Genomic DNA, 121,896 nt, shown 5'->3' with positions numbered 1-121,896 from the left:
ACTCAGTACAAACAAACTGCAACTGACATGAAAGTGTATTTCTGAATTCTGCCCTACTGCGCCTAAGTTGCATTTATTTAGAATTGCCTCTGTCCTAACCTGAAAAGTCTCACCAGCATGAGGTCTGTCAGTTAATATTTGTTACGAAAAGCAAAATGCACATTTCTTGTGCCAACGTCAATTGCAGCTCGGATTGGAAACCGAAAACACGGCGACCTGGGCAGAGTTCAGTGTCTTGACACCTGAATCACAGATAAACATAGACAGTACCACTTTCGAACCACAACCGTCATCAGATTGGCAGACAGCGTAATTTAAATTTAATGTATCCTTAAGTAAAATATATAGCTTACAGCAGCTGCTATGATTTACAATTATTTTGTAGCAATCATTTACAGTAACAAATACAGTAATATATATTAAATGGAAGCCTTTTAAACCAGCCAATAATTAAAAGGATTGAACTGCAGCTTTACACTTACTTTTTAACACAATGTATGGCAAGCAAATACAGTGGAACACAAAATCATTAAAATCCTCAATACAAAACATTTTTACAATAAGAAAATTTCTTATTATGAAATTAGTAAAATGTGGAAGCGAATTCCCTGTCTTCCAAATAAATTTGATGTACACAGATGGTAAATACTACTTTGACATGATGAAAATAACAATTTAAAAAAATATTAAATCATGAAAGATCTCTGTGTAATGGTACATAATAACCGTTGCACCTCATTACTCATTTTGTGACCTCAGCAAGATACAATAATAAAACAAGTAAAATAGTACAATGTGAGGGGTGAAAAACAAATTACAAAACACTAGGAATAAAAATATAATACCAGCAACCAAAACATTCAGTGTGCAACCATAACTGGCAGCATAGGCGAAAAACTGACTATGTAAATACTTAGCAGCACTAACAATGAAAGTAAGCGAATGCAGTAGGAACAGTTTCCCAGTCACAATTTAAGGGGCTCCAAAGGGAAGACAATACTTTCTCTGGTGGCTCCACTTTTCACCCTACCTTCATTTTGCACCTCAGAAATTGAAAACAATGATTGTATAAAATCAGCATTCACACTTAACAGTCAATCACAAATACTGAAAGAATTCAGCTTTACATTGGCCTGACAACTACATATTTGATGACTATAAATATTAGCTGTTCAGTTAAATAATATTTAAAACAGGTAATTCTCACTCTAATTTATCTCAACCTTCTTTGCCCACACACACACACATACACACACACACACACACACAGAGAGAGAGAGAGAGAGAGAGATATAGAGAGATAGAGAGAGAAAAGTTGGGGGCTTAGAGCATTCCTTGACATATTGCACAAAACCCTTTGCTGCATAAGACTTCTGCAGCTCCCTGAGCAGTTTCTGTCATCTACAGATCACATAAATCAATTAGGTACAGAAGAATTGAAAAATAGCAAAGACCAGGAGAAAAGCACAACAAATTATTTAAAATGGAGTGTGCATATTTCCCACACCCTGTCCACTTACGAGAGGAGTGAAGTAACGAGCCCGAGGTGTACTAAACAGTTGCTACAGCTCTCTTAGATCATTAAGACACACCAGGTCATAAGATTGTAAAAGTGGCACATTTCACAGGTCCTCCTCTCGCAAGTTGTGTACTGTGGGATATGGAAAAAGGGCCTCTGGAGAAAAAGCAATGTGATGTAGCTACAGCCTTACTGCCAGTCATTCATCACATAAAACTCAGTTTAAAATACTCACTTCCGAGACATGCTACACTCACTGCTACTCTGATTTTTGTTACAAAGTAGCACTACCTGCAGTGCAAACAATCATTCCACATTCAAACGGACACACGGAGTGGGAACACCGTCCGTATCTCTATCGCCCTGTAGCTTCTCGGTGCAAATACATGTTACATTATTCATAAAAAAAATAAACTGGAGCTCATTGTCAATATACAAAATATCTTCGACCGGTGCTCGCTCTCGACATACAAAATACTCGCCCACCTGGCAAAACTTGCAGAGCTACAGTCAGCTACTCATATTCACTACTGGCAGCACAACGATTACACAAACATGTTCGGTTCTTCTGACTAAACAGTTTCTCAGAAACAAAATAAATTGTCTGGTAGTGAGTCAAGATACTGATAACTTGGACACACAGTTTTTAAACTAGTGCAGAAAATCAACTCAGAAGTTACTGAAATTGAGTACAAAAAAACGTAACTGACTGCTACGGGTACAGCAGTGTACACGTGATATACAAAGTGGATAAAAATGCAAAAGCTTTAAAAAAATCTACCTCCCATACCGGCAGCACACGTACTGACCTATGTACCCGCTTCACAGGAAAAGGCAACTACCGATTATTTATTTTTCACCTTACCGCGACACAGTGAATACTAAAAAGTCGGTCCTCGAGTCCACTAGTACAAGTGATACATTCTACGGTAATGCAGTAATGACACATTTTTCTGTTACTCCTTTACGCCAAACTGTCAGACTGACTGACTTTGTAACACATTTGTCCTCAGCCGGGAAGTACCTTCACGTGGCCATAGTCTCACACCGTCGAGGAGGCACTGTAATTGAATGCGTCCGATGTCTGTGAGTGTTCGGAACTGAGACGGCGGTGTCAGACTGCCAGTAGAGGGAAACTGGCAGCCTAAATTCGGTATCGGAGATTGGTGTGGTGCACGACTGCAGGTAGCTCACAGAGCTCCCGCCACGTAGCTCGGTGAGGGGGAGGGCAGAGGTCACCGCGCAGTGGCACCCGGCCCCCCTCCACTGTCTGCCACTCGTCTCTGCGAAATTCGGTCCAGGTCCGGTATCACTTGCAGGATGGCACTTTCATGTGGGCTGTTCAGTTTGAGACTCCTGCAATACAGAAATGTTGACCTCATTAAAGAGAGAGAGAGAGAGAGAGAGAGAGAGAGAGAGAGAGTAACAGATACAGAGCTTCACACATTTGTACATGTGTGTGTGAGTGTGTGGAGGGGACAGAAGCATTATATTATAATATTATGCATAAATAAGTGTATCTTTCAAATTAGGAGATACAACTGTTGACCTGTACTTAACTTCAAGGAGCAAAAAAATTTAGAAATATCAATCAACACATATAAAAATACACAACATTTTCTTAGCATTCACAACTATTAATTCCTTCCTTGTGGAGGAGAGGGGTGACAGGCTAGGAAATGCTAAAATGGAAGGCTAGCTCACTCAGAAAATAGGAGATAAATAATGTGTCAGCTTAAGTCCAAGATGATGATAGAGTAAGAAGTAAAGATGGATTAAGCAAAGAGGAATCAATAGTGCAGTTAATAACTAGTAGGGGAAAGAGACAGAAAAATAATTACTTTACATATGATAAATAATATAATATATACAAAAACTTATTATAAAGAAGTGTGCCTACAACACTATAAAAGTGTATCTAAATACAAAGATGATGTAACTTACCAAATGAAAGCGTTGGTATGTCAATAGACATACAAACAAACACAAACACACAAACAAAATTCAAGCTTTCACAACCAACAGTTGCTTCATCAGGAAAGAGAGAAGGAGAGGGAAAGAAGAAAGGATGTGGGTTTTAAGGGAGAGGGTAAGGAGTCATTCCAATCCCGGGAGCGGAAAGACTTACCTTAGGGGGAAAAAAGGACAGGCGTACACTCGTGCGCGCGCGCACACACACACACACACACACACACACACACACACACACACACACACACACACATCCATCTGCACATATACAGCTCTCCCTTAAAACCCACATCCTTTCTTCTTTCCCTCTCCTTCCCTCTTTCCTGATGAAGCAACCATTGGTTGCGAAAGCTTGAATTTTGTTTGTGTGTTTGTGTTTGTTTGTGTTTCTATCGACATACCAACGCTTTCGTTTGGTAAGTTACATCATTTTTGTTTTTAGATATATTTTTCCCAAGTGGAATGTTTCCCTCTATTATATTTACACTATAAAAGTGTACGCATAGCACTCCCATTCCTACTTTAGGGTGTTCAAGAATGATACAACCTGTTGGAAGAGTGCTTCTTACTTGCTGTGGATGTGATCCTCTTTTTGATTGACAAAGAAACTGGTTACAGATTCCAGTTCACAGTATTCATTATCACCTAGCAGTTATGTCGAGTTCCGGAAGGTAGTGAACGTGGTACCTACAGCCAAACGTGCTATACCAAAAGTGCCGACACCAGAAAAGTTAATTGATTAATCGATGTGTGAGCTGCACATTGTTTCGGTTCCACAAAATCTGTGCACACCTATCTTGCTAGCCAGGCCTCTTGGCAGGTTAGTGCTTGTGTGACACAAACTGAAGATACTGACACTGGACAAACAGGTAGCTTTCTGGCAGGGGTTTGTGTTCGCTGCAATGCCACACAAAGTAGAACTCTACACTCCATTTGGATTTGGCGAGATGCGGTTCCACTTCTACAGATATGTGACGACACAGACTTCACACAGATATGTGACGACACAGACTTCACACATCTGGACTATGGATTATCCATGTCATGTGTACGAATCACCTCTGCACACACAAAAAGTGGGTGTCTGTTGTATATGGAGCAACAATTGTAAAAACTACCCCTGAAAACTGGCAATGGTGCACATTGTTTCAGCAGGATAGTGTTAGGTCACATACACCTGACAACGCTGTCACTTTCCTGGACAGTGATAAAACGATTTTGAAGGGGTTGTGGCCCCCTCCACTTAATTTATCCTGTCTCGATCTTGCCGTGTCTCTTGAGGACCCTGCAGTGATCCTGCTCACAAAAATCCTCAAAAGAGCAGAAAGAAATCGAACGAGATGTTTTCGCTATTCCTCGACAAATATAAGAATGTGCAACATCCAACTACGTTATGTGAACATTATAATCGAAGGCCACTTTCTACTGCTTCTTTGACTACATTACTTTTCCATAAGGTTGCCTTATTTTCTGAACACCCCATATAATAAAGACCGACACACTAACTTATGAGCATAAATATTAATCACTATACTGACTAGGACAGTAAAATACATGCGTTGTGTGACCTCTCTTTATATAGTAACTGTGCTAGATGAGAGAAGTATATTAGTTATCTTACAAATATGGAATACAAGTAATACAGTACCCTGCAAATCCAGAATAAATAAGACGGAAGAAAAAATTGCAGTCCTAGATAACTCTTGACAAATTCCTAATGACATATCACTGTTTTCAGCAAAAGTGAAATGTAATACAATCTGCCGAACAGTTCAAAGACTACATTACCCTGTGGATTGGGATGATGTGTTATTACTATTTCTCTGCATAGCAAAGAGTTTGAATGACTGGGTAAGGAAAAATAAGGCAGTCTATTGCTGACACCATTGCAGAATTACTGGAAAACTTCTGGAATGCGTCACGGTCATCAAACACCTGACAGAAATCCCCACAAAGCAATGTGTGGTGGAATGAATACATGAAAATCAGTAGTAGAAATAAAGTAATGGGAAGTCTGGGATGGAATAACTGAAATAGGATAGATTCCTACTCACAACAAAAAGGAGACTTTGAGTTCAGTGTGCTGCATACTGCCCTATTTCATATTATTGTTAAAATCAGTATTAGTGTATGACATGAGAGCACTTGTTGAAGGAATTTTGGATAAGTGCCATCTATCCGTTAAAGAAACCATTCAGAAGACTACAGTGTGTAGTGCTGCAGTGTTTGTAGTCCAATGAGAAGGACTGAGGGGGGAATGCAAGGGTTTGTTACAAGGACTGACCCACACAAAAAAGAAGCATAACAACACAGGAAATGGCAATGTTGGAATAAAGGAGATGCTGTTCTGTGAATTTCTGTTGTGGAAATAATTCTGCAAGTTATTTAAAGACCAAATATTGAATTTTGGCTGAAACTGTCTCCAAACAAGATTTATGAGAATGGGACAAGACATTAGGCCATTGCCCTCTCACTCCATATGCAAAGAGGCTATTGTTGATAGACAATACCCGTTGGCACACAGTATACTTATGTAGCTGCAGATATGCACACTAGAGTTCTGTGAACGCATTTAAAGAAATGTCATATACTTTACTCAGCACTTTTGCTGGTCTTATCCTTCGCACTGTAACTACTTGTTACCAGATAAGGTCAGATGCTTCACTTCTGGTGAGCCCTCAGACTGCCAACAAAGAACCTGTAAGCATCAGAATTATGATTGCTTCATCATGGCAGCGGGGGGAGGAGGGGGGGAGGGGGGGGGGGGGGGGAAGTACACTAGAAAAGTGGACACAGATGGGAAAATTTTGTGTTGTACCCATATGTGGACCAAGTTCCTTGCTCTACCGACTGTATGCCTCACATAACTCATTCCTGTGAACTAAGATGGAAGACCAGAGACCAGGCGGATAGAACCAATATAGCAGGTAGTTTCCGAATATAGTCAAAAATACACACATCAAAAAAAGTTTTGCATCACGTCGGTTCCACGAGTTCCGGAACGTGTACAGAAAATTGGGATAGAGATCAATATAAACATCATTTCTGCCCTTTTTATTGCTGCACCACCAAACAGAGAGACCTCCAGAGGTGGTGGTCCAGATTGCTGTACACACCAGTACCCCAATACTCAGAAGCATGTCCTCTTCCATTGAAGCATGCCTGTATTCGTCATGGCATACTATCCACAAGTTCATCAAGGTACTGTCAGTCCATATTGTCCCACTCCTCAACGGCGGTGTATAACCCTCAGGGTGGTTGGTGGGTCACATCGTCCATAAACAGCCCTTTTCAATCTATCCTAGGCATGTTCGATAGGGTTCATGTCTGGAGAACATGCTGGCCACTCTAGTCAAGCGATGTCGTTATCCCGAAGGAAGTCATTCACAAGATGTGAATGATGGGGGTGCGAACTGTCGTCCATGAAGATGAATGCCTCGCCAATATGCTGCTGATACGGCTGCACTATTGGTCAGAGGATAGCATTCATGTATCGTACAGACATTACTGCGCCTTCCGTGACCATCAGCAGTGTACGTCAGCCACACCTAATGCCACCCCAAAACAGCAGGGAACCTCCACCCTGCTGCACTCGCTGGACAGTGTGTCTAAGGCATTCAGCCTGACCAGGTTGCCTCCAAACATGTCAGACGATAGTCCGGTTGAAGGTATATGTGACACTCATCAGTGAAGAGAACGTGATGTCAATCCTGAGCAGTCCATTCGGCACGTTGCTGGGCCAATCTGTACTGCACTGCATGGTGTCGTGGTTGCAACAATGGACCTCGCCATGGACGTCAGGAGTGAAGTTGCGCATCATGCAGTCTATTGCGCACAGTTTGAGTTGTAACACGATGTCCTGTGGCTGCACGAAAAGTATTATTCAACATGATGGCATTGCTGTCACGGTTCCTCCGAGCCATAATCCGTAGGTACCGGTCATCCACTGCAGTAGTAGCCCTTGCGCAGCCTGACCGAGGCATGTCATCGACAGTTCCTGTCTCTGTGTATCTCCTCCATGTCCAAACAACATCACTTTTGTTCACTCTGAGATACTTCCCTTGTTGAGAGCCCTTCCTGGCACAAAGTAACAATGCGGACACGATCGAGCCTCGTTATTGACCATTTAGGCATGGTTAACTACAGACAGCACGAGCCATATACCTCCTCCCTGGTAGAATGATTGGAACTGATCGGCTGTTGGTCTCCCTCCGTCACAGGTTTAGTGACATCTCTGAACAGTAAAAGGGACTGTGTCTGTGATATAATATCCACAGTCAATGTCTACCTTCAGGAGTTCTGGGAACCGGGGTGATGCAAAACACAAATCATGTAAAATGTCAGTGATATTACACAGATGTCTAAATTTTCAAATGTTTCATCAACTACAAAAAGACTCTCAGGCCATTCTGTGCCCAGTAACCTATAGGTCAACTTTGACGAAATTTGTACAGAATATATCTAAAGTGACTTGGCTGAATTTCTGTTATGTTTCAGCTCCATCTGAAGCTCAATGTATATACTACTATTTTCAATACTGGACACATGATTAAAAAATCCTCGAGTTTACCAACCATTGTACCTGACCTAATAGAGCTAGGATCCTGCAACTTTCCATCTCAGCAAAACGCCTTGCACAGAACATATAAATGAAAATCAGAAAGCAATGCTATTTGACATCAAATATCTTAATTCCAACACCAATAATTTTATAATAATTTACACCACATTACAGAGTACGTTTAAGTCTGTTAGAAACATCTATTCTAATTTTGGTATAATGTCAGTAAAAGTATAAAAATTTGTCTTAAATTTTGAGTTTTTAACAGTATCTTTAAATGTTGTTTGTTAATTTCATGGATAATAAAATTTATGTTCGTATTTCCTTTTTTAAAACACGTCAGTTGCATTGTTGCCTTACAGGTTTACTGTTGTACTGAATTATACTAAACAAAGAGTTCGAAATTACAAGACAGGTTACTACCATGCATTACAGTGACTTGAAAAATGAAAGAATATCAGTTAACTCTTTACAGCTTTGAAAAGAATTCTGTATGTCATTTAACAAAATCTGTAAAGAACTAAAACTTATAATTTTTTTCTTTAGACAAAAAACAGCTGCGTAACTGACAAAGTGGTTTCTGTTCAGATGAAGATGCTCAGATATGCTTTTGATATTTGTCTCTCCCCATCTCTACAGCACTGACATCCCTGCTAGCCTTGGCAGTCACTATCTCACTACACACGTAGCGGGCCTTTCATACAGGACAAATGCCACCTCATTAGAGAGATCTCCTTAGCAATGAAGTGCCCACTAACAAATTTTCCTTTTTTGTCATCAGTCCAAAGAATGGCTAGGTACAGATCTCCACTCTTGTCCATCCTGTTCAAGTCTTGTTTTGTATAGCTACTGCATTCTACCTCCACCTGAATGTTCATATTGTGGTAAAACATTAGTCCCCCTCCATAATTTTTACCCCCAATATTTATTCCTCGATCCCTCAGGATGCGTCATATCAACCAACCCCTTCTTTTAGAGACATTGTGCCATTTCTCTACTCTCAAATTTGATTCAATATATCTTCATTAATTATCTGATCCATGCATCTAATCTTCATCATTCTTCCACACTTCTATTCTCCTCTCATCTCTACTATCCATCACCCACTTTTCACATCTATGTAGCACTAGATACCAAACAAATGCTTCCAAAAAAAAAAAGTTCTAAATATTCAAATTTATTCAGGAGAACCTGAAGGCCAAGTGCAAAATTTCAGAGGTCGTTCGTGGATATTTTCTGAGTATTTTGATGTAAGGAACCCTTCATTATTGGTGGCTTGTTACACAATAAACTGCACCGCTACAAAGATCTCTGCAAGACAGTGCAAATGTCGACAGTATGCGCTGTGCGTCTTGTTTGGAAACAATCTCGTTCCATTTACTCACCGTACTAGTTGTTAGCAGACAGTTGTGGCCACTTTACTCTTCGCCCTCAAGCTCGCATTCAGTACCGTTCAGTCCTGTCTTCGGCTTGTTTATCCGCCAACGTCAGTTGTACACAAACAGCAGTGTCGACCAGTTTATCGATGAAGAGTCAGCCATTATGTACCTCACACGATGTAAGAACAGCCCGATAACACGATGTCGACCTACTCCCGGAGTGACGGCAACCACATCACAGTACTTCTGCATTACTCTGTTTGTTTTGTACATTTCTGTTACTGCATATTACAGGCTTTTTCGCTTTTCTATGGTATTTTCACCAAAGCAAAGGCAATTGGCTTAATAAACTGAGTAAATCTAATTACATTATTACTCTGTAATGTGTCAACTTAGACCACAGGTCCTTTAAAGCAAAAAACTCAAAAAATATCCCTGAACAATGTCTGAAATATTGTCGGTGGGGTTCAGGTACACCCTGTATTCGCCATTAACGTATTACACAATTTCACGGAAGCTTCTCTCACTATTCCTGAGAGGTAGGTGTGAGCCAGATTCATTCTGTTTTATAACTAACAGTAAGGCTCACAAAACAGCAGCAACACCCTGACAGCTTTTAAACTGGACAGAACCTCACCCTCTGGGCCGCCGTGGCGGTGTCCGTCGGCGGCCTTCCTGCGCCCCGTAGCGGCGCTCTGCTGGGTCTGTTGCCGGTAGTGCTGCGGCTGCGGCTCGGCATACGAATCGGGGCGAGGGTACTTGGCGGCCGAGCCAGGGGTTACCTGGTACCTGAACACAACCACTCCTTCACCAACCACAGCCTGCCGAGGGCAGAATAATCGGTAATGCGTCAGACAGCGGCACGGACACACTGACAAACTGCTACTGGCTACAACCGGTACAATCAATAACAAGAGAAGTACAGCATGCAAATGTGGAAACATTCTTTCAAAAAGAGCGCAGGAAAAATGTATGGGTTTTTCTACAGAATTCCTCTGCTTTGAGATCGAATTTAACAATCAGTAAGCCGAGTGACTTCCTCCATTGTGTGTATTCCTCTTACCTTCTCCATGCTTTTTGATAAAGTGTATTAGGGCAAAAGGCATTTAAAAAAGAATGAACCAGTTTCAACCATTTATATTTGTTGACGGACACAACCTACGAAACAAGGATAAACTGCAAAATACTCATAAAACTTTAAAAGTTTCTTTCTACAATTTGCTACATTATTACAATTACTCTTATGATTTAATAAAAAATATTCTACCTTACAACACGGCTGACATTCTGTGAAGGAAATTTCTGTTGATAAGAATGGATGTGGCACAGAGTTTTAGAGAAATACCATTAGATGCTGGTCTGTAACTCTATTGTCAGCAGTTCGTGGGCTTGTGTCTGCCCTGCTGACTCTCAATTGCAGGACCCCAGGTTTGATTTGTAGCCCGGTCAGTGATTTTCTCCACTTGGGACTGGGTGCGCGTGTCGTCCTCGTCGTCATTTCACCACTGTCGACATGCAACTCGCCGAAGTAGCATCAGATAATGAGACTTGCACCACGTGGACGAACTCTGCATAAGGGGACTCCTGGCCAAATACATCGTGTGCATATTTTGTTATGTGAATCTATCACATTTATACCCTCGGCCCAAAGCCAACTGTCTCCACTTTACAGGGGCTTTCCGTGTGTTACATTTGCACATCTCCGTGTCAATGATTGTAATCCAGCAGACTTTTTGTCAGTGCTTAGAGGTTGCACCATCTGTGGCGGTAAACATTTGATGTCAGACACAGGATGTCTGTGTGAGTGTAAGAGTCTGACGTTCACTTCTAATGTAAGAGCTGAGAGCATTTGGCAAGTTTTTCAGTGGAGCCACTGAGAACTTGCAGTTCCATATATATCTCTATGGTGAATGTGAAGATGACTTTTGTCTTCGAACTGTAGTGACTACAATCAGTGATGGTTTTTCCTGCTGGTAATAAAAGGAAGCGTGTCAATATTTGCCACACTCTCTTACAGGACACAAAACACTTGAGATTTTTATCACTGTTCATTTTCTCAGATGAGGGAATATTTCTTATTTAATGTAAAGATAACCAGCATAACATGCATGTATAAGGATCACAGAAACCTCTATATACCATTGAATGTGAAATAAATTAAGTAAGTATGTTTTGTGCCATTTGTTATGGAATGATGCATAGCAAAATCTTTCTGCGGACAACACGGTGACAAGCATGAGCTATGTTGAAATTCCACAGACATGTTTGTTTCCACAACTTCAGGAGGGATCTAATAATTTCATATTACAATACGACATCAACACAGAGCAGTCATTGTTGTACAGGGCACAAGGGACCCTGAGACACTGCTCTACATTCTTGACCTCTAAGATCCTAGTTACATAAATGAGCTCAAAGAGGGAAAATAGCTGCAGTGACTTCTTTCAGTGCAGAGATCTTATATTGTGCATACTGAAAATTTGGTTATTGTCTACATGTTGTTCATGGGGTTAGTGGTGGACACATACAGCATTTGTAATAATAAGGCAAAAAACTTATGGTTTTGTAGATATTTTGCAATTTGTCCCAGTCCTGTAGCACGTTTCCATCAATAAATAAAAATTGTTAAAATCATACTTTATGAAACAACCTATATATTTTCCCAGAATTATTTTATCACATCTCATTACTACAGTGTTATACTAGAGGTGGCATCTTACACAAAGCTGTTAAAAATGGGAATAGACTCATACATCAACTTTATGTCTTCAACTGCAGCATTATGTAATCAAAATCAGACATTACTTTACAGACTTTCTCAGAGCTCTTTTACATTATTTCTTTATGGCCCATTCTGTTTGGATGTTTGTCTTTATGTTCCCCATGTATTACTCCTTTTCTTTCTGCATGGTTCTCAGTACACTGTTCCCTCTTATATCTGTTCCCCCCCATACTTCTTATTCCTTCTGCCAAATAATTTCCCGTGGGACAATCTCTTCTCCATCACCAGCCCTCAGGCTACCATTTCCTGGTTTACCCTACCACGGTGAACAAGGTCTCAAAATGTAAGCAAATGAGGTGCATTTACTCCAGAGAAGGGTTTTGCGAAAAAGTTAGAACAATTTTCCATCTCCTTTATGTGCCTTTACACTAATCAGTGCCTCGCTTATTAACTCTTTGACTGCTCTGGACACGTTAATGCACGACGCTGCTACTGCCCTGGGTGCTCAGTATGCATTTATGAGTGCCTCTGATTCTTCTGTTGGGTGCTATAGATGTGAGAACACATGATCTCCTGCCTACGCCTTTGTGCTCTCGACGTATAAAGGCAGGGTGCTGCTCAGGTCTCTGCACGAGGCACTTAGTGGCCAAGTAGCCACATTTCTGCCCCGAGTGCTCAGCAACTTTCCACTGTTCGGTCTGTGTGCATTTGCTGCTGTGATCTTATTTGTGTTGCTGTTTTCACCTTTATTTTTAACTGAGAACACGGCATGCTGTTGTGATGGCAATTATACCTGGTACTGGCACCACAAGATAAACGAAACTGAAGTGTAATATCAGAGATCTCTACATAAAGACCATTGCAGTAGTGTTGTTGGAGACACTAGTGGGCAAGCTGGTATAATTACATGTAGCTGTAATGCATTCTAAAGGTTGTAAATAAACAAAAGATCTTGATATAAACTGAAATAATTAAAACGTTCAGTTACTTGGCAATTACTTCTTGTCACAAATTTTGACAAAAGCCGAATATCCAACACATAAATTCATAAATATTAGCGTGTGCAACACTACAGTCTTCTTTTCTGATGCAACATTAAATGCTGTTAAAAGAAGCAAATTCCAATAAAAAATAAAAAAAGGTATAGTTACTTCTATATCCCGGTAGATAAAAAAGTTTTGAGTATTAATCACATGGCTATATACACATTTCTTTGCATGCTATCATTTGCAGAAAACCTCATTTGGATACCTTGAACAGTTTATGAAATACGATGGGTGTTAAGACCACATGTTTACGGCATATCAGACGGATATATACACACACACCTCGTTTCAATATCCTGAACAGTTTATGAAATACAATGGGTGTTAAGGCCACGTTACACGTTGTGTACAGACAGAACACTGGGTGCAATGCACGCACCCTCCAATAGGTAAAAACCAATATCTTGAGAATAGTGATACGTACTGCTCTGTTATCTTATTTAAATAAAGTTTCAAAATATTAGCTACACTTCACATACAGCAATCATTGTCCTAAAATACATGCAATGTCCACGCAATGCGCTTTTATCTCAGCAAAAATCTTAAAATTCCATACAATGCTGTATTTAACTGGATGCTGCATAGTAACTAAGATGAATAACAAAAGGAAACATATGTAACATTTTGGCTGTGCCTCACCTGAGCTCTGGAAAGTAAGTGAAATGAAGTATCCTCAACACAATAGAACCAACGGTCACATAGTACTGGTACAAGAAACTCAATCTATTTCTGTTATGTAGATTTCTGCAGCAGATACCAATTTTAAATAAAACATTTTGTTAGTGAACTGTATTGTGTAATAACAAGCTGAAAACATTAAAAATACCACATACATCTAAATTCCTGCTCTCAGCAACACAGCTAAACTCGCAGCAGTCAAGTATCTACTGCGGCAGCCAGCCCAGTTAGCCGTGCGGTCTAACGCACTGCTTTCCAGGCGGCACGAATCCACCCGGCAGATTAGTGTCGGGGTCTGGTATGCCAGGCAGTCTGTGGATGGTTTTTAAGGCAGTTTTCCATCCGCCTCAGCAAATGTGAGCTGGTTCCCATTATTCTCCCACAGTTACGCTATGTCGGCGATTGCTGCACAAACACTTTCTCCACGTACACCATAATTACTCTACCACGAAAACCTTGTGAACCGCACAATAACCCTGGGTTCGGTGTGAGGCAACAGTGGGGCGAGTTGACTGCACTGTAGCCTGTTGTGGTGTTGTGAACCACCGAGGGCTACGGCGGGAATGAAGCCTTTCCCCAGTTTCGTACAATACAATACATACTGTGGCACACTTAACATTTAAAAGACCCTCGAGTGTGTCGGTGACTGACACACTGTCAACTGACCAACTGAAGTGAGTTTTGGAGCTTTAGATGTGTTTCTTGCAATTTGCATGCAAAACGTACTGCAGAATGCACTGCTAAGCACCTTAAAATTAGAATGTAGTAAGCAGAAGAATTAAACTACAGTAAACATGATAGAAACAGAAAGGAGTGGGGCAGTCACTATGTAACAGTGACAGAACACATCCATACCTCTGGTTATGAAACTGTTTAGACTATAGTTATAACCAAGTTTCTAATTATGCACATGTGCAGACAGTTGTCTTAAGTAATGACAATGAAAACAGAGCAACTGACATGTCCAAATTCTATACATTAGTATGAGGATCATTTAAAAAATAATACACCCTTTTTCGTTTATCTACATATTTCTTTGTTTCACAGCATGTCTTTATAACACTTGAACATAATTTCCCAGACTCTCCAGGACTGATTTCTACCAGCTTTACTACTCTGTCCAATATAAAATCTGGATTCATCAGTTGAATTTCTCAGGAAATAGTGCCAACAGCTGTTCCACAGAAGTAAAACAAAATTCACACAAAAGCTGTTAAAATTTTTGGAATAAGCTGAAGACTAATCGATTTTTCTTGATGCTGCAGAAAGTGTGAGGTGATACTTCCTAGGCATATTCATACTGCTTTTTGGTTAAGACACTAGTGAAATTTTGTAAATACTACACACAGGTGGGCAACTAGATTCATCCTTCCCAAATTTTTGTGAAAGGCATCTGACACTGTACCACACTGTCAAGTGATAACAGATATGTGAAGATGTTTTACGGGATGTTGAATGTTTGACAGAAGTAAAATTAACATTGAATGCCCCAAGGAAGGAAAATAGGACCATCAGTTTTCTTAAATTACTTAAATTAATTGGTCAATGGTGCTGTTGCTGGCAGAGACACATTGTTGCTGGATAACAAAAGAGAAAGAACTAGATAGTGCCCAATTATAAGACCACTGGTAAACTTGTGCAGCCTGTAACACGATTTAAATGTCTCAGGATAACAGTACGAAGTGATACAAAGTGGGATGAGCGTGTGGAATTGATAGCGCAAACGGTAAACTGAAGATTTGTTGGAAGAATTCTGGGAAGTATGGTGCATCAGTAGAGAAAGGTGCACATCAGGCTGTTTTAGAGTACTGTTCCCACACCTGGAACCCTTATCGAAGAGGCACGACAGCAGATGTCAAATTATTTCACAAATGTGTTGTTAGGATTGTAACAGATCAGTAGAGCCCATATGAAATTGTAGCAGAGGAAACAAATTAGATACTTCACAAAAGAGGCAATACTCTTGCCATGATGCCCTGTTCAATACCTTTGGAAAATCTATATTCAAGGAAGACTGTGAAACAAGACTCGTGCTCCTGAAGTATATCTCGTGTAACATTCACAAGCACGTGATCAGAAATATTAGTTTGTATTAACACACCAGTGAAAATAATCATTTTTTGAAACTATGATGTAACAGGATAAGTACAAAATATTCACCCAGCGCAGGCAGCAGAACACATATATAAAGGTATTTAAATTTGCAAGTTTTCAGGGCCAGTGTCTCCTTCTTATGGCAGAAGAGTTGAAGGGGAAGGAAGAGGGGTGAAGGAAAAAGATTGGTGAGGTTTATGAAATGGGGAGAGTTCAGAAAAAACACGCAAACCCCAGTGTCAGGGGAGACTTATCAAATGGAATAAGCTGGAAAGACTCCCTTTCGATCCTTCTGCCAGAAGGATCTCTTGCTGCGACTTGATGAGTAGATTTTTTATCCATCCAATTACAGTGTGTATAAACAGCAAATTATTCCTCGCTCTATCTGCTAATGGAGAGGGATGAGAAGCTTGATGACAACTGGAGCACAGCTTTTGGGAAAGTTTTAAATGAAATGATTCTGCTTTTGTCTACTAAAACATTATTTATTGCAACAGAAATTCTGACATGTGGTCATTTGCAAGTTCTCTGGGATGTTGTAATCCAGCCGATAATATGAGGGTTGGAACTTTAATAGTGGCAACTATTTATTTACAGTTTGTACAAAATAGACAGGTGTTTCAAAGTTTTACTGACCTTCAGAGTAGTCACCAGCATTGTGTATAACCTGTTGCCAGCAATGTGGAAGTCGTAGGATACTCTTAGCAGTGCCAGTTGTGTTGACAGTTCGAATGGCGCAGTCTATTGCCCGATGAATTTGTATCAGTTCTGAAGTGAATGCCGTGAAGTGTTTCCTTCAGTTTAGAAATGGAGTTGAACTCACAAGGGCTTAAGTCAGTGGAGTGCACCAGGTGGTATAACACTTAGCAGCCCCATCAGTCAAACAAATCGGTAACAGTTTGCACTGTACGTGCTTGAGCATTGTCCTGCAAAATGATGGTCAGGTCCTGCAGAAAGTGTCATCACTTCTGTCTCTAAGCTGGTCGTAGGTTGTGTTCCAAAAATGAACAGCATAGAGACAGAAGTGATGACACTTTCTGCAGGATCTGACCATCATTTTGCAGGACAACGCTCAAGCACGTACAGTGCAAGCTGTTACCGATTTGTTTGACTGATGGAGCTGCTAAGTGCTATACCACATACTGCACTCCCCTGACTTAAGCCCTCGTAAGTTCAACTTGATTTCTAAACTGAAAGAAACACTTCACGGCATTCGCTTCAGAACTGCTACAAATTCATCAGGCAATAGACCACGCCGCTCGAACTGTCAACACAGCTGGCACTGCTAAGAGTAACCTACGACTTCCACATCGCTGGAAATGGGTTATACACAATGCTGGTGACTACTTTGAAGGTCAGTAAAAATTTGAAATACGTATCGATTTTGGTGTACTAGCTGTAAATAAATAATTGCCAGTATTAAAGTCCCAACCCTCGTATAAAAGTGTGACATGCTATGTAAGAACAGCTGCATGAGGTGGTGTGAATTTATCAGCTGTTCCATATACTATACATGTTATAGAGCTGGTGAAATAATAATGTAAACACTTAAGTTTAAATTTCATGTAGTAGGTGTGGTAAGTGGATCAAAAAAGTGGCAAAGATGTAAATATATTATGAGACATACTTCAGATTGATACAAGGAACCCACACACTGCACAGTTGCATATGAAATATACATGTAGGTATAATGAAATACAGACAACACACCACCAATCAACTCAGAACAGGTTTTGCACATTTTTCTGTAATGCGTCTTGGTGAAGCTGTGATAATAAACTGCTGTAGCATTTTTCCCCAACAGCAACTACTCACATCTTGCTGGCTGTTAGTGAAGAAAATTGGTTGCTTCATCTTTCAGTGAAATCTCAGGTTCTCTTTTAAACTGTTGGAAAACTGGGCTTTTCCACTCAATGGACTACCACTTCAATTACTTTTCGAAATCTCATTAACTGACATTTCACTGAATGATTTGTTGTCTATTGGTGAACATGCCAGGATCTTTGGCCAATAGTGATTTAAATATATTGAAGGTGAATCTATGACAATGCTAGTCACTCGTGCTGGTGAAAAGTCATAAAAACTATTAAATGACCATTGGCTTCAGATCCCAACACGAGCATCAAGAGACAACATGTCAAGAAGAGCCTCAATAGATGCATCAAACTGACTGGCTACTACGGACAAAAGAAAAAAGCTCCACTATCAACTCTATCTTTTGTTGGACTGTTTCTACTTCTCTAGATAGTCACACAGTGAGGTCTTCCTTCGCAGAAATATTTCTTGTGGTTAAATTGTTATTCAGACTTTAGATAACTGACAAATGTGGAAAATTTGTGGTTACAGGAAATTTCTCATATGTAATTTCTGAAAATTTTCACAATGTGTATGTGAAAAATTTCACATACTTTTCTCGCCTGTCAATGTTTGCCTTCTTGTCAACCTGTGCATTATTTATGAAATAACCCTCCAATTTGCATAAATTGGTACAAACTGAGCGTGAGCTAAAATTGGATGGGGAAGGGATAGTAAACTGGCCCTAGCTTTTCAGAGGAAACATCCTGGCACGTGTCTCGAGTGATTTACGGAAAATGTCGAAACAGGAAATCTGGATTGATGGGTCTGAATCCCGTGACCAGTGTCTAAATAATGGTCTACTTCACTCGGGATGAGGGTCTGTGACAAGTCCTAGCAAACTGATGCCATATGTCACACTGAGAACAGAATTAGCGAGATGTTTCCTAGAAGAGTGTACACAGATGCTGATATCAACAGCCTAGCGCCAGAAACTAAACAGTTAAAAATCTCTATCTAAGCAAAATAGATTTCCTGAGAAGCAGATATACAGTGTCCCAGAATTTATACTGATGGAAGCATACAAAGGTAACCTACACCGTCGGTTGTGTGCTTTTGTTGTTACAGGAAGACTTATATGAAAAACTATGAAACAAGTTCAAAAGCTATAATATTAATATTGTGTTTCACTGACAGGCCGACACAGAGAGAGAGAGAGAGAGAGAGAGAGAGAGAGAGAGAGAGAGAGACATCCTGCACTTTGCTAAAGAAAGCCAAACATTCATGAAATCCCATTACACTGTGAAAAGCTTTCACTGATCAGACTGTTTATGCTTTCCACACTCCTCGTTACGAATTTCGCTATCGTATGAGTTGACAACAAACCAGTAAATCTGCACTGGCAGAAAGACAACTTAAATGTGGGACACTGAACGAAATGTGATCAAAGGCAGTTGAGACACCCCATACTTAATCTTACGGAAATTCCTTAAGTTGGAAGAGCTATCTTCCATTTCTACTAATTTGGTAAAACAGGGCACAACATGTCATACGAAGAAATTAAGTAGTGCATTGTTCTACATGAACACTGAAATTTATAAACAAACAGTTTCAGATGTCAAGTACCTATTTTCAGGTTTCCTATAAGGCAAAATGTAAGGTTACTGATAGTATTATTGACTTCTACAAAAAATTAGCTTATAGAGTCAAACTGGTAAAAAGCTTACAGAGATTTTACAAAGAGTTTATAGTCTAAACAAGTATCTAAAATCATGCTCATAACAACATCAAAATGTAGGGTTTAAAACAGTATACAAGACAATTAAAGATTTAATAAATTGCTGACGCCCTTTTTGTTTGTTACCTTCAGCTCAGACATAACACAGACGAGCATCTGTTGAAATCCACATTGTGAATGGCTTATGTGATATTTTACTTTTGTTGCTAATACATTTCAATTTGCAAATACGACTATATATTACACACAACATTCTGAGCCTTGCTGTTACTCTGTACCACTGTGGAAAATATATCTACCATCTGATTACGACAGGCAGCTAGGCAGACAGTCAGGACCGGTTCGAGAAGATTTTTCCACACAAGCGACTTTTCTTTCGGTGTCCTTTTCCCGTGTACACTTTCACCCACTTTGGCGCCAGGGCCCCAAGCGTGCAGCTTGTCACTCGGGCCATAAACTGACCCTAAGGACAGTAAAAATAATCTGGCAGCACACTCGACAAGAATACAGTGGAGCCTACATTGACGAGACAAAACTCAAAATGTCTGACAGGCGACAATGAACTGTAAAGTTTCCAACGGTGTACAGAGTAACCTCACGGCATACAGAACTTACGGAAGCAGACCAGTGACTAAGAGAAGGCTAGTGGTGAGATCGTTACGATTCGTTTACATACCCGGCAGGTTCCTGCTCGTTACTCGAGGACACGCAGTGCACCATTGGCATGCCAGATACGTCCGTGCCACTCGAGGACGCGACGGCGACGCCCTGTCCGGGGCAGGGTGACGCCAGCCCTTCCGTAGTGGTGTCGGCGGCAGACGGCTGGGGACCAGAGGACGGGCTGTGGGTTGTAGTGTCCGGGGGCGGGCCCGGTCCTCCCGACAGCAGCAGCAGCGTGGGTGCGGGAGCCGGCTGCAGCTGGCCGCTCCCACAGGGGGGCGACGAGCGCACCGGACCCTGGCACGACGCTCCCGCCGTCTGCGTCGAAACCTGTAACCGCACGGAGGGAAACTTCTGTCACTGTCTGTGTGGGTGACACTAACTAGATGGCACATTTCTGTGGTAATAGAATGTTTAAGAATGATGACAAAAATACAGGGGTTCCCGTTTTCAATAGCATTCCTAGTTCCATTGGTTAAGAAGACACAAAAATTTATTTTTATAATGAATCACAAACAGATTAATATGTAAACTTTGAAGCTGCTGCCACACAGGGGGGAAAAGTAATCTACTTTTTGGAAAAATACAAGGTGTGTGAGAAAAGTAATAAGACTGATTTTTTATCTACCAAAGCTATTATTTTTTCCAAACAACTATATTGTCCCCTCCGCAGGAAGTCCCTCTGGTGGAATTGTTGTTCCCGGCCTTGTTAACAGCACCGAAAGGCCTCAACTGCTAGGGCCTTCAACTTTCGAATGTTCTCCAGAGTCCAAAAATTACATCCATTTAAGACATTTTCCCATTTCAGGAAAAGAAAAAATTAACTAGGACTCAGATCAGATGAATAGGAGGCTGTGGAACAGACATGCCTTTTGAGGTCAAAAATTCCGTGTCGGAAGTGGCTGTGTGACCTAGGATGTTGTCTGGATGTGGCATCTACTTTTCTGCAATGTCCAGTCTCACTTAATTTACCCATTTCGTGAGACTTTAAAGGACATCTGGTCAAGGTTTAACAGCTCGCTCATCATCCTTACTGTTAAATGTCAGTCTGATCTCACAAGAGCACACACACATTCGACATTTACGTCTGTTTTTCAAGTTGGAGATCTCCCTGAGCGACGTTCATCTTCAACGTGTTCTCGGCCTTCCAAAACTGATTTGTGCCAGAGAAAAACTTGTGCTCCTGAAAAGGAATATTCTCATAGGCCTGCTTCAACTTTGCAAAGGTTGCACTTAAGCACTTCCCAAGTCTCACAAAACTCGAGTGCATAACATCGCTCTAAATTCTCCTGTTTCATTTTCGTAACATACAACAGAAGCATAGCTTTACTAACGGCATTTCCAAAAATCACAAAATGGCTGCACGGAGCTGAAACTCAAACCGAGCATCTGGAAGGGTTGAACACACCAGTACACACAAGCAGAACAACACAGTGTTGCCAGATTGCTCGCAGTGTTTGTCAATCTCATTACTTTTCTCACACACTTCATATGTCTTCATATTTCTTTTTGCATTAAACAAATGATCTTCACATTATTTTAAAATGGTAAACAGTTGGGTAGAATACATTTAAATCAGCAATTATTATGTACCATAAATGACACCGTATTATACAGATTGTGCATGCTTCACAATGTTACAAAGTAGACAAATGTAGTTTGTAGACAATATCACATCTTCTCAGTATACTAACTAAAGCCTTTGGTTGTGACATGTAGATTCTTGGATGACATGAGGTTTGTTAAAATAGTGTGGTTGGTTCTGGTATTTCTTAAACTATGCAAATCTATTTATTTTTTGCCTCACATATGGACTTTCCTTTACTTTTTAAAAAATTAATTTTTCAACCAATCCTAATTGTCATTTAAATTTGTTGCAGCAGTCCATTTACATTTTAAGATGGCATAGAGGTTTTCTTCCACAGTATAAGAGGGAGGAAGAGAGAGAATGAAAGGTATACAAAGCAATATTGTGACCACAAAAACAAATTATAACCAACATACTACTACAATCCTCCAGTTTAAGGCAAAACTAATCAGTCACACAGAACTAGTACAAAGTGACATGCGAAAACTAAATATTTGTGACCCGGCAAAATCTGCCGTGAGGGAGAGAACTCCACTCGATACTGCCAAGTTTTTAGGCACTCACCGACTGCTTCGTCGCAGGTGCCGGCGGGCGCGGCTGGAAGGTGACCGTCTGTGGCTGCGACTGCTGCTGGCCCGCCACTTGCAGCTGCCCGCGGCTGGATGCCACCATCGTCGTCTGCTGCTGCACTATCGTCGTGTTGTGCTGCACCACTGTGGCGCTGCACTGCTGCGCCTGCGACTGTGGCACCTGCTGCTGCGGCTGCTGCTGGTGCTGTGCGTGCACTGTGCCCGCCTGCTGCGCCTGCGTCTGCTGTACTGTCGCGCACTGCAGGAACTCTGGCCTCACCTGCGGCTGTGTCGTCGTCTGGAACGTCACCTGTCGAAACCCACAGTAAGTACACCGTTCACTACGTTGCGGTACGATCTCGGCGTTTGGACGGTAAGACTTTTCCGGTACATTCCCGAAGAAACTACACCTCGATAGGAATGTAAACGTGCCGACATTGCACCGCGAGGATGACAGGAGCACAGGTTATAGTAACTTGCTTCAAACGGGAGGCTACGAATGAATGTAGATTTGTCCCAATACACACAGCTGGTGAAAAGCTCTCAGATCTCTCACTAGCTGGCAGTCTCAGAAACTCTGTCCGTCAAAATGGGTACAGTAAAGCCCCATTTAAAGTCATGTTGAAGGAAAGAACAGATGTAGCAAATCGGGGAGGAGATAAAACTCATTTTTTCCCTACCTGCGGCAACTCTCAGCTAAGACCACACAGTTACTTGGTGAAGACCATGTCAAAAACAATTTCCACCCAGCACTGAAGATAAAAGGTATTCGATCTCCACAAAGTAGCTGCAGAAACTTAGCATACAAGGGACATAAAGCATCTGGTATAAATGTGTCCACTAATTCAATGGAGAACTCTGTGCCATACTCAAAAACACAAAATGTGTATATCTGCCTCACAGAGAAATCAGCTATGAAAGAGCATAACTTATATGACGAATATACATTTGTTTTGGAAAACACTAAGTTTCTGTACCCAGTCAATGGCTATTAGGAAAGGACTGTGAAGAAATCTATAGAAATAGGGGCCCACAAGACTATTGTCCAGAGGGATGAAAATTACCAACTTAATTCAGTGCAGAATCCCACGTTAGTGGCTATATACTGACAGTGCGCTCCTCAGTGGACAACGATGCAGATCGAGAGCGCCCGAAGAGAGATTTGAATGCAGACCCGAGCCCCTGGCCCCTACCTTCCTTTATTGCTTCACCCACCTTGCCCCTATCCCTCACACCAACTGCACAAGAGCAGGGCGTGCTCAGAACTAGATGGAGAGGGCACCTGCCATCACAAGTGAATATGTCTGCAACATCTCAACATTTCGTCACACGATGACAAGTGTGACACTTGTCAAAACATCAGGGTGACTTTGACACTGCCACACAGTTGGAGGCCCTGAGAAGTTTCCAGTCCACAACCTAAAAATTGAGACTACAGATAATCAGTTACTGTGTGTGTATTTTTATTGGCCAATTTTTGATACAATCCAAACTAAATTCTCCTCCTCATATTGTGGTCCGCCCTTTGCCAACTCCCTATTTGGAGAAATTACAGTTGCAGTCTGCTGTGAACTGGGAGCCATCTCAACGAGTGAAATGGCAAAACTGAATGCGGCATACGACAGTTGCTACTGTGTAGATGAGGTGGACGGCCACTGGATGGGAAACAGCAGACCACAGTCTCTTGATTTTTCCAATTCAGAAATGGGTGCCCAAGTCCCAGTGGGTACAGGTCATTCATCTGATTTCTATCACAGCTGTGACAAACAATTGAATGGCTATGTGCTGGGCATTTACAGAGCATTAAATATTATAATGACTTAATAACAAAAATTGGCATTTTTACCTTTGACTTTACTCACAGTTAGTGAATAAGTAATTAACAAGAGTAAAACTTTTATCTCTTTATATTGCTGCTGAAGTACATTTACATTTTACAATCAAACACTTTTCTTTCATATGGAATTTCCAGGCAAAAATGGCATCATCTTTGTTTTACTAGCTTCACTCTGCTGAAGATAGAAAGATTATGTTTAAGAATAACCCCAGAGCCAATTACATGCAATATCCTTTCTTCCAGGAGTACTAGTTTCATACATCATAAAGCCAGGCTGTAAGTTGAGTAAGAGAGGATACTGGATAGGAATGGCTTAGCCACAATCTAGGAGTTGCTTGCACAGTGAAGGACATCTGTGAAGTTTGTAAAATATTAGAGTGGTTCTGGCGGAAATGAAGCTGTGGGGACGGGTTGTGCCTGGATAGCTCAGTCAGTAGAATATTGCCTTTACAAGGCACAGAACCTTAGACAGACTGGTTGTGGTGAATTTTTTGTTGATGCGGTTAGAATAACAAAAATCTGGAAAAGGTATAGAAGATGCAACCATCAGGAGTCTAAAAAATTTGATACTAAATCTTAAATGGAACTCTGCGTAAACCAACCCCTCAAATAACAAAACTAGCGTGCTTAGGCAAGTGCCAGATTAAACAAGGATCAAGAAATAAAAATGCTCACACGAATCAGAGGCTGAAAACATAAACCAGGGACCAATATTGCAACCCAGCTTTTGAAGTCCCCACTTGATTACCTGCAGTTTGAATGAATTTTTGCACAAATGTTCCCTTTAGAATAAAAATAAGCTGTACAAAATCTGAGCTCAGGATACAAAAGATTCAGTTCAGACAGAAAATTATTGTGGGAGCTGAGGTGTAACAGTGAGCTTTGGTTTCAAACGATGTGTTATATTTTGCTCTTTCAATCCGAAGAATGACATCCATGATTTTTATAAGGAATTTTCTTTTTTAGTTTAGTAAAAATATGCAACCCACTTTCTGTGTGTGGAATTTTTGTTTCCCTTGTAAATGTACTATATGTTGGGGTGAATGCAGCATACCTGTGAAACGGGGCAGTGGACGGTGATATTACAGCGCACTGTGGCACTTGCTGCAGCGAGCGATTATTCAATGTCGCTTAAGTCCCGCATAGCAGATACCCTTTGGTTCACGGGCCCCCCAGGAGTTGGAGACTTTGCTGTTGATGTCTCGAGGACGAATAGTCAGTTGTTGGTCGACAGCCAGGGTATACGAGAGATGTTGTCAGAGGCTAATGTCGTATAACTGTCCGTTGTAAGCAAGTGTAAAAATGTGATGTACTCATTGTCTCATTGTAATGGGCATTGCACCCACGTATTGCAAAGAAGAAGAGTCCCAAATTACTTGGTAACAGCTGGTCTTTTCAGGCTGACACAGACATCACAACGAAGGAAAAGGAGTCTGAAGCCAAGATACCAGGACCACAGTACTCCTGCAACAGTTTCAATGTGCAAGAAGGTAAAGTTTATAAGCTACAGTGACCTTAAATACACACTCAAATGGACTGTTACAGGCTCCTTCTGAGAGCCTTATAAAATATTGAATATTTCTGATTTGAGCTCAAAATTTTGCACCGCTTAGTTTTACTCCGTAAGGAATATCTGCGTAAAATTTTATTTTCATTGCAAATGCTCACATGGAACCCACTGGTCCACTCATGTGGAATGACTCTACAGCATAAATGTGTAAATGTGTAGATGTGTGTAGATGTTTGGAAGTGGCAATCTTCACAATGAAATACATAAGTAGCAGCTTTGAAGGCAAAACTAACTTTATCACACACTTAAAAAATTTGCTCAGCACAGTGCTGTGTTGAATTAACATGCCAGCACAGTGTATGGGGACAACATAAGCACTGAACAAATAGGTGCAACTCCAATCAGGGGGGCAACATTGTTTCATCAAAACATTTCCGTGCAATGTCTATGATTTTCCAGGCTGAAATTTCAAATTTTCCTGAACAAATTTTTCTTTATGTGAAAACAAGTTTTGCTCGACTAGTTTTCATGGCCACAAATTAAAAGAATTGAGTTATCACATCATTCATTAGAGATTATTCCAAATTCCACTAGGATTTGCTGTTTTATCAACCATTCTTGTTTATTATAAGGTCGTGACATCTCTACAGGGTGTTACAAAAAGGTACAGCCAAACTTTCAGGAAACATTCCTCACACACAAAAAAAGAAAATATGTTATGTGGACATGTGTCTGGAATTGCTTACTTTCCATGTTAGAGCTCATTTTATACTTCTCTTCAAATCACATTAATCACGGAATGGAAACACACAGCAGCAGAACGTACCAGCGTGACTTCAAACACTTTGTTACAGGAAATGATCAAAATGTCCTCCGTTAGCGAGGATACATGCATCCACCCTCCGTCGCATGGAATCCCTGATGTGCTCATGCAGCCCTGGAGAATGGTGTATTGTATCACAGCCGTCCACAATACGAGCACGAAGAGTCTCTACATTTGGTACCGGGGTTGCGTAGACAAGAGCTTTCAAATGCCCCCATAAATGAAAGTCAAGAGGGTTGAGGTCAGGAGAGGCTGGAGGTCATGGAATTCGTCCACCTCCACCAATCCATCGGTCACCGAATCTGTTGTTGAGAAGCGTACGAACACTTCGACTGAAATGTGCAGGAGCTCCATCGTGCATGAACCACATGTTGTGTCGTACTTGTAAAGGCACATGTTCTAGCAGCACAGGTAGAGTATCCCGTATGAAATCATGATCACGTGCTCCATTGAGCGTAGGTGGAAGAACAAACTAAAATGAGCTCTAACGTGGAAAGTAAGCATTTCCAGACACATGTCCACATAACATCTTTTCTTTATTTGTGTGTGAGGAATGTTTCCTGAAAGTTTAGCCGTACCTTTTTGTAACACCCTGTATACTGCTTTTTTAGTGTCACCTGTCACCATTCTGTGTCACTGTATGATAACCTCAAGTATATGTATGATAAAACCTCACAGGAAAATTCTCCAATCTGTTGTCACTGGAACGTAATATCAATGGTTTTTGATAGAAACAACACATCGTGTTTCAAACCTGATCTCTTCACACACTCCATAGTCACTGTTAACTTGAAGCACGACAGTATGAGAAACTCTGCAAAGTACTTCTTTACACAGAAATACGGTGCAAAGAATCGACACTAAATATTTAATGCTGATCTACAAAACGTGTGTTCAGATATAGAGCTCATATACATTTTTGTACAATTAAGAAACCACCTTTGTTTGTGCGTGAATGATAATTCACAAATACGTAACAAATTTTCAGGGAAATTCACACTATGTGTCCCTAAATATTGTACAATGGGAAATGGTCCCAGAGCCGAAAACCTATACAGAGTAACGAAGATTCGCGAGATTGACGGGCAAATCAGAAGTAGCACCAAACGTTACAACAATTCAGTGCCCTTCTTTACCTTTTCTTACATGCCTCAATAGTCAATTGTTTCTGAAGCAGAGTAGATTTGTAACAAAATGACTCAGAACATTTCTTTCTATCAGTGGCCAGCTCAACACCCCATAAAATCTCCCAGAACCCAATGCTCTTTCACAATTCCCTGATCTTTCCAAATAAATTCAGTTTCCCTTAGAATACCCTGCTTGCTAATTCCACAGACAAGTTGCCACCCCATTAAATGGTGACTGCAAAAATTAATTCTCTGTCCCCTTTATGTAGTACACCTCTTAACGAAACTTGTAGTCCAAATAAATATTGTGCACTTTTAATGACAGTAGTGGGCAGATGGCCGGACATACCTGGTGGTGCTGTGTGGGGCTGACGCCAGCTGCCACCAGGGGGCTAAGCTGTCCACTGAAGGCATTCCCGTTGACCAGGAACTGCGGGGGAGCCGGCGACAAGAACTTCCCGGCAGTCGCCTGGGCGCCGACACCCGCTTGGCCTACTCCGGTCGCTCGAATGACCAGACCGCCCGCGGTCGCCCCGGCGAAAGGCTGGGGTGGCAGCACTCCCTGTGCAATTACAAAGCAGTCCGTTAACGACGTCTTCGTCAAAAACGGGCTTTAAGGAATCCAGCTGTAGCATTAGATGGCATGTATATTAACTGCCTCTGATTTTAAAGGAACTGTTTTCTTTTGCAGAAGGTATAATGTGACATAAGTAAAGATTTCCAGAAGTGTCTTACGTCAAGTTTCACCAAATGTCCAAACTGCTACGAATCTTTAGACAGCGTGCTGTGAAGGTACAGAAACATACCATTAATTGCTTTTAAGTGCTGATAATGCAAAAAATTGAGTTTTAAAATTTTAATGAAATCTGACAAAATTCCAGGTGTGATAAAATACTCCGTTTTAAAAGGATTACACCCAACAAACATAAAATAGGAGTTAAATTTGGCATTAAAAGATTCTTTTTTCTATTTTTAACTCTGGAGAAGATTAATGCCAAATTTAAGCACCGTCACGCATTGGATGAATGTGGCTGGCACCAGGGACGTTTGAAAGCCTCAATGACCACTGAGACCGTGGCAAAAATTTGCCACGCCTTACCGAACAAACGTCGATTGAGTGCACTCGAGCTTAGCGACACTGCAAAAGTCCTGCTCGACAGATAACGTGCCCCTTAATTGGTGATAAAAAAGTGCTCTAATGAACATAGCTCTTCCCCTGCATCGTTACATGCACGAGGTGGAGGTGCTGTCACAACAATAGGTGAGGAAAGGCGAAAGCACAAAAAAGGAAGCAAATGTGGTATCATCTGCATGAAGTAATGTCTTCTTGCTAACTCCAGATGGGCAGAACCATCATTGGGATGTATCACACTTCACTACGAGACAAACTGAAGGTTGCTTTCCGAGGCAAACATCCGTATCTCACAAAGAAGAAAATTCTAGTTCATTACAACAACGCACATCCACCAGTTTTTGGATTATTGCTGTGAAACTGCATAATCTTCACCTGAAAATTGTATTTAGCTCTTGTAATTACCTTGTTCCCAAAGCTGAAGAAATGACCCGATGGACAAAGAATCACATGAAATGAAGCCGAGACAGATATTTATTTCACACAGATAAATCTTATCTTCATATAAAAACAAACTGCCTGAGTACACTTATTACTTGCTTTTGTATTACTAGAGCCGTTATGTCAACAGGGGCATTTGCAGATACTTGCATCTACATGGATACTCTGCAAATCACATTCAAGTGCCTGGCAGAGGGTTCATCGAACCACCTTCACAATTCTCTATTATTCCAATCTTGTATAGCGCGCGGAAAGAATGAGCACCTATATCTTTCCGTACAAGCTCTGATTTCCCTTATTTTATCATGATGATTGTTCCTCCCTATGTAGGTCGGTGTCAACAAAATATTTTAGCATTCGAAGGAGAAAGTTGGTGATTGGAATTTCCGTGAGAGGATTCTGTCGCAACGAAAAACACCTTTCTTTTAATGATTTCCAGCTCAAATCCTGTATCATTTCTGTGACACTCTCTCCCATATTTCGCAATATTACAAAACGTGCCTTTCTTTGAACTTTTTCGATGTACTCTGTCCACGCAGCAGTATTCTAAAAGAGGGCGCCAAGTGTAGTGTAGCCAGTCTCCTTAGTAGGTCTGTTACATTTTCTAAGTGCTCTGCCAATAAAACGCAGCCTTTGGTTAGCCTTCCCCACAACATTTGCTATGTGTTCTTTCCAATTTAAGTTGTTCGTAATTGTAATACCTAAGTATTTAGTTGAATTTACGGCTTTTAGATTAGATGGCAACTTATTCAGTGCTAAGCAGTCAACAGAAGTGCATCCATCTTATGAAAGGTACTCACAAAATTTTATGTATCCCCTAAAAAATGTTATATAATTATTATTTTGATTGTTTGGTGCAGATCTGCAGTCCAGATACACACTGAAAAGCCAGTGCCACAGTATGTAGCACATTGATACAGGAGCTGAAACAAGACTGTGTATTGCATGTATTGCATTGATAAAAGTAAAATACTGTGCAGTAGTGTGTGTATCCCATAGGAAACAACCCGTGCGGTGTCGTCGGGAGTGTATGGTAACAGTCAGAGGTGTACAAATTCTCCTCTAAGTCTCCCTGCCCCCCTACCTCTGCCACATCCACTAAAACAGCTCAAGCTGCTGCACGGAAGACGCAAGCGTACGTGTGTTCTGAAGCACAGTGGTCAAAGCAGGCCAGTTTGGGTTCCCGTAAGCCTGGTGAGCTTTACAGGACCCATTCAGGCTGGCATACCTGACAACAGCTCGCACTGCCAATCCAACGTGACTACAGAATAGCCAGGTACATGTTTGCGTAAGTAGTTTCACTGCAGCTCATTTATCATAAAAGTGGGAGCAGAAAACTGAACAAATTGGAATTAAAGGAGATACAGGAGAAAATAAGAATGTCACACAAAAGACAGCTCAACTCCAGCCGGGAAAAGTTTTCACGTGTTTATGAGACAGCTTCAAATACACTCGTATGTGCCTCACAATGCAAACTAAGCACTCATTTTGGAACCTCGAGTACGTTACAACATGTTTGTAAATTTGACCAGCAGTTCCCTCACTCCATAAATATTACATGTGAACCACTTGTAGAACGAAGAATATCGAGTCTATATTCAATTTCTTGCCAAGTTCTTTGTAACATTTCTTCTGTTATTGTTGCAATCGCATTAGTGATACGACGTCACAATGTAGGTATATCATCCACTTTGGTTGCATACACGCAGTCCTTCAAGAATCCCCACACGAAGAATTCAAGCGCAATGGGTCCTCCGCATGCGATCCGACAATTGGGAAATTTCCTATCCAGGAACTTGTGAACAACCGTTGGTCAATGCGGCGGAGCTCCATCTTGTTGAAAAATGATATTGGGTTGCATGTCTTGTATCTGAGGGTACACAAACTGCTCGAACATGCCCAGATATACTGACCCATTCACTGTTTGTTCTGCAAAGAAGAACGGTCTAACAATCTTGTCGTGCATTTGTCTGCACCAGTTGATTAGTTTAGGGGTACCACAAACGTGTTCAATGACAACGTGCGGATTTTGCAAACCCCAAATCCGAACATTACGCCTATTAACACTTCTTAATAGATGAAAGGTTGCCTCATCTGAGAATAAACATCTTTCCAGGAAGTTGGCATCCATATCAATATGCTGCAGCATATCTGCAGAAAATTGTTGTCGGCGTGGTTTGTCGTTTGGCGTCAGATGTTGCATAATTTGCGCTCTGTAAGCACATGTATGAAGACGCAGGCCATCTACACGATGCGATGTTGACTGAGGTACATCAAGTTGCCTAGATGCTTGATGAATTGACTTACGTGAGCTTCTGAGAAACGTTTGTCTGATGTCCTCCACTGTCTCTTTTAAAACTCCATAAAGTGCACTGTCAGAATGTCTCAGAACTCTTCCTGTTGCCAGAAACTTCCTATACCATTCCTATTCCTTAATTGTTTTCACATCAGGTGGAACACACTCATACACATGACGATAATTTCTATGCAGAGTCATTGGCGATTTTATTTCTGCAAACCACACTACTGCTTGCACATGCTGCTGTAGAGTTGCCACTTTCACCTCATGCGGCCATGCTGCACTCTGGCGACGGTACTTGGCACTTCTGACATGGGAATATAAATTCTTTGAGATGCTCTAAACTGTAGTGCATGTTTCATTGTCATATCTACAGTGGTTTTTCTCTCCTGGGTCCTTGAAATCAGGGAGGTTTGAGTGGGACATCTTGTATACAGGCTTTCTAAATTTTCATCAACACTGATAGAAATATTATTCAACATCCTGCATGACATTTAGGACATGACAAGGCCTGCCGGGTTCTGAAACTTTCAAAGCCAGCCATCCTGAGGCAGCAGAGGATTTGGTGCAACTGTATAGGACCAATCCAGGACTTCTTTACCTGGCTAATCACTGCAGACAGATGCTGTGTGCATCACTATGGCCTCTGAGGCAAAGGAGCAGAGCAAGCAGTGGAATTATGTGGATTCACCAACGTCAAGAAAGATGAAGACCTGACCATCATCAGGCACAGTAAAGGTCGAGTGTTTTTGGGACTGCCTCAGTGTAGTGCCAACAGATTATGCTCATTAGTGAGAAACTGTCACAGGGGCATACAACCATAATCTTCTCGCAAAGTTACAGGAGGATGTCAAGACAAAGGTATCACCAGAACAATGAGGAGATGATTATTGAGGTTGCATCATCGTGGCTACCCAAACTTTGGAAAGAGAATTCCCTCAGATATCCAGGTGTGAGAAGGCAGAAGGTGTCAAGGAGCTCCTGATAAATTAATTGTGAGCGGCAGAAGGTGGGTGGGGGTTGGGAGTGGTAGCGTAACACAATATGAGTTTTCTTTCCTCTCTGCTGAGCTATATACCAGCCATAAGCAGTAGTTTAACCGCATCGATAATTTATATCAAATAATATTTACATGATTAATACACTTTGAGATATTAAGTGTTTTAAAATTTGTGATTTCCAAAACTAAATAAAATTCAATTTCAATACTGGGTTAAAAATACAGAAATCCCTGAGATTTTATGAAATTGCAGAATGAGAGGTACTAGTATAATTGAAGCTGTGAGGGTGGGTTGTGAGTTGTGCTTGGATAGCTCAGATGGTAGAGCACTTGCCCACAAAAGGCAAAGGTCCCAAGTTCGAGTCTTGGTCCGGCACACAGTTTTAACTTGCCAGGAAGTTTTATGAAATTCCTTAAATTCCCTGATATTTCCAGGTCAACTGTAATTCACTGAGAATTCCAGGTTTTCCAGAAGAATGTTTTTTGAACAGGAATGCAGACTTCTACAACTGAAACCACCATGGAGCACTCTGTTCCTCAAAAAAATGTGTGGTACTGAAGTGTGAGTTTTATGGTCATATCTTGACAATTATGACTCTCCCTCATATAGCACTTAGCCTTCGATAATGGTGATGACTGTAGTCCTAAACTTTTGATGAATGCTGGATGACACCAATAATCAGACCACATAAATTGTCTTGATAAGTGACAATGATCTACATTTTGGAAACTAATAGTCTGAGAGGAATAATCACACAGACTCTGTCTTACCTTCTCATCCCGTACGACAAGTCTCCCCTGACCCGAGGGTCTGGGTGACTTTCCCGAAATCTACCCCTTTTTCTAAAGAGTGTCACAACTAAATCAGCACATTCAAACACTAATTCACTTCCTGCAATGTCACAGTGTAAAGTGACTCCTACTGCACAAACAAGTGAATGAAATTGACAACGCAACTTCTCTAATTGTGTAAATGAGTAATTTGTTTGCCCCACGTCGGCACTGACCTGCAGCTGGACTCCGGCATCAGGCAACAGGGCGGCGGTGCCGTCGGCGGCCATCACCATGCCGCCCAGACCCGGCACGATGAACTGCTGGAAGGCCGGCTGGAAGTTCTGCACCACACTGACGGGCTGCAGCAGGTTGATGGGTGACGGCTGCGGTTGTGGCGGTGGCGGAGGTGGGGGCTGCGCTGCCTGCGGGCCGGAAGGCGGCTGCTGCCCGGCAGCTGCGCTCGCAGGCGTGTGCGAGTGGGAGGGCGGAGCACCGCCCACCACGATCTGCGCAGGTGCGCCACCCTTCCCCGGCACGATCGTCAGCATCGCCCCGGGCTGGTACCCCTGGAAATATATATGCCGCTTTTGCACAGAGTGCACGACCTGTAACTACGGCACGTCTAGGCTCGCTACTTTTCTGTATTAGTACACTGTGTGGGAGACAACACAAAAGCTACATAGGTGTAACAGTAGTGAGGTAAAATGCCTGGGCATTTATAAGTTAGGGGAAATGTCCAGGATCAATGCCTGCGCAAATACCCAATATTCATAAATGCCCAGGCATTCACGCATTTTAAGGATTGACTGATAAGTGGAACTTACTAAAAAATTTTAAACTGATATTTTGTATAAGAAAAGGTGTTTTACAGCACTGCTTCTGCAATGTTTGGGCAACCAAGTTGAAAAAGCTGCTTGAGAGTTAGGGACTGTAAACGTAAATATAAATTTGTAATGAGGTTAATTCCTGGGGCAGTGCATAATAATAAAAAAAAGAAAACAAAACTCAAGTTTAAAAGTAATTCTTGATATAAAACATAGTTTATATTAAGTAGGTAGCCTGTAGGTAGTATTTTTACTTATGCTATACTACTGCAAAAATATTAGAGCAAAAAAAGTTTATCCATAATGATTTTAATTAGGCCTGAGTCATATGCCAACTCCAATTGTTCAAGAATCAATTCTCTAGGAATCGACTAGTATCAGAATTGAACAATTCCAGCATCTTTGTTTTGTCACTACATCTGACAATAAAGCTCTTTTTTCACTGATAACAGTTCAAAATTTAAGAATACATTCATTACCAAGAAATGCATACCAGCTGCTTAATACATTAAGTTATATTTTTGTCATCAATAACCATTGTTCAGTTTCTGAGAGTTTACACGGATTATACAGTGTGTTATATTACAAAGTGATGAACTACGGGCAATGTTGTTGTTGTTGTTGTTGTTGTTGTTGTGTGTGTGTGTGTGTGTGTGTGTGTGTGTGTGTGTGTGTGAGGACTGGTAAAAATAAAAAGGGCATTGTAAATGAAAAGCAGCTACCAGTAACACGCACCCTTCCTTGATATAGCATGAGGACATGAGAGGGGGGGGGGGGGGCAACACCATGTTTCTCTCTTCATTCCTTTTGTTATTAGTAAAAAAGACTATGAACGACAAATGTATGTTAACACGTAAACATTTACTTACTTGTAATATCAAAAGTATCATCCCATCCCATATTTTAATTGGTAAATTATGCATTCTAGCAGTACAAACTTTAAAAAAGTACGTTTTTTTATAAGTGCTCAGATTTTGAGCATTTAAAACTGCTTTGGGCCAATTCCCTGGCAAGTGCCCATTTATAAATGTCCTGCCCACTAGGCATTTGCCTAGCCCACATCACTAGGTAATAGTATTAACCACAATGGTTTAACCATTAGATAGTTGTTCGGAAATAAACTGATGACATAAAGCTGTGCAGTGAGCCGAGGGTGAATTATTTTTCTACAACTAGGTTTCAAACTAAGGCTCAAAAACCAAAAATTCTTTATCATTATACATCAACTGTGAATTTGCTTTTGTGGTGCAACCAAATAAACAAATTTCTTTTTATTCGAATGATTCAATTAATTTATATATTTACCTTAAAAAGGTTCCTTAACTGTCACACACCTACTTCAAGCTTAATATCTTCTCATGAATATACCATAGAAGTTTGTTAATTTAGTAATATAAAGTTCTTAGTGCATGCAGTACCTCAGGAACATTATATTTAAGTTCACACTCAAGATTTCCATGACCATAACCACCATTCCACCACTACGAGACAGAATGGGACTGCTATTCTGTGCAAATGAACCTCTTCAGCCAGGAAGAGGACCTCACAGCTGCCAGCAGACACAGTATGAATGACCATACAAGATAACCTGTTCACAAGAAACACTACACGTGAGAGTCCCACCGGCAAGTGGATGAGCTGAGATGGATTAATACTGCATGGCCACAGCCAAACTTTTCCTTGAACAAATCTCGAGCCTATCACTTCGGAGTAAAGGGTATTTGTTGAGAGGACAGTTTTGCAGGACCGGCTCAGGGACTCACCAAAAAGCAAGATACGTGCACCAGTTTCCCAAGAAGTACTCACACTCATGGATACTGCTTCTTCCTGCATACATCTCACAACAATAGCATACAGATTTGCACTCGCACAGATGCTTACTTATGATTATTATTCGCACACCATTTGCGACCTGGACAGGACCTGGGGGACTGGGGCAAGCAGGGTCAAGAGGTAGATAAAAAACCATTTTTTTTTTTTAAGAAACTACTGGCCCTGAGAAACAGGAAGTGTCAAAGAGCCGCTCAGAGCTGAAACACACCCAGTTGCTACGGAGAACTTCATATTTTGCAGTTTAACAATCAGTTTCTTAATCTCCATTCTCTATCGCCCTCATTTCTCATAACTTTTAGAGATACAATTTCATATTGTGCTGAACCTGAGCATCAGTCATTGCCCACTCCATCTCTCTGACCAAGGCTCGTGCTGGATCTCAAGCATATACCTTTTAACCTCATAGCTGTCAGTATGATAGAACAACTGCAATTCAGGATCCCCATTTCACTAGCACAGAACTACCTTTCTCCTACAAACAGGTCAAAAGTTGCCAGTTACTCACTGCTATGACACTATTTTAACAGTGAGCTATTGGCAGTGATTGGTGAGCATATTACACCTCAGAGCTGGTAGTGGGTGGAGGGCTGACATCATAGGTGTTGCATCTCCACCATTCTGTCACCAAAGTCCACTCCTGCACAACACTCGACACAGCCTCTCTTTTTCTAGCAGATGCACAAATCTCATTCCCTCTCCAATTAAATATTCCCAAAGAATCTGTGAACACGCATGGATCTCTGTTTCATCTCACTCCACATAGTTCAAATCTTTTTAATACATTTCTCAGCCTCCAGTCTTATAACTAGTATCACGTCCAGTTTTGACTGTTTAGCAAATTGTCATCAGATGATTTGACTTAAAGAGAGGAGGAGGGTGGAGATAACAAGACACTGGAAAACTAAATTACAGAATTAAACTAACTTTTACACACAACTACACATGCCTGAATACGTTATACATAACTACTCGCGAAATTACAGCTGTACAAGCCAGGAACTATCATATCTGCATTCTTAGTGAATTTTGTTTTATGGGATTTAGGCCATGGTCTAAGGCATATTTCTATTAATAATATTTTGTCTCGTAATGCTGGAGATGTTGCACCAGTTTGGTTTACTGAGATTGTTTCAAGTTTGAAACTGCTGTCCGAGTCTTTGAAGCCTGTGATGATGTCTCCAGCATTAAAGATGAAGCATAAGGTAAAGAAACCAGTTTGGTTTACTGAGATTGTTTCAAGTTTGAAACTGCTGTCCGAGTCTTTGAAGCCTGTGATGATGTCTCCAGCATTAAAGATGAAGCATAAGGTAAAGAAATATCTCTTGGGCCGCAGCCTAATGTGTGTGTGTGTGTGTGTGTGTGTGTGTGTGTGTGTATATATATATATATATATATATATATATATATATATATATATATATATCTAAAAAGAAAGATGATGAAACTTACCAAACAAAAGCCTGTGTCCATTCATCGACCTGCCAGCGCTTTTGTTTGGTAAGTTTCATCATCTTTCTTTTTAGATATATTTTTCCCACGTGGAATGTTTCCCTCTATTATATTTATATATATATATATATATATATATGATATGAATATAATAGAGGGAAACATTCCACGTGGGAAAAATATATCTAAAAAGAAAGATGATGAAACTTACCAAACAAAAGCGCTGGCAGGTCGATAGACACACAAACAAACACAAACATACACACAAAATTCTAGCTTTCGCAACCAATGGTTGCCTCGTCAGGAAAGAGGGAAGGAGAAGGAAAGACAAAAGGATATGGGTTTTAAGGGAGAGGGTAAGGAGTCATTCCAATCCCGGGAGCGGAAAGACTTACCTTAGGGGGAAAAAAGGACAGGTATACACTCGCACACACACACATATCCATCCACACATACACAGACACAAGCAGACATTTGTAAAGGCAAAGAGTTTGGGCAGAGATGTCAGTCGGGGCGGATGTACAGAGGCAAAGATGAAGTTGAAAGACAGGTGGGGTATGAGCGGCGGCAAATTGAAATTAGAAATTAGCGGAGATTGAGGCCTGGCGGATAGCGAGAAGAAAGGATATGCTGAAGGGCAAGTTCCCATCTCCGGAGTTCTGACAGGTTGGTGTTAGTGGGAAGTATCCAGATAACCCGGACGGTGTAACACTGTGCCAAGATGTGCTGGCCGTGCACCAAGGCATGTTTAGCCACAGGGTGATCCTCATTACCAACAAACACTGTCTGCCTGTGTCCATTCATGCGAATGGACAGTTTGTTGCTGGTCATTCCCACATAGAACGCTTCACAGTGTACGCAGGTCAGTTGGTAAATCACGTGGGTGCTTTCACACGTGGCTCTGCCTTTGATCGTGTACACCTTCCGGGTTACAGGACTGGAATAGGTGGTGGTGGGAGGGTGCATGGGACAGGTTTTACACCGGGGGCGGTTACAGGGGTAGGAGCCAGAGGGTAGGGAAGGTGGTTTGGGGATTTCATAGGGATGAACTAAGAGGTTGCGAAGGTTAGGTGGACGGCGGAAAGACACTCTTGGTGGAGTGGGGAGGATTTCATGAAGGATGGATCTCATTTCAGGGCAGGATTTGAGGAAGTCGTATCCCTGCTGGAGAGCCACATTCAGAATCTGATCCAGTCCCGGAAAGTATCCTGTCACAAGTGGGGCACTTTTGGGGTTCTTCTGTGGAAGGTTCCGGGTTTGAGGAGATGAGGATGTGGCTCTGGTTATTTGCTTCTGTACCAGGTCGGGAGGGTAGTTACGGGATGCAAAAGCTGTTTTTAGGTTGTTGGTGTAATGGTTCAAGGATTCCGGACTGGAGCAGATTCGTTTGCCACGAAGACCTAGGCTGTAGGGAAGGGACCGTTTGATGTGGAATGGGTGGCAGCTGTCATAATGGAGGTACTGTTGCTTGTTGGTGGGTTTAATGTGGACGGACGTGTGAAGCTGGCCATTGGACAGGTGGAGGTCAACGTCAAGGAAAGTGGCATGGGATTTGGAGTAGGACCAGGTGAATCTGATGGAACCAAAGGAGTTGAGGTTGGAGAGGAAATTCTGGAGTTCTTCTTCACTGTGAGTCCAGATCACGAAAATGTCATCAATAAATCTGTACCAAACTTCGGGTTGGCAGGCCAACCACTTTCTCAAACGCCTGGAATCCCTACCCAGTCTGTTACCCCCGGAAACCATCCTTGTAACCATTGATGCCACTTCCTTATACACAAATATTCCGCATGTCCAGGGCCTCGCTGCGATGGAGCACTTCCTTTCACGCCGATCACCTGCCGCCCTACCTAAAACCTCTTTCCTCATTACCTTAGCCAGCTTCATCCTGACCCACAACTTCTTCACTTTTGAAGGCCAGACATACCAACAATTAAAGGGAACAGCCATGGGTACCAGGATGGCCCCCTCGTATGCCAACCTATTCATGGGTCGCTTAGAGGAAGCCTTCCTGGTTACCCAGGCCTGCCAACCCGAAGTTTGGTACAGATTTATTGATGACATTTTCGTGATCTGGACTCACAGTGAAGAAGAACTCCAGAATTTCCTCTCCAACCTCAACTCCTTTGGTTCCATCAGATTCACCTGGTCCTACTCCAAATCCCATGCCACTTTCCTTGACGTTGACCTCCACCTGTCCAATGGCCAGCTTCACACGTCCGTCCACATTAAACCCACCAACAAGCAACAGTACCTCCATTATGACAGCTGCCACCCATTCCACATCAAACGGTCCCTTCCCTACAGCCTAGGTCTTCGTGGCAAACGAATCTGCTCCAGTCCGGAATCCTTGAACCATTACACCAACAACCTAAAAACAGCTTTTGCATCCCGTAACTACCCTCCCGACCTGGTACAGAAGCAAATAACCAGAGCCACATCCTCATCTCCTCAAACCCGGAACCTTCCACAGAAGAACCCCAAAAGTGCCCCACTTGTGACAGGATACTTTCCGGGACTGGATCAGATTCTGAATGTGGCTCTCCAGCAGGGATACGACTTCCTCAAATCCTGCCCTGAAATGAGATCCATCCTTCATGAAATCCTCCCCACTCCACCAAGAGTGTCTTTCCGCCGTCCACCTAACCTTCGCAACCTCTTAGTTCATCCCTATGAAATCCCCAAACCACCTTCCCTACCCTCTGGCTCCTACCCCTGTAACCGCCCCCGGTGTAAAACCTGTCCCATGCACCCTCCCACCACCACCTATTCCAGTCCTGTAACCCGGAAGGTGTACACGATCAAAGGCAGAGCCACGTGTGAAAGCACCCACGTGATTTACCAACTGACCTGCCTACACTGTGAAGCGTTCTATGTGGGAATGACCAGCAACAAACTGTCCATTCGCATGAATGGACACAGGCAGACAGTGTTTGTTGGTAATGAGGATCACCCTGTGGCTAAACATGCCTTGGTGCACGGCCAGCACATCTTGGCACAGTGTTACACCGTCCGGGTTATCTGGATACTTCCCACTAACACCAACCTGTCAGAACTCCGGAGATGGGAACTTGCCCTTCAGCATATCCTTTCTTCTCGCTATCCGCCAGGCCTCAATCTCCGCTAATTTCTAATTTCAATTTGCCGCCGCTCATACCCCACCTGTCTTTCAACTTCATCTTTGCCTCTGTACATCCGCCCCGACTGACATCTCTGCCCAAACTCTTTGCCTTTACAAATGTCTGCTTGTGTCTGTGTATGTGTGGATGGATATGTGTGTGTGTGCGAGTGTATACCTGTCCTTTTTTCCCCCTAAGGTAAGTCTTTCCGCTCCCGGGATTGGAATGACTCCTTACCCTCTCCCTTAAAACCCATATCCTTTTGTCTTTCCTTCTCCTTCCCTCTTTCCTGACGAGGCAACCATTGGCTGCGAAAGCTAGAATTTTGTGTGTATGTTTGTGTTTGTTTGTGTGTCTATCGACCTGCCAGCGCTTTTGTTTGGTAAGTTTCATCATCTTTCTTTTTAGATATATATATATATATATATATATAAAAAACACACATTTTGAAGAGGGCTCTGTGTCCCCCTACGGCAGTTGTCTAGTCTGTGTAAATTCCACATATTCTCTGATTTCAGCTTCGATAATGGCCAGTTACTAGCCAAAATATGGATCTGCTCTAATGAAGCTAAAATGGAAACAACAACTGATTGCTGCTCTTTACCATTTTGAAACAATGAAACCGCCCAATTTTGTGAACAGTCCAAATACCTGCAGCTGTTGCTGCTGCTGCTGCTGCTGCTGCTGCTGTTGCTGCTGCGCAACGTGCAGCATCGACGCGACAGTCTGCGGAGGCACCTTGCGCCTCTTGCCGCCAGCCTTGCGTTGCGGGAGTGTAGCCTGCGCGCCGACGGCGTGGTGACCGTGGTGCACGGAAGCGACCGACGTGGCGACGCGGTGGTGCTGGTGCTGGTGGTGCTGTTGTTGCTGGTGGTGGTGGCCGTGCTGCGGCAGGTGCTGCTGGGGCGTGGGCGCGGGGGCGGGAGCGGCCGCCGCCGCCGCCTGGTGGGGCTGGAACAGGTCGGCAGCCGAGGTGGGCTGCTGCAGGACGCCGCCCGCGGCCGCCACGAGATGCGGGATCTGCACTGCCGTTGTGCCGTCCACCGCCACCACGCCCGGCTGCAGCAGCAGTGGCGCCGGTAGTGCGTTCACCAGCACCGTCGCCGGCACTCCGACCGCAGTAGGGATCACCTGTAGGAATGTAAGTGGAGCTTCAGTTTTAACGGGCACTATACGGAAAGTCCCCTAAGTGATAAAGTGAACACTGGAGAACCCAAATCAAATTTGTTAAAAAAAAATCTCGAAATCAGTACTTTGTATTTCTTCTCTACATAATCACTATTCATATATCTTAAGTAGCTGACAGATTGTCTCCACATAAAATTCTGCTCTCTGAGATTTCAACCTGACGGCATCTCGAGTTTCTGTCAGAGTCAAAGTCTTTGAAGTCAAACCAATTTTCTGCACAGAAACCGAGCCTGGGCTGTACTGCACACACTCAAAAAATCCTGTTAAAATAAGGCAACAGCAACAGTTCCCCTGTTTGCCCTTGGCAGAGTGTGGCTGAGGGCTTTCGTGTCAAAACACAATAGTAATCGAGAGGCTGTGTCGTTTGTTTTGTACGATCTTTTTCATTTTCTTAGCCTCGCAGCCAGTTCTCCTTCTATATCTAAAATCCACAAGAGATATTCCTTTTGCATTCCAAAACACAATAACTGTAACACTTCTGGTTGACAGAAGTGGCCTCGCTTCTCCTGAGGCTGTATGACCTGACACCAGTGCGTAAGCATAGGAAACCCACAGTTTGGGACCAGTCTCTATTTAGTTCAGCAGGTCGGTCTTCTCATTCAGTAATCATAACCAAAATGACTCATAAGTGTGCTTTTTCCTACTGCTGTCACTTTCTCTTTGTAAACGACTAGTTAAAATTGCTGTGAACGAAAATGGCACCACAGAGTGCAAGTTACAGTCAATTACTATTCGAATCTTCAACGGAAAAAAATGTAGCAGGTGTTAGAGCGAACTGCGTGGCGGATGAAGATCTACCATGACAGCTGGCAAATGTACAGAGGTGTGTGTTGAGATTAGCAGTGACGAGGCTACTGTCTGAGCAAAAGATTCTGCGAATTTCACTGGGCCGCAGACGTAACTAATTTATGTCAAATACTTTGCAGAGTGAGGCCCACTATTCAATAACTGATGATCTGGACTCCGGGACTGTTCGAATCTGCTTGATCGGGCCCTGCCTCTCATTTCAAAGTCAAAGTTACTTAACAGTACAGACCGGGATAGTTTCAAAATGCTGGTTCTATAAGTGAGACATGTGTACTAGTCTCCCAAGAAGTAGTGCTGTGTGAATAGCAATGTGAGGCATTCTTGCACGAATCACTGGCAATCACTAGCAGCTTCTGTTGAAGAAACTCACTAAGCTACAACACACCTTCACAAGAATAACTGCTGTACGCACTTCCCCTTTCACAGTTTACTCCTCCCTCTTTCAATGTCTAACCCCCATCCCCTTGCTTATCGATCCCTTTTTTTTCATTTTCAGTGAATACATTGTTGTACTGTGCCTTCGTCTTTGTGCATTAAGTCCGAGTACCCACTCACAGGCAGTGAAAGATGGCACTGGCAACAACCTGACAATGTACTTGCCATTTACATTCTCGGACTTAAAGCTGTATTGCTGGGCCATCTGCACGGCCATTGCTATGTGCTTTGCCACTCTAGGCAAGAACTAAAAAATGACACCCCCTCTTTTTACTACCATCGGTCTCCCTATCACCTCTCCCCCTCCCACTCCACCACCAGCAGCATCCAATGGCACAACAATGCAAATGTTCTGTTATAACGTCACAGAAGAAGCTGCGCAGCACAGTCGCCATAGTGTAGTGGTTATGATACTAGACTGTTGCATGGAGGGTCGTGAGTTCAAAATTTACCTGAACTGTAAAATTTTAATTTCTGTATTTGGTTCGAGTACATTCTAGAAGTATCCACAAATGGCAACAGTCTTTGTACTGGAATGTTCTGTAGCTGTATGTTTTGTGGCGGTATTCGTAGCGACAAACAATTCGCTGTAGAAATAGCTTACGAAGTCACCGCCACACTTTTAATAGCGGGCCGCTGGAACAGTGAACAGAAAGATGAAAACCCAAACACTCTGATTAAATAAAAGTCGGTACTTATCTTTATTTACGAAGATACAGATACTCAGTAGGGAACTCCGTGTCTACAGAAATCTGTCTAGTTCGAGTCGGAGCGGATAGGTCAGCGTCGGCTGACTACAAACAACAACTCTGCTGCGATGAACACACAACTGACTAGCAAGTACACAATTCGGTGGCGAGTATACAACTGAGCGGCGAATACAGAACTATCCTAGCGCTCGCGACTCCAGCACTTAAGAAGCCAGAAGCCAGCGGTGGCGCGCGCAGACTTGCGGCGATTTGCTGTCTCGCTGGCGCTGCTTATGCGGACGGCGTCCGGACTTTGATGCTGCCAACCTTTTGGCAGCGGGCTCGGGTGGCATTACTGCCTAGGATATAACAGTATGTATACCGTATGTGTTCTGACCGGAGGCAGTTCGCTCTGCGCTCTTGTATGTGCAAGTGCTGAATAAACGGTAGTTAAGTGAAGTTAGTGTTTGTCACTCATCTAATTACACCGTCTTCTACATGACATTATACTGGCGGAGATGCTGGGTATTGGAACTTACGATAGGGCACATTACTGACGACACAGTGGCTCCCATCAAGCCACGACAGAGCCACCGTTTGTGTAGCGAGAAACCCAAGTTCGAGCCATATTCCACGGATCGCAATCTACCAGACACAGAAGAAGAAGAGGATGTTACGATGGCAGCAATTGTGTGCCTCCACATGAGACATCCTTCCAGGTTCTCTGGTGACAATGGCCAAGATCTAAACAAGTGGCTGAAGGTATATGAGCGTATAGCCAAATTTAACAAATGGGATGACACTGTGTGTTTGGCTAACATATTTTTCTACTTGGAGGGCACTGCCAAGCAATGGTATGAGAACAACGAGGAGAAGTTCACAAGCTGGGAAGTATTACAGGTGGAAATGCACAAGTATTTCGGTGAAACACAACAACAGAAGTGCAAGGCTGAAGATAAATTAAAGTGTAGGGCACAGCGTCCAGGAGAAATGACAGCATCTTGCATATACATACATTCAAGACATCTTGGAGCTGTGTGAAATAGTGGATCCTAGAATGAAGGAGGAAGATAAGGTTGCACGTCTCATGAAGGGTGTTGATGAGGCATGTATCAAGCCCTACTTCTGAAGGAGAATTACAAGCAAGAAGTTTGAACAGCTTCCAAACGTCGTATCGATGTCTGTGATGGAAGAAGGAACTGATTCACAAGTGTTGTTCTTCAGATAGTGAGAGAGGAAGTTCAGAAGACACTCGGATTGCATGGCGAGCAAAAAACTGAGTTGTTTCAACAGGTCATAAGGGAGGAAGTGGAACAGACATTGAACCCAATCTCTCACCCTTCATTTCCCTTTAAAACGGTAAAAAAGTCGAGACAGGCGAAGTTACATTCCTACAATGCCGCATGGGGAACCTGTTTGGGCACCAAGCAAGACTGATGACTCAGGATAACCAGCCAGGACATGTTGTGCGCTACTGTCGAGAAAGGCAGTGGATGTATGATGATGCCCACGCCAGAAGACAGCAGACCGATCTTAGCCAATGCGAACTCCGGGACGACGAAGATGAACAAGAAGATGTGGGTGCAGGACAGGACACTCCCCAACACGTCGATCAAGGTCTCCATCGCTGTTTAGGAGCTCCAGCCGATCACCTACTACTAAAGGGTGCGACCTTCCTTGGAGGTGAGGCCACTGAAGAGAAAAATCTTCCGCCGTCGATCACTACAATAAAGATAGGAAACTGCATCGATATCCTCACGGATGGCCGACCAGCCCAAGCTCTTGTGGACTCTGGAGCATCATATTCAGTGATTTCGAAGAAGTACTGTCACCAGTTACAGAAAACTGTCTTCGTCGACAACAAAACATCTCTGCTGAAGGTGGCTAATGAGAAATATGTAAAACCTAAAGGAAGATGTGTCATTTGTGAGGGTCATTCGTGAAGGCCATATACAGCCCTTAGAATTCGTCATCTTACAAGAGTGTAGTCATTACGTCATTCTTCGATGGGACTTTTTGAAAGCTTCTCAGGTAATTATAGATAGTGCTCACTCGAAGATTATGCTAGACGAGATGAGATCTGTGGACAGGAAGATGGGCGTCCGAGTGTGCGCAGACTATGTGTGCTGGATGAAGTGATCATTCCTGCTGTCAGCGCTTGAAAGGTAACTGTAGTGTGTCATGCCATCCATCAACCCATGGATCCTGTAGTGGAATGTAAAAGAAGCATACCACTGCAGAATAACTTAGTCATCCCAGCCTCTGTCGTCTCGTTTAAGAATGGATTCGGTGAATTGAGGATAGTTAACTGTTGCCGAGAACTGCAGATCCTTCCAAGACGTATGTGCGTAGCAAAGGCTGGGCCATTAACTGCAGAACAGCTGAGCGTCATAGAAATCTCCCATACCGAGTCTGTGGGCGAAATTTATCAAAGACTTTTGTATGAAAGCCAGGCCACTCCAAGAGTTGTTAAAAGCCGATGCTTAATTTATCTGGGGTGGTGCTCAACAAGATTCTTTCGATGTGCTGTGAAAAGCTTTGACAACTGACCCTGTACTTTGTCTGTACGATGAGAGAGCACCTACAGAACTACACACGGATGCCAGTGGGTGTGGGATCGGTGCTGTTCTGGTGCAGATTTTGGATGGAAAAGAGAAGGTTATAGCCTATGCTTCTAGGACACTTACAAAAGCCGAGAGAAACTACTCAACTACATAAAGAGAACGTCTTGTTGTGACCTGGGCCATTTGCAAATTGCGACAGTATCTCTATGGAGGGCCACTCACAGTTGTCACAGATCATCATTCACTTTGTTGGTTGACAGGTCTTAAGGATCCAACAGGACGACTTGCCAGGTGGGCACTATGTCTTCAAGAGCATGACATTACCGTAGTGTACAAAAGTGGAAGAAAACACCAAGATGCTGACTGCCTCTCAAGAAACTCTGTGCAAGACCATCAAGCCTTTCATGAAGATAGTGACTGTCTTGCTGCACTCCAGGATCTCTCTGCTGAGCAGAAGGACGCCAAGATATCTCAAATTATGCTTGCCTTAAATCAGTCAGAGGATGTGAAAGGACAATTTAAGGTAGTTAATGGATTACTTTGCAAGAAAAACTTTAATCTGTTTGGAAAGAGGTGGCTACCAGTGATTCCCTAAACGCACGCGCTTAGATGTTCTACAGAAATTCCATGACACATCTGAGGCCAGACATTTAGGATTTCTTAAGAACACAATAGGATCTGCAAGATATTTTTCTGCCAGGTTTATTTAGGAGTGCCCGTCGCTACGTGTTACACTGTCGAGAGGAGAAAGGCAGTTCCTCATAAACCACCTGGTCGACTCATACCAATTCCACCAGCTGAAACGCCTTTCCAGCATGTTGGGATTTACCTCCTCAGATGATTTCCAATGTTTGCTAATGGTAATAGATGGATTATTGTTTGCACTTATTATCTGACATGCTGTGCCATTACAAAAGCCACGAAAACAGCCGAAGCATTCGAGATAGCCAAATTCATCGTAGAAGACATTGTATTAAAGCACGGTGCCCCAAGGTCATTAATTACGGATCGAGGGAAAGTTTTTCAATCAAATCTTGTGACAGAGATAAACTGTCGGTGCAACATTACTCATCACATGTCGACTGCCTACCACCCGCAAACTAATGGGCTTACTGAATGCCTTAATAAGACCTTGGCCAACATGCTATCAATGTTCGTCAATGTTGAGCAGAGCAATTGGGATGAGGTGCAACCTTTCGTGACATTTGCCTACAACACTGCCATACAAGACACCACAGGATTTATGCCATTTTTCCTGGTGCACGGGCAAGAGGCGACTACGAGGATGGACACTGTGTTTCCATTACATCCTGATGACATGGACGATGACTACATCGGCCAAGTGTTAACCAGAGCCGAAGAAGCTCTGCAGTTAGCTCGACTCCGCACGCTGTAGGCTCAAGAAAACGATTACTGAAGGTATAATGCGAGCCACCGCCCTGGTGTTTACCAGTCTGGTGACCTCGTCTGGATCTTCACTCCTGTTCGGAAGGTAGGTCTCTCTCAGAAGCTCCTCAGGCACTACTTTGGACCTTATACGGTTATAAGACAGTTGTCTGATGTTATTTATGAAGTTGAAGATTTCGACCCCGACACAAGACGACGAAAGATCAGAGATACGGTCCACATCCTTCGAATTAAGCCCTATAAGACTCTTGCAACCCAGGGTAAAGAGGAAGCTATAGTGACATGCAACAAGCGGAAAGGTGACGAAGATCGAAGCGGCAAGGGAAAATCTATGAAGATCACCACCAGGGCGACCATCAGTCATCGGGAGTCGGAGTATGCAGGACCAATGACTAGTTCCCGGACTAGGAGGACATAACACTGAGACGTTGTTCTCTTAAGGAGGGAGCAAAGTCTCAGCAGATGCTGAGTAGCACAGTCGCCATAGTGTTATGGTACTAGACTATGGCATGGTACTAGACTATGGCATGGAGGGTCGTGAGTTCAAAACTCACTTGAACTGTAAAATTTTGATTTCCTTATTCGGTTCGAGTACATTCTAGAAGTATCCACAAATGGCAAGAATCATTGTACTGGAATGTTCTGTAGCTGTATATATACTATATGTGTTCTGGTCGGAGGCAGTTCGCTCCGTGCTCTTGTATGTGCAAGTGATGAAGAAACATTCATTAAGTGAAGTTAGTGTTCGTCCTTCATCTAATTACACCTTCTTCTACGTGACAATATTTTTAACAAACATTAAGGTAAGATGACCAGATGTCCTCATTTTCTGGGGACAGTCACCAGTTTTCATGCTTTGCCCTCATTTCCTTTAAAACTGATTGAGGATATCAAATGTCCTCAATTTTTAATTTTTTTGTCCCCAGTTTTTGAAATTTCCCACAATAATTGAATCAGGAAGAATGTGCTGGACAGAATATACTTGTGCAACCAAACTTGGCATCAGTTACTTATTATTTTATTCAGTTGCAAGAAAATGGACCAATAATGGTGTGGAACTATTTTCTGGAGGGAATGAATTCGTCCTCAAATTCAGAAATTTGTGGTTCATGGTGTAGGTTCCTGTAGTCATGTCCTAGTTCATGAACCACGGGCAATGTATGAGTGGCCAAGTAAGTGGTCCCGACAGTTGGGATACCAGTTACTTTGGAATAAGGCCGGGCATCTCGGACATATTCTGAGTCGTGGTCACCTTTGTGCTCATACGGCAAAGACTACCAAATCCACCGGTTAGTCCCTCAGCCGTTAGGGGTAAAACCCAATGGGACTCGGGGCAAGTAAGGCTAGCAACCTGCTTCCCTGGTACTTTAAATAAAATGCTGGCAACAATCAGAGCAAAATGCCTCGGACCTTTGGAGGTGACGGAGTCCCACCTCTAACTGACAAACCAGGGACTCCTAAGATACGACTTGGCAAACAAATAGTAATTAGATGGGGAGCTATTAATATCAATGAGGGATACTCTGGGAAGAGGGTAGAGCTGGCAGAGGCTGCAAGTAAGATGGGGCTGGACGTTTTAGCTGTTAGTGACATTCGGGTAAGGGGTGAGAAAGAAGAGGAAGTGGGAGAATACAAGGTCTACCTGTCAGGAGTCAAAGCAGGAATAGCACAATGGGGTGTAGGGCTTTACATCAGGAAAGAAATGGAACCCAGTGTAGTTGCAATAAGGTATGTAAACGAACGACTGATGTGGATAGATTTGACAGTGTCTAGCAAGAAAATTAGGATTATGTCAGTATATTCGCATTGTGAAGGGACAGATCAAGGTTAGATGGATAGTTTTTATGAGGCACTCAGTGATGTAGTTGTTAGAGTAAAGGACAAGGACAGTGTTCCGCTCATGGGTGATTTTAATGCCAGGATTGGAAATTGAACAGAAGGGTATGAAAAGGTTATGGGTAAATTTGGAGAGGATATGGAGGCCAACAGGAACGGGAAACAACTCTTGGATTTCTGTGCCAGTATGGGCTTAGTAATCACAAACTCCTTTTTTAAACATAAGAACATTCACTGGTATACTTGGGAAGGCAGGGGAACCAGATCTGTCATTGACTATATAATAACAGATCAGGAACTCAGGAAGGCTGTGAGGAACACACGTGTATTCAGGGGATTCTTTGATGACAATGATCATTATTTAATCTGCAGTGAAATTGGGATTGTGAGGCCGAAAGTGCAGGAGGTCAGGTCCATGTGTAGGAGGATAAGAGTGCAGAAACTTCAGGAAAAGGAAATCAGACACAAGTATATAGCAGTGATATCAGAAAGGTACCAGTTAGTTGAATGTAGTGAATTGCAGTCACTGGAAAAGGAATGGACAAGGTACAGGGACACAGTACTAGAAGTGGCTAAAAAATGTCTTGGAACAGTAGTGTGTAAAAGTAGGATGAAGCAAACAGCTTGGTGGAATGACACCGTCAAGGCAGCCTGTAAAAGGAAAAAGAAGGCGTATCAAAAATGGCTACATACTAGAACTCAGTTAGACAGAGAAAGTTATATTGAAGAAAGAAACAAAGCCAAACAGATAATTGCAGCTTCCAAGAAGAAATCTTGGGAAAACTTTGGAAACAGGTTGGAGACTTTGGGTCAAGCTGCTGGAAAACCATTCTGGAGTGTAATTAGCAGTCTTCGAAAGGGAGGTAAGAAGGAAATGACAAGTATTTTGGACAGGTCAGGAAAACTGCTGGTGAATCCTGTGGATGCCTTGGGCAGATGGAGGGAATATTTTGAAGAGTTGCTCAATGTAGGTGAAAATATGATCAGTAATGTTTCAGATGTCGAGGTAGAATGGGATAGGAATGATGATGGAAACAGGATCACATTTGAGGAAGTGGAAAAAATGGTCAATAGATTGCAGTGCAATAAAGCGGCTGGGGTGGATGAAATTAAGTCGGAACTCATCAAATACAGTGGAATGTCAGGTCTTAAATGGCTACACAGGGTAACTGAAATGGCCTGGGAGTCGGGACAGGTTCCATCAGATTGGACAAATGCAGTAATCACACCAATCTTTAAACATGGAAACAGAAAAGATTGTAACAACTACAGAGGTATCTCTTTAATCAGCATTGTGGGTAAAATCTTCTCAGGTATTGTTGAAAGGAAAGTGCAAGTATTAGTTGAGGACCAATTGGATGAAAATCAGTGTGGGTTTAGGCCTCTTAGAGGCTGTCAGGACCAGATCTTTAGCTTACGGCAAATAATGGAGAAGTGTTATGAGTGGAACAGGGAATTGTATCTATGCTTTATAGATCTAGAAAAGGCATATGACCGGGTTCCTAGGAGGAAGTTATTGTCTGTTCTACAAGATTATGGAATAGGAGGCATACTTTTGCAAGCAATTAAAGGTCTTTACATGGATAGTCAGGCAGCAGTTAGAGTTGACGGTAAATTGAGTTCATGGTTCAGAGTAGTTTCAGGGGTAAGACAAGGCTGCAACCTGTCTCCACTGTTGTTCATATTATTTATGGATCATATGTTGAAAACAATAGACTGGCTGGGTGAGATTAAGATATGTGAACACAAAATAAGCAGTCTTGCATATGCGGATGACTTAGTTGTGATGGCAGATTCGATTGAAAGTTTGCAAAGTAATATTTCAGAGCTAGATCAGAAATGTAAGGACTATGGTATGAAGATTGGCATCTCCAAAACGAAAGCAATGTTAGTGGGAAAGAGATACAAACGGATTGAGTGCCAAATAGGAGGAACAAAGTTAGAACAGGTGGACGGTTTCAAGTACTTAGGATGCATATTCTCACAGGATGGCAACATAGTGAAAGAACTGGAAGCGAGGTGTAGCAAAGCTAATGCAGTGAGCCCTCAGCTACGATCTACTCTCTTCTGCAAGAAGGAAGTCAGAACCAAGACTAAGTTATCTGTGCACCATTCAATCTTTCGGCCAACTTTGTTGAGGTTACTGATAGGAAAGTAGCTAGGATGATTGGAGGTACTAGTAGATGGGAACAATGGCAGGAGGTTGTCCACAATGAGGAAATCAAAGAAAAACTGGGAATGAACTCTATAGATGTAGCAGTCAGGGCGAACAGGCTTAGGTGGTGGGGTCATGTTACACGCATGGGAGAAGCAAAGTTACCCAAGAGACTCATGGATTCAGCAGTAGAGGGTAAGAGGAGTCGGGGCAGACCGTGGAGAAGGTACCTGGATTCGGTTAAGAATGATTTTGAAGTAATAGGTTTAACATCAGAAGAGGCACCAATGTTAGCACTGAATAGGGGATCATGGAGGAACTGTATAAGGGGGGCTATGCTCCAGACTGAACGCTGAAAGGCATAATCAGTCTTAAATGATGATGATGATGATTCAGAAATTATGCTGTACAGATGGGGGGATATGCTGAAACCTCAACCTAGGTCAACTCAGTAATTGTGGTCTTTTTTGGTTTCTGTTTTATTGAAATATTTTTAGATTAAGAAATAAATCTCATCTCCTTATTTTTGAGGTAGGAAGAGACAATGTGATTATTTTCGTCAAAGTAGGTAACGACTTATTAAGAAAGTGTTTTGTGTGCTTTTGAAAAGAATTCAATACTTTAATTTTTCCTCTTTTCATTTCCTCATTTTTTTGCTGTTTTATCTGAAATTAACATGCCCCCTCCCCTTTGCACCCCCTACCCTAGGCGGCCACCTATTGTAGCCTAATGGCAAAAGCTGCCCCAGCCATCTGTTGATGGTGGACAGGCAAGGCTACTGCCCAAACCAAACACACAATTCAGAATGCTAATTAGGACACCAATTTTTCAAATGGTACCATTCTCAAACCCAGTGACTGTTGCTTCCCTGTGCACTTCGAGATACAAAATTTTGTGTGGAACACAGTGAAGTGTCGGAAACTTCAGTTTTGGACAGGGCAAACCCCTGATAGCAGAACTGTGTGCAAAGGGTCTGTTCAAAAGTCCTGAAGATGTTTTCAGAGTAATACTGGCATCAGGAAATTAACTCGTGTAGATTTGGTAATAAAAGTTTTATTAACTTATTTTTTGTTGTCTCCTGCAGTGAAATGGCACTAACTTCTAGGACATTTTTGTAAATAATTCTGGTTGGCTAGCAATTAATAATTTTTGACGAAATGTGAACAGAAGTCAGTTCGATTTCTCTAGTCAGTACATTTATAATTATTAGGGGACATAACAGTACCTGAGTGACAGCACCACTAGACATGCTGGTGAGAACTGGCTTTCCCATGACGGCCCCAGTGTTGGCCACCAACAGCTGCCCGCCACAGCTCGACACCAGGATGTGGCCCGGAGTCAGCTGCTGTTGTTGTTGTTGTTGCTGTTGCTGCTGCTGCTGATGCTGTTGCTGCTGCTGACTCAGCTGCTGTTGTTGATGCTGCTGTTGCTGAGACTGGTGTGCCTGCTGGTGCTGTTGCTGTGCCAGATGTTGTTGTTGTTGTTGTTGTTGTTGTTGTTGTTGTTGTTGTTGCTGCTGCTGCTGCTGCTGCTGTTGTTGCTGTTGTTGTTGTTGTTGTTGCTGCTGCTGCTGCTGCTGCTGCTGGTGTTGCTGGCTGAGCTGAAGCTGTAGTTGTTGTTGACTGAGGAGCTGCTGCTGTTGTTGCTGACTGAGTAGCTGCTGTTGAGGTTGTTGTTGATGTTGATGTTGTTGTTGTTGCTGCTGCTGCTGCTGCTGTTGGTGTTGATGTTTTACCTGCTGTGGTACCTGTGATACAGGCATTTTCTGCTGCAAAGGAAAACAATGGAATTATTTAAAAGCAGTATATAGAAGCTAATGGGTTGCTCACAGACTGTACTCACATTCATATAGTGCAGGCAACATTTAAAAGTTAATTAATTTTTTATTTAAAATTTTTTCTACTTTCTATGTCATTTCTATTGCTTAACTTTTAAAATAATTAAGAAACTCAATCCTGTTCTGAACTTCACACTGCAAGGTTCGTATAAATGATAGGGAATCCCATTTCTTTCTGACGCAATTGTGTGTTGTAGCACACTCATTGCAAGTAGGTTCGAAAGAGGAGTAAGTCACCATGTCTGCTTGTGTCTGCGTATGTGCGGATGGATGTGTGGTGTGTGGTGTGTGGTGTGTGTGTGTGTGTGTGTGTGTGCACGAGTGTATACCTGTCCTTTTTTCCCCCTAAGGTAAGTCTTTCCGCTCCCGGGACTGGAATGACTCCTTACCCTCTCCCTTAAAACCCACATCCTTTCGTCTTTACCTCTCCTTCCCCCTTTCTTGCTGAAGCAACTGTTGGTTGCGAAAGCTTGAATTTTGTATGTATGTTTGTGTGTCTATCAACATGCCAGCGCTTTCGTTTGGTAAGTTACATCATCTTTGTTTTTAGATATAATTTTCCCACGTGAAATGTTTCCCTCTATTATATTCATATAATCGATAGACCAACGTTCGCTTGATACTAGGCACTTTGTGAAACAAGGTTTTTTTTCCTTAAGAATATGAATTTGTGTCCCCCCCTCCCTCCCAAATTGTCTCCCGGGCCTGCTGCTCACGCGTGAATTTGGTGGCTTGGGCGTACCAGTAAAATTTTTCCGGGTAGCACCTGACAGCTTACTGCTACTGCTACTGCTACTGCACACTTCTGTAGCCAGAAGCAGGAGAAGGTACTACACAAATGCGACTCGAGCCTGCTCGTAACTGCTTAAATGAATCTAATGTAAACAGTTGTGACGTCACACTCATCGGAGGCAATTTGTTGCTATGAAGCATTGCATTGTCTTCCTACAGCCTTTGACACATTTTTCTGTTGGCAGATGTGTATGAGCATTGCGTGGTGGTGGTTTTTTTTTTTTTTTTTTTTTTTAAAAGGGGCATTTCCTTTGCAATTTAAGTTTTATTTTTGTTTTTTTCTCTCATTATTCATGTTTTATTGCTCCAGTATTATTGGCAGTAGTGGGATAAAGTAATATCCTTTGTTAGAGTATCGGTTCTTGCCAGTCAAAATTACAAAAATTTAATTGAAAACTGAAACAATGAAAAATTCCCGGAATTCGAAAAGATTCCCGGGTTTCTTCCTGGGTTTTCTCCCGGATGAAAAAATTCCCAGGTTTATCCCTGATCTCCCAGTTGTCCCAGGTCGTATACACCATGCATGACAATGCACTGAGCCACACCCGCTCAGTCAATGACTACCTGGTGCAGCATGGATTCACAACGCTTCCCCACCCCCCTAACAGCACTCAGAGGACAGCACCACAAGACTGCAGTGGAAGTTGAGTGGCTTTGACACACTGCCTGCAGGATATTCTGGAATATGACTTGTAGGGCAGCTTTCAAGAGTGGAAAACTCTGCAGAAGTGTGTCAACATCCGAGAGTACTATTATGAAGAATTTTAATTGTTTGTAGAGATATCTTCAAAATAAGTTTTCTCAAATTTGGACTCGATTGCTTTTTGAACAAACACTGTAAGAAAGTAATGCCACGAGAAAGAAATGCCAAGTGAAATTGACAGAGTAACCGTCCTGACCTGTATGGAGCTGACCACACTCTGCACCATCTCCAGGGGCGACTTGGCCTGTGCATGGCCCTGCCCAGAGGACGCCGCCGACTGCTGGTGTGGTGTGTCTGCTGTCGTCACCGACACAGTCGCAGTGTGCGCCCGTGGTCCGCAAGACCCCGCCACCACTGACGTCACCGTATTACTCCCGACGGTACGGCCTGATGCCATTGTCGTTACAGTGATGTGTGGTGTTCTTCTATGATGCTGTTGCGGCTGTGACACTTGCTGTTGCTGTTGTGGTTGTTGCGGTGGTGCCTGTTGTTGCAGTTGTTGCTGCTGTTGCTGTTGTTGCAATTGCTGCTGCTGTTGTTGTTGCAACTGTTGCTGTTGCTGCTGCTGTTGATGCAGTTGCTGCTGCTGTTGTTGCAGTTGATGCTGTTGCTGCTGTTGCAGCTGCTGCTGCTGCTGTTGTTGTTGCAGTTGTTGCTGCTGCAATTGTTGTTGTTGTTGTTGTTGTTGTTGCTGCTGATGCTGCTGCTGCTGTTGTTGTTGTTGTTGTTGTTGTTGTTGTTGTTGTTGCTGCTGCTGCTGCTGCTGCTGACATCTATACTGGGCACTGTTGGCTGGAGGACTAGGGGCCTGCACCGGAGTCACAGGAGATGACGATGAAATCAGCAGAGCGTCGGAGTTGGGCGAAGGTTCGGGCTGTGCGAGGTAGCACGGGCCTGCCGCGCCTTCCACAGGTGAACCGTTGCTGGTGCTCACTGTGCCACCCTGTACACCAAAATCGCGATAAATCAACACCATAGCTACAATGATTTTCTGAAAATTATTTCAGACCTGTATAACTACAGAGAGCAAACCTTTTGAAACACCACAACACATAGAAATCAGGTGTGGGCAGTCTTTGGAAAATGAAGAGATGGAAGTTTAAAATTTCATAAACAAAATTCTACAATGTTTTTGTCTTTCAGTTGAAAAGGTTACATGGCACTAGAGCAATGACTTAGTTCTGAAATTAGGTTTCATTGTAGATGATATAAGGGCATGCTTGACTTTTGTGTGCTGCACCAGACCGACAAGAAGCTTCTACTTCACAGTAGTGAGTACACTGTGATGAAATTTCGTGACATTAAAACTGTGTGAAGGACTGTGACAAACTGAGAGCCACAGCTCTCGTGTACCGGCTGAGCTACACAGACTACTCGAGCTATCTCTTTCTTGCCTCCTGAAGTAGAGATGTACTACAGTGATGAGAAGATGGCTTATCATAAATAATATATGATGACACTAAATGTTACACAAATGTCTCAAATTTGAAATACTTGCAGAACCAGATAGTAGTAAAGGTGGTAGCAAGGCTTAGTACTATCGTGGAAGGTACAATAAAAACTTACAAATGAAACATACCAATTTGTGGAACAGTTTTAATAGATGTCTCGTATCTCTCCTGAACTGTGTCCCTGAATTTGCTCAGTGTGTCAACACAATATTATTATTATTATTATAGAGAAAATCAAATATAAGTACACTTGTGTTAAGAGTACTTTGCATGTTATTTAAGACTTGATAAGGTTTACGCCTCAAACCATATAATAATAATAATAATAATAATAATAATAATAATAATAATAAATAGTACTGATAATCTTCATCACCATTCATTCCCAGTATTGAGCAAATACCTACTCCTCACCTTATGCCTTCTTAAATTTCTCAAAGGCAGATATTCTAACAAGTTAAGAGGGAATAAATTTTTCAGAACCCTCAGAACATGTTATTGCCATTTCGTTGGTGCATTCAAACCAAGTGAACACACAAGTTTTAAATAAATAACCTTTCAACCAGTTACCAAGACTGCATTACTCGTGTGCATCAAATGAAATGCAGAGTAGCAGACATCTCGGTGAAGATGCTCGGCTTCTTTTTCAGAATGAGTGATCGAGATTAGAATCTCTAAAGAAGAACTGATGGGAATGGAAGTTTGATTTAAGTAAAATGTCTTACAGAGGATTTTTTTAAACACGGCTGCCACATTTTATGAAAAAATTATTTACTCTTCAACCTGGCAAATGTTATTTTGTAACTATTCTAAATCATTTTGTGAATCATTAATTAAATACACAATTGCAGAGGCATACATGAGATAATCTCCAAAGCTCTACAGAATTGAATAGGTAATCACACAGATCACAATTAGGTGAGAACTAAGCAAAATTCAGAAAATCTCAATTGTGCACAGAACAATTCTCTATCATTAGGACTGACTGTAACCCACATTCTAGCAGGAGATATGAAGGTGCATTTTTTTAATCCGAAGAAAACACAAGTTACCAAAGGCAGACACATTTATGAAATAGGCAAAAGATTGTGAAATAAATGAAAAGACACGAGCACTTATACACCAAATATAAACAATCACCCAATTCCAAGTTAAATCCACTGGGGAGCTATTTGAAACTTAAGTTGCACAAGCTGATGACCACTCATCCCCGAGAAGATAACAGAGAATGGCAGAAAGGGCGAATAAACACAATATCCCAAGTGGAATAATATTAGGGTCAATGTAAAAAGATCCAACCTGGACAATGACAACAACATATACTGATATGAAAAGAAAACGTAAGTTCTAGCATCTAGGTGATGCCATTTTCTGAAGAAAGAGCCAGAAAGATGAAGAGAGCAGTCGGACGTACCAGAAAACATACAAATTCAAATCCCTATGTTATGAGCACAAATGCACACTAGAGTTCCACAGCGACACCTGCATATTTGTACTCACTGCCAAAAATAGAAGACATAAAAAAAGGAGGGAAATTTGTAAGGGAGATTCTGGGGATGCAGAAAGTAACAGCAGAGGAGTATTCATATCACCTTAGATCAAAGAAGTCACTGTACGAAGAGATCACACTGAGAACAGAATAACATGTGCATCCGGATTCAGGAAAATGTTAGGTCAGTACAAAAGAAATAGGAAACAGGGATTGGATCAGAGTAAAAGCAATGAGAGTGGAGGAATTATCCAATAAGGAAGCAAGAACAACAGGAAGAGTGTTTTCAAAACAAGAGTGAACAAAAATTTTAGGACTGAAGGTATACTGGTGAAAAAGAAAACAAGATAAGTGGTGGCAATTGTTCAATCACAGTACACGAAACTGAACAGACCAAATAAATAAATAAAAATGACTAACAATTATGCAATATGAAGTAACTGATAGTTGCCAAAGCTATCTGACATAGGAGGCAAATGAATCGATTTGTCTGACTGCGTAAATTATTTAGTGTCAATGTAATTACGGAGCCACTTCTGCCAGACAAAAACTGTTTCACAAGTAAATTCTGTTTAACTGCTTCACATTGTGTACCAATGTGCCAGCGTAATTTACTTACATTTCAATCAACACAATGAATACATTAACGGCTCCCAGACTTCAGTGAGAACCTCTGGTGTCCCTACAACAAGTAATTTAAAACTCTATGTAATGGATAGATAATATCAGCAATTCAGTCGCAATGAGGTTAACATCAATTCACAAGATATGTATGTGAAGTGCAGTTCCTTGCAGTGAGTCCCTTCAAAATAAATTTATTGCAGCTCACTTTTATTCTATGGAGGCAAGTCCATTTACGTAGTTGCCGGGTGAGAAACAGTCATACTGTTTCCAATGGCACTGTAGATTCTCTGTTCCTCTTTCTTTGCCTCCTTTCTGGGTGCTTCATTAAAATGTTTCTTATGATTTTCAGTATTTTCCAGAATGAAATTCCAAATTTCTCTGCAGCAATTTTTATAGTATGGGTGAGTCAGTTTTCATCTTCCAAATGAATTTCTTTGAGTTGTCACATAACTTATCATGGGAATATTCCTAATCCAGCTAGAATTTACAGTTTTATCAACAATTCTGTAAGTTGTACACTCTTATAACTTAGTCAACTGACAGTCTAGAGGTATAGTGCACGTCCAAAAACTGAGAGACCACAGAATCGAATCTTATCCAGGGCACAGAAATTTTCAGTCTGCTTAGGTTCCCTTTCCCCGGTCAGATTACTGCAGTAAATCAAATTCGGGACACGAAGCCACTGAGTGGCATCCTGTTGAAAGACTTGCACCTAGCCACTGAGTCACATGAAGTGCCAATTATCTGTCACCACAGTGTGATAACCTCTCATAAATGAGAAATCCTAAACAGAAACACACAACAAAATGTTGACTTGTTAGTAGCACCAACAGGTCATGTTCAAACTGGACATTCTTCACACCATATGATCAGTTTTCTTGAAGCCTAACACTGTGAGAGTGTTGGACAAAAATACTACTCTGCAATAAAGATAGAAAAATGAACTGAAGCCTGATCCTCAAAACAAGTGTAGTCTAATATGAATCTGTATTCAAAATTTTTGCAGAAATAAAAACCATCCTTCGTTTTTGTTTGAAACAAATTTACAGCTATGTGACAAATTGTGATAGGAACATTACACTCATTCACACTCAGAATCGAACAATGAGAAACAGCTCAGAAAAGGAAAACTTGAGGATAATAATGAAGATTCCCGAGACCGCCAAGTGAGTAAGTTTGCCCCAATTCAAAGCACAAGCACTTCTTTCCAAAACAGAATTTCTATACGATTTGTAATAAAATGAGTCATAACAAACCACAACCACTTCTTTCCAAAACAGAATTTCTATACGATTTGTAATAAAATGAGTCATAACATTTACTTCTGCCACAAACAGTTCAATTCCCTCTCATGCATTTAACAATTTCCTGGGATTTCCAAAATGCCTTCAATAAATATAATATTCGCCAGAATTAATAAATTTCTCACGTATTTCAGACAAGTTACCGCCACGCTCTTTAACTGACACTGACAGTTACCACTGTAATGACAGTCCGGTAAGAAAGCGTACCTGAATAGGACCGCGGATGTCCACAGATTGCTGGGAGGAGCGTGAGGGGCACTGTTGCTGGCGGCCCTCTCCGAATGTGGAGGAGGTGACCGGGCTGTCGTCCGCAGGGTGCGCCGCGGTCGCTGGCGTAGGTGCCGGCGCCAGCTGCAGCTGGAACTGCTGCGCTTGCGCCTGCGCCTGGTAGGCAGCCACCGCCTGGCTTTGCCCGTGCCCGTGGCTGTGGCAGCCCTGGCACTGCTCCTGCAGGCCCGCCACCGTCACCGCCGGCACCGGCGCCGCCACGCTTGAGTCCGCCGCCACGCTCACCTGCAGCTGGTACTGCCGGGCCACCGTCTGCGCCTGCGCCTGCACCGGTGCCTGCACCTACGGACCGGAGACCGAGTTACCCATTGCTGCAGTACATAGGAGTGAGTACTCGCTTCCTAAAGTGTACCAAACGATGTGTCGAGGCACGGTGCCTCGTATAACAAAAGAATGCCGATGTTTTAGTGCCGTACATGGGAGATTTACAAACAGTAAAACTGTGACTCGTACACAAAAGCTGAGGTCTAGATTATTGTTCAACCGTATTTAATTGAAATTGATCAATTCTGTGTGTAAATTTAAAAGAATACTTCTTTCGCAAATAGAACAGAGTTCTAAAATGCAATATTAGTGCCGGCCAGTGTAGCCCAGCAGTTCTAGGCGCTTCAGTCTAGAACCGCGGGACCACTACGGTCGCAGGTTCGAATCCTGCCTCAGGCACGGATGTGTGTGACGTCCTTAGGTTAGTTAGGTTTAAGTAGTTCTGAGTTCTAGGGGACTGATGCCCTCAGATGTGAAGTCCCATAGTGCTCAGAGCCATTTGAACGATTTTTTTTTGAAATATTAGTGTCAAATATTATCACTCTAAGCACCAAACTGGTAAGATTTACAGGCCTGTGGTCATGCAAAACTTACTAGGCCCATAAAGTTTACAGGCCACTACATTTAATTTACTGCAAAACACTGCAATGTTGCGTTAATGGGTTTGGCCAATGTTTAACATTTTACAGGGGTTGGGGGAAGAGACCAAACAGTGAGGTCATCGGTCTATCGCATTAAGGAAGGACAGGGAACGAAGTTGGCCGTGCCCTATCGAAGGAATCGTCTTAGCACTTGTTTGGAGCAATTTAGGGAAATCACGGAAAACCTGAATCAGAATGGCTGGACACGGGATTGAACCGTCGTCATCCTGAATGCGAGTCCAGTGTGCTAACCACTGCACCACCTTGCTCAGTCTTGCTACGGTTAACATGCTTTCTGCAGGATAGTGCTACAGCTCATACAACTAACAACACTGTGTCTTTCTTCAACCACTGATGTCATGGACAGGTGATCTTCATCTCCCATTTCTTGTGCTTTCCTTTAAGGACATAGTTCACAAAACTCCCTCTTACACTGTTCATAGACTGCAGAAAGAAACTGAGCGATATGTTATTACATTTCCACAACAAACATAAAAACGTGCAACTGCATAATGGGGACCTTGTCAACAGCTACTACGACTTCATACTTCATCGTTTTCCCATAACGATGCATTATTTTCTAAACACTCCGACCTTACAGGTTACTAGGTTGTATGTCTGAAAATTCCTCACAGCTATGTTCTACTCCGCGAATACACAACATACAAATTTGGCCTATTAACAACCGATACTGGAGAACTACCCAAACTTCTGTCACTCTCCACTACAGGTCGAGCACTGCCTACAGTTCTTTGGCACATCAGTTCACCATCTAGCTACACACTCGTCTGTCACGGCCAACGTTATAATGTGATAGTGATGTCAGAGAGGGACGAACTGTCTGTGCTGACACCTATCCACTAGTCTGTTGAAATGTAACAAAGTCAAATCACAAAACTGTTTTTTTTTTTTTTTTTTTTTATTGTGGGGGGGGGGGGGGGGGGGGGGGGGGCGGTTTTGAACATTTTTAAACTGCTTTTGGTCCACATCTCAAAGCTAGCTAAATAACACATGTAGATATCATGTATTTCTGACATATATTTTACAGAAAATATATTACAATTTTCTTAGTGAGTGATACAAATCAAATACACGTCACAAAGAAGTATACCTGGACTGGTGCGCTGAGCTGTGGCCCGGAGCTGGTGTTGGTGTAGCCCTTCGGCAGGAGGACATTGCTAGCCAGTGGAACTCCTACCACAACCTGCTTCATAAAATTGCACAAGCTGTATTAAAAAAGAAAATTCTCAGTTAAGCAACTACACTCTACAGTTGTTTAAAATCCATTTCTGTACAGTGTAGTTTACAGCGGACTGCAACAGACACAACTGAAGTCATCGCAACAGAGAGAACAATTCATCCTCCAGTTTGCTAAAACGTGAACAAATGTGCTGAAAGATCACAAATTATGAGACACAAAATGAAAGAAAAAATATTTTCAAACTTTTCAGTAGTTGTAGGAATAAGATGCAGACAAAGAAGCTTCCCCACAATTTTCCAGCATTTGCCATGTAATGGCTCACACTTTAGCCACACTGTTTCAAATTTCTTTCACATTTTCCTTGAGGCTACACAGCCAACCTGCCAGCTTCACACACTTGCCGTAGTTGGACTACTGTCACTGTTGCTCAATGGTCTGAGTAAATCGGTCCATCTGCTCCGGAAGCATGTCTCAGACCTGATGACAGCTAATGTACAAAGGCATAATGATACTGAAGATTTTACAAATGAGTTAACTTATATTAATACAATTTAATTTTCTTACAATAAACTGAAAAATTTTGTACTCCTTATAGATGTGGCAGTTATAATAAAACTGGGAAATATAATGTGTTTTGCTACATACAATAAATTGAAGCATTTGTGACAGTCAGCCTGTACCATTTTTATAATTTGAAGTCACTGGCTATCTATTTGCCTGTAACCCAAATCGTTCATTTGATTCTTCCTGAACTCCGTTGTTTAGTCAACAATGCAAAATTTCACACAGTACACAAATCAAGTGTAAAAACTAATTCAAAGAACTGCAGATGTTCTTTGTCCACAGAAAAGAAGCGAGGTATAGAGGCTGTGGAAAGTGAACTGAAGAAAACGGATGGAGTGTCGATTTTCAGGATTATGCTGCTGACAATCCTGAAGAGGAAGGAAAATTCATCATACACAGGGAGGAAGCAGACCCGACAAGGTGAGTGCCAGCGTATAGAAGAATGCAGAGGACGAAACATACCTACCCAAAATTATATAACCTATGGAAACGGCACAGTAGTAGTTTGGGTATTGAAGGATTTGCTGCAGGGAGAGATGGCTCAATATTTAAAAAAAATAATGGAGATAGTATGAGTATTGAGGACACTGTTTGTTTGGCGTGGAATAGTATGTGTGGGAGAATGCCAGTAAATTTAGATCTATGAGGAATGCTTAAAATTTTGTATTGTACACTGTACTTCTCTTCTGTTCAAGTACCTCTTTGATTGAAAACAGACAAAAAGTGCTTTGTGATGAAAAGAATCAAATAATGGGCAATACAGTAGCCTGTCTAGGAACTGGACAGTTACCAGAAGTTAACATTACTTTACTCCCGTCACGTTTCGTGGATCCGGTGAAAAGTGCTCCTTCAGGTGTAGAAATAAACTGAGAATGTACATTTTAATTCAGGACAACAGTATGAACTGGCTTACTATTATGAAACTTAACAAATTAAACTTTAATAAGAGTTTATGTGAATACAGTTTTCATGGAGCAGAAGTTGCTCAACAGGATATTCCTCGAATCAGTCATGAACTCCACCACATTGACTAAAAGACATTTAGTATTCTCTGGTAGGTCAATCAACAAATACGTGCCCAATAGATCTGACTCTCTTATGCTTTATACTTTTGTTTTTATGAAAGAGAATTACTGTTAAACACAAAGAATGCTGCGAACCATCTGCTGAAGTACCAAGTTTTTTGATGATGCCTCTGCAGGATGCACTATGATTAACACTAAGTAATTATATATTTTAAACATAACTCACATTTTTGTTACTGAAGGCCATGGACTGAAGCTTTCTGGTAGAGACAGTACTTCTTGACTTTCAGAAGACATTTGACTCAGTATCACATCAGTGGTTCTTTAGAAAAGTACCATCATATGGGGTATCAAATGAAATTTGTCACTGGACCGAAGATCGGTGGGGAGGATGTGTCATACATTAATTACGATTTACAGTTGCCGACAGATGTAGGAGTAACTTCAGGTGTAGCTCAGAGAACGGAGTTGATACACAAATATTCAGTCAGATATTACTAAGATTTAAAAACAGAATAAAGATTGGCAATGTGCTTTAAATGTTAGAAACGTAAAGCAAAGCATTTCACAAAAATATAATGGCCTCTGACTACAATAGCAATGAGTCACTGCAGGAGTTAGTCAACTCATCCAAATACCTGGATGTAACGGTGTGTAGGCTCACAGGTAAAGTCCTTGCCGGACTTCAGTTAATTAGTAGGATACTGGGAAAGAAGAAATCACTCTATAAAAGAGACTGCTTACAAATCACTCGTGCATCCCATTCCAAATAGGACTAACAGGGGATACACGGAACAGGGTCGCAGAAATGGCCACAGATTTGTGTGATTCACAGAAGAGCATAAAGGATATGCTAACTTGGGTACTGAATGTATATAGAGCTGGGCAGCACAAATGGCTGCAAGTTTAACTGGCACACAGGAAAGCATCTCGGAAATGTTGAAGAGATCTAAACTCGTAAACAACTGAAGATAGATGTCCACTTACAAAATTTCAAGACCTGTTATTAAGTGAGAAGTGTAGGAAATATTAGTCAGACTGTAAGAATTGTGAGTATCACACTCATTTCAGCAATTTGCACAGTTTAGATGCAAATTAATTCTAGTTCATAGGTTTTGTGACTAAAGCTGAGATCTATATGCGGTCCCAAAAATTTTACACTGTCTACGTCTACATCTACATACATGCTCCACAAGCCAAACCCACCTCTGTAGCGTAGATTGTTAATGCACATTGGTGCAGAGGTGCTCATCCGGGGTAAGCCAGTTCAAACCCTGGCGGTGGAAAAACTTTTCACTGCCAGAATATGGTCGACAAGATGAGGAGAGGTGGTGGTGTACAGTTCCTGATAACCAAACTTCGTGCCACTGTCCCAGTTTAAATACCAGACCTCTCTGAGGTGTCTCACGACGTCAGAGCAATTCTCAAATGCCAGCTCCATTTTTATATCGATTAGCAATGTTGTGCCCACATATTTAAACGACTGTGTCAAGCCAGACATTACTTCTATTACTTAAGAAGTCTTCGACCCATTCACATATCCGGGAACCTATTCCATACGCTCGTACCTTCCTTAATATACTCGTGCCTTCCTAAACGGTTTGCAGTGCGGCACTGAATCAAATGCTTTCCGGAATCTAGAAATATGGAATCTGTCACTTGCTCTTCATCCGTAGTTCGCAGCATGTCGTGTAAGAAAAGGGCAAGCTGAGTTTTGCATGACTGATGCTTTCTAAAACCATTCTGATTCGTGAACATAAGTTTCTTGGTCTCAGGAAAATTTATTGTGTTCTAACCGAGAATATGTTGAAGGATTCTGCAGCAAACCAATGTTTGAGATATTGATCTGTACTTTTATGGGTTCTTATATACAGAAGTCACACTTTTTTCCGATTGATTGGGATTTTGTGCTGGGCGAGAGACTCACAATAAATGCAAGCTGAGCAAGAGACCAATGAAACAGAGTACTTTTTGTAAAACCGAAATGGGATTCAATCCAGATTTGGCAACTTGTTTTCAACTCTTTCAGTGTTTTCGTCATGTCACAGATGCTTATTACTATGTCAACCATAAGGGAGTCTGTTCCGTGGTCGAGTGGCAGTAGGCTCGTATGATTCTCCTGTGTAAACAGTTTCTTAAACACAAAATTTAAAACTTCGTCTTTCTTTTGCTATCTTCCACCAACACACCAAACTGGCCAAAAAGTGACTGGATGGAAGCCTTAGACCTGCTTAGCAATTTTACACAGGACCAGAATTTTCTCGAGTTCTCGGCCAGATCTTTTGCTAATGTATGATGGTGGTAGTTGTTATATGCTTCGCACATAGATCTTTCCACAGACTCATAAATCTCTATTACCCTTTGCTTGCCACCATTTGCACCTTCTCACTTGAACTGAGAGTGCTACAGCCTCTGCTTCCTCAGCATTTCGTTGTTAAACCATAGTGGATCTTTTCCGTTCTTAATCCACTTACTAGGCTCATTCTTCTCCAGACCACGATTTAAAATTTGTTTAAACTTTGCCCATAATTCCTCTAGCTCCATCTTACTAGAATTAAATGATGTCAATTTAATGTCTAAGTGCAATGCTAACAACTGCTTATCTGCTCTTTCTAGCAGGAACATTCTCCTAGACTTATTGATGATTTTTTAAACTTTTGTAACCATAGTTGCAATAATTACATCACGATCACTAATCCCTGCCTCTACTATGACACTTTCAATAAGGTGCGGCCGGTTCATACTGACGAGGTCTGACATATTTCCACTAGGTGTGGGCTGCTGAAGTAGCTACTAAGACAGTTTTCAGAAAGTGTGTTCAAAAGTACTTCGCAAGATTGTCTATCTGCAACCCACACACCGGCAATGAATCCACTGACATCTCAGTACGTACTTGGCAGGTTAAAGTTGTCTCCAACTAGTATTGCACAGCCTGCGTACTGACATGCAACTGACCATAGATTTGCTTGGAATGATGGAATTACATTTTCCTGAAAGCATGTTAGTTTCAACTGCATCTTTCAGCTTCTACTCTTCGAATGACTCTAGATATCTCACAGCGGAATCGGGCGGTCGATAAAAACATCAAACAATTAACCTGGTTTCACATAGACACTGTCACACTCAACTTCAACCTTAATAAAGACAATATTTTTGTCAGCTGCGATGAACTCACCCCCCTTCTACCAGTATCTAATCTGTATTCACGATATACGTTCTGTGACTCGTAAATACCTCTCCGTTTTCTACTTCAGGTTTCAGCCGGCTCTCGGTCTCAAAAATAATTTGAGTGTGAGAAGTTTCCTGGAGGGCAGTAAATTGAATGCTCATCAGAGTACTCAAACTACCGCCTATTCTTTAATAAAAAAAATAATAAAAAAAACACACACCTCGTGTATTTCATAAGTGCCCTGCTACTTGAATAGTTGCTTCTTTTGTGTAGTGCAGTCCTAACGTACCAAGTTCAGACCTACAAATCACCACCCAATGAAGCTTCCTGTACTGCACTGTTTGGGTGACCCATTTTTATAGCTTGTGGGATTCTATGGGAAGTAGTGAAGCTAACAATGCAAGTGGAAGATCATTTACGGATATCACAAATGGCAGAGGTCCAAACCAGAACCTGTGGGAAACTGTATCTTATTGATGTCGATGTGACACATTCTTATGCAGATAGAATGCAGATAGTATAAATCCATAATCCTATTTTGTATATTATTCACTAAACCTCTGCAGAAGCATACCACAGATCACACAATCAAAGTTCTTCCCACAGCCATAAACTTTTCCCTGTGGTAAGAATTTGTGATCTGCTATTTTTGTGGACAATTGCGCAATACATAATAATCCACCACTTGTGGACAATTCAAAATTATTGGCACTTGAAAAGAAAGTAATTTAGAATTTTAAACTTTCATAGTGTAAAGGAGTTGTCAAGATGGTTTGGGATGCACTCTGAATAGGGTCGTAAGGGTAACACAACAATTTTGGAAGTAACGATCGTGCGGTAGAATGTCATCCTCGTGGTGACTTAGAACTATTATGAGAAAAGCAGATTGGTAAGGGAACCACAGAATTACGAATAATTGCCACAACAATAGAATGGAGATACAGTCACCAGTTTTCCCGAGTTTGGAGGAAATGTGAAATTTGACAGTTCTTGTACACTTTGACAATTGTGTGGAAGTCTGTTGTCTCATAGGAAACTGAAGATTTTGAAAAGAAGACAGATCTCCAAGCACCTTTTGACAGTGGACAAGAACTTGAAACAAAAGGTTCTCTCAAGGAGGAAAACCTAATTTTGATGCACAGCTTTGAAATACAGTTTGACAGGCCCAAGGCTGAGACACAACAAAAAGAGTATACAACAAAACAAGAGTGAGATTACAAACCTGCTGGGCCTGAGGAGGCTGCTGTGACTGCTGGGAACAGACGGCACCCGGGCTGTGGCACAGGAAGCCCACGTTCTGGCCCTGCTGCGACAGGTAGCCGCTCACATCCTCTGCAAAGTGGGCCGGCAGGTACAGCTGCTGGGGTTGCTGTTGCTGGGCTTGCTGTTGCTGTTGCTGGGCCTGCTGTTGCTGTTGCTGGGCCTGCTGTTGCTGTTGCAGCAGCTGCTGCTGCTGCTGCTGCTGCTGCTGCTGCTGTTGTTGTTGTTGTTGATGATGTTGCTGCTGCTGCTGTTGCTGCTGCTGTTGTTGCAGCTGGGGCTGTTGTGGCTGTGCTTGTGACTGCTGCTGTTGGTGTTGCTGTTGCTGTTGTTGAATCTGTTGTTGTTGCTGCTGCTGCTGAGGCACAGGAAGTGACTGCCTGTTCACATCCGAGGGTGCACCAACTGGCGAGGGGAACTGTGCACGTACCTGCGACTGGGGCTGGACTTGTAATGCGGGCACCTGCTGAGGGAGCAGAGGCCGCCTCCCCGCCTGCGAGGAGGCGGCAACGGAGAGTGGGGCCTGCACCGCCGCTGACGCTTTGCGCCGAGAGGACGGGGAGGCGTCGTCGGGAGGGACGTTCGCACCCACTCCGGTCCACTGGTGAACTGAAGGCACGCGTCTGTCGTACGTGGCAGTCTGTATTCCCGACGTCTTCTGCCAAGGGGGTGCCCTCGTCGGCTGGAGGATGACCGTACCGCTGCCGGCCTGAGTCTGTAGAGGGGGAGGTTGCCGGTACGGTTCGTAGCAAGTTAACACGGCCTGCTGAGTCTGTAGCACGTGTTGTGGCGGTTGCTGTTGTTGCTGAGGCTGGGCACGGTGCTGTTGCTGTTGGTGATGACTTGGCTGCTGTTGCTGCAACAGCTGTTGCTGAGAAGGTTGCTGCACTTGTTGCTGCTGCTGCTGCTGCTGCTGCTGCTGCTGTTGTTGCTGCTGCTGCACTTGTTGTTGTTGTTGTTGTTGCTGCTGCTGCACTTGCTGCTGCTGTGCCTGTTGCTGCTGTGGTGTCTGTTGCTGTTGTTGATGTTGCTGTTGGTGGTGATGATGCTGCAGAAATATTTGCTGTAAATTATGAAAAAGATTTAGTATTTGTGTAACCTTTTACATTCGCGAGTCACACACTTGGAATGGAAAGAAAGTTGCTACTGCAAAATAACAGGCTAGCCAAGACATGCCATTAGTTGTTAAGGTTCTACAATTGAGAAGCACACAGGATTCGAAAGGCAGTACAGAAGTAATGTGTACAATTCGTTCTTCGTTTGGAAGTTTCAACACTTAATCACAGAGGAGAAATACATATTTATTTCTGATACAAATCGGGAGTAAGGTAGTCACAGCTATCTGTTAGAGATGTCTTTGTGCAGCTTCTCTGTGTTCCCTGTAGCCCGATGAAAAGTAATCTGCAAAATCAGAGTTCCATGTGTTGAGAACGCAAAAGATAGACTCTTTCTCTTCTCGTGATGGCGTCAGTGAAAACTGTAGCAGAGATGCTTTATCATAGTGACTGAAAAATAATTTGAATTCACTTGCCGTGAGTTCATTTTCTGTATCACTCGCACAAGAGCAAAGTATAGAATGGTGCTAACAGGCACCATTCTGATGTGTCTCTCTCACAGAAGACCTTGTATACATCTTGACAGTAATGTGAATGACAACAGATGTTATGTCACCTTCATTCCCACTGTTAACTTTTTTTTTTTTTTTTGTAATATGTGCATTTCATATTTGTGTTAATGCACATTCTCATTCACTAAGACTGTCTAGTTCAAAAATGGCCCTTATGTTGATTAATTGAGTTCCTAGGCTCACAGGACTTTACACTGAAGAGTCAGATTTTATTCATGGCGACTGACTGAAACTGAGCCTGTGACGGGATGCTGTGCGTACCCACACTAGAACCATAAACATCACATTCAATATTCTTGAGACATATCACTGAGAGGCCACTCCTGATATCCTTCCTGATACCCACTGTAGCTGACTGATACAGTATCTGAGGTGTTACTTGTCCTCCGGCTAATGATAATAAACAGGTTACTGTCTGGCACAGAAGCTAAGAAGAATAAAAAGGAGCAGAACACTCATAAATGTCCTAAAAAGCTTCAACCATTTTGTAAGAGATTTCGAGGACAGTGTTGGACAGTCCGTTATTTATTGTGAAAATATATCCACCGTTTGCTTCAATGTATATACCAAATTAGGGTTGCTGAGGTTTGTATGTAGGTTATTTTTCAGAATAAAGATAGCAGATGAAAAGTTGAGTGAGGTGTTGTCTCAGAAGACACTGATTTTCTTTGAATCAGGTGTAGAAGTTAGAGCATGTTCGGTATCAGTCAGTGTGCTATTCACAGTAATTCTTATTTCATATGACTTGAATACGTCAGCAATATTTCACAGAGATACTGGTAAGAAAGAAGGAATGCATGCTGTAGACAGTATTTTCTCAGTTCTTAGCCAATGCAACTGGGTCGATTTTGCTGTCAGCGTTAGCTGGTAGTGTAGACTGCAGATATACATTTCAAGGCGCAACCCTGCATTCCGACTATACTACACATTGTATCACACGTCCCTTGACAGTCATCAGCCTCTTTTTCTCTAATGTTTTGCCTGGTATTTGGAATGCCTTCTTTGTCATTTACAAAAGTACAATTTTGTGTGTGCATTTGAGAGTGTGATCCTAAATTAGTCCAGTTTAATGATATGTGGGGAGAGCAAAATGTGGAAATTGAACTGCACTGCTGCAGTATTTGCAATTCTTTGTGTAAGCATTAATACATAGTGTTAAACAGAATACCACACAAGACAAATCTGAGACAGCAGTATCAAATGAACACATCAAATTCTGCTTAAAAAAAAACATTTTGTTTGTCACATATAACAGACCGACATTTTTGTCAGTAGTGGTTATCGCATTAAACACGTGATGTGTAGTATGCAAACTTTGAGGATATGTTGATGGCATTTTAAGGAACAAACTGAGGAGTGAAATCAGTGTCTGGAAATGTCAATCTACAACTCTACTGAATTATAGAGAGAATTCCACCTCTCTGACAGGAAACACGAGTTTGTGCACAGATGCCATAGCACTTGGCAGTTTCTCCACTGTTGTTGTGCAATGGGTGGATACAGTGAACACAATATATAGTGGTATGCAAGTAGGGAGGAATCTGCATACTGCATTCTGCCACATGCTGCAGCTGTTGGCTGCCATGGTAAATGGCAACACTGGGGTAGCACCACACTGTTTCTGTTTCTGATTCACTAAAGAAAAATTTATATGCCTGCAAAACTGTAGCTTTCACTTGTTAACATAACACTTATCGAGTCTCGTCTACATCTTTACAATTACTCTGCAGTTTGCAATTAAGTGCCTAGCAGAGGGTTCAAGCTATTTCTCTACCATTCCACTTTCGAACAGCGTGTGAGAAACATGAACACTCAGCTCTTTCTGCGAGAGCTGTGATTTCTCTTATTTTATTACGATGATCATCCCTCCCTATGCAGGTGCATGTCAACAAAATATTTTCACACTCTGAGGAGAAAGTTGGTGATTGAAACTTCACGAGAAGATCCAACTGCAATGAAAAATGCCTTTGTTTTAATTATTGCCACCACAATTCACATATCTTACCTGTGGCACTCTCTCCCCTATTTTGTGACAGAGCTGCCCTTTTCTGAACTTTTTCAGTGTTCTCCGTCGATTCTACCCAATTCTGAGCTCACGCTGCAAGGTAGAACTCCAGAAGATAACAAACAAGCATAGTGTACGCCATATCTTTAGAAGACTTGTCACATTTTCTTTCACATTCTTTCGTTTGCTTCCCCCATAATGCTATCCGTACGATCGTTCCAATTTTCGTTGTTCATAATTGCAACTCATACATTTTTAGTTGAACTGACATCCTTTAAATTTGTCGATTTATTGTGTAACTGAAATTTAACGCATTCCTTTTAGTACTCGTATGGACGGCCTCATACTTTTCATTATTTAGAGACAACTTCCACTTTCATACAGATATCTTGTCTAGATTGTTCTGCAATTTGTTTTGATCATCTGATGACTTTAAAAAATGCTAAATGACTGCATCATTTGCAAACAATCTAAGAGAGATACTTAGATTGTCTCCTAAATCATTTATGTAGATCAGGAACAGCAGAGGTCCTATGCACTTTCTTGGGGAATGCCGGATATTACTCCTGTTTTACTCACTGACTTTCCATTAATTACAACGAACTGTGACTTTTCTGACAGGAAATCTCAAATCCAGATGCAAAACTGGCACGATAGTCCACAGGCACGTAATCTGATTAGAAGTCACTTGTGAAGTACGCCTTCTGGAAATCTAAAAGTATGGAATCAATTTGACATCCCCTGTCAATAGCACTAATTACTTCATGAGAATAAAGAGCTAGTTGTGTTTCAGAAGAACGACATTTTCTGAATCCGTGTTGGCTGTCTGTCAATAAATAATTTTCTTTGCAATAGCTCATTATGTTCGAACACAGTATACGTTCCAATTTTTTTTTGCTTTATGCTACCCGTATGGAACATTACCGGTTAAATACCATTAGCATACCTAAATTAACAAGAAAATAATTTACAAAAAATTTCTACGCATATCGATAGGTGACAGGTGCAGAATACAGAAAGTGTGGCAAAAAGACTACTGGCACTGCATCGTGTGGTATACAGCCCCTCGAGTGTATCACCCAACCTTACATGCATACTGCTCTATAATGTACTGAATGCTTCAGTCTCATTGGGAGAAGTTCCAGTCGGGTTCCGTCACGGTGCGAGCAGCCTGTGTTCCAGCAAGAGAAGCTGTGCAGGTACCTTGTGCTCCTCAGGCAGGCGGTGCTGCTGGAAGGGGTGTGGCTGCTCTGGGAACATGTGCATCCTCAGCAGCTGCTGCTGCAGCTCCTGCTGGTACTGCTGCACCTGCGCCTGTGCCTGCGACTGCGGCGTCCCCTGCTGCTGCACCTATCGACACGCCACAGGCCGTGTATCAGAAACCACTGCCGGCACTAATTTAAGGTAAACTTGTATTCTATTACTTCAATTAACCACAGCATTTTGCATATCCTGCTGTGAGATATGCATGTGTGCAGGTAATAAACACTGTGCAAGTATTGTAATGTTTAGAGCCTCAATCTGTTCTATGTCAGCACGATACGCGAGCTCCGGTTGCAGTGTTCTGCCGTTACGATACATCATTGTTTGCCACACGGCCATGGTGGCGTGGCGAGTAGTCTCCTGTAGTAACAGGAATAAAACATTGCGAATGGGGTTTCCAATTAAAAGTTATAAAATACTGGCCTGCACTATCCTCACAGTGTGGAAGTGAGGTTCCACGAGCCATTGGATATTCGTGGGCCATCGAGTAGCATGTCATAAATGACAAATGTGTATCTTTTCTATTTCTCTGATTACGCCATCTGGGGTGAAACGAAGAAAACGCTTCAGACAATACTTATGTAAATTTTGCCATACAATTGTAATCTGCAATAAGAGATGGGGGTTCCCATTGAAGATTTCAAAGTTGCCTCCCCGCCAGTCCCACACAGGGTGTGGTGGCAGGTCGAGTGTGGTATTTGCTGGATGTACCCCTTTGAAACAAACTGGAATTATAACAGTTTTTATCCAATTTGTGGTTTTCGAGATATTCCAATGTCTTCAGGTCTTCAGTTAAAATGAACACCCTGCTGAGAAGTCAGTGACCTGTTGGTCTACCTCTGGCCCTTACGCAAGCAATTATTCAGCTTGGCATCGATTAACAGAGTTGACGGATGTTTTCCTGAGGGATATTGTGCCAAATTCTTTCCAACTGGCACGTCAGATCAAGATATCGAGACAGTGGGAGGGCCCAACCCGTAATGCTCCAAATGTTCTCAGTTGAGGAGAGGTCCAGCAACTGTGGTGGCCAATATAGGGTTTGGCACAAGCAGTTGAAATTCTTGCTGTGTGTGGGTGGGAATTATCTTGCCAAATGGTAAGCCCAGGACGGCTTGCCACAAAAGGCAACAAAATGGGTACAGAATATTGTCAGAGTACTGGCGCATCGTAAGGGTGTCGCAAGGGACAACAAAAGGGGTTCTCCTGCAAACAGAAATCACATCCAGACTGTCGCTCCAGACTGTCGCTCCCGGCTGTCGGGCCATACGACAGGTGACAATCGCATCGGAACGGCACTGCTGCCTGGGGCATTTGCAGACCAAACTGGAATCTAATTGACTGGAGTAGAAGTGCCTCCAGTGACGAATCACACTTCAAACTCAGCCGTAAAGAACAGCAGATACTGCGGACAGTGGCAGGGTACCGACTCGAGCACCACCTGCCACACGGACCGACAACTGGGAGTGACGGTCACGAGTGCCATTTCATTATCCGCGGTACCATCGAGGCACGACAGTACGTCGACGGTACTCTACGTTCCATTTTGTAGACCTCCTTCACGGCGAGCCGTCCCGGGTTTACATTTAGGCGAGACGATGTCCGGCAAAAGTCTGTAATGCTCGTCTCTGTGCTCGGTTGGCCGATTTCTTCCCGATTGAGAACATCTGAAGCATTACGGACGGGGCCCACCGATCACCTCGGGATTTTGACGATCTAATTCGCCAGCTGGAAAGAATTTGACAAGACTTTCATCAGGAGGAATCAATGCCAGGCCAAATAATCAGTCACGGAAGGGACACAGGCCGACCTATGCATTACTGACTCGCTCGACTTGTGAAGATCCTTGTCTCGAATAAATCGTCGAATTTTTCTGGTACATTAAATCGACCAATTTCCGTCCCGTTTGGAAAATTCCTTTGTGGTGCATTTTTATTTTGGTGTGCATTATGTTTGCGTATTGTTTCCAGCAAATGCTATTTGTCGGTTCTCGACGTCACGGGTTTGAGGTCTTCCCGAACTCCCTCTAGGACTGTCAGCCATCTTCTAAGTGGTGGACGTCACTCTGTTTCTAACTCTGGGGTCACCTCGACAGATTCTTTGGCCATCTGTTAACATACGTTCGAGGCGGGGAGTGTCCTCACCTGGGCCACGACAGTGCTGCCGTCGGCGTGGTGGTAGCGCACGAACTGCGGCTGCGGCTGCTGCTGCTGCTGCTGTGTCTGCTGCTGCTGCAGCTGCTGCTGGTGGTCGAAGGCGGGCGCGGGCAGCGCCGGCTGCGGCTGCGGCTGCGGCTGGGGCTGCGCGGGCCGTGGCGAGCCGGCCGGCGCCTGAGGCAGCTGCAGCTGCAGCGAGCCGTCCCACACCTGCAGGGGCCACACACGTCGGACAGTGCCGAAGGATTTGTTGCTGTTGTGACATACTCACCGTACCGAGTACAAAAATGCGTCGAAAGAGGCGGCAACGAGGAAGGAAACAGGCCCAAGTTTGAACTAAACACGTATGAATTTGGGCAATGTTTGGGGGCACCATATAGGCTTTATTTCATTGAAATCGGATCACGGGTAAAAAGATACCGTAACTGGACGCTTCATCCATACTACAGCAGTTCTATGAAATGAGAAAGTAACTCTGTCTGTTACGTTATCACAACTAATCTACTGAACTGATTATTACATTCGCTCTGGACATAGCTTGAACCCCGAAGAAGTGCACAGGCTACTTTAGGAAGTTTTTAGTACAACATACTTTATCGATTTGAAGAACATTGGGCAAATTAGGGGAAATATTTACTCTCTGAAAATGCCATTTACTCTTTCACTTTTGATGTTTATCATATTTGTGTTATATATTTATTGGTTGATATGTGATATGTGTAGGAATCGAGCAAATGAATACAGGGTGTTTCACGATTCATGTTACAAAAATGGTTCAAGTGGCTCTGAGCAGTATGGGCCTTAACATCTGAGGGCATCAGTCCCCTAGACTTAGAACTGCTTAAACCTAAGAACTGCTTAACCTAAGGACATCACACACATCCATGCCCGAGGCAGGATTCGAACCTGCGACCGTAACAACAGCGCGGCCCCGAACTGAAGCGCCTAGAACCGTCATGTTACATTCTTCTAGACGTTGTAGAGGGGACTTAGTAGATCAACTTTTACATACGAACTCGTGTCCGGAAGCGTCATCCAACGGCGCCCGTAAATCTCTGTTAAGTACAGGGAGATGCCGTGATGATGTTACAGACTTTCCAGGATTATGGAGACGGATAAGTGAATCAATTTGAGGTAAGGATCCCTGCACCGGAAACGACCGACTCGAAAGTTAGAAGTGAAAAGCATAGTGATACCTCTGGTAGTGGAATACATGTACCGGTAGTGTTGTTGCTGAGATTGTAGGGTAGACAGGTTTCAGACGTGGTAGTATGGACCAAGACAAGAAAAATATCCAGCAGTAAACGTGGTCTCTAACGTGAATACCTGAGTAGCTATGCATTTTAGAGCCCATATTTACCGCTGGATATTTTTTCTTGGTTTGGTTCATACTACCACCTCTGAAAGTCGTCTACCCTACAACCTCAGCAACAACACTACCGGTACATGTATTCCACTGCTAGAGGTATCACAATGATTTTCACTTCTAACTTTCAACTCGGTCGTTTCTGGTGCAGGGATCTTTACCTCAAATTGATACACTTATCCGTCTCCATAATCCTAGAAAGTCTGTAACATCATCACGGCATCTCCCTGTACCTAACAGAGATTTACGGGCGCCGGCGCCTACAACTTTGACGCTCTGTAGGGTGGTTGGATTAAATTTCTGGACACGGGTTCCTACCTAGAACTTGATTTACTAAGTCCTCTCCACAATCTCTAGAACTGTGCAACACGAATTGCGGAACATCCTGTATAATGCTTACACAATTTTCAACGTGATAAATCCATACATACTTCCGCACTATTCGTTGCATAATGTACGGCTACTTCAACAGCAATACGCATAGATACGCGCTCGTATACGAGAGGCGTTCATTAAAAAAAAAAATGCAACATATATTTTTTTCATCCGGGCAATGTCGACTGAAAAATTGCGGAATTTGTTGTGGGGCATTGCGGAATATTTCTACTTCGGCCCCTACAGTTTCATGAACTCCCAATAGGCGGTGTCGCTACATTGTAGCCTTCAAAGTAGCGTCTGTAATAGAGGTGCGTTCCTAGTAGAGAGTTATCACTGAGTTTCTCTTGGCGGAAAACCATAGCATCGCAGATATTCGTAGGCGTTTTCTCAATGGCTACGGAGGCGTGGCAGTGAACTAAAGCACTGTGAAACGTTGGGCGAGGCGTCTGTCGCCATCGCAACAAGGTCGTGCAAACCTGTCCGGTCTCCCGCGTGCTGGCTGGCACTCCTGCAATGCTGGGGACGTGCGGACACTCTCATTCGAGGCGATCGACGGATTGCTGCACAACTGGAGGCCTCAGTCGGCAGAGCTTTGACGCACTCGTCCACAAGTTGGACTCAAACGTGTGTGCCCATTGGATCCTCGCTGCCTGACAAAAGATAGTAAAAGCAACGAAGGACCATCTGTGGGGGGCTTTTTGCACGTTACGAAGCTGATCGTGACAATTCTTTGTCCCTCAGATGGTAAAGTCGTGGCGACGGTCTCCTGAACCTCTGAAAGGGTTATTCAGTCTGATGTCCTTTCTCACGGTGCAAAGATCAGCTCTGAACTGTATTGTGATATAGCCTGAAGAAAGGACTTGAGCGTGTTCATCGCCACAAAAATGCAAATGAACTTCTCATGACAACGCAAGTCTACTCACCCGAGAGGAACTAACAAAATTCGACTGGACTGTTCTTCCTCATCCACCCTGCAGTCCGGATCTCTCATCTCCCGACCTCCATCTGTTTGGCCCAACGAAGGATGCACTCCAGGGGAACCAGTAGGTGGATGATAGGGGGGGCTACTGGTGCTGCAAGACGTTGGGGTGGAGCGCAACCGTGAGGACAGAAAGGCTCTCCCACTACGCGCTGTTGCACTGAACGGAGATTGTATTGCAAAAAAACGGTTTTGTAACCAAAGGGTGGGCAATAGTACGGTGTACTGGAATCCTGAATAAAGCCAATTTGCTTTCAGGAAAAAAGTGTTGCGTTAATTACTGAAAACCTCTCTTATTACCCTGTAAAATTTAGCTCAAATGAAATAGTAATACGCTTGCACAAACTTAGAGCAAAAGATACTAAATGAAAATTATTGCTACGATGCGATTACGTCGGTGTACAGTAGTAATATAAGAATTAATAAAATGTTGGCATGTGTAATTGTGTGAGAGGGTTCTCCGTATCGGTACCAATGCCTCTTTATACTTAGAGGCCACCCACCTGCTTGGCCAGTTCCCGCTGGGCGAGCAGCTGCGAGACGGACGGGGGCGCCGACGCCGACGCCGACGCCGACGCGGGCGGCTGCGCGGACGCCGCCGGGACGCACGGGCTCGCCGCCAGCTTCCGCTTCTTGCGTCCGCGGGTGTCTCCGCACTCTGCAACACGGGCCGCCGTCACATCTCCCAGCTGCACTGCATTCCCTCACAAAATAACACACACGTTGGAGGCCTATTCAGCTACGTCGTATGACTGCCCTGCGCCATTTATCAGTAGGTCTGTCTCATCCGCAAACATTACAGTTTCTCAATAGTGTTTTATATGCACTGCAAGATCATTTACCAACAAGAGCGGACGACTACATTGACCTCCTTTTGTGTCTACTGTTGATCAGTATACAGCGTCATATTCTAAATAACAACGATTCGGCCACTATAGCCGTGGCCGAAACTTTCATCTGTCTCACAACAGTGCACAGTTATGATCCCGTATAGAAATTTGCTGGAGTCTCGTGTTTAGGTGCACTGAGACAACAAGTGCACTCAGGTGACAGAAGTCAAAAAGAATGTTCAAATGTGTGTGAAATCTTATGGGACTTAACTGCTGAGGTCATCAGTCCCTAAGCTTACACGCTACTTAGCCTAAATTATCCTAAGGACAAACACACACACCCATGCCCGAGAGAGGACTCGAACCTCCGCCGGGACCACCCGCACAGTCCGTGACTGCAGCGCCCTAGACCGCTCGGCTAATCCCGCGCGGCCAGAGAAGTCATTGGATAACGATATGCACATATACAGATCTCGTACACGAGGTACAAAAGGGCAGTGTGTTGGTGTTGCTGTCATTTGTACTCAGGTGATGATGTTTGGTTTGGTTTGTGGGGCGTTCAAATGTGAGGTCATCAGCGCCCGTAAAAAGTCCCAATTTTTACACAGTCCAATTTTTTTTTTTTTTTTTTTACACAGTACAATCTAGCCACTGTCACGAATGACGATGAAATGATGAGGACAAACAAACATCCAGTCTCCGGGCTGAGAAAACCCCCAACCCGGCCGAAAATCGAACCCGGGGCCCCGTGATCCAGAGGCAGCAACGCTAGCCACTAGAGCACGAGCTGCTGACACTTGGCTGGTTCACGTGAAAAGCTTTCCGACGTGATCCCGACGGGAATTAACAGACTTTGGAAGTGGAATGGTAGTTGGAGCCGGGCACACGGGACATTCCATTTCGAATGTCGTCAGGGAATTTAATATTCCGAGATCCAGTGTCAAGAATGTGCCGAGATATCACATTTCACGGACAACGCAATGCCTTCACTTAGCGACCGAGAGCAGCGGCGTTTGCGTTCACTTGTCAGTACTAACAAAAAATGGTTCAAATGGCTCTGAGCACTATGGGACTTAACATCTTAGGTCATCAGTCCCCTAGAACTTAGAACTACTTAAACCTAACTAACCTAAGGACATCACACAACACCCAGCCATCACGAGGCAGAGAAAATCCCTGACCCCGCCGGGAATCGAATTCGGGAACCCGGGCGTGGGAAGCGAGAACGCTACCGCACGTCAGTACTAACAGACAAGCAACATCAATGTGGGACGTACGACAAACGTATCCGTTAGGACAGTGCGGCGAAATATAGCGTCAATGGGCTATAGCAGCAGACGACCGACACCGAGTCCGTTTGCTAACGGCACTGCATCGCCGGCCGGTTCTAGGCGCTACAGTCTGGAACCGCGCGACCGCTACGGTAGCAGGTTAGAATCCTGCCTCGGACATGGATGTGTGTGGTGTCCTTGGGTTAGTTAGGTTTAATTAGTTCTATCTTCTAGGGCACTGATGACCTTAGAAGTTAAGTCCCATACTGCTCAGAAGCATTTTTTGGCACGGCATCGCCAGCAGCGGCCTCTCCTGGGCTCCTGACCATATTCGGTTGGACCCTAGACCGTGGCCTTGTCATGCGAGTCCCGGTATCAGTTGATACGAGCTGAAGCTAGTGTTCGAGTATGGCTCAGACTCCATAAGCTATGGACCCAAGTTGTTGACAAGGCACTGTGCAACTTGGTGTTGGCTCCAATCAACTGAGCACTGACTGGAAATGACTACTTGGAGACTATCTGCAGTCATTCATGAACTTCAAGTTCCCAAACAATTTTTATGAATGGCAGTTCTCCGTGTCACTAGCCCACAATTGTTCGTGACTGGTTTAAAGAACATTCCAGACATTTCAAGCGAATGATTTGGCGACCCAAATCGCTCCACACGAATCCCATCGAACATTTATTGGACGTAATGGAGAGGTCAGTTCGTGGAGAAAATCAGGCACCGCAATTATAGACGACTATACAGGCAGCATGGCTCAATATTTCTGCACGGGCTTCCATCGACTTGCTGAGTCAATGCTACATCGACTTGCTCCAATGCGCCGGGAAAAAGGAGGTCCAACACGATATTAGGAGGCAGCCCATGACTTTTGTCACATCAGTTTAGAGTCTGCAGGCAGCCACCACAGCGAAGATACAGAATCGCTCCTATAAAATTCTGAAGAAGTTCACGAATGGGGTAGGTGTCTATACTGTCTCTGCGATGTAAAACATCGGTTGTTTATTGGGGATGGATTTATGTTTTTCGAGGAATAGGTGAACACTGCGGATCCGTCACGCGTCACAGTTTGTTACTTCAGAAGTGTCAGGTAGCGGAAGCGGCATCACAGCAGCAGTCTCAATGGTGTATTGCCGGCGCGAGCTGTCAAACATGCTCCCTCTCGAATGCCAACTACGAAGGGACTTAGAGAGTGCATTAGGTACACATGTCGTGCCACACAACAAGAGCGGCGCATCGTCAGAAGAGAGTACAATGTTCTGGGTTCCCTGTTGTGGTGCGGTTAACAAGTGCATCAAAGGATTCGCACTGGAAAGGTGCTTCTAAGTTGAAACACGATTCTTGTGGCCAAAGCGTCTAAATTGCACACGGAATCAGAGTGAAACTCTGGCGGAAAATGACCAAATTCGGTGCCGCGTCCAGTCGTAGGCTGTGTTCCAAAAATGAACAACACATAGACAGAAGGGATGACACTTTCTGCAGGACCTGACCATCATTTTGCAGGACAATGCTCAAGCACGTACAGTGCAAGCTGTTACTGGTTTGTTTGACTGCTAAGGGCTATACCACCTACTGCACTCCCCTCACTTAAGCCCCCGTGAGTTCAACTCGATTTCTAAACTGAAGGAAACACTGCACGGCATTCGCTTCAGAACTGCTACAAATTCGTCGGCCAGTACACCGCGCAGCTCGAACTGTCAACACAACTGGCACTGCTAACAGTATTCCACGATTTCCACATCGCTGGCAACGGGTTATACACAAATCTGGTGACTACTTTGAAGGTCAGTAAACCTTTGAAACATATATCTATTTTGTGCGCGCTGTAAATAAATAGTTGCCACTATTAAAGTTTCAACCCTCGTATTTCCTCGCAATGAATTTCAGTTTGGCATTTGCCTTCCCTACAGCTACGCTCGTTTGGTTTTTGCACCTTAAATTATCCCACATGCATATCCCTATACAGTTTACGGCTGTGATTGCTTCCAGCGGTTCACCACCAATAGTGTCATCGAAGAGTATTTGCATCAGTATGCATTTGCGTGAGTGACTCGCAACGCGTTAATGCCTTTAAATTGGAGCTACCATACTTCCTCCTGCATTGAGAACGGATGCTAATAGTGTAAGTATGAACTTGCTTAAGGAAAGTACTCCTAAAAAGACTCTTCAAGTGCTGTTCTTCTTTGCTCTATTAGTGTAGTCCATGCCCACTATTCTGAGAACATTACGGGTTTAGATGTCAGCAAATGCACCTAACGAAGTTTAGCCCCTAATTGGGCTTTAAAAGAAGTGTTCTAATATCTGACAATCGCTGATATGTTGCCATGATGGTGCAAACATAAACAGTTTGTTTATGATCTTGCAGCGGATCGTATAGTTTGATTAATGCAGTGTGGTCACCTCGAATAAGAGTTTTATCATTGACTCTCTTGTGTCTAGAGAGCAAGCCGCACAATCAAAGATGCAATGCCGCACGATCAAAAATGCAATGTAAACAATGTGACGAGAATTAAAAGAGAGAACTGCCTAGAGCTGCTGTTCCATAAAGCTTACTTTCGCGACAAAGCGTCGTTCGAAATACTGGCTGAAGCCGCTTGGTAAATTGATCTTCTGCGATATCACTGCCGAGATTCCAAGGGACACATCGCTCTGGTGTAGGGGTTTGTTCGGTGGTTGTGGTGGTGGTGGTGGTGGTGGTGGCGCTGGTGTGGGAGTGAAGGTTACAATTTGTTACTTTCTCCACTGACGCGCCAAAGAAACTGCTATACGCATGCGTATTCAAATACAGAGATATGTAAACAGGCAGAATACGACGCTGCAGCCGGCAACGCCTATAATATAAGACGACAATTGTCTGGCGCAGTTGTTAGATCGGTTACTGCTGTTACATTGGCAGGTTATCAAGATTTAAGTTCGTCTGAACATTGTGTTACAGTCGGCGCACGAGCGCTGGAACACACCATCTCCGAGGTACCGATGAAGTGGGGATTTCCCCGTACGACCATTTCACGAATGTACCGTGAATATCAGGAATCCGGTATAACATCAAATCTCCGAAAAAGGTCCTGCAAGAACGGGGCCAACGATGACTGAAGAGAATCGTTCAGAAGTGCAATCCTTTCACAAATTGCTGCAGCTTTCAATGCTGGGCCGTCAACAAGTGTTAGCGTGTGAACCATTCAACGAAACATCATCGATATGGGCTTTCGTGACACGTACGTAAGCATTCTGCATCCGTTCATGTCCAATGTGCATTCCGACGGACTTTCACAATTCCAGCAAGGCAATCCGACACTCAGCACGCCCTGAACCGCTACAGAGTGGCTCCAGGAACACTCTTCTGAGTGCAACACTTCCGCTGGCCACCAAACTCCCTAGACATGAAAATTATTGAGCATATCTGGGATGCCTTGCAACGTGCTGTTCTCCACTCCCTCTTACTCTTAAGTGATTTATGGACAACCCTACAGGATTCATGGAGTCAGTTCCCTCCAGAACTACTTCAGACATTAGTCGAGCCCATGCCACGTCGTGTTGCGGCGTTTCTGCGTACTTGCGGTAGCCCTACGCGATATTAGGCAGGTGTAGGACTTTCTTTCGCTCTTCAGTGTATAAAATGCCGTCAACCCGACTTGTAATGTATCCAGATCCCTAGTATTTTAATAATAACGACTCTAAAATGTTAATAAAATAATTTGTTTGCATAACTGCTTAGTATTCCGCTTTAACATCACTGCCAAGAAATTACGACTTAAAGACATGCATCATCTGAAAAGCATTTGCTTGAACATCTGAGAAGCACATGAGTCGTACCTGATTTAGGAGCGACCAGTAAAATCCCGATTCTTTAAAGAATTGAATTCCCACGCATAAAACAGCTTCAAACTTCTGATTACTTTATAAATGAGTTAGTCACTACGTTTACATGCGACACATCTTCCGGAAGACGAAACAGGATTTCGGAAACCGGTTATCGGTGTCGTATTTACATGTTAGCGGATTTGCTGACCCAGTCAAATAAGGTGGAAATCAGCTTGTTACAGTTTCTGATTTAGTCAGCACAATCGCTATTTCTATTCAATTAAATGTTAGAAGTAGACAGCTTGATGCTCAGTGGAATTTTTCTATTTCTCCTTCACCGTGCGTATTCACTCCGTTCATATTAGCCGAAATTTTTGTAAAACAAGTCGTAACCTGACAGCCAAAAACGTTTCAAAAACTGTTGTGCGTTTACATGGCAGCGAAAATCGACAGTGAAAGAGGAAAACCGGCAACGAGAAGGGTATTTCCAGAGGCGATTTTGGAGTGTTTACATGACCAACCAAAAGCAGTATTGAGTAATCGGTTTAGGAAACCCGGTTTTGGGGCCCACGTAAATACTGAAGAGTGCGTAGACGAGAAAAATTTTAGAAAATGTTTGAAAGTATGGTTAAAGTTTGTTGGAAGTTGCAAAGCGCTCTCATTACCAAAAAAAGGATGAGAAGAGCCTGGGTCATTTGTGCTCCGGCTAGTTTCCCACGCATCTCAATGTTTATGACGTCATATCTCATCAACTACGGCTCCTACAATGCTACATAGTCAGTGGTGTATGTGAATACAGGGTGCAAAGTATGTTGCGAATAGAGTTAGTAGTAAAGTAGTAACGAATTAAAACGTCAAGCCTGATGCTGGAATTTTACTGCATAAACAGCGGAAGTGCAGGAAGCGATAAAGTTGTTTCCTTTCATCATTTTGTGAGGTGAATCACCGGGAAAGAGTATTGTGCAGGTCGGATATTACGTGTGAAGTTCGTCGGAAGTCGGTAAGTGCTCTCATTCTCATATACTGTATGGGTACTTTGCAGGCCACGAGTTACACTGCCACAAGACATACACCAGGTCTGTCCAAAAAATTCAGGGACATTCGTAATTTCTAATCATTTGTGTGTCGAGCAAAATGCGATTGGCATCCCTGCACACGTCTATTTTTTTTATGTGTAACTGCCGGAAGTTTCATTGTCGTATGTCTGTTATTGTTCAGTGCTGTGTTTGTCGCACAGTTTGCGAATTTCGAGATGGCGAGGTTAGAGGAACAACACGTCTGCATTAAATTTTGCTTGAAAGTCATGAAAACCTTTACACAGACACACCATATGATGCAGGACGCCTATGGTGATAAAAGCCTTACTCGGTGTTATAAATAGCTCACACGTTTTGAAAATGGCCGGAAGGAAGTTGAAGATGACCCTCGTTCAGGATGTCTACCGACGACGCTCGTGTTATGAACGCCAACGAAATTGTGGTGCCAATCGAAGACTGACTGTCCGAGAGACTGCAGAAGGATGTAACGTTTCAGTTGGATCATGTCATGAAATCCTGATACAGCAACTTGGAATGCATCGTTTGGCCACCAGATTCGCCCGATGGCTCGTGAGTCAAGGCCAGAAAGACCTACAGACCTTTGCCTTTCAATCTGTGCAGAGCTTTTGGATCGTGCAAATGAGAACGAGATGTTTTTTATGAGAATCAGTACTGGTGGTGAGACGTGGGTCTACGGTTATGATGTTGTGACCAAGGTTCAATCTTCACAATGAGTCGGGAAGGTTCTCCAAGACCAAAACAAGCTTGTTAGGTCATGTAAAATGTCAAAGCCATGCTGAAAGTCTCCTTTGACTATAAAGGATTAGTACATAATGAATTCGTGTCTCAGGGGCAAACTGTTAATCGATGGAACTATCGAGACTTGTTGCGACGCGTGCGAGAAAATGTGACAAGGCAACTCGTGGCTCTTGCATCACGATAACGCACCAGCACTTTCATTCCTGTCGGCGCGTGACTATTGCACAAAAAACGAAATCACTTCGCTGCCTCACCCTCCGTACACTCCAGACCTGGCCCCTTTTTCTTATTTAAGTTTAAAATCCCATTGAAACTACTTAGATTTGCGACGATAGACGAGACAGAAGAAAATTCGCAGACAGTGCTTCGCGCGATCCAGCAACAGGCGTACCGCCGGCCGGTGTGGCCAAGCGGTTCTAGGCGCTTCAGTCTGGAACCGCGCGACCGCTACGGTCGCAGGTTCGAATCCTGCCTCGGGCATGGATGTCTGTGATGTCCTTAGGTTAGGTAGGTTTAAGTAGTTCTAAGTTATAGGGGACTGATGTCCTCAGATGTTAAGAAGTTTCATAGTGCTCAGAGCCATTTTTTGAACAGGCGTACCGAGACTGCATACAGAAGTGGTAACGGCGTTGGGAGCGGTGTATCAGTGGTGCAGAGGAGTATTTCGAAGGACACCACGCACAATAATAAAAGGTAAGCACAGAAAAATTTTGTGGACAAAGTTCCGGAATTTTTCGAACAGACCTCGTACAGTTTCTAATATTATCTTTGTGTGTTAAATCTTTAACATAAGGTTGTACGTCTCAGGATTTAAATTTTTAAATTGGGTCAGCAATTATACGAAATACTGAAAATCATATTTTTCTTGTCTCTGGAAGCCACCAGGTAGGCATCCTAAAACCGGGACTGTGCACCACGAACTATGAACTGGGTTAGCCACTGAGGAACATAGGCAACAAGCTGTCACTATTTTTGACGGAACGCTGTTGTCCATGTTCACTGGATATGGAACTTCTCTTTTTGCCTTATAACATGTTCACGAATATTGAAGATTTTATTTATGAATACTACAGACACAGCAACTGGGGTGTGAAATGGACAAAGGAGGAAATGTGTGTTTTAGTTGAGCTAATGTAAGAATTTTATGCCCGTCCGTATCGTAAACGAACTGTGATACGCAGCCAGATGGAGCCGACAGCTGCAGGGAAGCTGTGAGTCTCGTGCGACTCTTGTTTCAGCGACCGCGTCGACGTCGACGTCTGCTACCTCGTGCTGTGCGCGGACGGCTTAAAAGCTATCGCAGCAAGCTTACGTTCGTCCATTTTGAGATCTCGCGTGTCCCGTGTACGTCTAACAAATAAAGAATAACAGAAATTTCATAATACCAATTTATTTTTCAATATAATAACCGTGTACACTAATACACTTACAGGCATGCTGAGATAACTTCTGCAAACGACTGAAATCTTCGATTTCGAGTCCAACCAAGCATTCGCAGCATCAATCATTACATCATCATTGTCAAATCGTCGTCCTTTGAGGTCTTTTTTTAGGTTTGGGAAAAGAAAAAGTCTGATGGAGCGAAGTCTGGAGAATATGGCGGATGACGTAACAATTCGAATCCGCAGTCACGCACTGTTTCCCGTGTTGCGAGGTCTCCGCGCGCTGATGCTCATGCAAAAGAACTCCGCGCGCCAATTTTCCGCGCCTTTTTTCTTTATCTCTTCTCTCAAACAGCGCAGGAGGGTGCAATAGTATAGTGCATTGATAGTTACGCCCGTCTGCAAGTAATTCACCATAATTCACCCTCTGCATCCCAGAAGACCGATGTCATCACCTTACTGGCTATTTTTGCTCCCATTATTTTTTTGGGGAAGAGGATGAAGGATGTTTGCATTGTTGTGACTTGTTTTGTCTCAGTATCAAAGTGGTGTACTCACGTTCCGTCCACTGTCACGCATTTTGCAAGAAAGCCGTCTTCATTCACTTCAAATTGGCGTACGATTTCTTCACAACACTGCACACGCTTCCGTCTCTGATCTGCATTCAAGACTTTTGGGATCCTCCGAGATGAACTTCCCGCATTCCTAAAATATCCACAATAATGTCCTGAGCACGCCCTTGGGAGATTCCAAATGTGATTTCAATGTGCTGCAACGTTGTTCGAGGATCCTGTAAAATCGTGTCGTGAATTACAATCACTGTTTCATCAGTGGCAACGGTGACAGGCCTTCCGCTCCTCGGCGCATCGCACCTTCAACGTTTGAAGTCGGACAACCAGTTTTTCACTGTTTCCTAAGACGGAGCACTGTCCGTAGGTGTATTCTGCATGTCCTCGGCAATTTCCTTCGGCGTCATTCCCTTCAAATGAACACATTCAATCAGAGCACTGTTCTCGATTCTCTCGATATTCGTCATTTTGCTTACTCTGCGGTATACAACGCATCCTAGCGGCAAAACTAACGAAGCTAGAGCCGCAAAATTGCACTTGCACACCCACATTACGGTAAGTATCTCGGGCTAGAAACTGTCCGACCGCCCCTCATAGTCCGCGCGCGTCACCTATGACCGCTAGTTGCGGCTGGAGCGCGCTGCGGTCGCGTACGCCACGTTGACGCACACGTAGCGTGTGCACAAGCCGGTTGTTTCCGAGCGTTCAGAATCACGGTCGAGATCAAGGCAGCGCGTGTGACGAGGCCCCAAGTGTTCGCACTCGAGTACCCCTCGGCCGGGCACGAGCGACAGAACCCCCGCGTGCAGACAGCGGCCGGTGCGGCGGCGCTGGTCAGATGGCGGCGAGCGGCGCCCAGGCCGGCCGGCGATGTGAACGACCCACGCGGAATTCGGGCGGCCGCCTCGGCGGGTCGCCGACCTGGCTCTGCGTCTGCCTCGCCACCGAAGCCTCCGCCCGCTCCCTCACATCCACCGACAATTCCGCCCCAGATACCGCACTGTTTACGCTCCTTAATCCCCCGCCCGGATTCCAGAAGGGGGTGGCAGTCTCACGAGGGAATCGCAAACGTTTACAGTAAGCATTACTATTTCTGCTTGCATCAACTTCCAAGTCTCTCAACTAATGAGTCTCGAAAATGGCAAGTAATTCTAGAAAATTACAGGCCGTGTTTAACACACGGCGTTTTTCAGTGCTAGCAAGTTTCGAGTGCGCAGGTGAAAATGCTATATCGCAGGAAGTTGGCTAAGGCAACACAGAAAGATAAAGATACTCCGCTTTCAAAAATACCGGTGCACTTCCACCCGTTTCAATTTTCGCTACTAGTTGTGATACGTGCTGTACATAAATCTTACACTTGGGCACCAGTAGCACCACTCGCAACTTGGCGCCCCCAAGCGGCCGCTAGAAATTGTGACACGTCGCGTGTGTACCCTGAAGAGCCAAAGAAACTGGTACACGTGCCTAATACCGTGTAGGGCGCTCGCGAGCACGCAGAAGTGCCGCAACACGACGTGGCGTGGACTCGACTAATGTCTGAAGTAGTGCTGCAGGGAAAATGACACTATGAATCCTGCAGGGCTATCCAGGGAATTGGCACCAAAAATCCTGCTCGGAAGTCCATAAATCCGTAAGAGTACCAGGAGGTGGAGATCTCTTCTGAATAACACATTGCGAGGCATCACAGATATGTTCAATAATAATCATATCTGGGGAGTTTGATGGCCAGCGGAGGTGTTTAAACAGAAAAGTGTGTTCCTGGAGCCACTCTGCAGCAATACTCGACTTGTGGGGTGTCCCTTTGTCCTGCTGAAATTGCTCATGTCCGTCGGAATGCACAATCCCTGCTGACATGCAGGATCCATGGACTCAAGAGGTTGTTTCCGTACCCTTATACGTCCACCCGCTCGATATAACTTGAAAGTAGACTCGTCCGACCAGGCAACATGTTTCCAGTCATCAACAGTCCAATGTCGGTGTTGACTGGCCCAGGCGAGGCGTCAAGCTTTGTCCCGTGCAGTCACCAAGGGTACACGTGTGGGCCTTCGACTCCTGAAGTCCATATAGAAGATGTTTCGTTGAATGGTTCGCACGCTGACACTTGTTGATGGCCAGGCATTGAAATCTGCAGCAGTTTGCAGAAGGGTTGCATTTCCTTCACGTTAAACGATTCTTTTCAGTCGTCGTTGGTCCCTTTCTCGCAGGATCTTTTTCCGTCCGCAGCAATGTCAGCGATCTGATGTTTCCCGATATTCACGGTGCACTCGTGAAATGGTCGCACAGAAAAACCCCTTTCATCGCTGCCTCGGAGATGATGTGTCTCATCGCTCGTGCGCCAACTGCAATAACACGTTCAAACTCGGTTAAATCTTGATAACCTACCATTGTAGCAGCAGTAACCGATCTTAGAACTGATCGAGACACTTGTTGCGTTATATAGGCGTTGCCGACCGCTGCGCTGTATTCTGCCTGTTTAAATATATGTGTATTTCAATACGCATGCATACATCAGTTTCTTTGGGGCTTAAATGTAAATCTTGGAGTTGTGGAGACCCAAGTGGACGCCTGCACCGTTTGGCCGTAAACCGGCCGCGAGCATTCCCTCTCAGTAAGTGACTCTTAATAAAAGTTTTCAGATACGCTTTTCTTCGGAAAAAAAACCGTGTGCAATACTTTTGTCGGTATGGGTCGGTCCACATATCGTAGGTATTCGCGGCAAGAGTCAAGGCGACGCTGGGCTCATACTCGTTCGTTTATCATCGACCTATCTTTCAGTGTTTGAGGCGCCATGTCACGGATTGTGCGGCCGCTACCGCCGGAGGTTCGAGTCGTCTCTCGGGCATAGGTGTGTGTGTGTGTGTGTGTGTGTGTGTGTGTGTGTGTGTGTGTGTGTGTGTGTGTGTTGTGTTCTTAACATAACTTAGTTTAATAGTGTAAGTTAGTTTTAGTAGTATGTCAGTCTAGGGACCGATGACCTCAGCAGTTTGGTCTCTTAGGAATTCACAATTTTTTTTTTTCAGTGTTTCGTAACACGGTTGAGGGTGAGGCTGTTGGGGACGTCCCTCCCACCCAAACTGCGAAACGACGTCGAAAGTCTCGAGTCATCATGCCGAAATCCTCCACCATACACTGATGTAAACTGGCATAGAGTTCCGGCACATGTTTCTAAGCACCTTTTTGGTACAGTGTCACTGAGGCTGGCGGTGCTTCAGAATACACACTTTGGCGTATTCTGCAGAAATATGGTTACACGTGCATCGCAGTGGAACTGAAGGAGAGGACAGAGCACCTGCCACAGTTCACTTCCAGCCTGTTTCATCATTACCGAATATCTTTCCCAAGCACTGCTACGAGCACCGTCTTTCGCACCCAGTCCATATTCTTTGGTCTCCAGGTTCGCTTGTTTAGGCTCAGGTTCATGTGCCACGATCCTGAAGCGGTCTGGCCGCTGGAGCAAGGGATGTACCGACGAGAGCGTGTGCAGTTGCTTCCCACGCGACTGCGCTGATATCTGCCATACTTGCGAGGGAAGAACGTGCGCCGAGGAATTGGAACGAGCATCAACGCCAACTGCTGCAATCACTGTTCTCGTGAGAGGCTCGGCACCCCTGTGCATTCCATGGGAAAACCGACGGCAGGTGGAGACACGCGAGTGTGAAGGCGCCATGCTCAACTGGTCGCTGCTCTCAGCAGCTACTGCTCGAATCGGCGGGGATTTTACGTCTCTGTTGAATGTGGGCGCCAGCCTTAACACCGTCAGCTGAATGTGCCCGCTTAGGCAGCTGCTACTCAAGCGTCACTGCTCGCGTCTTGTCTTGGCGGTGTCAGCGACAACTTTAGATAGCGAAATAAAGATATTTATAATAGACTGATTTTTAAAACTTCCAGTTGAGGTTAAAGCTGTACGCATTTATATGAGTTGGCCTTTTGTTGGTGGAAATATGCTTCAAATGGCTCTGAGCACTATGGGACTTAACTTCTGAGGTCATTAGTCCCCTAGAACTTAGAACTACTTAAACCTAACTAACCTAAGGACATCACACACATCCATGCCCGAGGCAGGATCCGAACCTGCGACCACAGCGGTCGCGCGGTTCCAGACTGTAGCGCCTAGAACCGCTCGGCCATCCCGGCCGGCAGGAAATATGGCAAGTTACAGGTAAATTAACAGGGTGAAATAAAGTGACGAGGAAAAAATCGCAACACCAAAAATAATTAATGTAGAGTAATGAAATTTCGGGGATATAATTGTTAGGCAACATATTTAAGCGATTAACATTGCAATATCACAGGTTAATGTACGCGCGAGATATGCCATTGCAAATGTGAAATGCTGGTACAGTAATAACCGGTGTAACAACCAGAATTCTGAATGCAAGCAAGCAAACGTGCATGCATTGTGTTGTACAGGTGTTAGATGCCAATTAGTGGGATGTAGTTCCATGTCTGTTGGACTCGGTGGGTCAATAAACGAACGGTTAATGCTGGTTGTGGATGTCCCGTATGTGCTCGAATGGAGACAGATCTGGTGATCCAGTAGGCCGAAGTAACACGTCCACACTCTGTACAGCATATCTGGTTACAATAGCGGCACGTAGGCGAGCGTTGTCATCCTGTTGGAAAACACCCCCTGGAAGGCTGTTCACGAATGGTAGCACAACAGGTCGAATCACCAGATTGGCGTACAGTTTTTCAGACAGGGCACGTGGGATAACAACGAGAGTCATACGAAATCGCACTCCAGACCATAATTCCAGGATTAAGTCCAATGTGTCTAGCACGCAGACAGGCTGGTTCCAGACCATCAGCTGGCCTTCTAACCAACAGACGGTCATCAATGGCACCGACCCAGAACCAATTTTCGTCATAAAACATAACAGACCTCCACTGTGCCCTCTGATGACGTCTCGTTTGACACCATTGAAATCACGTATAGCGGTTGTCTGGGTCAGTGGAGTGCACGCTACAGGGCGCCTGGCCCAGGACTGTCCTTGAAGTAACATATTTGTTCTTTGTGTCACTTGAGGTTCCAACTACTGCTCAGATTGCTGCTGCAGATGCAGTTCGAAGCGCCAGAGCCATACGCAGAACATCATGGTCTTCCCTCTCGATAGTGTTACGTGGCCGACCGGAGCCCGGTCTCCTTGCGGCCGTACATTCTCGTGATCGCCAGCAATCATGTAGAGTGGCTACATTCCTGCCAGCCTTTCTGCAATATTGCAGAAGGTGCTTCCAGCTTCTCGTACGCCTATTACTCATCTTCGTTCAAAGTCAGGTGTTGATAACGCCGTGTTTGTCGCCTTAAAGGCATTCCTGACTAACATCAACACGTGGAACGTCACAGATAACTAACGCTCACGGTCAGTACAGCGATTTGAAGCAAACCTGATTTGCATCCTCATAGTGGCGTTCCTGTACACATCTTTCACATGTAGAAACAGGCCTACCAAGTTTCGTTTATGAAGCACAACTCCTTCTTGGTGTTGCGATATCCGTCAGTGCAGTTGTTACATCAATAAAAGAGTGACAGAGTTACAAGCATATATATTGCGTATCTGTTCTCCTTTTGTCCCCTTATACGAGTACACTGGCAACTAATGCACAGACCCACAGCTTGCAATGCTGAGTTGTGTTTCTTACCTATCCGTAAACCCCGATTTTTTTAAAAGAATCGTACTTCAATCTATAAAACAGTTTCAAATAGCAGCTTACTTTACAAATGAGTTAATGTATAACGTACTTGATGTTAAGCGTGAAAGTGAGAAAAATTTAAATTATGTTTGAAATTATGTTTCAAACTTATTGGAAATCGTTAAATGCTCTCATTACGAAACACTGGATAAATATAACCTGCGCAACTGACACCCCATTTTAAGTTAAGAGTTAGTTTTTTCACGCAGATCAACATTTAATTTTATCCCTGAACTAAGTCTTCCTAAAGAAATGATTTTGCACGTGCATTTAGTCGATATATGAATATTGTCTGCAAATTATGTTGGGAATGGAAGTAGTAGTAAAGAAGCGAAAATGTAGTAAGCGAAAATGTTTTTTCCGTTTCATCACTTTGCAAGAGTTTCGTAAAAGACTGAAATTACGGCATGCGTCGCCAATTACGCTGACACAACACAAACAAAATTTCTAACTTTAGCACTTGTCTTATTGTGTTAAACTTTTAATATGACGCTATGCTTGTTAATCAGTAGGTTATGACAGCATTTTGAATTTTTAAACTGTCGGTAATTGCGCGAAATACCGAAAATTAAATTCTTATTGCCCCTGGCAAGTGTTAGCCACAGGAAATGTCGTGTGTGTGTGTGTGTGTGTGTGTGTGTGTGTGTGTGTGTGTGTGTGAGCGCGTATGCGTGTGTATGGGTGGGTGTGTGGGTGCGTGCGCCCGTCATCGAAATATATCACATGGATACTACGATGCAAAGCAAACACAATGGTTATTTTGTTTAAATATTTATTTTAGTCACGCCTAAATTTCCGTTACTTTCGCCAGCATAGCGACTAGCGGCACATGATCCATAAAATAAGTTCCCGATGATGAGCTTGAGGTGGCTCGAAAACCAGAACGAGAAATCGTACGAAATTCAAAAACCGACTGATCGCGTATCTGTCTGTATGCGAAAGCTTATCTTACGAACTACTCTAGGGATTTTGATGCGGTGTGCACTGACGGATAGGATTCACTACGTATTGTTGTGTGTACCATTTATTACCGTTACGCCAGGCAACTCGTCTGATCGTAGGCACTTAGCGAAGCCGGGTCGTGTCGCTAGAGCGTACATAAACCGCCGACTAAACTCCACGGCTACGCCTCACGAGGCACAAGGAAGGCATCGCTCGGCGGATGCAGCAGCGGCCTTGAGGACATTCAGGTTGCCAGGACGAAAGTGGAGAGAAGCACGTGACAGAGGCTGCCGCCGGGAAAAGGCTTTTTTGCCGCCCTTGCCGCTAGCACAGAAACCCTTGCGCCCTTCTGCCCGCGTCTGTTTCTATTCATCACGTTTGGCTAATGCGCTCCGCTTGAGCCATCACCGTGTCCGTAGCAGCAGCCATTCGCAGCCCTCACTACTAACAAGTATCTGCAGTCTTATGGATAGCTGTGTCCTCTTTCATTATCTTCGTACTTACAGCACTTGAAAGACGAGAGTGTCCGGACATGACTTTCCTAAAGTACTACAGCATAATAGTAAAAAATAAATACTCGCACAAATAAAAGTCACCTCCGAATATCAGATTTTCGAGATTAGCTAACTACAAAGCATTTACAATACATTTCATAATTGTCGGTACCTGAGTGTACAGCGTATTAGTTTTACAATCGTATGATTCTACAGTGGCTAATAGCAACATTTACTTTGTTTTTATTCAAATTATAAATTAAATAAATTAAATGTTAATTAACAGACATTGAATCACATTTTTGATAAAATAACATCCTTTTATAACATCCTGGCAAGGAGCAGCTCGCAAATGGCGAAGTTCGTCGGTCGTTCTCGTGTTACTGTCGTCAGCGTCAATCGAAAATGACTGAGGGACACTGATACCACGAAAAGGACTTGGACGTCCACGTCTCAATCACATACTGTGCAGATCGAAGGCTACACCGCTCCGTAAAGCAGGATGTGCGGCGATCTGTGGAAGATGTGTACAGTGTTGATGCAGGCTAAAGTATATCGGAGCGCACCGTCCATCCAACGCACATTGTTGAATGCAGCAGATGACCCCTACGTGTTACCATGTTGACCCAACGACATCATCAGTTACCATTAAAGTGGGTATGAAATCATTGAGAAGGGCCCTGATTCCAATAGAAGCTTTGTAGTCTGGTCGCATTAGTCACGTTTCATGTTACAAATTGACACTCGTCAGAATATAAGCGACCATCAGGAACAACGGCTGCAGAAAACGTTTCACCGTGCCAAGGATGCAGACCGAGAAGCACAGAATGCTATGGGGGACATCCACTTGAGATTCCATGGGATCTGTAATAATAACCGAAGAAGCCCTCTAAAAATTACAGTGGTCCATCTGCGTCCCTTCATGCGTGATAACTACCCCAACGAAGATGACATCTTCCAGTAGGATAAGTGCCCACATCAGAATGCTAGAGTGGTGCTGCAGTGTTTTGGTAAGCAACGATAATGAACTCACGTCAAAGTCTTGGCAAAACACATCACAGATGCTATCGGGTGCAAACTCTGCGCCCACAAACAATCGGCGAATTTATACGAATTGCATGACCTGTGCGTAGGCAACGGTGCCACACACACCGTTGGAAACCTGCCGAGGACTTCTCGGATACAAGCCGCACAGAATGGCTTTCGAATCGCGTTACGAAGGTGGGTCGACGCGCTATGAAGCAGGTGGTCATACGCTGAGGTGACAAAATTCGTGGGATACATATCGTGTCAAGTCCTCTCAAGAAACATTCAGCCATGCTGCCTCTATAGCCGTCCATAGTTCCGCAACTGCTGCCGGTGCAGGATTTTGTGCACGAACTGACGTCTCAAATATGTCCCACGAATGTTCGATGGCATTCATGCCGGGCGAACTCGTTGGCCAAACCAATCGTTCGAACTGTCGAGAGTGTTCTTCAAACCAAACTCAAACAACTGTGGCCCGGTGACATGGCGCATTGTGATCCATAAAAATTCCATCGATCTTCGGGAACATGAGTCCAAGAATGGCTGCAAATGGTCTGTAAGTAGCCCAAGATCCAGAGGACTCAGTCCATTCCATGTAAACACTGCCCAAGCCATTATGGAGCCACAACCAACTTGCACAGCGCCATGTTGACAGCTTGGGTCCACGGTTTCGTGGGGTCTGCGCCACACTCGAACCATACTATCAACTCTTACCGACTGAAATCGGGACTCATCTTATCAAGCTACGGTTTTGCTGACGTCCATAGAGTCCAACAGACACGGTGACAAACCCAGGAGAGGCGCTGCAGGCGATGTCGTGCTGTTAGCAAAGGCACTCGCGTCGGTCATTGCTGCCATAGCCCATCGACGCCAAATTTCGCAGCCTGTCCCTACGGATATAATCGTCGTACGTCCTGCACAGATTTCTGCGTTTATTTAATGCAGTATTGCGTATCCGTTAGTACTGACAAGTCTAGGTAAATGCCGCTGCTCTCGGTCGTTACGAGAAGGCTGTCGGCCACTGCGTTCTCCGTGATGAGAGGTAATGCCGGAAAATTGATATTCTCGGCACACTCTTGACACTGTGTATCTCGGAGTATTGAATTCCCTAATGATTTCCGAAATGGAATGTTCCATGCATCTGTGCGGCCGCAATCACGCCGTAAACCTTTTCACACGAATCACCTGAAAGTGATGGCAACGCCAATCCGCTGCCCTTTTATACCTCGTGTACGCGATGTTATCGCCACCTGTAAATGTGCATATCGCTATCCCAGTGTTTGCATGCTATGCAGATGCAGCGTGCGGCAGTCCTGCAGAGATGGAGAGACTCGCTCGCGACAGACAAGCGCTGAGTGCCGCCACGAACGAGCCGTCGGACTCGGGACGATTGTGGCGAGACTGGGCCCCCAGAAAGCGGCCGGCCCAGATGTGGGGCTGGTTTTTGCCGCCGCTTTTTGCCGGCGGGCCCGCGGGCCGTGAGAAGGCCGGCCAGGGCGTTCACACACGGCCGCCTCGCATCTGCATAATCCGGCAGCGCCACAAAGCACTCCCCACCGCCGACACTCTTTCATTCACTCGGTCATCTGTACCGGGTTCCAGTGCTGCAGTCTTCCCCCCCCCCCCCCCCTCCCCATTCAAAGTCGATACACTGTTTGCGGCCGAGTTAGCCCTTCTTTTAACAATAACATCCCGTACATCCCACGAATAAGAAAAAGAAGAGCCCATTTGATGGAAGAAAGCACGGGTCACACCCGCTTACAGCAAACGTGGCTGAAGTGACCCACTACACTACCGTTCAGTTTCACTGAAAACAGTGTGTTGTAGAATCTTAGCTCAAACCCAACAAGGTACCGTATCTCAGACAGAATGGTCTCCTCCATCCCAGCCACAATGTATTCCGCATTTTGCTCCGGTTTGCTTTCCCTTATGTCTGTAACAACACTCCCATTTCATTGTTATCTTGTTTTACTTTATTAATAATTACGAACTGTATATGATAATTGCAACATTTATCGAGAATTGTTGCATAACTTTTATAGAAGCAACCAGCTTTCAACCCGGATACAGCTAAGTCAGGATGTTAAACATGTGTACGTGTACAGCCATGTGTCACGATCCTTCGCCCCGAAACACGGTGACAACATTATTGGCTCCGCTGCAGTGTTCATCGTCCCGATTTGGTTGACGCAGTGACAGAGCGCGCTCCACAATTTAGTAATATTCCGAGACAGCTAAATACTAAAAAGAAAGATAAGCGGGTATGTTCCAACATTTTGACGTGGTGCCCCTCCCTACCCCCACTCCCAACACTAGGACCATCTTACTCTCATTGTATTTTTATACAAATAATGAGTCGTGTATGTACCAAATTTAATTATATTGCTCCAGAAGTTGCTGAATTGTGCTTTATTCTGAATTACGCTTCCACAGTGTACGAACTCTAGGGATTGGTCGATGAGAGGATACCGAACAATAAAGATACAATCAACTTGTGTCCGGAAATGCATGGTTTCCATGCTAGAGATCATTTATTCAATCATACTTTGTTACAGAGACTGCGGTCTAATACGCGCTGTACAATGCAGCCCCAGTTAACAGTATGTATTGTTTGCTCCCAGAGTGTGGTACTGTTCCTCATATGCAATGCCCTAGCGTCCTCTCATGACTCACCTTGGTGTGGATGTGACAGAGTGTTGTATACAATGATTCCGTATTCGAATTCGAGATCTTGCCGACATGGCGTTCACTTACGGAAAGGCAAATAGCAACGGGCGGCGGGCAGCGAGGTTGTATCAGGAGACCTATCTCCGCCTACAACCACCACAGTATTCAATGTTTGCAACAGTATTTCGCCGTTTGTCTGACGCAGGGTCGTTTCAGGAAGCAGGAAATCATGATGGACGTACCCGAAATGTTCGGAAACTAGACTTGGAGGATAATGTGATTAACACTGCGAAAAACGACCGCCGTGACAGTACCAGGCAGTTGGCCCGCCAGTACAGGGTAAGTCAGACGACCGTGTGGAACATAACTATCCTTATCACTTACAGCGCGTGTAGGGCTTAATAGCGACAGACTTTCCACATAGGGAGCAGTTTCGTCACTAGTTTATTCAACAGGCAACCACAATTCCGGGATTTGTGTCATTCATCCTATTCACAAATAAGGGCATCTTTACGCGGAGTGGTATCTTTATCCTTCGTAACAGTCATCTGTGGGATAGTATGCACAACCCCCGTGGTATGGTGACGGCGAATCATCAGCACCGGTGCAGCCGGAATGAGCGGACCGGGATAACTGGCGACCGTATTTTGGAGACCAGTCTCCCTTCCACGTCGCCAAACAGGCCGGAACTGTGCGGCTGACTTTGCCTCACCTGCTGGAAGAAGCGCCATTGACGATTCGAAGGCTTACGTGGCTGTTCGGTGACGGCGGTCCAGCCCATTTCGCCGTTGGCGTCCGCACGCATCTCACTCGTCTCTTCCCTGGTCGACGGATCGGACGAGGGGGTCCAGTTGCATGGCCTGCTCGTTCTCCAGACCTCAACCCGTGCGATTTCTGGTTGTGTAGCCATCGCAAAAGCATCGTATATGCAGGGTCCATTCCAGATGTGGAGACACTGGAGCAGCGTATTCGTGCTGCCTTTGACACTGTTCGGATGTAGCCTGGCCGATGTGAACGTGTGAGACAGAACATGCTACTGAGCGTACACACATGCGTTGAGGCGCATGAAACCATTTTCAATATGTACTGTAACTTTGGCTGAATGGTACAGCGCCTATTAGATCGCAGTCTCTGTAACAATGTATGATTGAATAAATGGTCTCTGGCATGGAAACCATGCATTTTCGGTCGTAAGTACATCAGACCTTTTTTTTGTTCTGATTATTATAAGTACAAAGGGAAGGGACGAGTAGAGGGGAATAAAGGAAGCAAATAATCCTGATAAATATAGGTTCCGAAACAATTTCCCTGATACGACGTACGCAGAAGTGCTGTCATGCTGCTGTTACAAGACTAACTGTCTAAGGCCACGTTTTTGCTGCTGCTTCCCTGCTGACACATCGCTGTCGGTTAGCTGTCACACCGTCATGCGGCTGTTCGAGAATACGTAGCACGAATATTCGACAGCGAGAGTATCTCTCGTGGCCTCCCGTGTCCTCCTACTCGAACCCATTAGGTTTTTATGTGTGGGGATATTTAAAAGCTTTGGTGTATTCCAGCCCTGTCGATAATATTGATGAACTCTGCGCTGTGGATAGTTTTTAATTAGTGGATGCAGAACAATGGTCTCTGAGCACAGAGCCGAAGGCGTCCCTGCAAATTCTGTCTGCTGCCAATATGTAGTTTGAAAAAAGTTGGTCTGTACGTGATAAAAAATTATTTACTTATTTATGATTTTGAACCCCTTGTCAATATAGAATATATAAGCAGCAGAACAGCAAAATATTTCCTTTGTGTGTTGTTACGATATTTCGTGGCAACCGTATTGTAGTTAGCCAAGATAGCTGGAGTTTGACATCCAGATAGTAAAGAGATCACTGCTGTAAACGCGTTCTGAAACGTTCCTTCACATGAATGGTGGCCACGTGGAATTCCTGTTGTTATGCGTTTGTTCCCAAGAGCAGATTTGCAGTTTGGACCCTTGGGGCTCTGTTATATGGTGTTCGTATATGGGAAACGACTGATTTCCAGACCTATGTTCATTAGCTTTATTTGAGTTTTTCTCTGTCCTCTAGTCGCTCCATTTGTTTCTACATACACCCTGCATTTATACATACAGCGGATAGACAAAATAATGTGAACAGTGATAGTCATGGGATGGCTGTGTTCGACGGTCAACAACGCAGGTAAGGCACGTGGCGCGCTGGACTGTGCGAGTTCAGTGCGGACTAGGCGCCAGTGCAGATTGTTTACGAGTAGTGCACGCTTCGGATTTGCATTCAGATTCCGGGGTGGACGTGCAATGAAAGACCTAACAGAGTTCCAAAGAGGACAGATTGTGGGGGCCCGATTAGGTGCGGCATCAGTAACCAAGATAGCCAACTTATTGAATGTTTCAAGAACGACTGTTTCAACAGTTATGACAGCCTACACAAAACGTGGAGAGACATCATCGTGTAAACGTAATAGTGGGCGCAAATCAAAACTAAATGTCAAAGATCGTCATACGCTGACACGAATTGTGTCAAAACATCACAAAGCTACGCGGCTAAAGTGACAACAGAGCTCAATAGCAAATGGTTCAAATGGCTCTGAGCGCTATGGGACTTAACTTCTGAGGTCATCAGTCCCCTAGACTTAGAATTACTTAAACCTTACTAACCTAAGACAGGACACACATCCATGCCCGAGGCAGGATTCGAACCTGCGACCGTAGCAGCAGCGCGGTTCCGGACTGAAGCGCCTAGAACCGCTCGGCCACAACGGCCGGCCAGCTCAATAGCAATCTTAGAGACCACGTATCTATCGATACTGTACGCCGAGGACTCCATGAAGCGAATATTCATGGACGAGCTGCTATACCGAAACAATTAGTGATGACAACCAACGCAAAGAAGCGTAAAACGTGGTTTCAGGAGTACAGGTATATATCCTGGGCGGCTGATCAGTGGAAACACGTCATATGGTCCGATGAGTCAACGTTTTAGTTATTTTCAGGATAGGGCCGGGTTTACGTCTGGAGAAGTCTACAATCCTGACTGCTTGATTCCAACGGTTGAGCACGAAGGTGGAGGTGTGATGGTGTGGACATCCATATCATGGTATTCTGATGGTCCCATCATTACTCCCAAAGACCGTGTTGCAGCCAAAGATTATGTGAATATTTTAGGTAATCAAGTGTACCCCATGATTCAAATGTTGTTCCCCAACAACGACGATAATGCACCCATTCCCAGGGCCAGGACAGTACAATCGTGGTATGAGGAGCATGCAACTGAATTGCTGCGTCTTACCTGGTCAGCACAGTCCCCGGACTTGAGCATTATCGAACCCTTGGGGGTGGTATTGGGGCGGAGACTCCGGAGCATATTTCCGCCTCCGTCATCACTACAGGAGTTAGAAGAGGTTCAGATCGAAGAGTGGCATAGCATTCTACTGTAGACCGTACAATCATTGTATACCAATATTCCAAGAAGAACCGCAGCTGTATTACGGGCAAATTAATAATTCCCAAGTAAGCACAGGTGTTCACAATATTTTGCCTATCCCCTGTAGATGTAACTACACAGAAGATAAAATTTGTGCTTTCTATGGCCCTGAAGGACAAAATAAGGTAAGTCTTCAAACGGTCCACCCTTCCCCCTCAACGGGAATGAAACGTGCAGAAAAGAAGTCGTCCTGAAGAGGTCTACTGCAAAGAGTGCCGAAACAGCTTTCGGCGACGGAACTGTAGGCAGACGCTACCTGCAGGCGTGGCTCCGTAGGCGGCGCGGCCGAGCGCCAGCTGCTGGGGGTGGTACTGACCGGCCTTCCTGGAGGCGTCGCCGGCCGCCACCCCCGCCGCCCCCACTGGCACCGCCGGCTGCAGCTGCAGCTGCTGCGCCTTGCGTTTGTGTCGGCACGCCGACCGCGCGTCCGCCTTGTCGCACGCCTCGGGGGACGACGGCCGCGTCGACACCTGCCGGCAAACATGAGCTCAAGTGCAAGCCACCTGTGGACGGCCGAAACACACTGCTTAAACAAACTTATGCTATGAACAACACACACACACCCATGCCCGAGGGAGGACTCGAACCTCCGACGGGAGGAGCCGCGCAATCCGTGACAGGGCGCCTCAAACCGCGCGGCCACCCCGTGCGGCAAACAGCACTTTTATACACGCTGACTTTCCCCCCTCTATGGAAATTCAAATGACGTAAACAGAATGCTGAAAGGAAAACAAAAGTTACCTACCTTTTTCACGTAAACCAATATCCAAAAAAAATGGAACTGGTATTTTCGCACGAAAATCACTATACACTTTTCCACGCGATATTTCCGCACGGATCGAAAAGCCGTACAGTATAAACACCTTTTATTCAAGTGTTGTATAACTCTGAAACTCTCACAAAATGTACTACAGGTCACATTGACCTACTGTTGTTTTATGCGAATAAGCAAATGTCAATAATGGCAACATACAGAGGACAATATCTAACAACAGTTGTGAATCGTGCTCTAGAGGAGTAAGTGCAGAGGTAGCGGATTAAGGACGGAAAAGACCACCGTGATTTGACAACGAAATTCGGAAAATGCTGAGGCAGCAAAGGCTGTTGCAGAATACGCAAATGACGACAGGAGAAGTTAGTAGAAATTCGTGGACTTATAATACTATCACCGCCATACCTTAGCAAAACATGCTTTCGACATCCAGAGAAAATTCTGGTACTACGTAAAATCACTAGCAGACCTATGGCATCTAACCAGTGACACGTTGACCAGTCTGGTTTGACAGTAGAAGACAGTAAATTGAAACCCGAAGTTTTAAATGTAGCATGCAGCAAAAGCGCACAAACATACCGTCGTTTCACCATCGTAGCCTCCCGGATGGAAGCCACAATGCATCCCTGGCGTAAAGAAACAACTGGAAGAGTAGAAAGCAAATATGTCGCCAGATCCGGGTGGCCGGCCGCGGTGGTCTAGTGGTTCTAGGCGCTTCAGTCCGGAACCGCGCGACTGCTACGGTCGCAGGTTCGAATCGTGCCTCGGGCATGGATGTGTGTGATGTCCTTAGGTTAGTTAGGTTTAAGTAGTTCTAAGTTCTAGGGGACTGATGACCACAGATGTTAAGTCCCATAGTGCTCAGAGCCATTTGAACCATTTGATCCGGGTGGAATGCCCTTTCGGTTTAACAAATATTACACTGCATCACAGGCCCCTCAGTTAGCTTGCATTTATTGCGAATCTCTCGCCCAGAGCGAAATCCGAAGCGACTCCTGTGTATCGGAAGGGCAAAATTACAGAGCAATATCCTTAACACGGAAAAACTTCTGTCTGCGAGTCAACACGGTTTCAGAAGGCATCGTTCGTGTGAAACTCACCTGTCGCTTTTCTCACGTGATATTCTGCGAACTACGGATGAAAGGCAAGCGGCAGATTCCATATTCCTAGATTTCCGGAAAGCGTTTGGCACGGAGCATCACTGCACCTGTTAACGACGTTGTGACCATACAGGATCGGTTCCCTATATGTGAGTGGCTCGAAGACTTGGTATGTAATAAAACCCAGTACAATGTCCTAGATGGCGAAGGTTCATCAGAGACCAAGGGTACATACACATCCATAAAACGTAAAACTAAATCAGCCGATGAGGTGTCGTTAGCTAAAGATTTCGTCGCAGGGCAGCCAAAGTAGGACAGCGCTACAGAATGTGGGCCGCTGTCAACCTGGCGCCGCACGGACACAGGTGGGTCTTCACGGCGCAGGAGGTAGCCGTGGGTCACCCAAGCGTGGCCAATGCGGAGCCGGTACAGAACCACAGAGTCGGTGCCAGAAGCCCGCACGGAGGACATCCACACATCCGTAGTCTCCTTCATGGCATGCAGTTTGTTGTGGATACCAAGGTTATACCATCACATCTCCCAAAGCCGATAAACCTTGCGGCGTAATACTGAACGCAGGTCAGTTTCAGAGATGCCCATCTCCAGAAGCGGTTTCCGTGTAGCCTGTTTGGCCAGCCTGTCAGGAAGTTCATTGCCTGGGATGCCGCCGTGTCCTGGGGTCCACACGAACACCACTGAACGACTGGACCGTTCCAGGGCGTAGATGGACTCCTGGATGGTCGCTACCAAAGGATGGCGAGGGTAGCACTGATCGATAGCTTGTAGGCTGCTCAATGAGTCAGTACACAGGATATGACTCGACAGGGCATGAGCGGCTGTGCTCAAGAGCACGAGACACGGCCGCAAGCTCTGCACTGAAAACACTGCAGCCATCTGGCAAGGAGTGCTGTTCAATATGTCCTCTGTGAACATAGGCGAAGGCATGTGGCCATCAGCCATTGACCCGTCGGTGTAAAACACTTCAGAGCCCTGGGACATGTCAGGAATCGAGAGGAAGTGACAGCGGAGAGCGGCGGGGTTAACTGAGTCCTTAGGCCCATGCGAAAGCTCCATGCAGGTGTATGTGAATGGACCTCGAGTAGAGGTGGTAAAGTGAAGGACTCCAGTTGAGATAGAAGGGATCGGACGCGGTCCGCAATCGTAAGCCCTGACCTGGGCCGCCGATGCGGGAGATGAACCGCCGTGGTTGGGAAAAGGAGACGGTAATTCGGATGCTCAGGAGAGCTACGAATGTGCGTAGAGTTCTGCACGTCCGATCTGCAGTGGAGGGACTCCAGCCTCCACCAATACGCTGGTCACCGGAGTCGTTCTAAAAGCTTCTGTCGCTAGTCGGACTTCGCAGTGGTGCACTGGGTCGAGTAAACGCAACGCTGAGGGCGCCGCCGAACCATAAACCAGACTCCCAAAGTCAAGGCGGGATTGAACAGGGGCTCTGTAGGGCTGCATCAGCGTTAGAGCGATCTGCACCCCAGTTCGTGTTGCTCAGGCAGCGGAGGCAATTGAGGAGCTGCCAGCACTTCTCCTTAAGCTGACGAAGATGAGGAAGCCAAGTCAATCGAGCGACGAAAACCAGTACTAAGAATGGATATGTCCCCACTACTGTGAGTGGATCGTCATTAAGGTAAAGTTCCGGTTCCGGAAAAATGCAGTCGAACATCGGGCCATTACCGCATCTGAATGCTCCACAAATCTAGTTATTGCGCGATTCGAACAGCTAGTCAAATGCAGATCCACAATGAGGCCCCTTTCGAACTGGCAGGTGCTGATAACACTGTTTCACACGACTATAAGGCATCTCCGTGCCCGTAAGCATTATACGTAACCTTGAAAAGGGCGTCTGCGTTCCAAGCAGAAAGCTGACTTTCTTTTGGCGGAAAACCAGAGCATCGAAGATATTCATACGCGCTAGCAGAATGTCTACGGACACCTGGCAATGAACAAAAGCACAGTGAGTCGTTGGGCGAGGCGTCTGTCATCATCGCAACAAGTACGCGCAAACCTGTCAGATCTGCCGTGTGGCGGCCGGCCGGCCACTTTGACTCCTGCAGTGTTGGAACGTGCCGACACACTCATTCGAGGTTTCGACGCATCACAATCAAATGCCTCGCTGCACAACAGGGCGCCTTTCTTAGTAGTGCTCACACACTCGTCCGCCAATTGGGATATTCAAAGGTATGTGCCCGCTGGGTTCCCCGCCGCCTAATAGGAGACCGTAAAGAGCGGAAAGAGCTATCTCTGCGAAACTGCTTCCGGTCAAATGTTCAAATGTGTGTAGCCGGCCGTTGTGGCCGAGCGGTTCTAGGCGCTACAGTCCGGAACCGCGCTGCTGCTACGGTCGCAGGTTTGAATCCTGCCTTGGGCATGGATGTGTATGATGTCCTTAGGTTAGTTAGGCTTAAGCAGTTCTAAGTCTAGGGGACTGATGACCTCAGATGTTAAGTCGCATAGTGCTTAGAACCATTTGAACCATCTTTCAAATGTGTGTGAATTCCTAAGGGAGCAAATTGCTGAGGTCATCGGTCCCTAGACTTACAAACAACTTTAAACTAACCTACGCTAAGAACAACACACACACACACACACACACACACACACACGCACACACACACAACCGAGGGAGGACTCGGACCTCCGGCGTGAGGGGCCGCGTAATTCGTGACATGGCGCTCTAAACCACGCGGCATTGCTTCCGCGTTACGAGGCTCGACGTGACAACATTTTATCGTACATCGTCAAAGGAGTTGTAATATGGATTCATCACATCGAACCGGAAACAAAGCAGCAATCCATAGCGTGGTGCCGCATAACCTCTTCTCCAAGGGAAACGTTCAAAACCGCACCCTCAACCAGTGAAGTCATGGCGGCGGTCTTCCGGGCCTCTGAAGGGTTGTTCTAAATCGGTGGTGCCTTCTACAAAGGAACCATCCCCGCATGTGCCTGGGGTGATTTAGGGAAATCATGAAAAACTTAAATCTGGATGGCCGAACACTGCGCAACCTCCCTCCGTTCCAAGGCGTTCGCAGACGGGCTGGTAAAGGAGCTGCAGTATATAACAACACAAGTGATTTTATATTTGCCGGAGGGAAGCTGAATGTTCGATAGTATATAACAAGAACTGGAAACCATGTTATGCCCTTCAAGACCACGCTGCTAAATTACATATTCCAGCACGTTAACGCAAGACATCACACTGCTGTTCACACCAAAAACGCCTTGTGGAGTGTACCGATATTGGTCGGTTAACCTAGTCCCCCGACTTGTCATCCGTAGATGCAACGGGGAGACGTATACTCAACACGAGTCTCGAGCTATCAATGAACTGCCATGAAGCTCCTCAATACGACATTCGGACGTTGTCTGCTTCTGTGCCACAGCAAATGCAAGAGTGTTTAGTGGGTGTGAGACGTCACACTGACTATGATAAGTGCATCTGCTCCTGTGGCGATCATCTCTCATATTCATGTTGACGATGATGGACGTCAGTTCTAAGTGGAAAAAAAGTTTAATCATTCAATACATTCTATATGACGAACATCTCCATAAAGTTTGATAAATATCGGACTCGTGTCTCATGTTGCGACTTGTTCCTTTTACGAGAGTGTATCTGTGCAAAGCTGTTTACAGTATAGTTCAATAAACCAAAGCTACATAAAGACCTCCCAACACCTGACGCGTACAGCTTCAGGAATTGTTAACCTTTCCGACATTACAGTTTAAAAGGCAGAAGCAAATAGAAAGCATCAGCCGCCACAGCTCTGGCGTACGAGTGAGATACAGCCGACATTCAGACTGTGCAGCACGCCACAAACAGCTACACGAGCGAATTTTAATTTACTGTTAACGAGATTTTTCGGTAGCAATTAACTTTTTCAATTAGCCGCCAGCGGCCGCAAGAGTATCGAGCGTCAGCAGCAACCGAGCTTCTACACGGTGGCCGCCTCCTCTTCATCCACAACTACACTGTGTACGGCGTGCGGCGGAGGCTGCGTCATCTCTATTCCTACTGGCCCATTCGTGAAGACCGCCTCGGCAGATCAACCCGCGATCATCGGCACTAATATTGGTCTGATTCACCACTAGCCCACCTCTTCATTTCAGCACGACCGATGCTTCCCATGTCATCGACGGTGTGCCGCATGCAAGGTGAGGCAGGTAAGCGAGGCAGACAAAATACGAGGGCTATCCAGAAAGTAACAGACGTTTTGGGCGCTGTGGCCGGGGCTACAGCCGTCACCTTGGTGCCATTATCATTGCCACACTGAGTACGCTTCCAGCGGTGGTAGCGTGTGATCTGTGTTTCTGCTGCTTTGCTTTCTGTGACGTGTTAAAACGTGCTCTGCAACAGGAAATCCCACCACTTGTCAAGTGCGTTATGTGATTTCGTTTTTGTTGGCAAAAAACTACAAACCCATCGAAATTTATCGCGACCTTTGTCATCTGTACGGAAAAGGAATAATGTGTGAAAGCCGAGTGAGGTAGTGGTGCACTGATTTTAAAAACGGTGACAAAAAATTAAAAAAAATCCTTACGATTTTATATTAGTTTGTCGCTACCAGTTTCAAAGCTTCATTGCGTCATCTTCAGGCTGTTTTTGATGCGGTACAGGTTGATATGATCCCCATGCTTAACCCATCAGTTACCAGCATTACTGGATACGCAGATTATGTGTTAGCACCCCAGCCATCAACTGCCAACTCAAGCATGGGGATCGCATCAACCTGTACCGCATCAGAAACAGCCCTGAAGATGACGCAATGAAGCATTGAAACTGGTAACGATAAAATAAAATAAAATCATAAGGACGGCAGTAGGTGTTTTTATATTTTTTGTCACGTTAGTAAACGGCCGTCGTCCCAGAGACCTCCTGCTAAAAGGATGGACATACAAAAGCTTTTAGAAAGGGCGTACCGATGTTCACGATGACGACTGCAGTGGTAAGCCTAGCCTTTTGAGTGACGAACTGGTGATGAAAACCAGCGACAAAATTCATGAAAATCGTCGTTTCACTGTCACGGAACTTTAGCAACGTTTTCCCTAAATTTGACGGAATTTGGTGCATGAAATTGTGGCTGAGAAGCTCGGTTACCACAAATTTTGTGCTGAGGGGGCTCCCAAATCCTAACGAAAGACCACAAAAGACAGACCGGCTCAGCACTGACTTCCTCGAAGTTTACGAAAAAGACGATAACGAAGTCATCAATCGTATTGTAACTGAGGTGAAGAATGTCAACTGTGAAACAAATTGACAGCAGATGGAATGGGCACCACAAATCCTCCCTAAGAAAACGTTCGCAAACGCTGTCAGCAGAAAAGATGTTGGCTACTGTGTTTTGGGACTCTAAGGGAGTTATCCTCAATGATTTCCTTGAAAAATTTACGCTAAGGACAACACACACACACACACACACACACACACACACACACACACACACACACACACATCTATGCCCGAGGGACGACTCGAAACTCCGACGGGGGGAGCAGCGCGAACCGTGGCGAGACTGCTACACCGCACGGCTCCGGTTTCCTTGAACGTGCGACAACTTACTCGGAGAGGTATTGTCAAACACTGACAAAGTTAAACCAGGTGATACAAAACAAGTGTCGGGGAAAGCTTAGCATAAAAGTTTTTTTTCACAAAACGCACGTCCACACACGGAAAATCGTACCCACGAGCTCCGACGCGGTCTTGGAAGGAGCAGTTGTTTGATTATCACCATAAAGCCCGGATGCCAGTATAAACCAGCGGTTGCAACTGCAGGCGGTATATTTCTACAGTATTGAAAAACTTGTGCCGCGGCGTGATAAGTGCCTCAGTTTGAGTGGCGATTATATAGAGAAATAGCTTAGGGGGTGTATCTTTAAAATGCATAAGCCTATAGGGTTAGTCACGCAAGACGTAACGCCCCTTTTATTTCGTGAACGGTTACACATATCGAAATGCGGTTTTCGGCAAATGTTTGAGCATCGAGGGACATGTAATTTTTTTTTTGTTTGGTTAATGTTTTTAGCACAGGTATCAACTGAAATATTGAACTTTTTTTTACATGGAACAGTATACTTTTTATAACATCGAGGGACATGTAATTTTTTTTTGTTTGGTTAATGTTTTTAGCACAGGTATCAACTGAAATATTGAACTTTTTTTTACATGGAACAGTATACTTTTTATAACTGCATTCGATATCTCTTGAGAAGACAATTACAGTGACATAGCGTTTATTAATGTTGACGTTGAAACCTATCGTAAAACAATCGTGAAATGTCCAAGAATGTGAGAGCACGGTGGCCGGAAACGACATTTGCGGTGCAAACACTGCCAAGCAAGCGTCTCGGACAAGACTGCGTTGAATAAAGCTTCATTTTCCATTGAACTAACTTACGACCTGGATGTAGGTTCCGTACGAATGTTGAATATGGAAATAGGACATAAATTAATAATCTATCGTATGACATAGGGCTTAAGAAAACTATTTCACATTCGTGTATTCTCCCAGATTTACGTGAGTTGGAACAGAGAAATCAGCTGTTTATTCTCCAAAAATACAGATATCTTATGGGCTGCACAAAGCAACTACTGTATTAGATACCTAAATGTCAGAAGGAATATTGGACATCTCCTTTCCTGTACATGGCTGTGTGCTTCTAACAAGGGGAACTCCCCACGCACCCCTCAGATTCAGTAGTAAGATGAACGAGTGGATAGCACGCCAAAAACTGAACACAGATCAAGCATGAAAACAGGAAGAAGGTGTACTGAACTGTGAAAAAAGAAGCAAAGTAGAAACAGTGGACGGTCCAAGTTCAATATGTGAAACATCGAGCAGATTTGATTAGGCAATTCGTCGTGGTTCTGTGGTTACAGTGCTGGGCTGCGACGGGAGCGATCCGTGTTCAAATGTCCCGCATGCCTCATTAATTTTTAACAAAATTATGAACTGCCCGTCCGGTCATTGACGTATTTGTTCGCTGTATTCAAATTTATGTCTGTGCCGTGGTGTAACGTCCGTCTGCAACAGCGAAGTGTAAGGAAGAGATCTCCAGGCGTACGCACCTCCTATTTGTTCTACACAAGTACCACATGTTATGACTCTTGCGTTCCGTTTTGGAAGTTTTGACTCTTGAATTCCCTCTGTTGTGACAGAGTTCACACCCGTTTAGTTGTTGTTTTCATTTCTGTGAGAGGTCTATGCGGCATCTCGCCTGCTGTCAATATTCAGCAAATTTACTTGCGACGGTATTATATTCCTACGACATGACTCATATTCTATAAACAATTTACAGTATGACAATTGCCAGGACTACAGAAGGAGAACATACACTTCAATGACTGGACGGATAGTTCATAATTTTGTCAAAAACAATAAATAATAATAAGGGGGAGGGGGGGGGAGAGAGATTTGAGCACTGATCTCCTGCATTGAACTCCAACTCCGTAACCACGCTATCTTCACCTTGGACCGATCAGTTTTATTTTGCCTTTTTTTCCCCAGAACACCTTCAAAAAATGGTTCAAATGGCTCTGAGCACTATGGGACTCAACTTCTGAGGTCATTAGTCCCCTAGAACTTAGAACTAGTTAAACCTAACTAACCTAAGGACATCACAAACATCCATGCCCGAGGCAGGATTCGAACCTACGACCGTAGCGGTCTTGCGGTTCCAGACTGCAGCGCCTTTAGCCGCACGGCCACTTCGGCCGGCAGAACACCTTCCTCCTGCCTTCATGTTTGATCTGTGTTCAGTCTTTGACGGAATACTCACTGGGCCATTTTGGAACTAAATCTGAAGTGGGGTGGGGGGGGGGGGGAATGGGAAGTTTCCCCTTTTTCGAGGTAAAATACATCCTGTCGGACAACTGTCTCTACCTACACTGCTCTAAATTATAACGTGCGGGATACATTCATTGGACTAAACGTTTTATTAAAAATACTTTGGTGACCACCTGTACACCGTAAAATAAATACTCTTCTTAACTAAACGTCGTTTCATGATGAACATAAGCGCGTAATGACAGTGCTACCGGCTACGTGCAATACATGCTGTTGGCTTATTTGACATTGCAATGCAATTTCGTACACACGTAAATGAAACAAACAGTTTACTAACCATGATTTTCTAACCACCCACATCACATAAGGTAGTTTTTGGCTTACACAAAAATTACTTCATCCTTTATTTAAGCGTGTGTTCAATCTGTTGACCAGGTACTGAAAGGCATCCTTGCAATCGCCTTTGGAAAGAACGATGAACAGATGTAATTCCAGTGGATGATATGGTAGAGCACAAACTGGCGATTCGACGACACGTATCGTCTGGCGTAGTTGGGACTTCGTCATAGACTGTACCTCTGAGTGCTCTCCAAGAAAGAAATCGAACGCAGTCAAATCGGGGGACTCCGCAAGCTATTTGACAACAGAATTTCGTACTATCCAACGTCCAGCTAAGTTCTCATTCGGTATTTGAGTTGCAAAGCGGGACAAGTGAACTTGACAACCATCGTGCTGCAGTCACACACACTCTCGAATATCCTGTGTTACCTCTTCTAGATGAACCGGTAGAATCTTCGTCAGAAAGTGTGCGTACGAATGTCCATTTACACGGCCTGAGATGAAGGTCTCACAGTGTAATTTCCTATGATGCCGCACCATATGTTTACGCTCCACGGCCTTTGATGTTGCACCTGACGACGTCAGTGTGGATTTTCGGCTGCCCAGTACTGCATGTTATGCAAATTTACATTAGCGTCGCCGGCGAAAAAACGTAGAGTTGTCTCTTAGTTTCTGAAGGGCAAACCGATAAAATTCTGCACGACGTTCAAATCACAGTCTTCGAGTGTCTGATGTAGTTGACACATACAGGGATGAAAATTCAGGCGATGAAGGATGTGAATGACACTCGTCTGGATGATGTCACATTACTTGGCAATACGTCTCGTAGCAATGTGGGGATTCTTTAGCGCCGGAGCCTGATCAGCTTCTTCGTGTTCTCTGTCAGTCGCGTCGCAACCTTTTTTCTTGTCCTCCTTTTGACGCTCAAGCAGGCTCTTAATTATTCGTGAAACTGCCTGCGCTTCGGACACTGGCGATCCGGATAGATAGCTCTATACCGCTGGACTGTTTTTACGGCATTTCTTTTACACCCCCCCCCCCCTAAAAGTAATAAATCGAATTGCTCCTCATTGGTGTACATGTCTGCACACAACGAATGTTCAAGCAGAAATGAGCAGCCTGCAATGCAGACAGGTAAACGGGCAAATGTGTTGACATTCTGACACAGCGTAGCACGAGAGCTCTGCTTGGCGGTGTTTGCACCGCAAATGCCGTTTCCGACAGATTTCAACGTCAACATTAACAAACGCTATATCACTGTAATTGTCTTCTCAAGAACTATCGAATGCGGTTATAAAACGTATACGGTTCCTTTAAAAGAAAGTACTTGGTTCAATCTCTCCGTTGACACCAGCGCTAAACATCCCTAGGTCCACTGTTTCCGATGTGATAGTGAAAAGGAAACGTGAAGGGACACGTACAGCACAAAAGCGTACAGGCCGACCTCGTCTGTTGACTGACAGAGACCGCCGACATTTGGAGAGGGTCGTAATGTGTAATAGGCAGACATCTGTCCAGACTGCACCACGATCCGCTGCAAGTGCTATGACAGTTAGGCGGCAGGTGAGGAAACTTGGATTTCATGGTCGAGCAGCTGTTCATAAGCCACACATCACTCCAGTAAATGTCAAACGACGCCTAGCTTGGTGTAAGAAGCGTAAACATTGGACGATTGAACAGTGGAAAAACGTTGTGTGGAGTGACGAATTACGGTACACAGTGTGGCTGTCCGCTGGCAGCGTGTGGGTATGGCGAATGCCCGGTGAACGTCATCCGCCAGCGTGTGTAGTGCCAGCTGTAAAATTCGGAGGCGGAGGTGTTACGGTGTGTTCGTGTTTTTCATGCAGGGGGCTTGCACCGCTTCTTTTGCGTGGCACTATCACAGCACAAGCGTATATTGATATTTTAAGCACCTTCTTGCTTCTCACTCTTGAAGAGTAATTCGGGAATGGCGATTGCATCTTTCAACGCGATCGAACACCTGTTCATAATGCACGGCCTGTGGCGGAGTGCTTACATGACAATAACATTCCTGTAATGGACTGGCCTGCACGGTGTCGTGTCTTGAATTCTATAGAACACCTTTGGGATGTTCTGTAACGCCGACTTCGTGCCATTCCTCACCGACTGACATCGATACCTCTCCTCACGCAGGACTCCGTGAAGAATGGGCTGCCATTCCCTAAGAAATCTTCCAGCACCTGATTGAACGTATGCCTCCGAGAGTGGAAGCTGTCATCAAGGCTAAGGGTGGGCCAACACTATATTGAATTCCAGGATTGCCGATAGGGGGCGCCACGAATTTGTAAGTCATTTTGATCACATAGTGTATGCGTTTGCCGCCAAGTCTCGCAGTGTCATTCACCGTACTCTGTGTCTGCTCTAATGTACAGCTCTTGCTCGCGTCTACGTTTTGACGCTCCGTGACTACTTGTCCTTTAATAGGAAAGGGACTGCTATTTATCCAAACTACTTGCTGGCGTATGGCACTTCGAGCCTTTTCTAGACTGCATCAGTGGCCGAGCGGTTCTAGGCGCTGCAGTCTGGAACCGCGCGACTGCTACGGTCGCAGGTTCGAATCCTGCCTCGGGCATGGATGTGTGTGATGTCCTTAGGTTAGTTAGGTTTAAGTAGTTCTAAGTTCTAGGGGACTGATGACCTGAGATGTTAAGTCCCATAGTGCTCAGAGCCATTTGAACCGTTTTAGACTGCATGTAACAAACTATTGGTCAATGTGTGGCATAAATGCCACAAGCTGTGAGTACTGTGAGCACGAGCTCTCCCGCCTATGAGCAGAGCTGGCGGGGTGCTACAGCAGCTGGCCGGCAGAGCGGCGGACAGCCGGACAGGCGCTGAATAAGCCAGCCCGGCAGCGCCGCTGTCCCCGTGCTGTCGCTGTCGCTGTCGCGTCCCTGCGCTGCGCGGAGGCCGCATCAAAGTTTCACCGCCGGCCGGACACGACGGCTACTCTGTCCCTCTGGCCTCGCCTGACACGGTTTGAGGGCCATACGTCTCTCCAGGCCGGGACAACTTCTCCGTTCGCACGTGCCCTGCTGCTCATGTTCACTGCTGACAACACAACTCTCCCCGCCTCCTTTTATACCGGCGGCTTCGCCTCTCCGGACATCCAGTGGTCACTTGAACCACATTACATAGGGGTGTCCGTATACCTGTGATCAGGTAGTACGTGGGGCGTTTGAAAAGTCCGTGCAAATTCCGAGAGATGGCACCACCGGCGCGTATCTAGGTCATGTTTAATTAGTAGCATCTTTGGAGAGAACGCGCACCAAGTTTCAGCCATACTGGTCTATTTGGCGTTCGCGTGAATCAAGGAAGTCCATTGACTGTCAAGTAAAGAACGAAAAATACTTTCGTGTGGTGATTAAACATCACTTAATGAAAGGCAAAACGCCTCAGGAGACTAAAGAGAAGCTTGATAAACATTACGGTGACTCTGCACCTTCGATTAGAACAGTTTATAAGTGGTTTCAAAATTTTCGGAGTGGCTACATTGGCACAAGTGATGCTGAGCGCTCTGGACGCCCTGTGGAGGTTACGACTCCAGAAATCATTGATAAAATCCATGACATGGTGACGGATGACAGAATAAGGTGCGTGAGATTGCTAGCGCTGTGGGCATCTCGAATGAACGGCTACATAATATTTTGCATAAACATTTGGACATGAGAAAGCTACCCGCAAGATTGGCTCCGCGATTGCTCACGCTCGACCAAAAACAGAATCGTGTGATGTGTTGCAAGGATGGTTTGCAGCAGTTCAGGAAGAATCCGTAGGATTTTAAGCGTCGTTTCGTCAGTGTGGATGAAACATGGATACATTACTATAGTCCTGAGACCAAACAAAATCTAAACAACGGGAGAATCTGCACCAAAAAAGGCGAAGATCATTGGTTCACATGGCTCTGAGCACTATGGGACTCAACTTCTGAGGTCATCAGTCCCCTAGAACTTAGAACTACTTAAACCTAACTAACCTAAGGACATCACACACATCCATGCCCGAGGCAGGATTCGAACCCGCGACCGTAGCGGTTGCGCGGTTCCAGACTGCAGCGCCTTTAACCGCACGGCCACTTCGGCCGGCACTACTATATGTTCCCCAATTTGAAGAAATGACTGGTGGGACAAAGATTTTATTCAAACGAGGAGGTGATTGCAGCAACTAATAGCTATTTTGCAGACTTGGACAATTCCTGTTATTCGGAAGGGATCAACAAATTACAACAGCGTTGGACGAAGTGTACAAGTGTAAAAGAAGACTATGTCGAAAAATAAAAAAGGTTTACCCCAAACTCGTAAGTAGTTTTTATTTTTGCACGGACTTTTCAGACGCCCCTCGTACATATCCAGTAGCAGGCTACAGACGCCTAATGAAGATGACGATAGCACGCGTCTGCCCTGGACGGGACGTAGGGCGGGAAGACCTATTTGTGACAACAAACGCGGACGGTCACAGAGTGCAATGCTGACTTCCGCGTTGGACGTAGGGTGAGGTTTTTTGGGCCCGGCACGGCTCTTGCGAGTTTCCGCGGGTACACAGGTTTTGTTTACGAGGCGAGCCGCGCGCTGCGACCTTGACCGCTGGCCTTCGCCGGCCGCGGCTGGAAACACGTGCCCTGCAGGCTGCACCCGGCTGGGCGTTACATTCATCACATTAATACTTGCTCCACAGACCACGAGTACGACGTTTCGTAATGATTTGGAACGTGTCAGTTTAAAACAAGGCTTCTTTACACAATACTATTATTTTCTTTCTTTTTTACAATAACTACTTCGTATCTAAGAAATTCACCTGTCGAGCAGAAGGATTTGTCATTCAGAAATTATTTTAATTCGTTTTTAAATGCTGATTGGCTATCTGTGAGACTGCTATTTGGTAAATGACCAAAGATTTTTGTGGCAGCATAATTCGCCACTTTACGTGCCAAAGTCAGATTTAACCCAGAATAGTGAAGATCTTCCTTTCTTCTCGTGTTGTAGCTAAGCACTTTAATATTATTTTTGAATTGGGATGGCTTATTAGTAACAAATTTCGTAACTGAGTATATGTCTTCTGAAGGTGCTGTGAATATCCCTAGTTCCTTAAATAAATGTCTGCAAGGTGATCTTGGCTGGGCTCCAGCTGTTATTCTGATTACGGCCTTTTGTGCACTGATTCCTTTTCTTTTAATCATGAATTCCCCAAAATATCACGTCATATGATGGCTGTTGGCGAGCGGGGTGCACTCAGCCCTTATGAGGAAAACTGAGGAGCTACATGATTGAGAAGTAGCGGCTCCGGTCTCGGAAACTGACATACGGCCGGGAGAGCCGCATCCAGTGACGCCTGTGGGCTGAGGATGACACGGTGGCCGGTCGGTACCGTTGGGCCTTCCGAGACCTGTTCGGACGTAGTTTATGAAAACACGACAGCAGCACTGTAAAACTGATCCTCACTTTTTTTTTGTTATGAAAACATGTGATAGCAGATTGTCAAACCGACCGTTTCTGTCATTGAGATTGTCATGTAGAAGTATCATCCAAATTTCCGAATTTTCCGGTGGATTCTGCAAATTTTTCTTTTATACAAACCGTGGCCCGACAGTAACGAAAGGAAAAGAAAGAAGAAAAAAAGGCCAAATCGGTCGAGTTGTTCTCATGTGATTATCTTCTATACATGCAGCACTTCAAAAATGGTTCAAATGGCTCTGAGCACTATGGGACTTAACATCAATGGTCATCAGTCCCCTAGAACTTAGAACTACTTAAACCTAACTAACCTAAGGACATCACACAACACCCAGTCATCACGAGGCAGAGAAAATCCCTGACCCCGCCGGGAATCCAACCCGGGAACCCGGGCGTGGGAAGCGAGAACGCTACCGCACGACCACGAGCTGCGGACTGCAGCACTTCATTTTTATTTATATAGATAGATTTCTTTTTATTCATCTCACAATGATATAGGACTTGTCAACGTAATACAATGCCAAACAATAGGCCAAACTGTACACACAGCATACATAACACGGTTTAAGAAGGTAGGACACGTGGTCGGCCGTGGCTTTGGTTAAAAAGAACCTCCCGCCATGTGGCTTAGCGATCTATGGAAACCCAAAAGAGGATGGCCGGACAGAGCAGCTCCACCCTCCCGAACATGAGGTCAGTGTCCTAACAGCTACACGGCCTCATTCGATTGCTCTCTTTTGTATTATGTCCCTTCGTAATCCAATATAGCTTCGTTGCTGACTAGGTCAACGGCCTTGCCGCAGTGGTAACAACGGTTCCGGTCAGACCACCGAAGTTAAGCTCCGTCGGGCTTGGATAGCAGTTGGATGGGTGACCGTCCGGTCTGCCGAGCGCTGTTGGCAAACTGAGGAGCTACCAAACTGGGAAATAGGGGCACCGGCCACGGAATGACAACGGCCGGGAGAGCGGTGTGCTAACCACAGGCCCCTTACATCAGCATCCACTAACACTTATCGGTTGGGCATGACACGGCGGTCGGTCAGTACCGTTGGACCTTCCGAGGCCTCTTCGGTCGGAGCTTATACAGTTTAATTTAACTCTATAAATGAGTCATCAGATGTTTGAAGCTGTATTATACATGGGAGTTCAATTTTCTGAAGAATCAACAGTTTACTGGTACCTGTTCTTAAGCCCTTAGAATTTCGTCTACTGTAAGTCTATCGCTTTCAACTTCCTACCAGAATTGTGGGTTCCAGTAGCACTGCTACTGATAACATTTTTAGAAACATATCGAAATTGCAAAACTAACAAACGAAAAATTAAGTGAAGACGTCAAGCTGTACAGGTTGTAAGCCGTAGCTGTTTACAACGTGCCACAGCAGTGCAGGGGAAGTAGAGACGAACAGTTTGATACAGGGCCTACAACAGCCATCTAAGATACAGAGCGAAACTTTGGCTAAAATTGTCCTTGAATGCCAAAAACCGCCTGTTCTTACATTCACAAAATGTAAAATTGGCGTTTGTGTGAATTTAATCTCAAAATACTGAAAATTTTAACAACAAAACGTTAACAGTTAAACCGTTTTCATCGTCTGACGTACTTACTACGAAACTACTGTGCTTATAAGGGTTAATTTTAGGCTTACCGTACGTCCGTGATTAGCCCGGACAGTCCTGGTTTTTTACTGCTGTCTGGGGTAATGTCCGAGTTGCTAAAAATGTCCGATGTTTCAGTAGGTTATGACTGGCGAGGACTATTTTTGACTTTAGACCTATATGTTCGAAGTCGCCTTTTTATACATTCTATTACGACTGTGCCCATGTAAGACAACGTTGGAGCAAACTCGGAAGTCGATGGGGAGGCGTGGTGTCTTCAATTTTCATTCGGTCACATGACAACACAACAGCGGCAATGTTATCAACTGGAGAATTTTCCGCTGCAGATAAAGGAAACAGCGATATTAAAGACCTTGTGAAAGCAGATGAACATATGAGTGCTTCACCAGACGTAATGGATTTTTTTAAAGCCACAGATGGGAACAACCGTATTCTGGAGTGTCTTGCTAAAGATGGTACATTTTCATATCATACTGCTTGACCGAACATAGTAGTTTCAAAATTCACCTCTTTTTCCACCTCTCTCGTTTCAAATTGACTGTCCCTTACAGATCTGCGTGTAACCGACAGTGATGTTTCGAAAAACTGATCCTACAACTGAATTAGGGATTAATGTGAGAGCTGACTGTAAATACAAAGGCGGTAAACTGCTTGGGTCAGCTGTTAATGTCAAAGATCAAATCATCGGGGACTGCTGGTAATGTCAAGGATCAAACTAGTTGTCCGCCGTGTAAATTAAAAAGTCGAAACAACGATTACGTGCTTTGTGTAAAGAACTCTCACAATTTCGTAGAAACTGCGGAAAGCGGGAAACAAATACTGAATACGTTTTGTCTGTTCTCGCGTTGTGCTGGCAGTACAAGCTAGTTCTTTTGCACGTGCTGTAGCATACAGAGAAGTTGCAGCATTAGAAAATTGCAGCGAAACGCAGGAAGATCTGCAGCGGATAGGCACTTGGCGCAGGGAGTGGCAACTGACCCTTAACATAGACAAATGTAGTGTATTGCGAATACATAGAAAGAAGGATCCTTTATTGTATGATTATATGATAGCGGAACAAACACTGGTAGCAGTTACTTCTGTAAAATATCTGGGAGTATGCTTACGGAACAATTTGAAGTGGAATGATCTTATAAAATTAATTGTTGGTAAGGCGGGTGCCAGGTTGACATTCATTGGGAAAGTCCTTAGAAAATGTAGTCCATCAACAAAGGAGGTGGCTTACAAAACACTGGTTCGATGTATGCTTTAGTATTGCTCATCAGTGTGGGATCCGTACCAGGTCGGGTTGACAGAGGAGATAGAGAAGATCCAAAGAAGAGCGGCGCGTTTCGTCACAGGGTTATCTGGTAAGCGTGACAGCGTTACGGAGATGTTTAGCAAACTCAAGTGGCAGACTCTGCAAGAGAGGCGCTCTGCATCGCGGTGTAGCTTGCTCGCCAGGTTTCGAGAGGGTGCGTTTCTGGATGAGGTGTCGAATATATTGCTTCCTCCTACTTATACCTGCTGACGAGATCACGAATGTAAAATCAAAGATTCGAGCGCGCACGGAGGCTTTCGGGCAGTCGTTCTTCCCGCGAACCATGCGCGACTGGAACAGGAAAGGGAGGTAACGACAGTGGCACGTAAAGTGCCCTCCGCCACACACCGTTGGGTGGCTTGGGGAGTATAAATGTAGATGTAGATGGATCAACCGCCGGACGCGGAGGTGAGACAGGCCCAGGCCAATAGCTGTGCTGTTCAGAAAAACGATGCAATGTTCCTTGGAAAGGCACTGCACCGACTACAGCAGTTACCAAATACATGAAATGTATTCGCAGTTGCGAATATCGACAACCGTAAGCAGTGTAATGGAATGACAACAGTGACAACTTGTGGCGGACCGAGACTCGAAGCGGGATTTCCCGCTTAGCGCGAGAGGTCGCTTCACCGTTACATGCCGGCCGTTGTGGCCGAGCGGTTCTAGCCACTTCAGCCCGGAACCGCGCTGCTGGTACGATCGCAGGTTCGAATCCTCCCTCGAGCATGGATGTGTGTGATGTCCTTAGGTTAGCTAGGTTTGTTGTTGTTGTGGTCTTCAGTCCAGAGACTGGTTTGATGCAGCTCTCCATGCTACTCTACCCTGTGCAAGCTTCTTCATCTCCCAGTACGTACTGCAACCTACATCCTTCTGAATCTGTTTAGTGTATTCATCTCTTGCTCTCCCTCTACGATTTTTACCCTCCGCGCTGCCCTCCAATACTAAACAGGTGATCCCTTGATGCCTCAGAATATGTCCTACCAACCGATTCCTTCTTCTGGTCAGGTTGTGCCACACACTCCTCCCCAATTCTATTCATTACGTCCTCATTAGTTATGTGATCTACCCATCTAATCTTCAGCATTCTTCTGTAGCACCACATATACAGTAAAGCTGCATGCCTTCGGGAAAAATTACGGCTGTAGTTTCCCCTTGCTTTCAGCCGTTCGCAGTACCAGCACAGCAAGGCCGTTTTGGTTAGTGTTACAAGGCCAGATCAGTCAATAATCCAGACTGTTGCCCCTGCAACTACTGAAAAGGCTGCTGTCCCTCTTCAGGAACCACACGTTTGTCTGGCCCCTCTCTAGTGGACTGATGACCTCAGGTGTTAAGCCCTATAGTGCTTAGAGCCATTTGAACCATCACCATTACGCCCACGGTCAGACCCAAACTTCCGTATGTCTGCAACGTGCACTCCGACATCGATTGTGTACAGGGTGAAAAGTATTTAAACCGACAAACTCTGGGAGGTTGTAGGGGACATCAAAACAAATATTTTTCCCTAATGACGTTTTTTCTTATGAGGATAATTTAAACCGGTGGAGGCCGTATTACGCTCTTCAGTTGTTAGAAGGCGTATTACGCTCTTCAGTTGT

At 44.2% G+C, this 121,896-nt stretch overlaps 1 protein-coding gene across 1 annotated transcript; it reads right to left on the bottom strand.

The window, feature by feature from the left end:
• Positions 1-708: 708 nt before the first annotated feature.
• Positions 709-107,797, bottom strand: LOC124718647 (mediator of RNA polymerase II transcription subunit 15-like). Its single transcript, XM_047244276.1, has 16 exons — positions 107,735-107,797; positions 102,284-102,382; positions 78,455-78,640; positions 75,217-75,438; positions 73,016-73,162; positions 68,276-69,243; positions 55,097-55,673; positions 52,794-53,336; positions 41,139-41,618; positions 33,715-33,828; positions 33,496-33,645; positions 27,966-28,178; positions 22,315-22,629; positions 20,179-20,492; positions 10,068-10,219; positions 709-2,875 (listed from the first exon to the last, which is right to left on the bottom strand). Exons 1-16 carry the CDS (start codon positions 107,795-107,797, stop codon positions 2,862-2,864), a joined length of 4,557 nt encoding a protein of 1,518 aa, XP_047100232.1. The 3' UTR covers positions 709-2,861.
• Between the last annotated feature and the right edge of the window lie 14,099 nt (positions 107,798-121,896).

The sequence above is a fragment of the Schistocerca piceifrons genome, chromosome 10 (assembly GCF_021461385.2).
Source record: "Schistocerca piceifrons isolate TAMUIC-IGC-003096 chromosome 10, iqSchPice1.1, whole genome shotgun sequence".
Lineage (NCBI taxonomy): Eukaryota > Metazoa > Arthropoda > Insecta > Orthoptera > Acrididae > Schistocerca > Schistocerca piceifrons.
The sequence above is the reverse complement of the archived record's forward strand: the minus strand, read 5'-3'. Positions and strand labels throughout refer to the sequence as shown.

Bases quoted from the DNA above. Each gene is read 5' to 3' on its own strand.
- LOC124718647 (XM_047244276.1), bottom strand. From the start codon at position 107,797: ATGACGCAGCCTCCGCCGCACGCCGTACACAGTGTAGTTGTGGATGAA. The intron at 102,383-107,734 runs GTGTAGAAGCTC...GTTTGCCGGCAG, and splicing joins ATGAAGAGGAGGCGGCCACC to GTGTCGACGCGGCCGTCGTC. The intron at 22,630-27,965 runs GTATGTCCGGCC...GGGTTTCGACAG, and splicing joins GCCCCACACAGCACCACCAG to GTGACGTTCCAGACGACGAC.